This window comes from Cheilinus undulatus, linkage group 4, assembly GCF_018320785.1.
Source record: "Cheilinus undulatus linkage group 4, ASM1832078v1, whole genome shotgun sequence".
Taxonomy (NCBI): Eukaryota; Metazoa; Chordata; class Actinopteri; order Labriformes; family Labridae; genus Cheilinus; species Cheilinus undulatus.
The window spans coordinates 16,920,764-17,064,942 of NC_054868.1; the positions used below are offsets into that span (position 1 = coordinate 16,920,764).

Sequence of the window (144,179 nt, forward strand, 5' to 3'; positions counted from 1 at the left end):
TCAATCTTACATGTCCTGCAAGGTGCATCCTTGTCACATTTAAACACACTCTCTTTAACAGGCCATAACTTAAAAGGGAGTTGACACCAACTTCCTTTTACAAAACAGTTACAAGTTTCACAACCTTTTTTACAAGCTTTATTGACAACTCTCCCTGCAAAGCCGGGCTGCAGCAGCAGTTCAATAGTTGAATTGTCCCTCTATTCCCTTTTCCCCTCTGTTCGTACTGCTGATGTTGTTCTAGTGCTTCTTAGGGAATAGGAGACCTCACACTGTGGGGACTTGTAAAACCACTGTCATGTTGATGGGGAGACTCAGCAGTGTGTATGTTTGCGTGCATGTGTGTGTGTTGGGTCTGTGTGTGTGCGTCTTTGAATGTGGGTGTGAGCACACTGCAGAGACCAGTAAAATGCTGTCTGAATGAAGTCCCAGAGCAGCGGTGGTGAGTAGTGTTTGATGGCCATGTGATTTGTTTGTTCAGCCCCAATGGCCTTTTCTCCTGGCTGAGAGAGAGACAGGGAGAGAGAGAGGGAGGGAGGGCTGATCGCTTCACACCTTCTCCCCTCCTCGCCCCACCAATGAGCCATTTAATCCTCCTTCTTACAGCTAAATCAACACCTCTCACACACCCTGGGCTGGTTTGGACCACTACTGCCAACCGTCTGCCTTATCCCACTGCCTATCTTGGTGGGATTTGAAGAGTCAATAAGTTGCCAGCCATTTTTTCAAGTATTTGTGTTGCCGTTAGAGGCAGTAATGCCCTAACAGACATACGTCCTTTCAAGATACAGTGTGTGGTGCTTCATCTATATTGAGTCCTTCATGATGCATTGAGAGTTTAGTCGAAATTTCCCTCAGGCCAGGTAAGGTATGGGATTATATGCAACCTTGGTCCTGTACTGTTTTGGCCTCCTGAAGGCCATTGTGAAGACCTGCTCCAGGTCCATGCCCTATCTCTCCAGCTGACTGCTCCACAATGCACTGGGCCACGATGCACTGGGCAGCCCCTGGTATCTGGATAAGCCACCTGGGTCCTGGGCCCTCAGTTCTTCGGTGAGCTGGAGGTGTCCATTAAAGGATAGCTGCTATCCCCATGTAAAGCAGCTGACCCTTCAGAAACATGTTCTGTGAGGTCAGATGGACCAGTTTGGGTTTGGCAGTTGCTGGGAGAACGTTATCTGCCTGACTGCGTTGTGCCATCTGTGAAGCTTGGTGGAGGAGGGATAATGGGATGGGGCTTTTTTTTCCAGTGTTTGGGCAAGGCCCCTATCTCCAATGAAGGACAATCTTAATGCTTCAGCATACCAAGACATTTTGGACAATGCTGTGCTTCCAACTTGGTGGCAACAGTTTGGGGAAGCCCCTTTTTTATTCAACATGACTGCACAAAGCAAGGACTATAACGACAAGGTTTAATGAGTTTGGTGTGGAAGAACTTGAGCCCTGACATCAACCCCATCGAGCACCTTTGGGATGGGTTGGAATGGTGATTATGAGCCAGGCCTTCTCGTCCAACATCGGTGCCTGACCTTATAAATACTCTACAGAATGAATGGGCACAAATTCCCACAGAAACACTTTCTTAAAGTAGCTGTAATCAGACTAGTGCAATTAATTATTTTAAAATAATTAATTTGTTCTCTAACTGCAATATCAAAGCTTAACTTTGGTCTGGAGCTCCCCTGCTCCATCATGTCATGTTGAAGTGATGTTAGGCAAGACACAGAACCCAAACTGCTCTTACTGCTTATGAATGCATGTAAATGGATTACAACTGATAGGTGATTGGGCACTTTACTAAAGCCTCTGCCATCAGTGTATGAATGTGTGTGTTAAATGGGTGATAGAGGTGTGTAGTGTTAATGCTTGATTTTTATTTCAATAAGCTGGATAATGAGGGCTTTCAGACTGCCTGCGTGAGCATAGAAATGCTCTAATAAAACCCACAAGTCGTGCACGTCTCTCAGCCAAAATAGACAGGAAAATGATAAACATAGATCCATATTTACTTTGTTTTCAGATATGCATGTCCACATTGGTGGATTATGTCACAGGAAATTTAAGCACAGTACAGTCTCACTTCTGCACTGTTCTTTTCAAAGTCAAAGCCCAGTTTGGCATTTATTAGGAGAAACTCACCTTGTGTGTACAGAGTGCTGTTATTGTTATTTTTCTCAGTTAGGCTGCACAATGAATCAAGTCAATGGAGGGAGATTTACTTAAGTAAAACTTTTGAAAAGAGACAGGGCTGTGACAGCAAGAAGATGCATTCAAAACTCAGCAGACACACGCTTGGTATGAAAGCCATTAAAATGCCAGTCACTGACACGCACCACATCCGTCTTTCAGCCAACACACACCCAGCCTGGAACAACCGTGATACATTGCTCACTCATACAATGATTTTTGTCATTTTAAGTGGTTATTGATGTTTGTGACTTTGATAAATCTGGGTGAAATCTGGTCTAAATGTAGATGTCTAATAACCCAGTCTTTGACAAATATGCACTTCAAGCTGTTTTAAATGTTTTTTTCAATGAAAATCATTCTAACTGGGAATATACTGAGCACTATGGTGCAGAAAAATAGCCACAAGTAAGACATAGAAAAGACCAAACAAGCAGAATGTGTTCATCAAATATGTTCTTCTTATGATGGAGAGAAAAAGGCAGAAAGCATGCGAAGAGAATAAGGTTTCAGAGAGTACTGCAGGGCCTTTGATGGGCACTGTAGCTTGTAGGCGGCACATTTAGCCCGGTGTGGTAATTGTGTCTCTGGGGTGAGATCCTTGGACCTGATCCTTCCAGAGATCAGAGAGCCAAGCGGATCTCCGCAAAGAAGAAGAAGAAAGAGACAGAATTAGACAGATACAGAGTGCAAGAGAATGTTATATGAGCTTGGGCTCACAGGTTAGTGTAATTATCATTGTATCCATGCATTAACATCTGTATTAGCTTAATTCTTTCTTAGTGAGGTCAAACAAAGTATGTCTTCTAATGACACAGTAAAGTGAATAAAGTTAACAGATCACAACAGAGGACTTAAAACACAACAAACATATAGCTTAAATACTGAAGATAGAAACACTGAAGGTTTTTGGAAGATTTTGAAATGAAGCAGCTGGAAAACCTTTGGCATTTAATGAGAAACAACAGTGAGCAATGAGGATGTGACGAAAATTCATTGAAGATGCCAGAAACAGTGTAAATATGTCTTTCACAAAATCACATCATTGCAAAAACTGTGTGCTAAATTCATCAGAACATACAGATGGCATCCTAGGTTGCAAACAAACCGCTCGCCACTCTTCCCTACCAAACAAGACCAACAATATGTAAGACTGCTCCAATTTAAGTCCAGATGTACATCTTTATTTCTAGAATAACTCCACCATTTAATTAGGAATAATCTCTAAAGCAGTGCTGATATTGTAGATTTGCTAGTCTGTCTTCCTCTGCTGCTTCATGCAACCTGCAGCACCCATTGAGTGCGAAAGCTAGCTAACAATTTTGGTTAACTTTAGGCAAACATTTGATTCATGAGCCCTAAAGCAGGCAGAGCATGTCACAAGATAACAAAGCCCACCCAGTAGAAGAGGCACCGTGACCGTGATTTTTTACCGTCATTTGAAAATATTCTCTGACTGAATGATGTTACCCAGTCACTCAAAAATTTTGTCACACCAATCATACAGCTAGAAGAAAAGCCTTATCCTACCCAGCAACCGCAGAAATGGAGAATTCTGATAGGATGAATAGGTGTTTTCCTTTACATGCCAACACAAACCAAAAAGGGTTCATTTTCTCTGGATAAAAAATCAGTTTGGAGGCTTATTATGAAATTATAAAATCATTAAATACATTTTGAACTGATAAAATTTCAAATATTATTGATTATTTTTTTTAAATATCTGGGGCTTATTCAGGGGGCTAGGAGGGTCCTGACAGTTCCCCACTGAACTGTCAAACCAAACAAGTTGAAACTGCTCAAATTTATTGGTGAAACTGATTACGTCAAAGTTTCTAAGTTGTGGAAATAGATTTTTAGAGTAATCATTACTCGTCCATATATGTTGGGTTAATTCAACTTTTATAAGTTAAACTGTGCTGTGTAAACTCACATACTTTACTCTGCACTCAAGGTAGGCCAACTCAAGTAATATTAAGTGAAAAGTGCACATTGAAGCAGAAGTCCTCTTCCATCATTTCCAGTATACCACTCACTGAATATTGTAGTTGCCCCCCTGCAGGCGGGACTTCTCTATGTCAGTAACTTCACTCATGGTGCAAAAATGTCTAATGCCCAAAGGCATTCTAGGAAAACTCTGCAGATTAAGGGATGACAGTCAAATAATTAGAGCAGGATGACGAAATGGTTAAAATGACTGAGTACTGTTTACTTAAAAAAAAAAAAAAAGGATTCAATGAATTTAGGAAATAGAGCTGAAAAAGTTATTTTGGATTTTTAGGTAAATACAACTTATTTTTTTCTCAACTTTCAACTGTTCAGTTTGATGTGTGTTTAGTTATGGTAAACTCACATTCACACAATTAAATCCTTGGATCTGAAAAGTGGGAACATTAAAACATATTAGTTTGACATCAAAGATCCCTGTCAAACCCACAGAGTGTAGAAAGAATTGAACGAAGCCTGTGTGACGTCAGCTGTCTGCTTAGAGTAGGCGGACTCAAACAGCTCTTGAAGCCAATCCATGGCGCCTTCCATATTGAAATCGATGTCTCAACCGAACTTTGGATCAGCTATCTGTCAATCAAATGAGACACACCAATCAGTGCACATTGAGGTTTTTCCTAAATATAATTGAAACAAATGTGGTTCAAAAAAATCCATCCCCGTACAGTGAGAGCACATGAAGACATTAGCTAATGAGACATGTTTTGTTTTTGAACCAGGCTGTAAACCAGTTTATTTCTAGTGTGCCAGTGTTCCTGCAGCCAGCCTCAAGTGGACACTTGCTGTATTGGAATTTTTTTGCACCTCCACATTGGCTTCATTTTTCAGGACCGGAGGTTACCTTGGTCAAACCATGCATACATCAGTCTAGTCGGAATGTTTGAAAGAGAAAAAAGGGTGTCGTTTTATCAAGGTTGTCTTCAAAACTGAATAGTATTCATACTAAACATGATGTCACACAGAGAACCTGCTGAACTCATATTACACAGTTTTAGTTGTGGTGCAAACAGCAAATGATAGGTATGCACTTTATACATCTGAGAGATTTTGTAGCTGGCACCTTTGTGGGATTTCAGACCCAGCCCATGTTAATGTAAGCTGCAGTTAAGACGAGTTGATTGATCTGTGTTTTTCAGCACCTGGTTATGGAAAAATAACAAATCTGTGTTAACCCACTGCTAACATAATGGTCTGAAAAAAAGATAAGGAAGTATTCAATTTTATAAAGAAATACACTTTGTGTAATAATTTAAGGCTTTTCCTTAGTTCTGCAGACATGAATTCAGCCAAGGGCACTTTAACCATGAGGAAAGAGTAAGCAGTTGCCTGGGGCCTTGTGTTCCTAGGGACCTTAAGATATAGTCATTATAAGTGAAAATCAAACATGAGGCATATTTCTAAGGTCACTTTCACATCAGAGCACAGTAGCTGATCTAGCGCTAGATCAGCTATTGTGGTATCCACTGGAAACAAAAAATAACTTGGGTTTTGTCCAATCAGAGACAAGTACCAGGGTCCTACCCTTTCCGGTTTCCTGAAATATATTTTGTGCTCTGTGAAATATTTTTGTGTTTTGTGAAGTACTTTTGTGTTTTGTGAAATATTTTTGTGTTTTATGAAATATTTTTGTGTTTTGTGAAATGTTTTTTTTCACTTTTGAAATATAAATTCTGTTGGCCTTCAGGGCCACTGTAAAAATGGCTTGAAAACAATGCATGTAACTGCTTGATAGGCGTAACAGTCCAGATGAGCTTGTCCCCCGACAATACTTAAGCCCCAGATGTTTAACACTTGTGGCTTTACCTCTGGTTGATATGTTCTAACAATCACTGGCCACATATACATTTTTAAAGATTGGCAAAGATATTAAAAAACTATAAATGATCCTTTGAACAGATATGATAAAAACCTGCATTTAAAATATGTATGATAGAATCAGCAGATTACACAGATGTGATTTGAAGTGTGTAATAGAATAACAGATAATAGATTTTTCTTCACTTCCACACTCCCAGTGCACATGTCCCACTCAGCTTCCGTGTGAAAAGCTGTTCTGGGATATTTTGCCGGGAGTCGGTGAACAGAGGGGCCACTGCTCTGCTCCCCGCTGAAAGACCAACATATTCTGGTGTGAAACACCTCCTTATCTCCTTCTCCCAGAATGACCAGGTTTGTTTCCCTGCAGGCCCACCAACACGTACACATATACACACACCACCCAGGGAGCTCCAAAGACTTCACAGACACATGCTGATGCACACATAAAAACTGTGTATGCAGTCAGACAAATTCAGACACACAAAGTACATACACACTCTCTTCCATCCCTCTCTCTCTCTTTTCCTTGTGACAAAAAGAGAGCGAGGGGGAAACGTGAGCGTTGGCGGTCCAAGTGCCTTGGTGTCGACTGACAGATATAATTACAGGAGCAGTCTCTAAAACCTCACCCCTCCTTCCCCCTCTCTCCTCTCACCCTCCTTCCTCCTCCTTTTTTCCCCTTGCTACCCCTCTACCCTTCTACCCCCCACCCTCCAACACCACTCTTACCCCCTCGGCCCTAACCATTATTTATTTTAGCAGCTCCAGCCCGCTTCAGAGGGCTCAGCAGCACTCACAGGGCCCCTGCCAAAAAGTGGCTTTCTGACTGAAAGCTTTCCAAACAAGCTCCGCTGGTCCATTTGGCCCTGATCCAGCGCTGTGCGGTCTCCCTACTACCGCTCCCTCTCTCTCTCCAAGAAGAAAAGAAGGAGAGGGGGAGTCTGGTTTGCATTAGGATGAATATGTGTGTGTGAAGTCACATGTGCAAGTCCTGTACGTGTGTTTCTGGTGATCTGACCCAGACCCAGACCCAGAGTGATGGTCCCTGGAACCTGAAGCCACACCGCGCTGTATAAACAATGAGTGGTGTATTTACACAGAGGTAAGAGAGCAGGAGACCACGGCTCCTCCACAGCATCACAGCAGAGCCACGTCGGTGATACTATGCAGACAGCCTGTTTATGGCCTTGTGTGAGACCCTGCCGGGACCCTGCTCTGTTCTGTCAGGTATCTTATCACCGTTTGAGGAGATAGGGGTGTACAGGGAAGCTGCTTTAATGGCCACAAAGATAAGTGTGTGTGCAGGAGAGCGAGGTGGGCAGATAACACATGATTAGATTTCAAAGATGGTCAAACACTGGAACAAAATATGTTCCATACAGACACCAGTCAGCACAGATATATGAAACAGTGTCAAATTAGGTTAACTACTGTCTGAAAAGTTGTAACAGTGATCGTGTTTTAAGTAATGCCTTCCTTCTACAATGCAAAACCCCAAATCCCATCTGTATTTGTTTGCCAAATGGGGTGCACATACACATTCTCTGTATGAGTGTTTGAAATAAGATACACAATCTTGATTAGCTGGTACACCTTATTTGAAGATGCAAAATTTGCTTGCCCCAGTGGGAGATTTCACATCACTTCTTATATCTTGAAATAAGGTATTTATCTGGACTTCTAAGTTGAATCTGCTTTATCTGGTCTGTTGACATGAGAGTAATCGGATATTTTTGACTTAGTCTAAATCTGCAGCCCTCCAGTCAGATAGTCACAAATCCCACCAGGAATCTGGCCAATATTTAATATTACCAACCATTTTTGAATACCAGAGGTGGGCATGGTCAACAAAAGTATTACTCCATTAACTGCTAATCTGATAAGAGGAACTTCACATCAATAACAAGTTTGTCTGAAAATAAGTGTAGTTGACTGTATGCAGATGTCTTTTTAATTAAAAAAAAATAAGGGACTTTAGGTAGATCAGAGAGTATGTGATGAACTTAAACAATAGGAAAATGAACTTCTTATGAAACAAGGAAACAGCAAAAAAAAGTGAAATGATTGATAGCACACGACTAACGCTGATGACTTTTGTCTCATTGACTGGGAGTTTTTCAAACTGAAATGAGACATTAAAGACACAGTATGTTAGATTGAGCCACCGGGGCACTCTCAACCAAAACAATAACAGTATGACAAGTTAAACCAGCTCCGCCTTGCTCCACTGTTTATTCAAGTTTTGAACTGAAGACTACGTTCAGTAAAAATCTCCTTACATCACAAGGTGAATTCACTAAACAGAAAACCGATGATCTATTTTAATTCATAAATTTCTCATAATGATGGAGAAATGCACTGAAATAGGCACTTCCAATCGACCAGGGAGCGAGCGCCTGCAGTTTTCATTTGAGAATGAAAACAAAATGCAATATTTCAGTTAAATAAATAGCCTTATGATGTGCCTTCTTATAGAACATATTCAGTTAAACTAAAAGTCCATTAAAATTTAAAGGTGTAATATTTTCTCTGTCTAGAAAAATTTTAGGAAATATTTTGGATACTGTAAGACCTCAACGACAAAAATGTATGAATGGTCACTTTTTAATTCCATGATTTAATGTAGATATTTCAGTGCAGAATTTGATAGTGCGTCTTTAAGGTGCAGTGGTGTAAAACACACCACTGTGGCTGCAGGGGGGACATTGCACCGGGTGAACTGGAATGGAGGTTGTGAGCCAGGCCTTCTTGTCCAACGTTAGTGCCTGACCTCATAAATGCTCTACAGAATGAATGGGCACAAATTCCCACAGAAACATTCCAAAATCTAAGAAGTCTTCACCCTTAGAGGGTGAAGACTATTATAGTTGCAAAAGAAGGATCAACTCCATATTTAATGCATGCACTTGAATAAAATGTCATGACAGTCCCTGCTGACATGATGGTCCAGTGGCCAAAGTACTTATGTCCATATAGTGTATGTAACTCCATGGAGGAAGCAGCATTTCACAATAAAAGAACTCAAGGCATTTTGGTAAGTCAGTAGGCTCTAAAAAGTACAGGAGACTTCATACTCTTGCTGTGAAAAAATATATATCAAAGGAAACTGAATTTCTTACAAGTTAAAGATTTCAATATTTTTTTTCATATTAAAAAAAAATGTAACGCAGATACACTTAACAGATTAACGCACATGTGCCCACCTCTGGTGAATAAGCCATGCAGCAAAAACATTTCATTGCCTGAACAGCAACTGATTCAACCAAAAATCAATATACAGGCAGCCTGACAGAGGAGAAATAGAAACAGCCAGTTAAAAAATAACATGATGAATCTCTGAGCTCTGTTTGTGTGTGTGTGTCATGTCATTTGTGTGACATGTTGCAGCTGTCCACTCTTCCAGGAATCAGGAACCAGACCCAAACTCACCTGACCTCCTGTGCGTGTTCAAGTGTGACCTAAAAACACACACGCACACACACACAAATGCATGCACCAGCCTCAGAGGAACAGAGCAACAGGACACACACTGCAGCAGGCCAGCAGAGAGGAAGGATGTAAGGGCTGCTGGTCACACAGCACACTAACGGTAAAGCTGCCTGTTACAAACTTCATACTTGACGTCTCCTCTCACCACCGTAACCTTCTCTTTTGTCTGCGTCTTAATGAAACATGTTGAAGTATTCCTTCTTTATTCCTTTATTTAATCAAACATGAAGTAGTTCTTTTCAGCATCAGAGAAAAAGATTCCCCTCTATCAAGTGGTTGTTCCTGACTTTCAAACTGTGAAACTTCAAACACCTGTTCTGTACAATGCTGGTGTTATAAAGGTTTCACAATGACTCCTAAAGGTGCTATTCTGACATTAACTTTACAAATTACAGGGACGTTTTGAAAGTTAATTTCTGAAAGCAGATGCAACAAACTTTTTAACACTGAAGACTAGGGGTGTGAAAAGACGCTTATCTCACGAGACGAGGTGAGACAAGATGAGACGAGATTTTACACTTTTTTTAATTTTGAAAAATTACATGGGTTGATAATATGTCCGTTATGCAGCTGAAAGTCATAATTGCAAAGCATTCTGGTCTATTCAGAAATGTTTTAATTCACTCCTCTTATACTGAATAGGCTATTAATGCTTGTCTTCTACCTTGTTTAACTATGACTCAAACTGTATATTTTAATGCTCTTCAAATCAAACCCTTCATTTTAATAGTCTACCACATCTTTATTTTACTACACTACGCACTCATTGCTACAGCTACAATAACTAGAAAAGCACTCAGAGAGCACAGGCCTCCGCCATTAGCCCTATCTCCCAATAGTGAAGAATCCTTTAAAAAAATTCCTGAATTTTCCCTATGTGCCACCCACCACAGCATTCGCCGAATACTCCCTCCCCGGGTGGGGTGGAAACACAGTGAGGCAAAGCTTTCACTATGGGTGGACTGTCATGGTGGAAGCATTGCCTGCCGCTGCCAACAGATGCACTGACAGTCTCACCCATGGTCTCACTGGACGACTGGAAGTCAAGGCAGAGGGTAAATATTCCTCTATTCCTCCCAGCATTGTGAGTATTCTCGCTACAATTCACTGTCTTTCTGTCTGTTATGCTCCGACTCGTCTCCTTGACAGGGCGTGCGTCTTTCAAACTCTATAAACTCCAAAACTTTGAATAGAAAAACACCCAAAAACTGCTGCTGGGATTGAAGTTACTCATGTCTGTCATCTCCTGGTGTAAAGTGGTAACAGCGCAAACCTCCACCATTAGCCCTATCTCCCAATTGTACGGAATCTTTTAAAAAATTCCTGGATCCAGACGGTACTCCGGATCACTCCCAAAATCTAATCAGTTCTTCTTTATGCCTCTCCACAACTTTTTGAGTTATGTTGCTAACAAACTAACAAACAAACAAACCCACCCGATCACATAACCTCCTTGGCGGAGGTAATAATAAAAGCATTTGGATGATTTTGAAAGTACTTTAAACACTGGTTACAACAGACTGTTAAAAAAGAGCTGCATCAGTAAAATCAAACTATTTCTCATCCTCTTTAAGTACATCCATATTTAAATCACTCAAAAAAGTATTTCTGTCAATAAGACGTCAGCTGTAATTTACAGAAATAGATTATTTCATCGTTTAGTTGTCTTTTTTCTCATATGAGTTTTGACAGTGTTGGACACGACGCACAGATGAGCGTGTGTGATGATGTGTGTGCGTTGGTGAGCGAGTGTGTGTCTCTGCGCTGTCTGCTGTCAGACAACAAACAGGGCGCATTTAAATGGGGCTATAACTTCGGTTTTTGGAGCCAACAATGGACTCTAAAAACCTGATACGCCTGAAAAACCTTCAATACTAAACATTTGGGAAAGGGCAGAGGATTTGAAAAAAACTTAGTGTGATTGGATGAACATTCTGTCTGTCACATCTTACGGGGCTAATCAGAGCAACAAAACACGTGACGTAGTCGCTATCGAGGTGCGTGTGCGCAGCTACTGAGGAATAACACCAACCATGGCGACTGTAGACATGTCAGTACTCTTTTGTCATTTTTGAAAAGGAAACAACTCACTGCTGTTCTTTGTTCTTCTTTTAACGAAGAAATGTTGTCAAGTTCTGATAAAACTGGTGCTTTAGCAGCATCCACGCTAAGCTCTTCCGCCGTAATTGCACTGTCCTCTTGTTGCTGTTTGCATACGTCATGACTCCATCACCCCTGAGAGAACTGCCCCTCAACGCTGACTGGTCCTGTCACTTTCTAACCGGGCCCAAACAGTTGCAAGCAAACACTTTGCAAGATGGATTCGCCAGAAAGAAACACAGAAATGGGCAAATCCATCTGCTTTGCAAGGTTAGCAGTTTGGGAGACATTCTACCATTGGATCATGTGACTGGGATGGGACAGGATAAAAAAGTAAAGAGGACAGGGTGGGAGCAGTAATCACCATAACAATAGACCAATTTTTTCATAGAAATATGCACTTGTAGTTTTTTTTTCATTTGGTTAAGTTTTTTAAGCAATAAAATGGACAGAAGCACTGCATATTATTATTATTATTATTATTATGACATGTAGTGTAGGGGGGGCCTCTTACCAGAGTCTGCTTAGGGCCTCCCTTTGGTCAGGGGTGGCCCTGATCATGACATCGACATTACACACCATCTCTCTCTGTCTCTCTCTTGTCTCCTTGTCAGTAGGTTACATATACAAGTACATCTCAAAAAATTAGAATATCATGAAAAAGTTCTGTATTTTTGTCACTCATTTCAGAAAGTGAAACCTGTTTATTATATAGACTCATTACACATAGAGTGAAATATTTCAAGCCTTTATTTCTTGAAATTTTGATGATTATGGCTTACAGATAATGAGAACCCAAAATCCAGTTTCTCAGAAAATTAGAATACTACATAAGATCAATAAAAAGGATATTTTAAACAGAAATGTCAGGCTGCTGAAAAGTATGTTCATTTCTATGCACTCAATACTTGGTTGGACCACCTTTTGAATGAATTATTGCATCAATGCGGCGTGGCATAGAGGCGATCAGCCTGTGGAACTGCTCAGGTGTAATGGAAGCCCAGGTTGCTTTGATAGCAGCCTTCAGTGTGGGCAGGTGCCAAGTCCTGCTAGAAAATGAAATCAGCATCTCCATAAAGCTTGTCAGCAGAAGGAAGCATGACGGTCTCTAATATGTCCGGGTAGATGGCTGCGTTGACTGTTGACTTCAGAAAACACAGTGGACCAACACCAGCAGATGCCATCGCAGCCCAAATCATCATTGACGGTGGAAACTTCACACTGGACTTCAAGCAACCTGGGTTCTGTGCCTCTCCACTCTTCCCCAGACTCTGGGACCTTGATTTCCAAATGACATGCAAAATTTACTTTCATCTGAAAAGAGGATTTTGGACCACTGAGCATCAGTCCAGTTCTTTTTCTCCACAGCCCAGATAAGGCGCTTCTGACATTGGCTCTGGTTCAGGAGTGCTTTGACACGAGGAATGCCACATTTCTAGCCCATGTCTAGGATTCATCTGTGGGTAATGGCTCTTGAAGCACTGACTACAGCCATTCTTGAATGGATTTTGCTTGACAGTCCTCTCAAGGCTGCAGTTATCCCTTATGCTGGTGCACCTTTTCCTACCGCACTTTTTCCTTCCACTCAACTTTCTATGAATATACTTGGATACAGCACTCTGTGAACAACCAGCTTCTTTAGCAATGACCTTTTGTGGCTTACCCTCCTTGTGGAGGGTGTCAATGACTGTCTTCTGAACATCTGTCAAGTCTGCAGTCTTCCCCATGATTGTGTAGCCTACTGACCCAGACTGAGAGACCATTTAAAGGCTCAGGAAACCTTCGCAGGTGTTTGGAGTTAACTGGCTGATTAGGGTGTGACACCATGACTTTCCAATATTGAACTTTTTCACAATATTCTAATTTTCTCAAACAATGAATTTTGAGTTTTCATTATCTGTAAGCTATAATCATCAACATTTTAAGAAATAAAGGCTTGAAATATTTCACTCTGTGTGTAATGAGTGTATGTAATATACAGGTTTCACTTTCTGAAATGAGTGACAAAAAATACAGAACTTTTTCATGATATTCTAATTTTTTGAGGTGTACCTGTAAGCAATCAAACACATAAACCCTGTTTCAGCAAGTGACCAACTGAAAACCAGGCAAATATTACCTTAAAAATGACAAGAGGCAACCAACCACACCTACAGGAGTTCAGGTAACTTTACTTGAATCTGTTCATTCCTGCAAGCAAACGGCCACAATAATGAATAGCACATTCAGTAAGCTAATTTGCACACAAGTTAATCCAAACAAGTAACAGCATCACAACTGCATCTAAAAACATCCACACACAGCCAAATAGTCAGTTTAATAGATAGTAAAGCAACAGAGAGAAGGAGATTATTTTATCTCTCACCCAGTTGGAGAAGAATATTCCTCTGTCATCCATGGTCCTGTAGTGATGTTATTAACCACACAGAGCAGCTAGCTAGCAATTCTAAACTCTGATTGTAGGTCAGTATTCCCATAGTTAGCATCATTAAAAGTCCATCTCCCTCCGTTTTCCTCTTGTCATTGGTTTTAGAGGCCGTTAGTCTTCTTTTACTGTCAGTGGTAATTTTGTAAAGTTATTTACGAAAAACTCTGGATCTTCTGCCTCTAGGTTAGGGTTGTTATCGGCTCTCTGACGGTGGTCTCCTGTTAGTTTAGTTAGGTTGAAGCTATGCTACGATCTGATTGGTGAGAAGCCACAGGGCAGCAAGCTTCCCTTGGCAAAGTGCCAACCGGTCTCAACTAATCCCAGTGTGGCAGCGTCATGCGCATGGTCTCATCTGATTAGCTAATTTTTTGTATTTTTTTATAAAAGGGATGCCAGCTGGCTTCCCCTGACTATTTTGACGAGAGCAAAATAGTTCTCAGCCACTGTAGTTTCTGGGGATGTAACGGTATCAAAATCTTATGGTATGATAATACATCAGTTACAGGTCCTTTGTATGGTATTTATCACCCTATTAAAAAAAGACAAAGCAAAACAACCAATGAAAACTTGAGGAAAAAATTGCCGTCGGCATTTATTAAATAACAGTTGTACTTTAAATATTATAGTATGGCAAAAATGTGCCGTAGGTGTGCATTAGGCTTAAAAATTCACGTCAGATTTAGTCTCTAGAGCCTCCATAAATTCTAAAACTTCAGTTGCTTGGGTCTCCCCAAAAACTTATCCTCCCTCGCCACTCATAGTAGACTAAATCAAACATCTTCATGCTGTTAGATCAAGACGAGTGGAGCGCAAGGGATGATGGGTACACAAGGGCTGATGGGAACTGTTGTTCTCACTCCTGTCTGAAACTGTCACGTGTCCAGGACAATACCGTTCGCATCTCTAGTAGATTCAGTTCACAACAACCATGTAACATTTAGAGGCACTGTTTCACAAATAGATGGAAGATATGAGATATGAGCAACAACAAGGAAAAGTCTCTGGCACTGTTCAAAGAATGAAAAATGACTGTCACAGTCTGAAAAGATGGTGGAAGCCATGCTTACCTTGGCTTCCAGGAGGAAATGCCAATGTTTTTTTTTTGTATCTTTAAATTGACAACAATGAAAGTGGGAAAAAAGGTCTCAGAAAGGTCTCAGTTGCTATTGCAACACATCATGTCTCCCTCCTAACTTCTCATCTTGAATTGAATCATTATTTCAATGTAGGCCCAACCTGTACAACACATGGTTTATTTTCAAAACTAGTGTATCAATATGTCCTTTAAAAGCATGTCCATGACAGCATGAGGGAGAAAAGTTGTTGAAGAGGCACCACTAGCCTGCTCATTCTGTTTTTAAGCATCTTCACTATGAGCTCCAATATTGGGTCATCACTGAAGCCATATTGTTAAGAGTAGTCACATGGTAACCAAATGCTCCAAATGGGTCATTATTGCACTGTCTAAACTGCCTCTTGCAAATGTTCTTTTTGTTGACACTGCAAATATGTCTGATCACACTTTGCATTCGCATGAAGCCTGGATCTCACAGATATTTGTGCAGCTCAACCAGGATGAAGCCGTTTTAATCACTGGTTCAAAGGGTCAGAGAGAGAAATTAATCCCCAAACTACACAAAAAAGACTAAACTTGTGCCAAGAAGTTTGAAATCTTTGGTAATCTTTGATTGTAATTTTAATTTAAAGGCTAACACATTGGATGTCACAAGAAAAGCATTTTATTACTTAACAAATGTTGCTAAAGTAAGGCCATCTCTCCCTCTACAGCAAACAGAGAGACAAAGCCTGCTTTTCTAATTAAACTACTGTAACGCTCTCCTTTGTGGTCTACAGAATAAAACAATAAATCAGCTTCAGCTCATTCAAAAGTCTGCAACACGAGTAGCAACAAAGACCAGGAGAGCACATTTTTTAAAGCTATACACCAATGTTTAAGTCCACAGTAGCCTGTTAGTTTCATATTGATTTTATATTCTTTCATTCGTTTATAAAGAACTGCATGGCCTTGCGTCAGACTACCTTTCAGAGATGGTTTTAGTTTATGAATCAAGACGGACCCTCGGATCCTTGTTTTCTTCTCTGTTGGCTGTTCTACAGAGCAGAACAAAAATGTTTGGAGAGGCTGCATTCAGTTATTACGCTCCAAGAAAAAGGAACAGTCTTCAAGAGGAGCTGAGAGTATCGAGTCCTTTAAACACAAAGATTCAGTCACTGGAGTAGTTGTCACTTTATGCATATTACTATAATCACACTCATTAGTCTATTCTATCTTTTTATTGTTAATTCACAGTTTAATATTTAATTTATATTTTTTAATATTTCATTTATCTTTACTTATGATCATATATTCTTTTAATGTTCAATTTTATAGGGTTTAAATTATTTTTTAATTAATCTTTTATCATTATTTTATTGTATTTTATTCATCTTTAATGTTTCTTGTTTTATTTTTTCATAATTTTATTGCTTTGTCTTTTCAGATGTCCCTTATTATATCAGTCATTCATCTTTTTCATTGCCATTTTATCAAACCCACATTGGTGTGCAACAGTCAAAATATTAATATTAATGGTAAAATATACCATTTTACCATGTTGTCAATCACTTTTCCACTCTCTTATAAAGCAGTCTGAACTGCAACTGAATTTATCTGAAAGGTGCTATGTAAATAAAGTTTGATTGATGTATTGATTGGTTGATTGATCCAAGCATCAATGCTGTTGCTTCATTTGCCATTAGAGCATTGTCCTCTTTATTGTCATCTTCCTCCCAGGAGGGAGAATTTCCCGTTGTGAGGTGCATGTGTAAAAGAACAACTGGGAAAGATTTCAGGTGCAGGTTGTACTGCAACTGCTAAGGAATTTTCAGGATTGTATGTCCCACAGCGTTTCTATTTATTTGTTTTAAACCAGAGATTTAAGTAGTGCAGTTTTCAGTAAAATGGCATCAGCTCTGTTTGTTTTGTTCTTGATCAGTCAAAACTGAACACAAGATTTCTGTCTGCAAAGTAATGCAAATGTGCCAAAAACATGATTCTGTTTGTGGTGTCTCTTATGTCATATCTCAGTGTAGATTTACAGTGCTGATAAAAAAAAAATCTTCAACTCCTCGGATGTTTTACCCTTTTATTGATTTTATAAACCAATCACACACTATAAACTAACTCACCTGGTTCACCAGAGGTCCAGCCACTAGTAGTCTCAAAATTAGTGAAATGAGGATCTCCTGAGTGAAGTCAATGTGTCTCAAGTGATTGTAGTATAAAGACACCTGTGTCTGTAACATCCAGTCACTGATTTATCTATATTCCTGGCTACCATTACAACATGAAGACAAAAAAGCAATCCAAGCAACTGAGAGAAATGTTATTGTAAAGAAAAAGTCAGGGGATGGATACAAAAAAAATCCAAGGCAATGAACATCAGAGTTCAATTAAATCCATCATCATGACATGGAAGGAATATGGCACATGTGTAAATCTGCCTAGATCAGGCCATCCTCACAAACTGAGTGACTCTGCATATAACAAATGTTGTCCGGGTTCTTCACCAGTTGAAGCTATATGGGAGAGTGGCCAAGAGAAAGCCACTGTTGAAGAAAACTCATGTTAAATCTCGACAAGAGTTTGCCAAAATGGTCACGACAAGTGAAAGAAAGAAAGGTCTTTGGTCTGATGAGACCAAAACGGTGCTTTTTGGCCATCATACAAGTTGCTGTCTTTGGGGACACCTAACACTGCACATCACCACAAACACACCATCCCCACTGGGAAGCACAGTGGTGGCAGCATCATGCTGTGGAGATGCTTCTTGGCAGCCGGCCCTGGAAGGCTTGCAAAGGCAGAAAGAAGATAGAATGAATGCGGAAAAATATAATAAAATCCTGGAGGACAATCTTATCTGGTCTGCAAGAGAACTATGGCTTGGGAAAAGCCATATTTTCCATCAAGACAAGGCTGGAAGCATTAAGCAAAAGCTACTCAGAAATAATTTAAAGAAACAAGGTGACAAGGTGAATGTTCTGGAGGGGCTGAGTCAAAGCCTTAGTGTTTTCACTACACCTGTTGGCCTGGGAACAGGCTCACCCAATGAAGTCCTTGATTATATTTTTAGTGTAATTCATTAAATGTTTTGTGGTATAGTTTTTAGCACAGCAGCAAATATTGTATTGTCACTGTTTACTTTATCTAATCACAGCATCAGTAATAGCAGTTAAATTCCTCATTTAAGGACAGCAGCAAAAGTGTACCATAGTGGAACAGCTGGTTTTATGTGTGTGAACAGAACATCCATGTTAATAAGCAGAGCTTTACGGGAGCACAGAACAGAGAAGTGATTGTTCAGCTGGTTAGTTTGCAGTCGCTGTTTATCAGAGGGGTCAAGGCTGGCGGTTATTGTCTGAGAGCAGCCACTGGTCCTCTGCTGCGCATACATGACTGTAATGAGCAAAAGGTTACCCTCCCTGATAACTGTCAGCGAACCAGTGTCACCGCTCACATCAATCATTCCTCTGCATGCTCACTTCAACCCTTTGTGTCCTGTTCTTTCTTCCTCTCTTTTGCCGTTTTCTTTCGCTCTTTTTTTCAATCTTTTTATTACCCTGCAATTACAGCTTATCTGCAGTGGTAAACTTGGCCCCCTTCACTTCCTTATCTCTGTGGCTGGGCAGAGCAAGGGTCTCTTGAGTAAGAAGCGGGGAGGACAGAAGGAGGGAGAGAGAGAGTTATAAAAAAAAAAAAAATAAGGAAGATGAAGCAGGGAACGCGACCTTAAGCAAATGAATGGGCAGGCTGCAGAAAGGAAGCAGGCTTTACTTATGACTTCCTACCCTCCCGCCACTTCTATAACAGGCAGCACAATACATTTTCTTTTTATTTTTACCCTTTCACACTGTCAGGCTGATAAAGAAAATAACTGGATTATAAGGATTAATTCACATTTACTGAAAAACAGCAGGTTTGCACAGAGGAACTTTTCTACTAGCTCTGAAATTATTTTTCTAAGTTGCTTTTAATTAAACAATCTGCTAAGTTAATACATATTTGCATACACAAAAATTAACAGCCATTTCTTCATTAATGCTTGCAGTCAAATAATTCCTCCTGCCTTCAACCATCCCCCCTCATTCTTTTCTTCAATGCTCCTCAATGCCCCCTCCTCTTGTTGTCCTTGCTGGTCAGTGGGTTTGTGCGTGTGTGAATGTGTATAATAGTGCGTGTGTGTTTGAGGAGGGTCGCCAGGGTCAGGGAGTAGACCTTGGCCTTGTGGTCTGACCCCGGAGAAGAGACTGGTGTCTGGGTCTGAATGTCCTGTCTGACCTCGCTGTCACAGCCTCTGCATGTGTGTGAATGTGTGTAGTAGTCTGAAAAGATGCCTGCGTGAATGTCTGTGTGTGTTCTGCCTCATTGTCATATGTCTTCCTTCCTATTCAAATTTGCATGCATGCATCCTACCATGCCCATGTTTGTATGCATTTACCTTTTTTTAGTTTGTAATATGCACATGTGCACGCATGCATGATAAGCATGATCTTCAGTCTGTTTGTGTGGGCATCATGAAGCCCTCCCACTGTTGTTGGTGGGGGGTGCAGGGCTCAGGCCAGACGAGACAGAAGTGACAGGTATTGATCATCGTTGTTCCAGTCAAGCAAAGACCCTCTCATGCCTGTGTGCTTCTGGGAGAGTCCTGTCTACATCCAGGGGGAGAGGGGGAGAAAGACAACCACAATCAATGTCTAATGCTCCTTGTAGAACGGCGGGGTCAGTCTGGATTTACCTCTCTGTTTTGTTCCTGACTGAAAGCGATAAAATAAGGCATTCCAGTGAATGATCATCAAAATAACAACAAACATTTAGTATTTAGCTCTCTCTTAATGTACACTAAATGAAAACTTTAGAGATGTCAAACAATTAAATTTTTTTATTCACAATTAATCTTAGAATTTCTGTAGTGAATCACATTTAATCACAGCCGTAAATGCATTTTAAAATTCCACTAATTTGTTTTCAAAGCTGCTTTTGTGTCATTTTTGAAATTTTTGATGGTCTAAGGGCTGCCACAAGAATAAAGATTTCTGAAATCTTACATTTTCTCAATGTGAGGGACCCCCAAACATGGCCAAAAATGATTACAGATTTTACCTTTTTGTTCACATAGCAGGGTTGTCAAACTCAAGGCTCGGAGGCTAAACCCGGCCCATGAAGAGTTATACCCGGCCCGCAAGATCACATCATATCTTTATTATAACTGACCCACTGGTTTGAGGTCTGCAGATTTCCTCCAGTACAAAAATTTAAATTTTAACCTTGAAGATTTAAAATATCCCTGTTAAGTCATAAAAAAATGAAAAAGTAAAGACTAAAAATAATTTTAAAAAAAAATCAGGATGTGGAAAAGAAATTATCTTGTATCTCACAATTATTTAGTTTGATACTCCTGGCATAGTGTGTGGTGTGCAGTGAGAGGATCACCTCGGCACACCCTAACAGATTCTGTTCACCAACTAAGGCCGGCCACACACTACAGGATTTTAAGCCCGATTTGGGCCTCCCCGGACGATCGTGGGGGTATATCCCGAGAGAAGCCTCGTCGCAAACAACTGTTTGTCTGAGTAGTCTGCATGTGTGTGGTGTCAACACGATTGTTTTACTGCTCCAAATCATGTCGTAGCCTCCAATATCCTGAATCGTAAATATCAAACATGTCTGATATTTATGATTCTTGGTCGTAGATCCGCTGATGGAGTACCTACAACAACCAATGAGAGCGAGCACACAGGGTAGCGTCACCAGACGAATCATACGTACTTTCACCACTCACAACCATAAACACAACTGTACCTTAATTCCGGCCAGGATTTCATCCTGAGCCTTTCCCTTGTTTTATGATTGTTGCTGGACCTGTAACACATGCCAGGACAGCCTGCTGTGAAGAGACAGCAAGACGACAGACATCCATGTTTTGTTTTTTTTTTTCTGACGTCACTTGATCACGCGAGGTCATAGGCAGGTCGGCAGGTGTGTGGTCTTCAGTGATCTGACAATCTGGCTGAGTCGTCTAGTGTGTGCGTTCAGAGGATTAAAGATTAAAAAACTTTGGAAATTGTCCTGAAGTCTGTGGTCTCTCATGGTTTTAAAATCGTTTCAGATTTAAAAATTGTCCTGTGTGTGTGTTGGAGTGAAGAAGTGTTGTTAGCTGCAAGCTATCTGCTATCCATTGTAACACTGGTCCAGCTCCGTCCCTTGTCAGTTAGACTGTGTTGTGTTTAAACACTCATTTCAAATCAACAAGTTTACATGATCAAAATAAATATATCAATCAATCAATCATGATTCTTTTTTTAAATCAGTGCACAAATTGTGGACCATAATTTATTGCGATTAATGTGGTTAATCTTGACAGCCCCAGGAAACTGGATTAAAAAAACACTGATAACAAAATACCAACAGGTCAGGTCAGGTATGGGAGCACATGCCAGTCTGGCACCTTGCTGTGTCAACCTTGGTCCTGTGGTGCTCTGGCCTCCCGATGGTGCCATACCCCATCTCTCCAGGTATCTTCCCAGCTGCTCTCACTACAATGCACATGGCTAACCCAGCGTCTGGACCAGCCCTGCAGCGGGCTGGATCAGGCCTGGGAAAGCGCCTACGACAGAGAAACAAAATCAGTCAAACTTTAAAACTGTAACACAATTAAACTTCTGCTGCCGTGCTTAATCGATCTTTGTTTCAATTTTTAAATGAAGTTATTATCTAAAGACACTTTTCAAAGAGGGCAGGACTAGACCATACTCTTTGATATAAAGAGGCAACATTAATCCCCATGAGCTCAGCATTGAGCAACATTTAGCAACGTTGCAATGGCAAGGAAAACCTTCCCTTTGATAGGCAGGAACCTCAAGTAGAACCAGACTCATGTTGAACAGCCATCTGCAGAAGCTGTGCTCGGGTTGAGAGGGATAGCGGAATGGGAAAAGCAGGTAGAGAGAAGAGGGACATGCAGAAAGGAAAACAACAAATAAGAAAAATGTATGGCTGCCATGGCCATTAATCCATCTTACATTTTGTAGGATATGAAAAAAACCTCAGAAATGATGGCAGTTACATGGGAAGAATTAGCAATAATAACCATGTTTGATAGAAAACTGAACACTGTAATTTTAGCATTAGCAGCTATTGATGCTATGATATCACAGTCTCTCATTTCTAATTGGACTTGTTGCTGATTAGCCCTTTGAAAAGCTGTTGCATTTGCAACCAATAGCTGCAAAGGAGTGGAGACTATATGACATTGTTTTCATGAGGGAGTGCTGCATACCTCAGGCTTTTCACCGAATCGTCCTCCGAGCTCCACAGTCCCCCCACCTCCTTGCCCTCACCCCTTCCACAGACAAATTGATTTGTAAGGGTCCGGAGCTGGCGAGCCCTCAGAGCACCACCTTTTTGCATACAGAGCGCTGCGGGGATTGCACAATGACTTGGTCCGACAAAAGACGAGAGGAGAGAGGGATGAGGAGGGGAGAAAGAAAAAACGAAAAGAAAGAGAGAAGGAGAGAGAGTTGTTTGTCTGTATGAACAATGGACAAAAACTTCCACGTCTGCTGGATGAAGTGCAACAGTTTGCAAATGCTAAAGCACATAGCGTGAGGGCTAATGATATAAAAAAGGGCATCACACTAGAAATACTACTGTGCACACATATTTTTTATCATAAAATTTCTGCATATTTTTAAATGTCATTTTTTGAACTATAATTTTTCTCACTCGTTTGTAAATACTTTAAATCAAATTCAGTCTGTAATTTCTAAAGTCAAGCCTTGATTTTTAATATATGACCAACTAAGACAATGCAATTTGTGTGTGTCTGTTTTTGTTTAAAATCTATCATTTATTATTTATTTGTACACTAATTCAGCAATGCAAACACATTCTCTATGCCAGTAATGCTCACTGAATTGAATTAAGAATAAGAGAGAGAAGATTGAACGGTTTTTGTTGGGGGTTGGTTGCACCAGGACAAACTCAGCAGGACTTGGAGAACTGGCTGGCTCATGGGGTTTGCCTTATATCAACTAACACACTAGCACACTCTTGCATACACATAGACATGCACGGACACAAATGAATACAGCCATGAACCCTCTCAAACCCTCCAGTGCCCTCATGCCCTCAGCCCTCCCTCCTTGTCCCTTTATCCCTGTCTGGTTGGAAAGGTCAGTGCATGTCTGGGAAAGGGGGTCCCAGGATCCCCAAACCCCGCCATTCCACATACACACATCTACACAAACATATGTAGACACACCGTTTCAACGTCATTTCAACGGGAGCTTGCTTTAAGATCAATTCTGTACAGATATTAAGATAAAATACAAAGCAAGGCACAGTAGCGCAGATTGTTGTACGAGGGGATCAGAGACACATGTATGCATGCTGGTCAGCATCAGCTGAGCCTCCCCACCACCACCACCACCATCCAGACAGTGCACCTCCCGTCTACCCCCCCACCCTCGACCTCTGTGAAAGAAGAGAGTGAACACATTCAAATGGAAAACATAGTCCATTGTGACCACTGTTTTGTCTCCTCATGATGTAAATAGCTACACTGGCCAGCAAACAGAAATGTGCAGTTGTAGCAACAGAAGATTACAACGCTGGCTCTGTCAGTGATGTCATAACTCCCGTCATCGGACCACTGGCAGGACAGATTTTGCACTTTGGTAACATAATTTAAAAAAAAAAGAAGTGACTACTTACATTTACTCAAATTACCCAAGTAAGTTTCTTTATTTGGGTGCTTGTGCACTTTTGAGTATATTTTGAAATCATCCATTTAACTCTGTCTTAAATGTATTTGGGGGAAAGTATTTTACATTATTGCATTTTTAAAAAGACAAATTACTTAATTAGAAAACAATAGCTAAAACTCAAAGCAAGGTTGTAGCTTTCTGTCAACGACATAAAAATAGATGTTTTGCTTTGACTACACAGAAGCACATAGAATGATCCATATCACATCCCAGCAGCTGTTTTATTTTACTTCAGACTTACCTGAACTACCTGGTTGGAGATACCTATTCTTATGATGTTATTGTACATTAAGGAAAGATCATACCTGCAACTCCCCAGTGGCTACCCTGTACTCAGTGCTTAAGGTAAACTTTGAATTAAACACTTTCACATGAGTAGATTTATGGGCCTGTAGTTTTACTTCTACTTGTGTAAAAATTGCCACAATAACTCTGACTTGAGTACAATAGCCTTTCCCATTTTCCACCCTTGATGTTGACCACGTGGATGTGCTTGTAGTGTATCAACTTTGCTTGCTCAAGAAGTATCTCTGCTAACTAGTTTAATAGAGAAATAACATGTAGAGAGAGATAGTGTGTCTTTTTGCACTGAGATAATCTACTGTCTACCTCTATTCCTTTCCCCATGATGCCCCTGGGACACTGTCCTTCACATGGAAAATCACATATACACACACAAACAGCATCCCACACACACACACAGAGTCTAGGATAGAAAAGGAAACCCTCTATACCGTTCATGAACCTCCCGACCTGAAGCCCTACACAGCCTACCAGGGCAGGGGGGGAAGAAGAGAGGTTTTGTGGAGGGGTGAGACTGCAAGCCCAGCTGGGGTGGGGGAGGAGAATAGAAAGCTCCCTCACCCTCTGCTCTCTGACCTGCTGTGAGGAGGAGGACTCTCCATGTCTGGTCCACTACATGGCTGTGCATGTCCAGGACTCCACACCAGCAGTCCCATAATCCATTTTCAGAGCTGGGTACATGATTGTAGAATCTTTTAGAATTCATTTTAACAACAGCATTCATTTGAAAAATGGTTATCAAAATGGTTAATCAACTTCACATCCTCTAGCTCTAGTCAGCTGACCTCATTTGTTCCTGACTCTCCAAAGAGACAAGACTTTAAGAACTTCAATTATGAAAAATCGGCCTTATTTTAGCACTCAAGGGTACAGTGTTTAATATTTACCTTAGACTTGGTGAAAATGAAGCATAATATCTATTGGTAGCTCTGTCTAAGTAAGTGTTTAATTAGCAGAATTTGCACATTTCTTTCCGTTTGGACTAAGAATAATACTTTTATCCATACAAAGGCAGAATCTCCTCCACAGACTTGGCCATCTTGGATTTTTGTATCTTGCATTTTTCTACAGTTCTACAGAAGGGACCGAATAACAGAAACTTATCTTTTTAATCCCACTGATTGCCACAGTTACCCCATTAAGTAAGCATTTCAATCCAGAGTCTTACTGTTATGTCACTTATATTCCCATGTTTACTCACTGTATGCTTTTAAACAAAGCATTTCCAAACAACAGATATTTCCTTGTGACTGAACATAGAGAAAGAAAGTGAACATTTCAGGCCACTTTGTGATGCCAGTGTGCCACTGACCTTCTTTGTGTGGAGCTGTTGCAATAAACTTGTACTAGGTTTACCCACAGTCCACTTACCTTCTCTTACACTGGAAGTTGGATTGCAGACAACCTGAGAAGGAGCACACTACCTTCTGTACTTGAGAGCTGATTGAGTAATATGCCAAATTTCCCATCCTGGGTGCTTTTCAGGGTGGGAAATAAGCACCCGTCACCAGCCAAATGCAGGTATTTTTGAGCAGTGTCAGGTGAATTTGCTCAACCTACCTGCCACTGAGATAGGTAAATAAAAGAAGGGTAACAGAGTGATTTTGTTCCTGTAAACAGAATGAACTGAATCTCAACTTTCTTGTTATTTTATTTGACTTTATGAGCAGAGCCAAGCAGACCTACACTGACAAAATCATTCTACCTATAGTTAACATAACTGCAACTTATTACTTTATGCTGATTGTTAAAATTAATTGATGGTAAATACAAGTGGCTAGTAGATTTTTTTAATCTAGCCACCATGGCAGGTAGGTGAAACATTTAATTTCCAACCCTGGGTGCTTTTTCTGTGACATGTTTCCTGACCTATGAAGTACTCTTGGAGCACCACTCGAGTGAAGACAGTTGTAAAATATCAATAAAGATCAGCACTTAAAGCTTTTCATGACAGAAAAGATGTGTTCACTCTTCTGCTGACCTGCTTTGACGTGAGTTTGTTGCAGGTGGGGTTTAGTTGTGGTGTATACAATAGCTGCCACAAGTGCAGCAATAAATTCAGATGTGGCTGTAAAAAAGCGTCAGTTTAATCAAATCTGGACCACATTTCCTTATTAGAACAAGAGAAAAGAGTCCCTCTGAAAGCTTCTTGTGGTATATAAGATGTTTTGCTCCCCTGTTGATCGGCCTTGGCTGAGTTTTATCCACATCATAGCCTCAGCTTGAGTTTTAACCACTTAGTAGCACCACTACTGCAGTGTTTGCCTGTCCTGCTCAGGTTACAACCAGAGCTGCACATGTGTTCAACCTCATCTTGTCTTTTAGCTCTGATTGACCTGTAATGACTATGACATACAGAACATTCATCCAATCATCTTCTGGGAGGTTTCCCAGATGAATGTGAAATGTATTCATCCAATGGATAGGCTATATGAAACAGCCTATCCAACATTTTCGGTGAACTTTAGCTTTAACCTCAATTAATTAATGATTATTAACTGGTTGACCTGGTTCTAACTATGTCCTAAGTACCCAAACTTTATTGTGCTAGGGGCATTAATAGCAGATGCTGTTTTTCTTTATATGTAAACCTAGGGTAAATGGTGAGCAGTTGATTTTAATCTTAATGTGGAAAGATGCTCAGATTCAGAAAGATTTCTGAAAAATGAATCCTATTACACCCAGTACTTTGAAGCCCTTCTCAAAATTTCTACAAAAAAAGAGATTTGCGCATTTACCAGACTTTAACCTAAAATAATATGACTGATCTTTAATGTAAATGTACACCCTTACCATGTTGTATATAGTATTTGATGGCTACCTAAGCTTTTTCAACACCTTTTAACACACCTTTGTTCACCTTTGTGTCTGGCCTGGACTTTTCGTCTTAAAAAGATTGTAAAACATCAACCCTGTGGTGCAGTCAGACTTGCACAAACTTGTTCTCCTTTTTGGGGACCAAAACGTACAAAAAATAATTCTGAGACAAAAAGTCTTCAGAATATTCACATATTTACACAAAAATTCCTTTCACTCTTTCAAATTGGCTTCTTTTTAGTCATTGTTTAAGCAGTTCTGGTCTGCATTGACAGAGAGGGCCAAATCACAGCCTCTCTCTCTTTCTCTCCATTATAAGTCATTCAGGCTCTCTCCAGTTTCTATGTGTTTACACATGCACTGTTTGGAAAAGCATGACATGCATGGATCAGCCTGCCATTGGTCGTCACAGCCCATCACAATGCATTGTGGGAAATTGATATGATGGCTCAAAGCTAGCTATTATAACATGGATAAAAATATGTTCAATATCTGATTCCCCAGAAAGTCACCCACATCCAAGGCTCACCAAAAACACCTTCTGTAAGCGTTACGAACACATCAGAGGGTTTTCAGGGACAAAAACAAGTGGCTATGAGTTATGGTTCAAAAGTTCTTTAATTTTGAATAACGGGTGTGTCTTCTTGCTGTAGAAGACAACACTGGTCTCAGAGATGTGTATTTGATGTGTCTGCTTTAAATTTCTGTATTATTCCATATATGCAACTTAAAGCTGATCCTACCTCTTTGCAAAAACAATTTGGGATTGGAATTGATACGAAAATAATGAAAATAAAAGGAAAAAGAGAAATAAACCAAACATGACGTGATGTGATATATCATTACATCACCTGAAAGTCATTGTCAGTAATTGTAAAAATGTTTTGATTGAAGGCAAAATGATTAAAAATGAAACAGAGCAAATGTTCTGCTTCATTATACCGTCAAATACACTGAACATCACACAGGAAAAGATCTGATGGAAAAAATAGAAAGTTGAGTCGGTATGAACCTGCCCATGACATTGATCTAACAGTCAAACTGTGAAAGATTTTTGACAAGTTACCTTGGTAACCAAGTGATGTATGGTTCTGCTTTGATATCAAATAACACACCTGAAGAAACACTGCGTTGTGCTTACAACATCTCCCCTTCTGACAGTGTGTCCTTCATTGCAGAGCCAAAGCTGCAGGTTGTTGACTCCAATATCTCCGGCTTCCCTTTCTTCTTCCTCTTCCACTCTTTTTCTTTCTCCTTTTGTTCACTGTGATGTCGCTCTGGGAGCTGTTGATAGCATCGAGAGACGTAAAGACAAAAGAGCGACATGAACCCATGTCGAGGACAAACATACAGTCACTGAAGGAGTGGGACGGAACTTGAAGGCTTTATTGTGTCTGAATGAGTTGTTTGTCAGTGGCACTGATGGAGATCCATCCCTTTGTCCATGTGTGTGTATTTGTGTAATTATTTCTGATATTATTTGTGTGTCATTAGTATGTTTACGTTTACAGATTTGTGAGTTAGTAGTTTGAACACTAGGCCATATTTTAACCTGTCATTCATCCTCTACACAAACAAATGTAATACACACTCACAAGACATGAGTTTTTACAGATCCTGCCCCTGATCTGGGTCAGAGGAGACCCCATTCAGGTCCACTCCATCCCCCAGAACCCCCTGCTGTTTCTACGCTCCGTACCCATCCCAGCAGCCTTTCACTCCTCCATGCCAGGGATTGTTTCCAAAGATTAGACTTAATATGAATATCCATAAACAGAATGGGTCTCCCAGACTGTGAAAGCTATCAAAGACATATTTGCATCTAATCCTCAAAGAACCCCCCTCCCACCCCTAACAGAGAGCTTGCTTCCCCCTTTCGGCCCCCCAAAAAAATCCGACTAAACCTCCCCTGAAAAAACCCTCAAACCTGCCATCCCCCAGCCCCAGAAACCCTCCCCTCTTGCCCCCCGGACCATCCCATCCTTTCCCTAACCGTTGGGCCAGACAAGACCAGACCAATTCTGTTGGGGATTATTTGGCTTAGTGATGAATAATGGATGACCATCTCCCCTCTGGCTCTCCACCACAGCAGCACCTCTCAATTGGCCTTGGCATCGAGCCATTCACGGGCCCGTCTGGATGGCTGCTCGGCTGGCCGGCTGGCTGGATACCCAACCCAAGAGATCTGAAAGATGATTGCTATATTGGGAAAGTATGGACAGAATATTAGATCAAAATATTGGAAGGCAATGATGATATTCATTTGTGTCGTCGTGCTGAATCTGTAATAGGTGGGTTGATACAATCTGAAGGAAACTATTATCCATTTTCAGCATTTTACAGTGAAATTCTGCCGTTAGCTTTTCCCTTTAACTGTCACTTCACACACATTTGAAAGTGTGTCTCTGTCCTTGAAATAAAAAGTAGAAAGGAGTTCATTGAAAATGAAGTTACTAAATGTCTTTCGATGAATTCAAATATAAACTGATGGTCTCGGTCCTAGCAGACCATGGTAGCAGAACAAGTGTTGTACAGAGCGTGGGAGAAAGGCCTGAACATTGTCCTTGCCCTGAAAAGCAAGGAAGCCACTCTTCTTTTATTCCTCCTCTCATCCTTGTTTTGCACTTTATCTCTTTTCATTCGCTCCGCTCTCCGTCTTATTTTCAATGGAGCACTTGGGGCCAAAGAGATGTCAGTGCTGTGGATATACACACACACACGAACACACAAGGACACACCTGGGCATAAGAGCGCCAGCTGAAAGAAGACAAGTTCATCCAAAGGGCCTGGCTAACAGTAACACAAGGGGGGCCAATTCCCATTGTGCCCAGGGTCCGCTCAGAGGCTTGCTACCCCTCACTCCTCCTGAAGACGGTCTCCCAAGGTGCAATTGGACAAGATGTTTTTTGTACACTCATTATTTGTGACCCTTTCTTGTCTTTCATTTTCTTGTTTTACGGCTTTGTTTGTTTGTTTCTTTCATGCAAGGGTAGGGTAGCCTTGGGTCTTTTGACGACAGCTGTGCTGCCGAGCGCCGCATAGAAACAACACAAGTTCAGCACAATGACTGACAAGCGCTTTGTAGGACAGGAGGCCCACAATGAATGTGTCCCTGCTAAAGAGCACCGGTTGGCCCCTTAAAGACCAGAATATTAGAGGCTGCCTGGTCCAAAGAGTCGCCTGCACTCCTGTGACCCCCTGGAGTAGTTTAGACAACTACAACCCCCATCCTACAGGACAGAGAAATGTTTACATGAGAGGTAAACTGGACAGGCTCAGTGAAGACTAACAAAAGACAGAAAGCATGTGAGTGAGGGTGAAAAGGTGTTCTTTGAGGACAGATAAGTTAGTATGCCTTCAAGAAACAGTAAAGTGGTTTTCACACACACTGGGAAATTGCACAAAACTTTTCTAACTTACCTCGCAGAGTAGATGGATTTGCTGATCTGTCATCAGGATATCCATCTTGAAAAGCTTCAATCCACACTGTGAGGACAAATCAAAGTCACTGAGGAGAACGAGGCGGTAGCTACAGGTGGGTTTTGAATGTCATGGTAGGATTTGCTACTGTTAAGATTTGAGCCAACTATCTACAACAAGCTGCCTTATTGGTTCTCTAAGATACTGACTTGTGATCGGTCTCCATGAACACTGCTACAGCCTGAGCCCCGTACACAGTCCAGTCTGTTTATTGTACCTTTTGTGCAAAAAAGAACACAACAGAGATACTCTCAGTTTAACTTTTCTTTCAAGGTAATGGATATGAAAAATGTGCAGGATTTTGTTTTTTGAGTCAGAAATTAAAAAGAGAGAGAGAGAAACATAAGAAAATCTATTTTCCAAATTTTTTTTTGAAAAGTGAATCAAGGAAAATTAATTTATATTTACTTATATTTTTAGAAAAATCAGGATTCTAATCAAATCGTGGGGTAAGTGTATCCTTACATCCCCAGAAAAAATGATTTCACTCCTCTCTCGACCTTTTTCAGCATGGGCTTGCAATCGTTAGGGAAGAGGTTAAGTTCTACTTTAAGCCGTTGAAGATACTAGCATTTTCTCTTTTATCAGAAATGTGCCTCATTTCTTTATTAAATCAGGAGCAAAGAGACACTGTTAGCTGTCCTTGGCAGAGAAGTTTTCTTGAACTTCTTCCGACAGACCTCGACAGGCCCGGAGTGGCTGCTTTCTGGGCCGGTAGGGCTGCCGTACAGTGGGATTAAACAGGCTACATTAGCTAGGATGGACACAGGTGGGAGCAATTATTGTTCAAGTTAAGTTTACCCCACACAAAATACTGTCTCTCTCCCTCCCCATGCGGTTGGTTGAGGGGAGTAGACTGTCCATGTCCGTCTGACTGGAAACAAAACCGGTACATTTGTTCCCACGTTTACCATGTTAGTGGCTGATTCCTCCGACCCAAGAAAGTCAAAGTGATAATCAAGAGAGAAAGATGGATGATAACAAGAGTGGACTTGACGAAAAAGTTAGACTAAAAAACGGAGAACATTAGAAGCTCACGAGGCCTAATAGGCACATTAATTTTTGTTATCACGATGGAGAATACACAGGTAAGTTAGGAGAACCAGGTGTTCAACACATCACAGCATAAACTGTGCAAAGCACCGTCCAAGTTTATAAATCAGATCAGTGAAATTTATGATTTTATAGCCTATACAACAACGTATAAGTACACAACATAAATACTCAAGGCAAACAGTAGCTGTGTTACAAGAACTGTTTAACATCACCTCTTCACCTGCAGCCCCTCCACCAGTCTGCTGCTGAAAAGAAGAGCCTTCACCAATAATAAAAACAAACTATAAGAATGAAACAGTCTATCTGGCGATTCAGGTTATGTTTGAGCACAAATGGTTGAATTTTTCCCCTCAACTTTTCCCAGAAATATTTTGCCAGCCAAGATATTCTGCAGTGAGCCAGTGTGAGAATGCAGCAGGAAACAGTCTGGGTTTTTGACCTTCATATGCTACAACTGTCATACCACTGTCAAGATACTGAAATGAAGCTGCTCTGTACTCTCAAATCTCACTAGTTCTTCTTCTCACTTTCATTCAGGCCTTGAATACATCCAACTACACATAGCTTTACAATAAAAGCGAAAGCTGTCTTCAGGAGCATCGGGCTATGCTGCTTTGTCCACCTTTTCTACATCAGCCTTTTAACACTAAGCGCAGCCTGCTTAACATTTTGAGGGACTTTCAGAAGTTTGTATCTACAGGTCATAAAACCCAAAATATGAAACAGACCCAACCTTTCTAACTTCTGAAACTGTTCTAAAAAGACACTGTAATGGTTCAGCAGAGGGAAGTATGTCTAGGGTGTAACCAGGTCATTGTGGCAGGTCAAGCATGTGACTGTAGCCCTGCAGTCCCCCTTCTCTCCCCTCCTTATCCTGCTCTCTTTGACCCCTGGGCCACAGGAATGAACCAGGAGTAAACCAGGAGTGGCGGGGTAATTCTCAGAAACTTCCAGAAACTTCCAAAGCCCTTTCACCCCTCAGATTCAGCCAGTCTTATCCTCTGTCACCTCTACAACAGCTGGAGCAGCTCAGAAGGCTTTGCTGGCCCCCACAGGGAGGGTCAATGCGTCCAGATACACCTTTAACACACACAAACACAGAGAGGGAAACACACATGAGAATACTGGGTAAAGAAAGATAAGACAGAAGGAGGAATGTTAACATGTTTCAACTAAAAACATCTTAATGCACAAGGATACAACTGAGGCTCCAGGTAGGGTTTAAAAATTCTAGGGCCAACTAGATCACAAAACTAGACATCCAAAGAGTTCAACTGTACCAAAACTCGTCGACTAAAACTATGACTAAAAATCTTCGTCGACAGTCTTTTGTTACACGACAAAAACTACACCAAGACTGACCAAACAGAGATCTGTGATGACTAAAACTGACAAAAACTAAGTTTAGTTTTTGTCAAGACGACTAAAACTGGGCCTAAATGTGATTTTGATTTGTCAGACATTGAAAATCCATGATAGTTCTCCACTGTGGGTAAATCTGTCAAAAAATAATGCATCTGTAGCTCTTTTGCCTCTGAGCTGTAAAAAAGCAGGGACCCCAGGTTTAGCAGAGTGCATAGAGCACACTACCATGATTTGGCACTAGATTTAGGCAAGAGAATAAACGCTTGGACTAAAAGTAAAGACTAAAATGTGAGGAGTTTTTGTCGACTAAAACTAGACTACAATTAAAAAGGGTGGAAATGACTAAAATGTGACTAAAGCTAAAAGATGTGATCAAAAGACTAAGACTAAGACTAAAATTAAAAATAGCTGTTAAAATGAACACTGGTGAATACTTCTTTAGGCCCTGTATTTAATGAAAAGGTCAACAGGAATAAAGCCAATCAAACCAGTTAAAAGTGGACGTCATCATCTACAAAAAGTCAGACATACTGTACATCTGACAAAAAGTGTGGTCCCTGTGGTACATGTGTACTGGGACAAAGCAATAGCCCAATTAGATAGCTGAATCCAGGTTTAACTATATATCAACTTCACTGTGTATGTAAGTCAACAAACAGAATCTGCACAGCACATCCTCATGTCATCCTCCAAGACAGGTAGAGATGTGATGAAGGTCATAGCTGACATCTTAAAAGTAATAAATACACCCATGCAGAAGCCTGCAGCCATTGAACACACGAAGCAAAAACAAATGCTGACACAAGTGGTTGCAATGGTTGTCTCATTTTTTCTTCCTCTTAGCGGATTTGCAATCAACTTTACAGCATAGTGCCACTAACTATATTGAACTGTGTGCATATGCAAGAGAGCTCAGGCACAGAACAGTGTTACTGATGTTAAAGCAGATCAGTGTGGGTCACGGAAGCAATCATGCCCAGGTATGCCATGAAACAATCCGTCTTAATGTGCAAACACTCTGAAATCAATATCCAAACTGTGTTAATTGAATATCATGTATTTTCTGAATGATTGTCCAGTCTTATCTGACTCTAAAGTGGTGACATAAAGAGGCCAGAGTATGAACTTTGCCTCTTTGTTCACAGGACTGTTAACAGGCGCCCTGCTGTCTCTGCCTCTGCATACAACTCATACACACATGCAGGTGCACTGAGAAGCACACACAAGTCAGAGGGTACTGATAATATGACCCTGTTTTACTGGTCATATAAATTCTGCCTGTGGCGTTGCACCTGGAGAACACACACGTACATATGACACACAAATATGATACATTAACCTCGCTGTTTGCAGACACATGCACACATAGACCTACATGTATTTTTCCATGCAGCACTTTGTCTTCCGTACATGTAATGAAGCAGAACACACATGTGAGCATTCCGTTTTAGGCAGCTATGGCAGACCCCGAGGTTTTAACAGTGCCACCCTGAGCCCCACACCCTGAGGTTCAAGGTCAGATCAGTTGGTCTCTGGAATCCACTGAACCCTGCCCCATCCCACCTTCCTCACCTCCTGACCCTTCCCTTTTGGCCACCAGTGTTCTGGAATGAGCCGCCCCTGTGGTGTGCCAAAAGAAACCCCTTCTGCAACACACCAGTGACATACTGATAGCGTACAGTGCAGCTTTCAGTGCTGACCTTTAAAAGCCTGGTCCTCGTGGATTAGTGCATACATTGTACATGCATACACACAGCCATCTTTAAGGGTGTTAACAGTTAAGTTTAATTAATAAAGGCAGCACTTTAAGGTTCATGTCTGATGTGCACTATGAGAATTAAAGTCCCCTCTGTTTTGGTTAGCACGGCTTCCAAGACATTCCTTCCCTCTCACCCTTCGCCCCTGTCCTTCTTTTTCACTCCAGGGTCAAAGTTTTCACCTTATCTGGAAGCCATCAGCAGTACCAGTCCCACCTCTGTGACTCATTTAGTTGAAACTGTTACACGTTGTTAAAAGCTCTCTCTCTCTCTCTCTCTCTCTCTCTCTCTATGTTTCTTACCAGGTCTGAGATTTAGGAGGAAGGAAAAAATTAAACACACGAAGACATTTAAAGCAATACTTCACAAGCGAGGTAATCCGTGTCTCTGCCAAGTTTTTCATTGCCAGTTACAGCACATATTGTCTAGCGGGCAGACTACGACTCAGATGTTGAGAAGGCAGAGGAGGAGGAGGAGGAAGGGGGACTCTGCTGTGATCCAGTTTACTATTTTGGCTAGGGCTTTCTTCTCGCTGTGTGGTCATGGGGGAGATCAGTGCAGCCAGCAGGCACTGAGGACACTGCTGGCCACAGCCTGACACAGAAGCCACATGGCCGGAGAAAGAAAGAGAAAGAGATGCAAGGTTAAGAGAGAGGAGAAGAAAGTAAAGAGAGGTGTAAGGACAAGGCCAGGCAAAGCTGTACGGTGAGGAATGTGGGTAAGGGTGGGCTGGTTTTCACCTTTATGCTCTCATATTTTCTCTGTTGTTTCTCAAGCTCTTCCTTGCTCTTGCACTTCAACTTCAGCCCGCGCAAACTTCAACTTAAACCTCTGTCCATCTCTCTGTCCCTGCACTCTCCCTTCCCCCTCTCTATCTCTCTCCCTCTCCTCAGACAGACACAGCTACCCTCCTGGACGTTTCCTTTCTGCCGGCCTGCCCCAACAAAGGTGCTCAGTCATGTGAAACCTAATCTCCAGCCCCCCAAAACCTCACCCTTGACCCCTTCAGTCTTCACACAGCCAGAGGGGGAGGGGAGCCAGGGCAGGAAAGGGAGGCTTTTGGGAAAAGGTCACATTCCCAAAGACACTTTTGTGTATGCACGTGTGTGTGTGCGTCTATGTGTGTGAGTGTGCATGCACCCGATCCATTATGTGGTTAGTGTTCCAGCATCGGCATGTGTGTTTGATTCTCTTTCTGCTGTATACTCCTGTAACTGCCTTTTAAGTTTGCTTTTGTGTGCATGTATGTCCTTTTACAGTTAGTATGAGTGTGTGCATGTAAAGGCACATTGTTAGTTTGTGAGAAAGCGCTGTGAGCCCCCGAGCATTACTGCCCCTTAGACAAAACACAGACTTTGTTTTCCAACCAAGCCAGACCTGTAAGTCTTGTCTGGGCAGAGCTCCTCTTCTTCCACCCTATACTGGCAATCCTCAGATCTTTGTGTGGGTGTGTGTGTCTGTGTGTGTGTGAGGCACAGTGTGTATGTGTGAGGCGCTGGGTGTCAGCTGTCCTGGGTGATTAGTGCTTTTATATTGTTCCAAGGAGCCCGGACGAGGCCCCCTCTTCACTGCAGCACAGCACAGCTGCAGTCTGCCTCTCCATCTCCGTTCTTCAGCCTTCCTCTGCTCGCTGACACTCGTAAGATGGGCTCAAGCCCAAAAAAACTGAGCCTGAAACAGAGGCAAGAAGTAGCAGAAGAGGAATGGCCGAAGACGCAGAGCAAGACAGAGTGCATGTAAAGTAAAACGAAGAAAAAGAAGGGAGATAGAGATGATGCGCTGACAGCTGATGCCAGGAGACAGGGAGACGGAGAGGAAGGCAGAGGAATAGGGGGAGCAAACAAGGAGAAGTGGTATATTAGGAGGATTAGAGAGTCGATTCAACGCTCAGACTCTCTCCTGGACAGGATTTCCCCAGCTATGCCTGGGAGGCCTCCCTGCTTTAAACACACAGACAAGTCAAGACAGAGCGAGGTGAAGGAAGGGAGGAAGAGCAAAAGAGGGAGGGGGCAATCTTTGTCTTTTTCAGAGTATGTGTGAGCTAGTTTCGATTAGCATAATGAACTTAAAAATATTTGCCCTTTAACAGAAAACCTTGAAAAGCTCTGTAGAAATGACAAGGACGAAAAATTACTTTAACAACGAAAAACAAGTTTTGTTAGGAAGACTGTAAAAAGAGGTTCAATGTATTATTTACTGAAAGACAACCTTTTCAAAATCTGTCCTTTTAGTCATAGAGCTGTGACTGTTGCCTTTACGAGTTAAGGACATATGTCTACACAAGGAAGAAGAGGAGGGGGGTCGGGGATGGTAGGCAAGGGCCCAGAGTCTGCTATGGGAAAAGTATGTCTGCTATGCACGGCTTGTTTGGTGGCGGGATTTGTGGGCCTGAGCATTGTTGCTCTCTTGACATTGAACTTGAGAGATCGGAGACAAGAGAGGGAGGGGGGGAGGGGGGAGGTGACCACCCTCCTGAACATTATAAGTGTGTATATGAGCAGGAACACACACAGTCTTGCAATCCCTGGCTCCAAACACCCACCAAACCACCCCCCACTTCCTTGCAACTCTGCTTTATCTTAACTGTCAACACCTGGCCTAAGCAGGAACCTCTCTCTATCTGTGAACTTTAATCTGGCCCTGCTAGGCAAACAGCGCCGGGCTCGGACAAGGAGAGCGATTAGTCTGTCACGTTGCCCTCCAGTGCTTCAGAGGGGAGAGGAGGAAGCAGTGAAGGAAGGGCTGTAAGAAAAAAAGAGATACAGTAGAGGGATATGCAAAAGCATGAAGAAAACATGGGGAAAAAAGCAAACGCAAAGGCAGCGAGGGTGGTAGGTTAAAATGAAAGAGAGAAGGGGGATGGGGGTGAGGGGGCAAGACAGGAGGAGATGGGATGGTTGCTGGAGATATAACACAGACACTGTTCTGACAAGGCCACAGGCCAGAGATATGCTGCTGAACCTCCAACCCCCCCGTGATGACTCAAGCCAAGCCAAGGAATCAGAAAAATGGTAGAGCTCAACTACAACGAAAAAGAAAAGTTTATATTTGATTACCAACTTGTTTATTTTAAATTGTTCTTTCAGTTAATAATTCAGACTTGTTTAAACAGCATCACATCATAATTCAAGTTCAGTCAGGAATTCTTTCGTCATACATTTTACCATTTAATTTCAAAATGGGTATAGTTTTACTTGGCGTAGAAGGCTCTGCCTCCTGGGTAAGTCAAGCAGCATGCTTTGACTTGTGTATAGCATATTGATTGATAGATACATTTATGACCATGCATACTGAAAACAATAAAATTAGTTCAAAAGCAATTAATCCATAGTAGCATCAATCTCAATATGAGGATGCAACAAGCTTTATGCTATGAAGTAGGAGGCTGGGGTGGAGGCGGTTAAGCTTTGCCAGCAGCATGGTGCATCAGCATTAATGCAAACAGGGATTCATGAAAAGGATGTCATATTTAAATACACCGCTGTGTTGACAGAAAGAGCTGGGAGGCGATAATTGGGATCATCTGGCCATCAGCTGATCACGGCTGGGCATATGACTATCCTGTCTTGCATGAACTAATGCGAGGGTTCATTGTCTCAGGACACTACAAAATAAAGAGCAGGGTGGGTCTAGACTGTACTTGTTAGATTATTTAAAGTGACCAAATATGAATCCAAAAACACTTCTCTAAACAGGCAGAAAGCTCAAGCAGACAAACAGGTAAGAAGTGAAAAAGATAGAGGTAGCAACCAATAAAAACAACAAATTCAGACATGTATGTAATACTTTTTATTTCTTCAAGACAAAATGGCTGAGTGAAGAGAATAATGCAGACAACAGCTGAAAATAGAGTGGCATCTCCATAACTGAAACATAACAACAGTAAAATCTGAAAGTCGAGCAAGACCTTATGAATGTTGGTCAATGACCTTTGGTCATCAAACAGAGAAATCAAGCCATCACGATTCATCAGGAGGGAGAAAAATGGACTGATTTGTTTTGCTGTGACTCTGTTCTGAACAGAGCCTGTGTGTGTTAAGTCATAATAAATAATGTTGACCAATGCCGTAGGTCAACTTCAAGTTCAATTCAGAACAAATAGCTTGCGAGTAAATACAGAACACAAAAAGAAATCAGGCTGAAAATTCAACTGACCTCAAAACCATCAGCATTGACGTGTACCAAACTTTTTCTTTCTATGATTTCCATTATATTTAGAATATGCCTTGCATATGAGATGTACCATTTTAAATTATAAAGCACCATGGTTCTTTTGGCAATGAAAAAAATTGAAGTAACAAAAAAAATCAGAAACAACTGTAGCAAAAATGTTTTCAGATTGATGTCGGATTGATTGCATATGACAAAAGGTCTCTTTCAAAAACAGCTGGAATGTTATCAGGTGGTACATGTTCAAGGACAGTAAAAAGTTGGCTACCAAGAAAAACCCAACAATAGCTTTTATTACTGCATATAAAATGGCAGGAGAGAAAAATATATAAAACAAACTAAAAAGATATGTACAACCACCTGTTTTACCTCATTGTGGCCACTCCAGCGGGACTGCCTGAAAAGGCCATTACATGACCTCTCACCCTTAGGACACCACAACATTTTCTTTTAAAAACATACTCATTTTCAAGCATACAAATTATTCACACTATATTATCCTGCCAAATTAAGAAAATATACGGTGGCAGCTTGTTGGGATTTTTTTTTTCACTACAGAAAAAAAGGGTACATTGAAACCTTTAAAGAGTACAGGCAAAACAGTTAAAAATACAGGCTCCAACATAAATACTATAAGTGCCTACACTAAGTGAACATTAATTTCAAATACCATTCTAAATACAGGAAAAAAGTAGACCATAAATGTGTTTTGAACATAGGAACTTACATGAGTGTGCATTTTCCTATGTGTTTTAAGTTCTCTCTATATATTTATTTATCATAAATCTCTCCCCAATGCAAACTTTTTGTTCAACCTGAAGTCTTGTGTATAGTAAAGGCAAAAAAGATGAGAGACATGTTCATTACAATTCATACATAGTGATCAAGTCCTGGATGTCACCAAGAAGGAAAAAGAAAAAAATAATAAACCATAAAAAAATTAAAACAAAATTTAAATAACGATCTCCCCAAAAGATATTGAAGTGTTACTTTAAAAACTCAACACAGTTTACTTAAATTTTTAAATCAGATTTGTAGATTTTTATATTTCTGTAGTGAGTAGTATATTTATGAGGCAGGAGATTTCTATGGCGGTTCCTGCACTGATACCCCAAAGAGCCAAACGGATGCTGAGCTCTTAGAAGGAGACATGGCTGGCAACAGTTTCTAGTTTAACTTTTTTTTTCTCTTTTCCTTTTTTATTTTAATGCAAAGCATTGACACCACTCTAATCTGTCAGCATAAAAGCAAGTTTTCCCTTGAGTGTCCAACTGTAAACTGGGAAAATTGAACAGTGCACGTAGGTAGTCCCAGATCTGGATCTGGTCCTCATTTTATACTCAACCAACTGTACCTCCGATTAGAGAGACAGATACAGAATCCAAGGCAGAGTGACAAGTGCTATATCAACAATGACAGGGGATGAAGGTAAGAAATAAACTACCAGGATGACTTCTAGAGCATTTGAACTGAAAAGAAAAGAAAATATGGCAAGCTTTACTCCTAAAAATCATGTATGGAAGGGATATTTGCCGCAAAATTGACTAAATTAAGAATCTCAAGTGAAGATTTTGACCTCTGTTAAAGATCGATTTCAATGTAAGCTCATGAAAAGGGATTCAGATTACTTAATGGTTACTAAGATCTAATGTGTTACAGAGAAAAAGCGCTATAAGGACATAAACATTTGAATTGTAGAGACACCTGTTTAACCCACTCCCTACCCACTACCCTGGACCCACCCTTACCCTCCGACACCCACCCAATCCCCTCCCACCACCACCACCACCCAAAATCTGTCTGGCTTAGAACAACTTAAAACCCACTCTGTGGTCTTCAAATGGCTGCTGGCTACACTGCCTGCTTGCTGACACTGAAAAAACATAATTCTGTGCTACTTACAAAGAAACCTGCAAACTTTTAATTTTCAAAGAAAATAAACACTCTGGAAAATTAAGAGCTTTACGTTGGTTAAAACAACTCGTCAGACTACCCTCTCAGTAAGGTACACACGTACCGGGAAAATAAACACCTAAACCAAAAGTCTACACACCAAACTTCTACTCCTTTTTAGCATGTAACATGCCAGTAAACAGAATCATAATCTGGAGAATAACAATTTACATGAGTCAGGCAGATAAATGATTTACCAGAGATACACATACTCTTTTTTTCTGTTTTTGTTTCAGCTGGTTCCTTATGCTCTGCTAAGTCACTAAACGACATGGTTGTACAGGTGCTTGATGCAAGGACCTGCTTGTTCCACATGTGCACAAAAATGTCCTGTATTCTTGTATAGCTGAGGCTCCATGCTTATAGCAAAAAGGAGGATTAACTAATGCAGGTAAAATATCCAAGGCACTCTTGTTGTCATTTCACACCATATTGTTAATTTCATTGCTGTTTGTCAAAGGAATATTTCATGGCGCTAGTGCCTAGCATTTAATAGGCAGCCAAATTCTCATAAACATATATATAATATCTCTTATCTCAATCTTGCATGGAAACTCTTTCACAAAGATCAGTTTTTAAGTGTGACCCTGCTTGTCTTGATGTTTTGATCATATGACACTGTCCACTGTGTTGGAACACAAAACTGTACATGATATGTAAAACAGTATGTACTGTATGCAGCATGGGATCTCATAACTCACTTTTTTTTATGTCAAAGAAATCAGAGTATCAACAGCAACACATGTACAACCAAACCCACCAGCCAAGGACAACTTTCTCTCTAAGTAGCCAAAACACACTGAGCATGCTGTCCAGTTACAAAAAATACAAAACGTGTAAATTATTGCACAATAGAAAGGCTCAAAAAGTTTTGCGTTTGATGCAATAGTATTGCCCCAATGATGGATCATGCATTTAGCTTTTTCCAGTGGGGATGATAACAGGGCTGTACCGTGTATTGGTGTATAACCCTGTTGTCCTTTCCCCTCACTTAGTGGCCAGTTAGCCAGGGTCACTTTTTAGCCGGGGGAGCTGAGACAGAGCTGCTGTACGCTGCTCTTTGACTACTCAGTCTTAATGTCATTTGCCAGTGGCCGGTCACTGTGCCACTTCTTCATGTGTTTCTCCAGAGTGCTGTATACACTGAAAGGCATGTGGCAGATTTCACATTTGTACACATCCTTGCCCATCTGTCCGTGGGTCTTCATGTGGCGGGTGAGCTTTGAGCTCTGGGCACACGCGTAGCTGCACAGCTCACACTTGTAGGGCCGCTCCCCAGTGTGACTGCGTCTGTGCACTGTCAAGTTGCTGCAGTTCTTGAACACCTTGCCACAAAACTCACAGGTGTCACTGCGCCGACCGTCCTTGGAGTTCGGCCTACCGTTCCCGCTGCCACCATGAGGAGTGCTGGCCCCACTTCCAGTGCCACTGCGTCCTGATGCAGCCCGTTCCCCATCCAGCTCGCCAGGCGGGGTGGAGAAGCGCAAGCTGCCGTTTTCTGAAGAGTGCTCAGATGAGGAAGCAAAGGGCGATTGTCGGGAGTCCCCACCTGTGAAGCTGATGAAAGGGTCCTTGAGTTGTCTTGAGGCAGCGTAGCCAGCGAGCCACTGGGAGTAAACGTTTTCCGTGTTTGGGATGGTGGGCGTGGGGGGGTCAATGTCCTTCTCCACCTTGATGCGTTTGGACAGGGGACTTAGAGATCCGGGGCTGACTCCTCCACCCAGCAGCTTCCTGGACAGGCTGTCAGAAGATAGCGGGCCTAGGCCATTGACAGTGGTTGCAGTTCCATCATCTGCTCGGTCAGACTCCATGGCTGAATCCTCATCACCGCGGTCCCGAGACAAGCTACGGCGGTGTGGGTGCAGGGCATCACTGTTCTGGTGGTGACGGGCGCCTTCCAATCGCAGGCTAAAACGATAGTCGTTCCTTTCATCTGCTTCTTCCACTCTAGGCTTGCTCTCCATTTCCTCCTCCTCCCCCTCCTCCTCTTCTTCCTCTTCTTCTTCCTCTTCCTCCTCCTCCTCTTCCTCCTCCTCATCCTCATCTTCCTCCTCTTCTCCATTTTCAGACATCAGGCCATTGTTTTCACTCTTGAACTTGGCAACAACTGACTTAAGGGCATCTGTGGCACTGCCCATCAGTTCGCTTGTACTGGGTTCTGGGGAGCTTGCCGTTGAGAGGCCATCATCTGACTTGGTGTTCAGTGCCGACGTCTTGCTCTGACAGTGTGTTTTCATGTGTCGTTTCAGTTTGCTGGCCTGAGTGCAGGCATGGTTACAGAGGTGACACTTAAAGGGCTTTTCACCCGTGTGGCTACGCCTATGAACTATTAGGTTACTCTGGAACTTGAAGGTCTTCCCACAGAATTCACAAGACTTTGCCTTGAGTGGAGTGCCTGGTTGGGCCACGTTTGACACAGGATTTGGGGTGGATCGTGCGCCAGAGGGTGACTGAGAGGTGGAAAGGGGAGGAGTAGCTGAGAATGGAGGCTTAGAACCTGGTTGAAATGGCTGCAGCAGCCGTTGCATAGGGCTGGGCCTGTTAGGGGAAAGAGGCGGTGAAGCCCCACTTGCATTTCCAGCCAGCTCACGTAGACGCCTAGAGAAGTCCATGCTTGGAGGGGCTTCTAGTGGCACTGAGTTTAGCCTCATCACCCTGTCAAAAGCGCTGGGATGGTGGGTTGCCAGGGCCAGGTCGTCAGGGCTGAGGTGGTGACGTGGTGGTGGGCTGAACAGTGGTGGAGTTCGGGGGTAGCGACCTTCACGAGGCGTGGATGCTGAGTCCCGACCAGAACCGGAGCCAGGCATCCTCAGGAGGCTGTATGGACTGCCGTCAGCCAAGTGGACGGCATGGAGGGGAGGCTGGGAGGAGGCACATTCACCCCCCATCCCAGGGGCTGCAGCCACGCGGGGGGTGAGGGGGCTGCCAGGTTCGCTCTCCAGGTAGATGCGGAAACCGTGGGTGTTCTGGGCATGCTGGAGCAGGAACCAGGCACTGGTGAAAGGCTGCTTACAGGTGGTACAGGTGTAGCTGCTGGGCTCATCTTTATCTACAAAAGGACACACAGAGAGGAAAATATTTCAATTAACCTGTTCAAATGCTTTAGCAGCTTTCTAGAACAACTAGCTGGCACCTCAGAATTACACAATTATTTTTTAAAAAATTATGACACTTTGGTTAATTGAGGCTTTAGAGAAAAAATTAAATGTGAAGATCAAAAACAGAGAGAATGTGTCAGCAACAAGCATTTTGTAATTTTGACACTATGGGTTCACTTTTATTCCTTTTTTAACAATGAAAGAGATATGTGCATTTCATCAGCGAATATTTTCCTTTTTTTTTTTTTAAACATTTCACTGGTACAAGAAAAGAAAATCATGAAACCCAACAAAAAATATTCTTGCCAATATTTTTTGTTGGGTTTCATGATTTTTGAATATGTCTACATTTAGAAAGCTGCAGTTTTTTTTTTAAAGTATTATGCCCTGATGTTTAAAAATTTAAGAATGCACTTTTTTCAAACTGAATTAATTTAAATCAACTCCTTTGGGATGACACTTGACAGAGGAATACATAAAACAATAATCAGAGATTTCTCAGGCTGCAAATTCACAATTTACACAGCTGAGAAGGCAAAGAAATATTTGAAACAATAATTGACTTTCAATAGCACTTGCACACTGACCGGAGATTTGCCTGACAATGCACGCCTAATCTCGTTAAACACATTCATCTCCTCTCCAGTGCTCTGTTTACAGAATTAGATAGGCTAAAGTGGGACATGTATCTGATGCTGCATATTAATGCTGAATACAAATAAGAGGTCACATGTTAATAAATTGTAGCAGTGTTTATCACAAAAAACCCACATTGACAGTTAAAAGAAGCAAAGGGGAAAATTGTGTTGTGCCATGTTTGTGTGTGGGTGGGGAGGCTCCTGTGAAAATGCATTTCAAGCATTACTTTTCTATTTCTGATATTTCATGCTTTGTGGATTTATTTAAATCCTCTCAGGTGAAAAGAAAAGGAGAAGGGGAAAGCAGAAGTGAGAGATATGCAAAATAAGAAGCATCCGCCACTTGCAAATGTGCTCCCCCTTTCATCTTTTAGCTTTCTTATCCTTTCTTCTCCTTTTTCTTTTTTCACCGCAGGGTATTTTTCTAAAGTCATTTGCAGACACTGAACCCACAACCATGGCCATACTGTGTTAAAGAGGGAGAACAAGGCAGAGGGAGGAGGGGAGACTGGCCATATGTGTTTGTGTATATTTTGCATCTATAAGTGATCCCTAAGATGGTGGATGGACAGTGTTGCATGTTTAAAGCCCGCTGTGGTTGAAAGACAAAAGGGGTGAAGAGGGGGCAGGAAGAGAAGATGGCTGCTGTTAGAAAAAAGGGATGTTGGATGGAACGGACTGGTGGTTTGTGCTTCTACTTTCGATCTCATGTGTCCACGGCCACAGTGGCCCCCCACCGAACAATCTCACTTAAAGACCAGAACGCGGCATAAAATGTGCACCCAATCAAACCTCTACGCAAACCTTTTTCTCTTGACTGAAAAGAGTTGGAAGGAGGGTATACTGGTAAATTATGGATCATTACAATCTGCAAGAATTACAGTTAATTGCTGCCACCTGCGAGGGGCTTTGACCCACTATGGAATTTTTCCATCATAAAAAAGCCATTTGCCCATACACGCTTTTTGCTCCCTCTCTCATAAGCACAAATAAAATGTGCCCATTACATTGGCTTAGGCTGTATGTATGTTTCCTGATTATGTGTGTGTTTTTACAGCTTTAAATAGAAAGCCCCAAATCACTCGTAAAATGGTTGCAATAACCTGGCCTCTCCTGTTCACTTTGCTTTGATTTGCATCCCATACACACTTCCTCCTCCCTGTTTTAATGTGTGAGCAAAGACTGTATGCGTAAAAGAAGGATAGTGGATTATTTTTTTTCTATTATTATAAAGGGGGAGTTGAATCAAATGCCATCTTTCAATGCAGCTACTGTACGTCCGTCAGAGAAAAGAAAGCAGTAAGGGATCATGGAATTAAAGGAAGGAAGCAGAAGAAAAGATGGGTAAAAAAGTAGGGAGAAAACTGTGGCATGAACAGGGCATATCTAATTACAAGTCGTTACATATCTGAAGGCCACAAGATCGATGTCAGTCAGTTAAAAACCAGTAATCGATAAGCTTCCTTGTGTATCAGAAAAAGCAAGTCTTTTGTGTTTGGAGAAACCATTGATGGGCATCAACAAGGCAGACAAACACAGACTCACAACAATGACAAAGAAGATATCTAAAGCCCACCGTTGTCCTTCATAGCTTTCCTCAGAGGAATGGTAGGACAGTTATTCAGAATGAGAAAAGACTTTCTGACAAGGCGGTTGATGGCCTTGAAGTATTTTTTTTTTCTTGCCAGTTAGAGGAGAACTGTGTAAGGGACGAGGGATGATCTTATAAATGAGTATGTCCTCTAATGGAATAAAGGAGAGCTCCCTCTCACTCTCCGCGTCTGTTTCTCTCCTTCCATTAACTCCAAGTCTGTGGAGAGTTAGGGCTGCAGAGCAAGAGAGCTGCACAGCTAATGCTGGATCTCCAGGTCCCTTTGAAATCGGATCAGCAGAGAGGAGAAACCACACTGACAACCCCTTAGCTGCCATTTCATGGCAGAGGCTGAAGTAGGGGACTTTGGGAGAGAGAAGGCAGAAAGCACATAGGAGAAGTTAGAGAGGGCAGGGGGATCATGGACAGAAAGAGAAGAGGAACGCTAATCATGGAAAATGGAGAAATAGAAAGAACTGAAGAAGAGAAAGAGGCCAACATCTCCTTCAAAGCAGTTTCAGCACATTGCAACACAAAGCAGAAGGAGGCTATTATGGAGTCTTATGGACACTGCTATCAGGCAGAGAATATGATCCAGGGATCATGCAAAAAGCACAAGGCCAACTGGTGCAAGGGCAGCAGGGTAACGATGGCGCCTTGAACAGTAGATGTGGCAGCCTGCGGCTGCTGGCGTTACATTCACAGAGCTGTCCCAGACAACAGAGCTGACCAGACAAAGCAAAACACACATGCACACATACGAGGCCAAGGCTTCATGTACTCTTTGCTCATGCAGATTGCTCCATTGTTTAGTGACCCAACCCCCTAAAGCCAGTCTCTCACACACACTCTGTGACTCTCAATCACTGCACACACGCACATGGGCAGCACACAGCCCCCTTTCCCCTTCATTGCTTCATCCCAAACACAGCCACAAACACAAACAAACGAAACAACAGATGCCAAGATAGCCATGACCTTGACCTATTGTTGCTAGGTTAAGCCACCGTATTCACACATCACTTATTTTCTTCTGGCATCTTCTTCAGGGTAAATACTATTATAATGTAGTTCTAGCACTGCTCAAAACTGAATTTTCATCATCTCACCCCTAATTAATTACTAAACAACTGATAGATAGGTGACATTTTTAGGAACATTGGGCCATATCACTACATATTTGATTACCTACTGCTAACCATTTAATAACAGCTAAAGAAAACATTCAATGACTTAGATCATGTTTCCCATGGTGTTGCATGATTTTATCAAATGGTAATATTTGGCCACTTCCTTCACAATATTAGCAATAATATTGTGGCTGCTGAGTGAATACTTAAAACACTGTCTTAAACCCCTACTCGTATTTGAAGCAGAGTTTGAAGCCCACCAATGGTGCTCACATTGAAAATGCAGGTCTCAAAGTAACTTTAAGTGTGACAGGGAGAGAGGCGGATGTGAGGCAGGTTTTTAAGGTAAAGGTAAACAGGCCCAACCTGTCAGTAAGATCAACCACGGAACATCAAGTCAAACTTGTAGCCTAAATAGAATTACAACAGGACTCTTAAAAATCATGATATGAGCCATTCAGACAATAAACATGTTCATTTAAACAGTAGTGTGGCAGTTAGGAGTGAAAAAATTGCATTAACCTTTCATCTCTCAGTCAAAGTCACAATCCAACTGCTCTGCCTACTCTCTAAAACTTTCTTGCCATCCATCCATGAGTTAGCAGACTTGGCTTGGCCTCTGTGTTTTTTGTTTTGTCCTTGACCGAGCCTCGTCGTGGGCTCAGGCCCCTGTGCTGTGACCACGCAGCTCTCTCTGATATTGGTCATTTAGCTAATGGAGGAACAAGCTAACAGGATTAGCACACAGGGCTTCCAAAAGGAGAAGAGGGAAGAGGAAGGAACAGTGAGGGGAGACACAGAGGGACACAGCATGTCACTCCCATTTTCCAAAGTTATCAGTCGCCCGGGCTCAGGAGCACTCACACACACCTGAAAAGTGATTATGCTAATAGCAGGGCTTTGCCAATATTCATAAGTGTTTATAGGTGTTGGAGTGAGTGCTTTGGGAAGACACAGGGTTGTCAATACAGTGCCTCTTAAGAGTGCCTGAGCCGTAACTGGCGTTAATGTGATTACTACTCTGTTTATGTCATTAGGGTATTCACAGTCAGGGATTGGACAGGGGTGAAGGGTGAATCAGGAGAGGACGGGTGGAGGAAGAAGGTGGGGAGGCGGTAGAGGCTCTACGGTACCCATTAGAGCTCTTCTTGCAGCATTTTCTAAATGCACTCTGTTGTGCATGACTTTCACTTGACTTTAAGGGCTCAGTTGGAAAGAAATGCAAGGAAATTAGTGAATATTATAAGGGGCTTTAGAGGTTTGATTCACTTACATTACTATTGTGTTTAATAGTGTTTCCAAGCTTGCACAAAAATCCTGATAATTTCCCAAAACTTTTGGTCCGAGCTGCTTGTGTGAGCACAAACAGATTTTTCTGTCTGACTTTACTTGGAATTTTTCCTCCTTGCCGCCCAGTACATTTTGGTTTACTAGTATCAGAAGATGAAGAGTGTGATTATGTTTATATACTTCAGCAACATGGAACTGACACACAACCTGTGTACAATCATTGTCCTGCCCCTTGAGATACCCTTCATGACCCACCTGACAGAGATACTCTCCCGCTGTGGGATGCATGTGTGCACAGCTAACTCAGGAAGAAGTTTTTAGGACTGGCTTTACATGTAACCAAACCTGTCACAAGTGTTTGAATCTACCAGGAAAGAAATACCTGCAGAGCAGCCAGCTGGTCTTGACCTCCCTTCTCTATCCCTCTGTTTGTCTGGTCTCTCTGCCACAGCAGCAACACAACCATGCTCATACACTCACTTCTTTGTCCCAGGCCAGACTGGTTGTGGTGCGCTGAGCCACTGGCCACAGACAAAAGGCTTGTTTGACCAACACTTGTTCCTGAGACAAAGCCGGATGCAGGAAATACGGTTTACTAAACAGAAAGCCAGCCGGGGAAAAGGACAGGCTTAAATCCCATGCAGCCCCTTTTTACAAGTCTGATGTGGGCCTGCAACGCTGGCTGGTGTTAGAGTCACACATTGCACAAGTGGGAGAAAGCTGACCACAAACCAAAACACATATTACACACAGCAAGAAGCTAAAAGATATAGAAAGAGGCAGAAATTTAAAAAAAAAAAAAAAGAGAGACAGAGTTGAGAGCTAATGATGAGGACAGAGAGACTTTCTCAACCGGGACAAAAAAAAACTGAGCTGGCATGAACAAGCAAAAGGGGGAGGCAGATCTTCAGATAGAGATGCATGGTGGTCCTTCAGGGGTCTGTGCCCAGTATAAAGTAATCTGCTGGCTGTGGCTTTGTCTCCAATCAGACTTTCACACTTCTAAGCTTTCCTCTCGGCGTCTCCTTCTCCTGAAAGTTGATAAGAGCAACAGTGGAACTGAGGCGTCTGAGCCACTAAGAAACCATTATGGACAGATGGCACACACACAGAGCTCAATGAATGCTGCACCATACACAAAAGACAATGTGTGTGTGACAGACAGCTTTTTCTATGCATGTACTTCTGCATGCATAAGTGGTTCTTACACGGGCATGCAACAATTTTGGTGAATAAGAGTGTGTCTGTGTATAAATGCATTCATGTGGATGTGTGTGGACATTAGTATGTGATGCACTCGCTACAATCATTTCAAAATTAGCATCGCTCTACACTGTCTGTTTCCCGGTGTAACCTTAGTCTCTTTGATCTTTTCTCGGTTGAACTGTGTTTGAACTGACCATTCACCCACCCGTCCATCAGTCCATCCGACTCTCTATCCCTCCATCTATCCATCTATTCATCCACTCCAACTAAGCCCAGCTGGACAGCTTCGTGCTTGGGTGCGGCTTGGTCCGACAGACCTTATAATAGACCAGGACAGCAGTGTGTCTGATGCAGATCATTATTTGCTCTCTGCTTACCAGCGGCGGTGGGAGGCCGTATGCTGTTGTTTCTCATCCCAGCTCTAATGGTACAGTGAAAAGACCTCTGGGCTTCTAAGCTTAACCAGTCTAATTAAATGGACCATAGCTTATGTAAGCATCCACAGAGATTATTTATTGAGTTGGGATCCGCTTCACAGGATCAAACTGCCGTCAACAAAAGCCATGCTCAATGGAGAAGGTATTAAAAAAGGAGTGGAATCAAAGATACTGCAAACTGCCTAGTGTCAGTTTAAGCACACATATCCAGGTACATAAGACGACTTAATCAAGCAGGAGTATTTTTGGACTTGGGCAATATCCCAGATGGGTGAGGAGTCTCTGAGCACTTCAGAGGGGAAATGTGAAAGTGTTCTGTCAAAAGATACGTCTCAATAATCTGCAGCTTAAGGGGAGGAGAAGAGAGGAAAATCGGCTAATGAAGAAAATAACAGTAAAACAGAATGCAGAGGCACACAAAAGCACAAATATTTTTGCTTTCTTTACTTTCATGAGACAGGCTGCAACATTAAGATTAGATCGCCTGCTGTCTCTCCTTACAAGCATCATCCCTGTTTGAAGTGCACAGACAAGAAAGCCTCCGCAAGACATGAGGCCAGCAGCCTGAGCTTCACTATCTCTGCATAGCTCAGCCTGTGACAGGCTGGCGTCCCTGCAGAAAGGATGGAGGGGGACCAGGGAGGTCGACTAGCTGCACATTTCTGCATAAATCTCCAGATAGATAGCATCAGGAGAAGAGAAACAGGGGAGGGAGGCAGGCAAGCAGCAGAGGATGATAAGGCCCCCGGGGCAGGGCATTCGACACTGTCAAAACTGTTTCGTCTCTGGCTATTGGACGAGTGGAGCGCGTTATGAGCCTGCATACCATTTGCCAGGACGCGATACGGCTTCACCGGAGCATACAGGGCCCTGTATCTGACCTCCCAGCTTTCTCCCTCTTCAGCCTTCACAGACATGCAAGGAGCTGGACAGGACAGCACAAACACAGTATGGAGGAAGACGAGGGAGCTTTCATGTCGAAACATTACAATCGTATCTCCATGCAGTTGAAAACTAACAAGAAAAATGTCAGCTGACATAACATAGTCACAAAAAAGCAACACTGTGCCATAACAAACAAACTAAAAAAAAAAAACTAAAAACCTAATAAAAGAGCAAGAGTCCCAAATCAAAGCCCATTAAAAATGACAGGACAGCAAACCTGACTGTTTTTATACAATGAAGTGATGACTTTTGGTTTTTAAAAAACAGACATGTTGGGGGGTTTTATTCCAAAAACACATTTGTGGTGCAAAAAAAAAAAAAAACTCTAAACTTATCATGTATTCCAACCTGAATTTAGATTGCACAAAAGGGCAGGAACTTCTGTTTTCATGCCCCGATGCAAGTGACAGCCAAGACGGGAGACGTCATGTTTTCAGACTGTCCATCCATATGTGCATCCGTCTGGGCCATTTTTGTTGAACACGAAATCTCAAGAATCAGATTTTCTTTCAACTTTGGACAAAAGTTCACCCGTACTTGAGGATGAATTACTTAGATTTGGAGGTCAGAGGTCAAGGTCAAAGCACTTGTGTACATCCCTTGCTTATGAATGTGATATCTGCAAAAAACATTGAGGAATTTCCTTCAAATTTAGCACAAATGTCCACTTTGACTCAAGAGTGAACTGATAGCTTTGTGGAGTTGCGAGATTAAGGTCATTGGACCTTGTCTGTAACATTCCTACAAATCACACTACCACAGAAAACACCACAAACCCTTGTCATGGCCCTGATGAAAATTAACTGTCATCAAGGAGTGCAAAACAAGACCAAAATATTAGTGCTGGAATGGACAGTCAAAATCCATGAAAATCCACTGAGCATATGTATATCAGTATATCCATCAGTACATTAAAATGTACAATATGTAAAATTTGTGCAATGAAATGTCTATATTCATTTAATAAGTGACCATTCCTATGTTACATTTATGTTTCTTTTGAATCGAGGTCTTACAATATCACAAATATTTCAAAAGTTTTCAAAAGCAGAGAAAACTGTGATTTTTATTATTGTAACAGGACGTGTCTTGCTAAGGAGGCTGCCACCGGTAGCAAGTTCAATCACTTACACTCATCCTCTATAACAGTGGTTCTCAAATGGAGGAGCAGGACCTTAAAGTGGGTCGCAAAGCTGTTGTCAGTGGGTGGGAACATGTTGGCCAAAAGTCTCTGAAGTACTGAAGTCCTTAGTGGATAATTTACTCTTTAACTGTGATCATGGGTAGATGTAAATATTTTCTTAATATTTTAACTAATTTATCTCCTTTTCTTGAAATAACAAAGCTGTTTTACTCATGATAATGGAGTAATTCCTCAAGATCAAAAATCAGAATGTAAAACTTGTTAGTTTTTTCCTGTTGCTTTTTTCAATTGTGTGTTTTGTTCCATCCAAGATTCTAACTGCAAAACTTTTCGTTGTAAAAATAAGATTTATGGAGAATTTTTTAAATTTGGGTCACAATTTGTCATTTAAGCCCCAGTGTGTCCTTAGGCTAGACCAATTGAGAACCACCGCCCTATAACATGGTACCCTGCCTCTACTCAGCATCTCCAGGGAGTAGAGATCACCACTGCTCAATGCTGATGTTTTGTTTTCATTCATAAATTTCTCATAATGAGCGAGAAAAAGAATTTGAAAGTGCACTTCTGGTATCCCAGAGCACATGCCCTGGGACTCGGTTAGACTCTGGATTAGATTCCAGCACAAACATGGAAGTGCACTTTTAAGTGCATTTTTAATTTATTACAAGAAATTTATGAATGAAAGGAAAACCCCAGTTTCTGTTGAGAGAATACACTGAAGTACTATTTTTATTGAACTGATTCCTTAATTCAAAAAAAGAAGTAAACCGTAGAGATGGGTGGAGCTGTTCACCACCGGGATGTACTCGTCAGATTCTATTGTTGTTTTGACTGAGAGCCCAGGGGCATGGAATTTTACATATCCTGTGTTGGAATCAATTCAGTATTGTATTGTGAGTGCATAAAAATGAGTATTTTACATTTAGATTAATTTCACAATTTTTCTGATTAAATAAGTTTAAAGAAAATATTTGTTTAGACTAAAAATAAAGACTTAAGTAAAAGAAATTTTTATTGACAAAACTGGAATAAATTGCCCTGAGTTTTCTGTCAGCTTTAACCAGACAAGTTAGAAAAGATAAAAATGACTAAAATAAGACTAAAACTAAAAGGCATTCTAATCTAAAGCCCTATTTCCACAAGATTAACATTGCCTGGGGACCTCTGGTCATTTTTAATGTTAATGTAGGACATCTATGTTTTTAATCCCATGCGAACCAATCATGTCTGTTATTTGCGGGGTAAAAAAAAAAACATTCAGTGATTAGGCTTCAACAGCAGATCTGTGCAAGGAGGGCTGTTGTTGGTGCATAACAATCCAAAATTAATAGTGCATAGTAAAATCTACAACTGCATAAAAACTGTTCAAATTACAGGAGAGGTTCATAGTTAACACAAGATGTCTCACTCCCCCATTGATAAACAGGAGGGATGTTTAACTTTCTCAGTCTCCTGCTTATCCCATGTAAATACACTACACCCAACACTGACGTCAGGGGGTAATTTACAATTTATCAGATGTCCACAGGTAATAGTAATCCCATGCGAATAGCACTTAAGACTACATTTAAAACAGCTGCCAAAATTAACACTGTACTCCCCAACACACACACACACATACATGCACACTCAAATAACAAAAAGGTTGGCAAAGATAAAGTAGAGGAAGGAAAAGCAGAGGACGGTTTTCTTCCCACTCAAAAGGAGTTGGGTGGCACGTCTGAGCCAACTATGTTGAATAAATAAGTGATTGAAAGAGAGAGGAGGAGCAAGATAAATATATATGAGAGGGAAGGGTGAGTGAGAGAGAAAGAGAGGGAGGGACTAGAGTTAAAGGGGGTAGCCGGGGTTGGGGAAGTTTCCTGATCTACAGGCACAAACCTGCAGGCAGGCTAACTCTGAGCCCATGGCAGTCAGGACATACACACACAATTCTCTCTCTCACATACACAAGCAGTCACTTACACATACACTGAGTGAGTCTGTCTGTGCAAACACTCCAGCCTGTCTTGAGGATAGGGTCATTCCCTCTTCCTCATGCTCTCGGTCCCTCATGCAGCCTGCATGCTCCTTTGTTTCTGCTCCTTCTATCACGCTATTTCCTGAACACGCTCTGATGACAGCGCTGAGAGAGGTTAAAGTGGGTCTGTCTTTGACAGTCGTACACACCTCTTAAATTCTCTGCCCTTGGCCTGTAGCACACACAAACACAAATACTTTCTCTAAATCTACTATTTAAACACCCATGCTGGATACACCTCCAGTCTTTAAGATCTGGACCCAGGCAGATCTCAAAATTTGCACTAAAGGCGAGTTTGGAAGCCAGATAAACTTTGTTCATCTACAATACCACATTTTCATGATTTGGTCTTTAAGTGGATCGATTAGGAAACAAAAGTTTCCACTAAGGTTGACCATTGGTTGCTTGAAGTTGAAGATGCTACAGAAGCCCCAGGATCTCTTAAGCATAGGCCATTATTTAGACACCAGTGAACAAGGGCTGTTTGAAACATGCAGTTATTTTCACCCTGTCCTACCACCTCAGGGTGAAAGGACCAGGGCATGTGAGCTTGGGCCAACCATAGCAGCTCGTTATGCATAGGAGCCTGGAGGCATTGTGGAAGGACATGGCACTTTAAAACAAGAGGGCCAGTGTGTTGGAGTGTCCCGTGGCCCGGAGCTGTGGAGGCTGAGGGTTTAACACGCGTCCCATCTGCTGTGTGTGACTATGCACACGGTGGTCGAGTGGTTAAGAAAGCATCAATAGCCAGACTCTTTAGATCGAGGGGTATCTCAGGGTCAGATGGAGTCTGCAAATTCATTTTTCTTGGAAGCAGAGACACTGGAAGTTAGGAAAGATACGCTTAAACAAGTTCTGACCACAGAACTGAAGTCTGGACATTAAAACAAAATCTTTAATGAGTTCAGTGCGTTGTTTTAAGATGGAAATATCTCATACATCATAATTTACCCCATTAAATTATCTGCAATGCCCTTACCAGTAGGTTCTGAGAAATACAGCTCCCCGATCTTGGAATAAGGACACAGCCACTCACACTGAGACCTCAGTGCCCCCAACCCACCACCATCCATGCATCCAACCCTCCACTCTGCGCTCTATTATTAATTCATTGAGGAGAAAACAGTGCTGGGCCACTTCTCCACCCCAGCACTTTCCAAATCCTGATTAAAATTGCAAAATGGCCTCCTGTTCAGCCCTAATTCAACCCCTTCAGGACATTGTGACAGAAGCAGGAAGAGACATAGTGCAGTAAGGAAGTGGTCAGATATCAAGTGACCTACAAATGTTATCTTAAGTGCTCCTCTGCTTAATGCAAGAACTTGACAATAAATCTGCTCAGAGTGCCCTAGGGGCCTGACCCAAATCATGGACACACCCTAATGCCATGCTGTTTTGGACAAATGCCCCCAAATGACTGCTGAGTCAAGGTTGCACTGACACTACAGGGCATGCTATTCTTTCAGATGACAGAAGACAGTACTCCACATGCCAAAGAAAAAGCAGGTGGGTTAGCACAAGGTGAAGGTAGTCAGTTAATAACTATGTAACGTTTATCATCGATAACAGTCCATAAGATGGATGGGACATATGCTTGGCAACAGCAGACCACGCTCCACACAATTCCTCATCTCCGAGGCTCTCCGTACCAGATTCCTGCCTGCTAATTGAAGACATATGGCCTGATCAGCCACTATAGCAATGAGAGAGGGAGATGGGAAAATGGTCGACAATAGGGCCAAGTAAAAGTTAACAGAGAGCTTTGCTTCTCTGTCTTCCACCAGCAGCAAAAAGTGCATCTATGTCACTGATAACTTAAATCCTGTAAGCCCTTATAAGAGCAATGTGAACTCATGTTTAACACAGCTGTCTTTCGGTTACATCCTGTGCATATACACACACCGTCACTGGCCTGTTAAAAATACAGCATGTGGACCCTTCCGCTTATTCTCCCTAGAGGTGTGTCTGCAACATGCATAGGTCCAGGCAGTAGCGAGCGTGATATTAATTAAGTTAGCCAACCTGTAGGTTCCTTTGTGCCCAGCTGTAGAGCATAAATCAGGCTTTTAACGAGGCTAGGGCCCTAAGATCTCAAACCGTGCTGGAATGCTACCTGCACAGCCATGCCAAAAATCTGTCTGGGTCTAGGCCTCCTATAGATCACTATGTTTATAAGGGGGGCTAGCGAACCTACCCTGGGGAGGGAAGGAGGGGAGGGTGGAGCAGAGGAGGAGAAAAGGAGGGTGCCAAAGGCGGGGGCAAGAGCTATTTCTATTGGGTCATCAGGTTTAAGTAAACATGAGGGATGTTGGTGTGTGAGTGTGTATGCATGTGAGTTGCACTACAAAAGTTGTAATTTGTTATGAGGACTCTATAGGAAGCAAAGGAATGATAAGTCTGATGGGACTAATAACAAAAGATAAAGACTTCAGATAAAGGAGGAGGATGTCAGTAACAGGTACAAACTCCTCCAGAAAACAGTAATAATAAATTCCTCCCTTCAGTAAAAAAGGGCAGAATGAGCCTTTAGTCTTTGAGTGGAGTTGATTAGCAGGATATTTGTGAAGAAAGCCTGTGTGTCTTGGTGACAGAGGGATTTATACTCAGACAGCTGCAGAACAGGACACATGCATGTACAGACTGAATTACTTGTTGAACAGCACTGAGTCCACCTTCAAGTCATCGTTTCTGCACACAGTCCATGAACTCAGACATTCCATAACAGGCAGTGGCAAGACACTTAAGCACTTATACAACACATGCAAAAGCATAATGCAGATGCACATTTAAACCCATGAGGACAGATAATACATCAAAATAAAAACAGAAAAGCGTCAGAGCAATATGCAAAATTCTTCTATGTGCATAAGTAATGCCTACTCTCCTGGAAGGCTCACCACCTAACCAAGCGTATATAAATAAGCTGGTTTGAAAGTGTGGAAATTTGGATTAATGACTGATCAGGGATGGTGGAGCTGGTTTCTCGAGCAACACTCCGCAGCACCACCTGAGATTTATTGGCCAGATGTTTGTGCCATTGCTTCTCTAACAGACTATAAAACTTCATTTACAGAGGCCAACAGTGGAGACTCAAAGCGGTGCCAACATGCAAGAATTTGCTGTGCTGATGCAAATGTCAACTACAAATAATTAAGAAAAGTAATTAACAAACAGCTTTTGTTATGGGAAATACAGTGCACCCTTGCAGCTTTTCTCATTCCTTTACTCATTGCCCTTTCTTCTCTCTCATGTCACTTCTACAACGACAGGCCTGACAGGAATGTAACTCCACTCCCTGGCAACATGAAGTCAGGTTCTCAAGATCCACCCTGTCATTTTGAGAGGGGCTGACAACCTCTGAGTGACACTGAGGTCGCAGGGGCATCGACCCCAGTGGACTGCTTGTGTTGCATTCCGAGAATTGAACTTTGTAGGTTTGCACAAGGTCAAACTGTAAAGACCTGATATGCTCATTCCATACATGTCGAGCTTTTATGGCTCAGACATACAGACAGTCCAAAGAGCTTTAGAGACAGCCAGACAGCAATCTTTTGAACCTTTGACACAGCCCTATGGATATAGAAAGACATAAAAAGATGTGTTTGCTTAAAATACATTGCCTTTATTGCTCTCGTCTGGTTTCATCACCTTTGCAGTACACACAGGGGAAGTTGATGAAAAGAGGAATTAAGGGCAGTGAAAGAACAAGGATATTATCCGAAGGGGAAGGGGTGTAGTTGAAGGGTTTGAAGAATGGCATAAAAAGCAGTAGAGAGCAGAGAAGGAAAAAACAAAAGAGTGGTGGACAGCTTTACACTGCAGCACCCCATTCTAGATTACATTAGTGGCAGCTGCTTCCTTTGTGCGGTTTTATGGCCTGGCCCCAAGAAAAAGCTGCTAAAATTTCATTTAATCTGCTGCAGAAACTCAAGAGTCCGTCAGCCACTCAAACAAGGGCGCCTAAAAGCACAGTGCTCTCAGATATCTGAAGCAAAATAACACTAATAATATCTCTCTCTGTGGCCGTACAGGCAGACATTTTGTGTAACCAAAGAGGGCTCGCCTGTGCCACCGGTGCATGGGAAACTGGCCTGCTCTTCGAGTCCAGGGGCAGGCCCTTAATGGTGGGTGAGAGAGCCAGACAACATTCCCTCTTTTCCCTCCTTCTCTTCCTCTTTATCTCCACCTCCTGTTCATCCTTCCAAGTCATTAGCTTATGCTAATCACTAAAACTACCAAGAGTGACCCCCAATTTCATTTAGTATGCCACTATGCTTAACAGCAGATGACAACGCAGCTGCTATGGCTGATTTATGAAGGTAAAGTAATTGTAAGACTGAGCCTATATTGGTTGCTAATTTGCATTGGGTGCCCACACACTCAGACAAATTGAAGAAATAAAATCCAGTTCTGCTTTCACATGAAGTCAGCACAGACACTATTTCTTTCTATTTCTATTTTCTCTCATTTCTTTAATCTTTGTAAAAATAAGGTTGTTGCATTTTCAAAACTTTGATACTTTTCAGTATCTCTGTTATCTCTGTTAATCAGGAGGCAAAGGTAGGCAATCACCTGGGGCCCCAACTGGTAGGGGCCCCGGAACACAATCTCCAGTTTTCTTCCAGATTCAGTTTGGTTAAACATGACCAAAAAAAAATCCAAAATGGAATTGTTTTTCTTTGAGTAAATTGTTATTTTCGTACATTTTTAAATAAATTATTTTAAATTTGTACAATACAATTTTTACCTTATATTCTAAAAAATATTTACTTTATATTATCTTATGTATAACTTTATATTTTTTCATCTAAATTTGTATGAATTTGTGAATATAAAGATGCAAAATTAGCATCATATACACTAGGTCTGATATAATTGGTTACTTGATGCCCTTTTAGAGTCTCCAAATAAACATTCTGAAATCCCATGGGCATTTATGTTCAATTAACCTTGCTAAACAGTCATTTAGGTTGCTTTTGCATCAAGTTATGAGAAGTACTTTCTTTGATAAATAAGAATAAAAAAGGGGTAAGTACAATGGATGTCGAGGGCCTCACGTATGTGTTTGCATATGGCCCCAAAGTTGCTAAATCCATCACTGGATTTATATCGTACTGAAATTTAAAAAAAAAAAAAAATTAGATTTTAAGTTATATTTTTAAGTAAAAAATGCTGGAACCCATAGAGAGAAAAGAAGCCGTCAGATTGGGAATATCTGTCAAATATTTATGCAATTTGTTTATTTAAGAAGAAAGGATCAAATATTTGCCACCTGGAACTTCAAATTTATTTGATCTGTGTTGAAACAGGTATCAGTATTCTTTGATTTAGATCCGTATTATATCTAAGTTTAAAATCCTGGTATCATTCATGGGAGGACTAGTGGGGAAAAAAAAAATAAAAATAGAAATACACACTCTATACAAAAGATCAGTCTGTAACTTCTCAAATATCTAAACAACAAAATACTGTGAGGACCACAATTTAAAAAGCTAATTTAAAATGAAGAAAATGTTGGAATTCAAGTGTTATTCCTATAAACAACTGTTTTATCTCAACTGCCTACTCAATATCCTGCTCCAAAGACCCTGATATGCAAAGGTAAACACTAAAGTAGCCCCACAACATCTTGCTGGACGAGGTAGCCTGACAGACAGGGAGTTTTGACAGCAGCAGTAAATGACAGAAAGCAGCTGTACAGGCGGCGGTTAGGGGGCAACTTTCTTCCTATGCTTTTACTCCAGAATAACATGTCCACGTTTGTCCACATTTTATTCTGATAAAGTGAGGAGGAGGAGAAGAAGAAGGGCTGAGGGTCAGGAGGGAGAAGGGCTAGTTTGCTGTTTGATTCCTCGGCTATAGCTCAAGGCAAGAACAAGAGGAACAGATGAGGAAGAGATGCGAGGGGCCCCTTTCCTTTCGACCTCTCAGATAATAAGATGGCAGGAGTGAGGAGGACTTAGGGGATAGGGGAAGGAAGAGGGAACTGGGGGGAGCCAGAAAAAGTCGAACGCTCTACGCAGATAGAGATACATGAAGGTTTCTGTCCAAACAAGTTCTCTGCATCCTCAGATTAACTGCTAACAACATGAAAAAAGTGAGTAAGGCTCTTTTACCCACAGGAGCAGGTCTAACTCGCACGTGGCTCATCCCTTCAGGTTCAGCTTTAGCTAAATACTCGCTGCCATGTGTCTGAGGAAAATGACTGTGAAGTATGGCCACCATTTACATGCATAGAAGTGGCAGTTGTGTTAGTTCTGCACAACAGGCAGGTTTTTCTCTACAGTTTCAAATAAACAGGATTCTCAAAATTACTGCAATGCCAGATGAATTTTTGTTACTTGCTGAGCATGCTTAGTTGTGTGAAAAGCAAAACAATTTTGAAAAGTGGTAATTTACTTCACATTATTGGTGCTGGACCCTTTGTTTATACTAGAAGCACAAGCAACTGCCGGACAGGAGTGACTGAATGATATCAACTCTGAGTTCATTATAGTTTACAATAGGAAATGTCTCACAAAAAGTAGAGGAATGTTTGACACCTCAGGTGTTTGTATGGTAAATTCAGCATCTCTGAAGCCTAAGGTGGTTTATACCAACATGTTAAATGTGGTTCAATGTGCTTCAAGTGTACCATATTGAATGTCTTACTGACTGATATTCTAAACTAAGCTAGCAAGCTGCTTGTTGTAGCTACATCATTTGTAGTGTGATGCAGCTGGACTAGATAACAAGAACCTTGGCTTGTAATCTTGATGCTAACACATAATGAAATAGCCAAAACCATGCTAACCAGATAAGCATGCCAAGCATTGTGATTTGAATGAAATGATCAACAAATATGGAGCACACAGTGTTGACAGATTGTGTGGCTTTCTATCCAACTGCAGTTTTGTGTCAGATTGTGCTAGTAATAATGGGCTTGAGTCGGGTCAACATAATTAGGCCTGGTTTTTCATTGTATCGTAATGGATTGGAAAATTTAACAATTATACTCATCATCCCATTCATCACTGTAAAGGTATGCATGTAGCTGAGCACACTCCGAGCATGTCTGTGGTTGTGTAAAGACGGGCACATATGTGAATACTTCCTACCCCAGATCACTAATAAGTGGATCGCGTTCTAGATCTGGACCCAAGTGCCAGGCTATCTAGACCCATGCGTATGTGTTATCTCATTCTGAGGAGCACTTCTATCACAACCTGTGATTTTTTACATTTACGGTGATCTATCTTGTCTTGCAGCTTCTCCTGTCTTAATGATAACGATGTGATGGTACTCAGCAAATCAGATGCTTCACTGAGACAAGGAACAGAGTGAGCCTCTCTCACATAACTGAAGAGAAAGGACTATTCGTCCCATGGGCAGATGAAACCAACCTCATATGTTTCAAAATGCTCATGATCTTTAAATGGGCTCTTATCAAACATTACTACAAGTAAAAAGCAAACCGCTTTCACTTTAACCACACTGAAATCTAATCTGAGGACAGAAAATAAATGAAACTAGAAAAGCACTCGGAGAGCGCAGACCTCCGCCATTAGCCCTATATCTCCCAATAGTAAAGAATCCTACAAAATTCCTGGATTCAGACGGTGATCCAGATCACTCCCAAAATCTAATCAGTTCTTCCTTATGCCATTTCTGACATTTCCTGAAAATTTAATCAAAATCCGTCCATAAGCTTTTGAGTTATATTGCTAACAAACTAACAAACAAACCCTCCTGATCACATAACCTCCTCGGCGGAGGTAATTAAAGAATAATATAATCAGTGGCAATCATTTTCTGAACAGAAGTGTTTCCTTAAAGTTGTTTTGGTTTTAAGTCTTCATATAATTCTCTACCTGACTCCAAGGTTTACTGATATACGCCTAATTTCAACTCAGTTTCAATTCAGGTTGCTGCTAGATCCAACAAAATTTTAAACAATTTGTTGTAAGTTATTTGAAGATTTTCTTTTTTTTTTTTCAACTTTGTTGTGAAAGACAGGTGCCTCTACTAGCCCATCTATACCAGCTATCCCTGGTTATATTGATTTTCTCATTTAAATCTCTGCCAGAGAGCAAAGTAGATTTTCCTACTGTAACAGTCTTTCTCTGCTGAGGCTGGTCAGCTTAAAGAAACTCGAGTATCTTAGAAGATGCTTTAAAAGTGAGCACTGCAAATGAAAGCAAACTTAAATACAGATATAAAAGCTGCTAGCAAACAATCAGTCATACCTTTTACATGTAAAATCCGCTCTACAGAACAGATGAGAGAGAGAAAAAGACAGAAACAGTAATAGTCAAAGAAAAAGCGACACACAATCACAAATGACTGCTAATGAAGACATAGAGAGTTGTAGAGGGGGGGAGGCGGAAGGGATGGGCGAGGGCAAATTAACCTTTTTAATTGGAGAGTGGTAGTCCTCTTTGGACCCTGCAGTTGGATCCAGAGTGCTGACAGATGATGAGAGGGAAATGGCAGGCCTATTACAGGCAATCTGGCCCTGCGACTTGGCAGACTACCTCAGTACCAGAGCCTGGGGAGAACAGGGCATGTCCAGCATGGAAAGCACTTGCTGCCAGACCGCTCGCTGGCAGAAAAGGGTTTGCCTCAATAAAGGTATAAATAGAGAGCAGTTATCTTGGCACTTTGAACCACGGGGTAAAGGGTTGTCATAAGGGAGTCTGGTTTCTTGTCTGATAACAAAACACTACCTGGTCAAGAAAAAGGAGAAGGGCTTTGCTGTAATGAAAGAGAGAGAGAAGGAGAGAGACAACCAGTCTGACAGGTAGAAGGGGAGAATGGCCTGGGGGGATGTAGGAGCGAGGGTGAAGAAATGCCCACCAAAACCTCTCTCACCATTTGTGTTTGAATAACTTTATACAAATACAACACACACTTTTGCCGGCCTAATACATCTGCCTGGTGTTCACCGAGGAGCCAGATGCAAGAGAAAGACATCAGAGAGAATAACTTCCTGTCTGTCTGTGTCTGGATGTGAGTCTTGTTTATGTCTGGGGATACAAGGAAAACAAACATCAAGGTCAGCAAGGCTGGAGTCTGTCCAAGCGATAGATAGCCCCTTCTCAACAGGACTGCAGGCCTGTTTTAACACATGGCTCTAGGGAGATACCAGGATTTAGACAGAGCCTTTAGGCAGGATTTTAGATTGAATATCTGTGCTCTTTTACACTAATCTATTTCCTATAAGCTGAACTGTTTACACCTCACAGTGAGAGACACTTTAAAGTAACCTGTACATATTAGGCAACTGAAAAAGACAAAAAACTAGTACTCATCTTTTAACCTTTCCATATCAAGTCGTCAGAGCATCTTTTTCACAGAAATGCAACTTTTCGAGAGTCAGTGACACTCATTTCTCTCTTGACAACAACAACAAACAGTCTATTTTATTGTTTCAGTGTCCAGCAGACAGTTGATCTAAACATAATCCTAACGCCTGGTCCTTAATGCTGACCCCATTAACCAGACGTCCATGGGCATCTCTAGGTCATCGCCAGCCAGACAAAGAAGCACCAATCCTTACCTCTGTTCTTCCCCTTCCCCCTTGTCTGTCTCTGAGTCCATCTCAATCATCACCTCTCTCTTTCTGTCTGTCTCTCCCTTTATTCATGAGTCTTGTATTATCTTTCCTGCTGCATTTGCCAGCAAAGGTGACAGTGCAAACCACACTTTTAGTCATGTCATGCAGCCATTCAAAGGACCCTGCAAGGAGATCTTTACCCACATAAAGTCTCCATACTCATGTGGATGCATACGAATGTATTCACTTCATGTCCAGCCATGGGCATCCTTACACTTGCCTGCATCACACACACACTTTCAAAGGCCTTGTTCACTCTCTCTGTCTTTGTATCTGCCTCTGTCTACAAACACACACACACCAGACACATGGCCGAAGAGAGCAGACTACCATCTGGGAGTAGTGGCCGGCTTTGTCTGGGGGGGGTGAAAGCGACAGCACGACCCCCCTTTAACACTCTCACACACACACACACAACCCTTGCATTGGCCCCCATCGCCCTCCCCGTCCAACTGCTCTAAGTGTGAGAGCTCTTCTCATACAATCTGCACATATACATATGCAAATTTGCAGGGGGGCATTATAAAAACAGCCATCATCACACGCACACACAAACGGGGGTAAGATTTTAGTTGGCTTGGGATCCAGAGTAGCCACGCAAGTTTTGCAAAAAGAAAAGCGCAATGCTGAGAAATGGAGCAGGAGCTGGAAGGGTTGAAGAAAAGATCACATAAAAAGCAAAGATGAAAAGAAGAACCTTCTTTATAAATAACAAATTAATGTGAGCATGTGTGAAATACATGCAAATGGGATTGCATGCATTTACATGGAGACACACATAAACACATGCACCCACAGACACGCAAACATACATTATCCATGTTTGCCCTGCAGCGTGCATGTGATGAATTTATACATAAAAACTCACTCTGTCAGTTGGCACAAGATGTATCACGACTGTCTTTAGATTTCACATTACATGTGGGTGTAAGGCCCTCAAAGACAATGACCATGATGCAGGAACAGGCAGATTAGGGTGCGTTTGGACATCTAGTTAATCCATAGGTTGTGGGTAGAGTTTGGTTTATCTGAAAATGCAGCACATAGGCCAACACATAGTTTATCCTAATTCATACATTTAAAAAATGCACATATTTAACTTAAAATCAACATTTTTCCATATTTTCTCCTAGCTGATCAGAAAAAGGGTTTAAATAAAAAACTAGCCAACCCAGGACATCTGAGGTATTTGAGGGCAACATTTGTAATCTGACACCTGAATAGTCAACTCTGGTTCCAGTTTTGAATTTATCAAATATTGTCATCCATAAATGTATCCAACATCCAATAGTCACAGGATATGAATGATACAAAAACATTTGATAATAGAAAAATCACCATGTATGGCTGAATTTATATCTTTTGTAGAATATCTGTATGAAATAAAAAAAATCAAAAGACCTTGAATGAAGGCAAACAAAGACAGAGCGAGAGAAAGAGAAGCAGTAAAAGAGGGGAAAAAACCTACAACTAGTTCAAACCCTGGCTCCTTATCCTAAAAACTTTATCAGAGCTGCAAACACAAGCTTCACATAAGTTTTACACTTTCAAAGCTTTTTCTTTAGATCACATATCGAGTGTGTAGCATTAGTTCAGGCAGGCCATGGAGTCGAGCGCTGCCATATATTTGAGATCAGCTGATGCCACGCAAGCCCTCATCAGCTGACAGCCATCTGATTTGTTCTAAGCATGCTGGCTAATTGCACTCGTGCTGCCATATTTAAACTGCTCCAGCCTGGCTATCCACTGCTGCTCCATCTGCAAGCTGCTTTTGCAATCCTCCTCCACCCCAACTCCTCTTCTATGCTATATCTGACTTAATCAATGTCATTCTGTTGTCACTGATGCCTGCTCTGCCCTGGGTTTATTGCTGCTTCCGGCCTCAGGCTTTCCTTGTAGGCCCAGGAAGAGCAGGAACGTGTATTGTATCGAATTGATGCTATAAGCTTATGAAAGGTCAGGGGGATCCCAGAACAGCCACACCTCCAAATATAAATAACAGCAAAGAGAGCAAATTAATAACAGATAATAAAGAGATATTTATAACTGCAATTCATATGTGTTTCTTGACAAAGTTGTCCTGGCTGAACTATATTGAATATTTTTACCTTCCCAAGAAATTGTTGATGGCTGTAAACATTATAATCCATCATACATTGGAAAAATTACAATCCGAACAAGTCACTGGCATCAAGCCAACATCTTGTATCTCCACAATTCCCACTTTTCAAGAAGGAAAAAAACACAGTATTTTTTTCCAATCAATTTATCAAAAAATGGTCATGTTCAGCATCTTTTTGACACTCTTTACTTCTTTAAAATTGGTTAAAACACACTGACAGACAAAGGATGACCAATAGCACTGATTTATGGAAGGAAATAAAATTCAAGAAAAACTGAGACACAGGGTTGTGGCCTGATGCCAGCTGATTGTAAAGTCCAGACTCTCTCATTTCTTTAAGCTATGAAAATCAAAAAGTAAGATCTAAATTGTGGGTAATAGATATAGGCCAGTGCAGAAAGTAAATGTTTCCCTCCATGTTGAGTGATATATGGACTAATTTAGATTGAACTGCCCCACTGATTGATTTTTTACCTGTTACAAACATCTTCTGTCTTGCAGATATTAGGGGCGTTTGGGGTAAATGTGGCTTATAGTAAGTATAGTAGTGAGATATTTTTGGGTAGAAACTGATTTGAGTTTTTCCATTAATCAATGGAGACAGAAAACGATGGCTGTAGCCTGAATATGAACTCACATGAAGATTTTTTACAATCCTGCAGTGAGAAACGCTCAGTTCCTCAAATTCCTTAGATGTTCGTGATGTGACAGAGCTTTCTGATCTGCTGTCTGAAGGCAGGTTTGTGTGTTAGTTGAAAGCATTTGAAGTGGCACATTAAACAGCCTGCTCCCAAAACTCAAGGGAAACATCTGAGTTGTAATTAGAAGAGGGACTGTGTCCATATTTTATGACAAACAGAGACACATATACTCACTAACAAGATTTCCATCCTGGGCACATGTGTACATATATGATGGATAGACCCACAAAATATTCATGTACGTAAAGCTGACACAAACAGGAGGATTCTCGCACACACAGTACAACAGTCTATTATGTACATCTTCCATATCAAATTCTGCCTCCCTGTTTTCAGCACTCTCATGTTTGCTGTAATGTTTTCAGTACACAATAGCCGCGCTGGTGTTAAGCTCATGTTGCCTCATCAAGAGGAGAGCATCAACAACAACCAAACACTTTTCCGTCCTCTTCCCACCCTGTTTACGAGCGGATCCATTCGTCTCTCACTTTGTTCCCACGCTCCCTCGCTTCTTTTTTCTCTCCTCTGCATTGTCCTGTGCCCTCAGGTTAGAGGTTCTCTGTGTTTCCTCCTCAAAAGCCGGGAAAACAGAGAAGGAGGACGAGAGGAGAGAGACAGAGAGGAGGGCCTGTCCAACGCCTCCTTTGGCCTGGCTGGCTAACCGGTCTGAACTGGTTCTGACATAGGTGAACCAGAGACGTGTCCTCTTTCGCCTCTGGACAGAAAAGAACCACGATGGCATTCCATCCAGAGGTGGCAGGTACCAGGGAAGTGTGCATCCATGTGTGCGTGTCTGTTTATGTGCATGCCTGTCTCCCAAGACCTTTGAGGCCTGGACCACTGCCAAGTTCATCTGTTAATGGACAGCTACGAGAAGAGCCACCCCATCCCCCCACTTTCCCTCCACTCCGTCTCTCTCTTCAGCAGCCATGCCTGCTCACGACCCCCCTCTTAACCTCCCCAACCCCCAGCCAGGCCTGCCCAGATACAGGCCCTCGCTCTCCCTCCTCCTACACTCCCTTTCTCTCCCGTCCCCTGAAAGCTATATCATTCCTTTTCTCCTCCTCTTTCTCCAACCCACCCCCCACCCCCCGCTGCCCCCCGACACTCTGTGCTGCTCCTATTCAAGATAAACAGAGTGCTTCAAGTTCAGGGGACACCCTGGGACCCTTTAACAAAGCCATCTATCATGCTGTCTGCCCGAGACTCCTCTGGCCATAGCGGGCTATGCTGTTGCTGCTCCATCTCTCTTTCAATCTGAATGCATGTGTGTGAGTGTGAGTATACACAAGCTGGACATAGACCAACCAGTAAGGCTGCTCACACACAAACAAGCTAGTTGCTATAGCTGATCTAAAGCTGGACAATTTCCCTATTGTGTTAGTGGCCCCTCCAAGACCAGAGCAAAGACAGACAGCCCCCTCTTCCTCCTCCTCTTCCTCCTCCTCTCTCCTTTGCCAACGCACCCCCTACTCTGTCCTGTTAAAACGAGACAAACTCATGACATGAAGGCACGCCACAGAGCGAAGAACAGCGCGCACACCCAGGCCACTTACTCTCCACACCTCGGAGACGGACTCCACTGACCCCTCTCCGGTTCCCCTGAAGTCAAACTGCGGGACGATTAACCAAACTGTCAACAGCTTAATAGTCTGGGAATAAGAGACAGACAGTGGGCCTAGGAGCTGTGTGTAAACACTGCAGAGATTATGAATGGTACACAAGAGAGAGGGAAAGCAGTATGTCTTACACACTGGTCTTACAATATTTATGGCTTCATAATTACGTAGGTAGCCTTTTAAAAACAAATTTGATGTATGGAAATATTCAGAGGCAGGTGTTTTCCTCAGTGATGTGGCATAATGTGCATAATTTTCTGCCAATTAACAAAGTGTAAACAGCATAGGTGGTTTTAGACCCTTTTTAGGAGTGCTGGAGCACCCTGAAATTTCATCTGAACCCCCCCTCCAGTAATTATAACAGCTAGCTGAGAAAGTATTTAATTTTAGGCTCTTGTCCTTAATGGAAATGTCTTTTAGTGTTGGGAAAATGACTTACATAAGTTTAAATAGAAAAAGAAGCAGTTATAGATACAATATTAGCTACAGTTTGGCGAGTCCTTATATAACATTTGTATGCTAATATGATCATGCTGTTATATATAGCTTATACAACAGTATGTTCATATTGCCATCAAGATGTAGTTGGAACTAAGAAATAATTCTTGTTTTTCACAAAAGGAGTGGTTTCGTAAGAGGGTGAAACACTACCAAGGAACTTGTGTTACACTTTACTAAGGAGCTGAGCACCCACTCAACTGGACGGGCCTCGGAACCCACCAACACCTCCTTATGAAATAATAAAATAAAATACTCAACCGCTCATAGACATTTGATAAAGGAATGGTTATTTTGGGCCCTAAATGGAACAAATCATCATTGACAGGACAGAAGAAAGATGTTTATAAAGCACATCATTACAGAAGGACATGCATACATTTTGTTTTACTCAACTTTCCCAAGCCAGCATCAAATTTGGGAAATTCAATTAAAGCAACAAAACACAGCGTCGTAGCCGCTACCAAGGAGTAAACTCCTTAGAGAACTGCATAAACCATGGTGACTGTAGACATGTCAGTACAAGACTTTGGTCATTTTTGAAAAAAAAAAAAGAACCCAATGCTGTTCTTTGTTCTTCTTCCAAAATCATGTAGGCCTCTTAGGAACCAAAGTTACCCATCCCTTAATCTGGGTTTTTATACATCATGGACTTATTGCCACTTTTTTTCTCCTGGCAACACATTCACAACCCACTGGTTACAGCTTCACCACCCACTTTTGGGTCCTGACCCACCAGTTGAGAGTCAAAGAGAGGTTAATCCTTACATTGCCACTGGTATACAGAAGATGTAAAGGCTGCCCAAAGTGGTTAAAAACATTCTTACTTTTTTTATTGTACAATAAGTAAAAAATAAAAAGATAAGCCTTGTATATGATTTGGACCTTTATGATTTTTTGCTGATTCAAATTCATTGTAACTTTGAAAACTGTCTTTTGTTGTGTCAATCTGTTTCTCATTACAAAGCCCTTACTAATCATGGCACACTGAATGTTTGATGGGTTTACATTTTGCATGCATATGAAGGACCACAGCACTACTGTCCATATAGTATGAAGAAATGCAACCTGCTTTGCTGAAAGTGTGAAAACCTTTAGCATCATTGTGCATGATTTTGTTGTTTCCTCCCCCTTTCTCCAAAAATATTTCCAAAAATCATTACAAGTCTTGGACAGCAAAACTGCACAAGTGTATTTCCCTCTTTTCCCACAAGGCTAACAATAATTTATGCCAGATTATTTACAAGTTAAGGTGCAGGTAGTGAAATAGTCAGGGAGATTTCTGGCTAACAAATGTGATGTCACAAGCTCACTTCAGGCATGGGCAAGGGACTAGCACTCACATCATGGTCGCACAAATGCTCACACGCAATTTCTATCTTTCCTCCTCCTTCTTTCACTCCCTTTCTTCCTCTTCTCTCAGCTTGTCCTCATGTCTCTCCTGCACAAAGCAGCCCCGAAAGCTCAGCAGATGCTATCCTCCCCTGCCTTCTCAAGAGGAGGGGACCAGCCTGCCGGTTTTAGAGCGCTAAATTATCCATTAGATGTTATCAAGTTGTAGCAGGGTGATGCCATTCTGCAAGGAGACATCAATCTTTCATAAGTCCCAGGCACGGCCAGCGTTGGGATGCACTACAGGAACCTCCCCACCACTCCCGGCACACCACCCAGCCCCATCCCACTCGCCCAACTGCACGCAAACTTGGACATGTACACACAGTCAGGAGGACATCCACGCACACAGTCAACAAATACACATGCTGACATAAATGCAGCCAGGTACACGCTCTTGCACTCAAGCTCTGCAGAATAAAAACTTGTTTAGGGAACATCCATTTCTACATTTTCTGCATTGTGTCTTTCATTTCCTTCTAGCTCACCTCCCTAAACAAAACTAACATTTTGGGCAAAGCATCAAAATTTACGCTGCCTAAACCATGTTCCCCTACCCCTCACCCCACTACCTTCACTTGCACACTCTCCCCTTTTTTCCTCTCGCTTCCTACTCCTCCTCCTCCCTCTGCTTCTTGCCGTGGCCTGGCAGGCAGGCAGGGCAGACATGTTCAGAATGCGCTCCGGTAATGGGCTAATCAAAAATGCAAAACAATTGGCAATTACCGCGCGGGGCCCTAATGGTCATTAGAATTTACAACAAGGTAATGAACTGAGAGTCAGCTCGGTCCATGCATATTCATAAAGCAATCAGGCCTTTGAAGATTAAAGAAGCGCTTCAAATTTAAATGAGGGCGCCAGCATGTTATCAGTGAGATTCAGCCTGCAAAAGTAAAGGGTGCCTGGGACAGGAGTGTGCATTTGCAAGTGTGTGTCTGTGTTTGTGTGTGCGATGAGGGTTGGGGGTCAGTTTGGCATGGGGGATGGAGAGGAAGTGCAAGTATGTGTGTGTGCATGCATCCTTGCATAATTGATGAAGGTGTGTGTTGTTTGACAGGAGTGCTAAGCCTACTCAGCCTGCACTTCTGTGCAAAGAACACCAATACAACTTTATAGCCTTAAGTGATTCTAATAACCAAATTAACACTCTCTTAAAAATGAATGAGGCCCATATCTTCTGATCATCGTTTAAAAGACGTGGGATTTGAATCTATGATCAAATGTACAGCTAACTTCAGCTATTAGAGGCTTTTGAACACAATCCCCCCTCAGGAATACAGCAACCTATTAGTATATATTTATAATAAAGTGCAGCAGCAGACAAGCTGCAAATGCGTGATCATTCTGGAGACATACACAAACAGACTTTTCACAAGTGTCAGACACAGGGCCCCGCTCTCTGTCCTGTATCTCTGTGCTTGAGATAAGGCTGGCGAGACACATCTGTGGAGGACCACCCACCCCACACACAAAAGGTACACATAGACGTGCACACGCCCATAGACGCTCACACGCAGTGTGAAAGGCCGAGCCCAGAGCTGGGAGCTGCAGGGGGACAGATAGTAGAGGAAGAAACACTAAAGAGATAGATAGTGACCAGGTCCAGATGGCCTCAGAATTATCACCACGAGTGCAAGGAAGACAAAGCAATAGTTCTTTAGCGCCACATCTCTGCTTAACACCACAGTCAAAACAAGAGCAGCTGGGGTTGACCTGACGCACCTGACAATGACGCTGAAATCGCAATACAGACGTCATCAAATGCAATGGCAGATTAAGAATTCGACTGATTGTAAGAAGAAAAAAATAAGTATGTCAAGATGAATTGCTTTAGTCATGATTAACAAAGATTCACAATTAGTGCATTATTTTCTTTTAATCATGATCAATATGATTTATATTGTCCCTTTCAGGACACTTTGGTTAATCCAACAGTGATGTAAAGTAAGTCCTACACTCCCCTTATTGTTTCATTTCACTTTAAAAAACAACTCACAGACAGCTCAGTGGACAAGTTGTCCTACTCAATCAATAAGTTCCCTTTTCTGTGGTTAAAGTCCCTGTAAAGTGAAATCCAAACGCTGTGCCTAAACACTTGATATGTTAGAATAAGGTTTCTGTAAACATTGAGATCTAAACACAATGAGATCTATGTATGACTGAATTTTTGTATTAGATAGATGTTCACCTCTTTCCTGGCTTGGTTTTATTTGAGCAGGGCAAAAATTTGAGCCCATGACATCACTAGTCTTGATGGGGAATTACCTTGTCTCATAACGCTTCAATGATATAAAATCACAGAGCAGTTTATCTCAGTTCAGTCTGTTGTATGCTAATGTTGCTGCCCTTTTTGAAATTCCCCAAATCTATCAGCCACAGTGGACTATGGGTCATTTAAAGTATCATAATGGAGATATTTATGTCAGAAAACAGTCCGTTTGATCCCCATCTTCTGTCTCTCTGTTTTGGCACAGCAGAAAATCTGACAGGATTGTATTACTTGTGAGTGGGCGTGGCTTCAGCTCACTCAACTGACACTCCCACACCATCCTAGAGTTTCACTGCCTCATTTTTTGTTTTTAAAGCTTGATTTTATAAACTTATAGATGTTTTTCAGGACTGAATTTTGTCCTGGTGCTTCAAAACACAGTGGCCTGTGATAAAACAAACCTAAAATACAGATTCTTTTAGCACTTAACAGGGACTTTAAGTTCACGTAATAATCTCTGAACTAGCTGTAAAGGAAGGTCTGTATCCAAACAGTCAGCTTCCCTTAATTTAAAATGGAATAAAAACTGTTGTAAATGCAAAATAGTAGAATTCTAAACCATGATAAAAAAAAGGATCTGATTAATTGTGATTAACTACAGAAATATCTGAGATTAATTGTGATTAAAATTTGTAATCTTTTCACAGCCCAAAGACAAATCTTTTAATTAAATGGTAAAATCTGTTTCTCAATCAAAACTCCCCACATCTCTTTTCACTCATCATCCACTGCCTGCTGAGCTCCAGCTGTATCAAAGACACTTTTTCTTCTCTGTTTCGGTTTCTGTCTAAAAATAAAGTCATTAACCTGCAGGTGGTGAAGCCGACGGCTGGTGTGACAGGCCCTGACGCTGTCAGACGAACCCTGACCCTGTGATGTGACTGCCTGCCACGCTATTGACAGGACAGCGGCAGGACACGCTTATTTCTGAGGCTACTTTTTCATCCCGCGTGACGCGGCTGTGGACAAACAAGGTTGTTTCTGTCGTATGGCTTCATTTGACAGCAGATAGAGGGAGTAGAAATAGGCAGCAAATGCGTCCCTGTGTTTCTCTGGGTGTGTGTGTGTCTTCTGGCTTGCTGTGCAGCCAAATCTGTGAGAGTGAGAATGAGCTCAAAAGTGGATGTTGGAAGCCTTTAAGAGGTGCAGACATGCTAATGTAGCCAAAACTTGAAGTTTCCAGTCCCTTGAGACAAACTACTGGAGCAATATGAGGAGAGAGCGGGAGAGGGAGGTAGAAAACAAAAAGGAGAGAGAGAGAGAAGGGTGCAGAGAGAGGGAAACAGAAGGGGAGGGGGCTGAAATAAGTATCATATGTTTCTGACAGATCTCATCAACTCACAACACTTCATGGGGTCTCTGCCACAACACATTTATTAGGAACAAAACACAGGTTCACAGGAGGGATTTTACACTGTGCATATGTGTATTTATGTGTCTATATCAGTGGAGAAGGGGGGGTCAGAACAGGTGTGTGTCTGTGTGCATAGGTGCATGTGTGTGCATGTGCATGTTTGTGTGTAAGCATACTTGAACTAGCCTCCACCTGAATGGCCTGAGGCTGTGGTACCGGAGTGGTTAGAAGACAAACAGAGACACAGGAAGCCCAAGCCTGCAGCCCTGAGGATAACACTCACAGTACACACCAACACTCACAGTCCTGCTGTCAGTCACACACATAGCAGACACCTTACCATAAATCCTGCTTCCTAAACCCACAAACACTGCTCTGGCACGCAGTTACACCTCTTCTACCTTCCACTTACACACACAACTAAACACTCACACATTAAGGCCCAACCCGTCCCTCAGGCACAGCGCTGTGTGCCAAGTCTGGCCTGGCATGGTCCACAGAGGGGTGTCCTCCGGCGAGGCTTGCCAAGTCAAAGACCCTTTCATGTTCAGCCTGCACGCCCAGAGTAGTAAAGCTTTAACAAACAGCCCAACACACACACACACGCACACGCACACAGAAAGCTATAAACAGTTTAAGTGGTCAGAACCACACTCATCCACATATGCACATACATTAGTTTAACACCACATCCACACAGGAGATGTAAACATCCACTAGACTTCAGCACTTGAATGCAGCCACAGCCAGTAACACTCAATCCAACAACAAAGGCTGACGGATTTCCACTGACAACATTTGTGGGTGTTTAGAGCTCAGCTTCAGAATACAAAAATGTCCTCTATGAAAAATTCATTCTAAAACCATTCCTGTTCACCTTCATTAAAACTTAGTGAAACCCACTTCCAAAAATAGGGCTGCTTTTTATCAGAGCCCAGTGCAACTGTACGATCAAATTAGAGTCACTTTTTACAGACAATAGGGCGCTTCTGGTGAAATATTAGCTGGTGTATAATAATTACAATAGCATGCATCTGTGCCTTTTCACTATCAATTAAAGTGATCACCCGAACAAAAGCACACATTGCATGTGAACTTGCAAAAGCAGCCCATATGCACTCACTGTCCACAGGAAAAAGATATCAAGAACCCCCCCACCTCACCACCACCACTCTCTCCACGCACAGCCCAGCCCCCCAGCTCTGCCTTACAGATACCCAGTGTGTATACATGTGTGCTTATGAGGGGGGTGTGGGGGGGCTGGTGGTTTGGAGAAAGGTGGCACAGTGCCAATACAGAGCCTGCTAAATACCTTTGTCTCCACAACACACAGGGACAAACAGGACAGACAAGCTGCTGCTGGAAGACACACTGCAGCCACAGAGAGGTGTTACAAGAAAAAAAACGCTCCACTGTAAGAATGTTTTCCTCCTCATAGAGAAAAAGGGGGGAAAGGTGGCCACCATAATTAACTCAGTATCGATTCACAGTCCAGGTTACAATAGAGGCAGTGCGCTGGAAAGAGGCAGAAGTGTGAGATGGTGGTCGATCGGAGCGACTACAATGGCCTCATTAACACACATGGCTACACTGGTGAGAATGCAAGAGGTGCTAATGCTGGAATGGATAAATACATGCAGCAGTAAAGTAGCAGTGCAAGAATGTGCTTCCATGGTCATAAAGTGCTGTGAAGAGAGACGATTTGTTTAAACACCAGTTATGGTTATAGAACATGGGAAAACTTGTAGTTTCATTACAATGAAGGGAACCTCCAGCTGTTCAATGTAGAGTCAAAACCACCATATCAAACAAGCAATTGATGCTAATGAAAATAAAACTGAGCATTGTATATTATATTTTGTGTGAGAAACCGTCATCTGTTCTTTTTCTGGGCCATCCATAATCTGGAGACAAGCTCCGGTGTCCCTATGCATATCTTAAATTGTTTATCATGCAAATGATGGCACGCAGGCTGCTCTGCCCTCGTCTAACGGCCCACAGCCCCAGACTGCAGACCCCAGCCCCAGCTGCAGCCATGAGTCTCCCAGACGGCCTCAGCTGTCCCAAAGACAGAGGCCGAGAGGCACACAGCCTCATCTCCAGCCCTGGGTGTTTTACAAACTGCCTCCAGTGCCCCTGCCTGCAAGTTCATCCATGTCTAGTGTCTCAGGCCTGAACTCAGTATATCTGTGGTCCAAACTGAAATCAATCAGCGTCAAATGATATTTCAAGAGGAGAGTGGAGAGCAGAGGACACATTTGGAGAATCTTTAAGGGTGTAACGTATAGCACGCTCCCCTGGAATAAACTGGACATGACCCAGTGCGGCAGAGATACAGCGTGTTGGAACAGTATGTTTCAAGATGCCTCATCTCAGTGTCAGCTTAACTGAGCGGGGTGAGAGAACATGGCAGCGAGCATATGGGCTATGGGGTGGCGCGCTGGCACTGCCAGTCTGAATCCATCAATCTTGCACCCAGAAAAATGAGGCGGGGGTGGCTGGCTTTAATGCACATGTGACTGATGTTAAAGCTTTCCTGCACGGTGGCTGCACTGAATGTTTGACCCAGCATCTGCTGCAAGTTTATGCTTTTTCTTATCTGTAATCTTGACCTCACAGGCTGGTGTTTACTCTGTCTCAGGTTTAGATAGGGCACAACCCAGCTCCACATACACCTAAATCTGTCTCTTTATCACAGTACAAAGCAAACCCAACTGTTACACAATGCCAAGAGATGTTAGCCATCTAAATAAAGCTCAGTTCACAGTATGACCTTAATGTTGTCATGTGAACTCCAGTGCATGATGATCTAAATGAGCAAAGAAAAGCATGTTCGAACAGCTGACAGGGCCAAGAGGCATGCTGGACTAAATGTGTGTGTGTTTGAGGATGCGTTTCTGTGAGTGTATTTGCGTGCGCTCATACACATGGCAGATGTTTAATAAACTGCACACTAATGAACAGTGGTCATTCTGTGTGATAGAGGGGCTGACGAGCTAACAACAGATAACAGTAGTCCCTTTACAACGCCATCTGCAAAGCAGTGGCGTTGACTAATGCAGTACAGTAGTGCACATTATTTGGTACTATTATTCCCGCATTTATCCTCAATTGGCTGCAAATTAAATCAAAACTGCCCAGACAATCAATCCAATCTAGCTCACTGTAAATCTGCTAAAGGAAAAGTCCAATCAAAATCAAACCCTGCTCTGTAAAAGCAGTCATGAGGAGTGCATGCCTGTTTGTACGACGACTCATGTTTTCACAACATCCTCATTTAGCCCCAATGACAAACAACAAACCAGCCGCCTTAAGAAGTCCTTAATTACTCGAATCAAGAAAAGCACTGACAATTAGTGGCTGTAGGCTTCCTCAAATAAACGCTTCTTCCTTGACAGTTCGGCATAATTACATTCTTTTCTATCTCTTTTAATTTTAGCATCAGAGTGATGCTTCACAGGCGCATATTTGAGGGAAGGATAGATATGGCAGTGTAATAAGTCAGGGAGGGATAGAGATACATCTCTCAGCACCACATGAGAGAGAATGTGGAGGCCACACGGTCTGAGCACATCTGTGATGCAGCAACAAACCAAAAGAAGTCCATCTTTTTTCTCCCTTTCATGATCTGTGTCTTTGTCTGTCTCTGTGAGTTTTTTTTACTCTCTGCAAATGTTTCCGCTTCTCAGAATTATTTTCAGGGTGGCTGGTCTTCATGTGGCTGAGGAAGATTCACAGCTTCTAAATGCAGCTGAGGATATTTCACACTGTTTCTGCAGACAGGACACATCCTACCACCCAAAACAGAAGATCTGGGAAAGTCTTTTCTACTACCTAAACTCCTCATGAACCTCAGAAAGTTTGACCCACTATACACCTTTAGACCTCCTTCCCACATTTTTTCCTCACTCATTTGTGTACTTTTGTGTGGCAGCTATTTTAAGCTCCCTCTGTGTTTACCTGTGATATTCTCCTGCTTGGGGATTATTCCTTGCAAGGGTGCAGATAAACAATCCTCATCCTGTGGTGACACCTGAACTGCCACCTCCACTGGGTGGTACACCCTCCGTGGGTGCTGATGGTGGGTCCGCGAGTGTGAAGAGGATGTGGAAAGAGGGGAGGCTAGAGGGGAAGAGGGTGGCCTGTCCAGAGGTTTGTCCGTACAGAGGCTCCCATGGCATTGCCTCCGTTTATGTTCAATGAACAGAAGGATGTCAGCCAGTGGGAAGCGAGAGTGGCACTGGCCGCAGGTCAGCAGGTCCTGGTCCCCTTTGAGGGGCTCACCCTCTTCCACACCCAGCCTGGGGGAGTCCTGAGAGTCTTCTTCTGGTAAAATGCCTGACAGCGGCTCAGCTGGATGGGGAGACAAGAGAGAGGGTTGTGAGATATGGTTCAGTGAGAAGTAGAGATTCTGTAGAGCTGGTAAACAGATGTGACAGGGGAGGAAACATAAAGCCCTTTTCTGAGTCTCACACTGGTTCAATGTATGCAGACATATACAGGAATAAGAAAGAAAGAAAGAAAGAAAGAAAGAAAGAAAGAAAGAAAGAAAGAACATAGACTTCGATAAGCACTGACATGTTCAGCTCGCAGGCAGCAGCCAAACGATTAAGTTGCTTGACCCTCTTTATTGTGCTGCCAATCTCACTTTTTTAATGAACCTAACACCTCTGAGAATCAAAAAATAGATTCTAATTTGAGTTCAAGATGATTGGACCCCATTTCGTAAAAAGTGCTGGGATCTCGTGAACCAAGGTTAGACATTGAGGGGTTGGATGTGGAGTAGGTCCCTGAAGTACTGACAGAGATGGAGAGAGAAAAGAAAAAGAGAGAGAGCATTTTAAAAAGAGGTAATCTAGCCACACGGTAAACGACATCGGCTGCCCCGACTGGGATGTTGAGATAAGATGTGATGAATTCTTGCTGCCGGTTCAACCTTTAATTCCATGTCGGGTCGGATGAGAAGGTGGTGAGGGACTATGTGAGATAGGCCCTGTTACCTGGATGTTCAGCTGCATTAAAGATGAGGGACTCGTCCCCTATTTTACCCGAGCTTATCTTAACCAGCTTATGCCTGGGACACAGGCGAGGTGTGTGAGGCTGGGTTAGGTGGAAAGACTTTCTTCAAACCAAATAATCTCATTTTGATGCCAAGCAAGAGTGATGTGAATATCTTTGAAAACTAAAATATAATCCGTTTTTCAGACATCTGACCAGGACGGAATTTAAAGTAGTTTAGGCCAGTGTTTCCCCGTGGGCGACAGGAGATGGTCTGATTCACTATCAGGGAAATCACAACTCCTCTTCTTTGCTGCAGTGTGTTAAACATAAAACTCCCTGTTACAGTTGAGGATCAATACTGTATTTAAGCTTTATCATCCATTAAAACAGCTGAGAAAAAATGCTTTTATCTTAAAAACAGTATTTTTAAAAGATATAGCTGTAGAAATGTGATTAAATGTCTTTTTGTTTCAAGACTGCTCAGCTAAATCATGCTTTTTTATGCAGCTCAAATTAGTAATGGGAATATATCAAACAATCGCAACACCAAAGTGAAAGCTTGATAGATTTAGGTCAGAGACAAAAATAGAAAGTGGACTAAGTAAAACCTCTAAAGGTGTAGAGTTCTTCTTTAAATTCTTACATCAAAAATAGAATTAAAATGGGAATTTGTTAAATTTAAAAAAACATGTAATTTTTGATGAAGGCATTCTCTAGCAATATTTTCAAAATTAATACCTGCCATTTCTTATTTAGAGCCAATACATGATGAGACATGGGACATAAAATAAACAACCTCTCATTCCTACAGAAACGCTTCTCTGCACGCGCTTGGTCAAGCAGCACAGGGAATAACTGGATCAAGTTCAAGTTCATAAGTGGTCTCCAGGACTACAATCGTATTGCGCCCCCCACTGACAAACCTTTTGACAATTTCTCCACAAATGGAGGCATACATGTTGTGAGAGCATAATTGGTTTCATCCTAAACGAGAAGAGCATGAGAATAAGAAATAATGAAGGCCAAAAGAAAGAGCCAGCCTTAAATGCCCATTTGAGGCACAAATTATAGCAATCTATGTATTCAGATGTCTGCATTTACTGTCTATGAAAGAGTGTATCAATAAAGCACTTCCTCCAGTTATCAGACGGATTGAGAAGAATCATTCTCCTGCAAACATAAAGGACAGGCCAAACTCCTATCATGCAATCTCTTCTTAATGATGGGCAATATTATCACACACGCGCGTAAAACCACTTCCCTGGTTTCCTGTCCCACACTGTAAAACAGTATTGCACACGGCGATTCCTCTATATTCAAATAAAATGCATCAGCTCTTAACACGAGACAACATACTGTGTATTTAAACACCGTGTTTGAACAACAGCTGTGAGGGATTTGTGAACAGAAACTATATTCCTCCTCCTCGATGCGCACGAGGTCCCTGCGCTGGCGGACAGTGGGTATGTAAACACCACTTCCCTGTGCTCAAACCAGCTCAAACGTACGTAAACACATCCTAACGACAAAAAGAACTGTGTGGTCTGTTGTAGTGGAACAGGTTTAGTGCTGCACCTGAAAACTACAGAGTGAGTGGAGCAGCCGTGTGTGCTTCAGCTGCCTTCATGCAGCCAAAGGTCTCTGGCCATAAAGCTCATGCATGCCCTTTAATGGCGAAAGAAACCTTGAAGGCAGCCTTATACAACGGAAAAACGAACAGAAGTTAAAGCTCTCTAACATGTTGTTTCAAAACTTTTATAAGAGGATCGAGAATTTTGTTTTAAAGGACCTCCGGTCTGGTAAATGTTTGCGTTTTGTATTTGACTCCGGACAGCGGTGGGTCCGTACGTGGCTGTACCCTACCTATTCAAATTCCAGAAGGAAGTTACCCTATGCGTAAAAAACACACGAGGCAGCTCTGTGCGATGGATAAGCAGCTAAATTAAGTCAATATATGATTCAGCTCCACTTACGCGAAAACTCCCGTTTGCTCAAGTGCTGGGGTTTGCCTTGCTTGCGGCGAGACATGTTGGTTTGGAGTCGGCTCTTCAGCTGAGTTCACATTGGGAAATCCTTTCCTATAAGGTAGACTCCAAGTGAAATATCTTCATTGATGCCTCTGACATCCAAATAGAAAAAAAGCAGAGAAGAAATGCAGCAGGGATCATACAGAGGCTGAGGCGGAGCGCGCGGCGGGTCGTGCGGACCTCTTCATGACTTTTTCGCAAAGAGAGAGTGATGGGGGTACAGAGAAGCCCCCCTGAGCTGCAAGTTCAAGTGCGGACGTGACGTTCTGCGAACTTGAACGTCAGGAGATGGACGGACTGAGACATAGAAAACATGGGCAGGGCGAAGCCGGTCAGGGGGAGGGGGACAAGTCGTAATAAAAACCAATGGACACTCATTATGGACTACCTATGGAAGGGTGGGGGGGAGGGAGAGAGGAGAGAGACCCCAAAGACACCAATGGACAGGAGGGATCAAGGGGGTTGGGCTAAGAGAGAAAGGGAGAGAGAAAGAGAGACAGAGAGAGAGAGAGAGAGACTGTAGTCATCAAAGGAAGTGCAAAAGAAGCAGAAAGCGCGTAAAGCGAAGATCCTGATGCAGAGGGAAGGTGTGGAGGATAAAGCTGCTTCTCTGTTTCATTCATAGGATGTTACAAGTGGTCGATATTGCATTATTGGTTAGAATGTGCACATTTGAAGACCAGGTTATAAAAACCTCTCTCTGTAATATTTATTACTGCATTGTTTTGCATTAGTCTGAAATTCTGAAATTTCTTTAAATTATTTTTTTTTAATTTCCGCATATGCAGGTCAAAGAGTGAGCTTCATTTTTTTCTAAAGTAGGTTTTGCAAGCAAGTCTATTTCATGTGGCATACATTTGTGGGGACTGGGTTATATGAAAGTCATAAAGTAAGAAACAATAAAACATCATCGAGGTTTAACTGTAAGGTAGTAGCTTTCAGTGATAGCACGAGGTAAAACCATGACCTGCCCCAGGTGGTCACAACACAGAAGGGAGACAAGACCATGGCAAAGTTTCAAATAAGTTTTTATTTTTCAAATCAAACCAGATTAAATATTTGCATTTAAATGTTTACACCATTAAGTATGTTAGTCAGTAGTGTGTGATGTGCATGAGTGAAGACAATGTGTGTGTAAATGTTGTGAAATGCAAACATGACCAAAGCTCAGCCTAATCTAACATAACTAAACCAAAGAGTAGTATACCTGTGTGGAGGCCAAGTCAGAGAGAGAGAGAGAGAGAGAGAGAGACTGCAGGAGCTTACTCTAATAAGGGAGGTACACTCACAGCCACAGGCTGGATGGAAACACTCCGCCTGATAATACCAAACACCACATGATGTCATGGACATCACAGATGAGGGACAGTACAGTTAAAAATGTGTTGAAATCAATTGTCTCTTAGTCATCTACAGTAAACAATATACCCGAGTCCTTTCATGATCAGAAGCTACGACCTGAATTATATATTTATTTTCCCTGATTTCCTTATCTTTCCATCTGACAGGTTGCAGATAAGCAAGAACACATTAAAATAAGTCAAACAGTTGTAATAACAAAATAAAAGCATAAAATGACATCTCACTTATTACAATGACTCTGGTAGGTCCTGTAGACGAATCGAAGTGCTGTAATATAATGTTATATTGTGGTGATAATACTATACAATATATTTAATCATTTAGCGTATCTCCTGAGTGTTTTTATCTTTTTTATTGTGATTTTACAGTCTTCGCTGTGACAGAGCAGACAGTAAAGTCGTAATCTAGAGTCACGTGCAACCAGGTAAATTATTTGACATTTAAAATTGGAGCTGAGAAAGTAACCTTTTCACAGAAAAAAAGAATAATAATATTTTTGATACACTGCAATTTTCTTCTTCTTTCCCATCTGTCATTACAGGAAAATCTGCGAGGTCTGGCTGATTAAATGAGACAGTCAGGAGCAGCACAGAGGAATAATGTTGACTAGAATGAAGTGTGTGGTTTTAACTAATAATTTCGAGGTAATACAGCTTCAAAAGGGTGTAGATGAAACAATGATTATGAATAGATAATCTAAATATTATCTCTTTGATGGTCTAACGTATACGTCAACTGTCAAGTTCACAAAAGCAGGCAATATATTGTTTTCAACAAATGGGATTTTCTGAAACAGCCAATCATGTTCAAATTATGTATAATAGGCCTATAAACACTGGGATGGAAATAAATGTTCTTTTGACTTAACTTGCCAATCAACATACAAGGGTGATTCTTTTAACTCGCATTTATGGCCTTTTGTGAGGAATTACCGCCTTGTTTCCCATCATGCTTTGGGTTTGATTTTATGTGTGGTTAAGCCAGCAAATGTTACAGATTATTTGTGTTTTCTTTTCTTCATTACCTGGCTTTTGTAGTCTATTTATGTATTTTTAGTACGTTGGAGGTCAAATCGGACAAGACCGTGCTACTTTATGGGTACGTCGTGTTTTGTTGTCATTAGGCTAATTTATTAATTTTTTTTTGTCTTTAACTCCTTTTATGCCTTGAATCAGTTGGCTGAAGATTTGTACCGATTTGGATTTGTCTCTGTATTACTGAAAAAAACACATTCAAAAAATAAACTCCGAGAATTGCTATCACACTGTCAGAATATAAATTCAATCTTGTTATAAGCTCTGGCAAACGCACTTCTACTGTACAGTACAGTTGAAGTCAGAGCAGATAACATTTGAAGTATAATACTTTGGCGCCATCTAGTGTTTCATTTACGACTGCAAGTGTGAACATTTATTGTGTCGTCTATATACCGTGGGTTAAAATAACAGATTGCTTTGTTTTTGGCTCGTTAGATAGCCTACTACTACTGTTCCTGAAATTAGCCTACCAGATCTTTCCACTCAAATGGGCCAATGTTAAATCATCCTACTATATAAAACAGTGATTTATATAAATAACCACAACCTCCATTCTTACTTCACAATATGTTTTAATGCAGACCGTCTGTATTCCTGCATTTTTAAGTTACTTTCACTTTAAGAGCCAACAAAATAATAAGTGCTATATCCAAATTGGCGCCCACATTGCTTAGCTAAAATATTTGTCCACAAGCACATAAGCACACAATTTAGGCCACTCATGGTTCGCTGTCAGTGTAGTATTACATAACGTTCTCTAGCTGTGAGCACGTAGCGCCACCGTGAGGCCAAGACACGGTAGTAATAGAGTAGCTGGGCTGGGCAGCAGGTTTACTGGAGCAGCAGCAGCAGCGCTCATAATCCTCCTCATATCTGATGCTGATTGTCCAGAGAGCAGCTGGTGAGTAGCATTTACCTTTTCCTGTTTGTGTGTTTATAACGGGCCTGTTCTGTTGTCGCGTGCTGCCTTCACAGCACCGAGGATGGAGACGGCTGTGCGACAAACCTATATATCGTCCATAACGGGAGAATCATGGCTGCACACCAGTAGACTGTCTCTAAACGCGATTTAGAATAACACGTGAAAACTGTTTGCATAAATCTGTCTAAATTAGCCTCTACGTGACTCAAAGAGCGCGCGACAATGAAGAGGGGTTTGCTTAACGGTAAGGATCACTAGGCTTCAGATGTCAAGTCGGTAATAAACACACCTACCATAGCTGAACGTTTTAATACCGTCATGAGCATGTCTTTATTTAACACACAGCAATATTAAAAGTGAATTTAATGAATATTTGGTTTCAGACAGTTGTCATAATCAATTGGCTCCATGATAAACGTTGGACTGAGACATGGCCTAACCAGGCTAATTTTCAGGCTCTGTCATTGGCCGACTATTCGCCCATCGGCTGCCTCCGCCTGTGAGCACACTTGTGTTTTCATTTTCAGAGATTTATATCAGAGAGTGGACGGAGCCGTGTGTGGTCAAGCGTCTTAAAGGCAAATCTGGGCCACTAGCAGCCAGGCCAATATAAAGGTTAACCCATCCAGTCCCACAAAGAGAGAGGGGCGGCTGTCTCGTCCCATCGGTGTCTTGTTGGTGCACATACAGGAGTCCCAGATTAGACAAAGTGTGCGTAATTAAATCCCACATATTCACCTATGGCTCGTTGTAAGCGTGAGTCAGCAGGGCCTGTGTGCTGATGATGCTCCTGCGACTGTGAGGACTGTTGTGCTGTTTCATGTGTATGGGAATTCTGCACGCTGCACGGAAATCATATGAGACCATTATTTGAGGGTAGATGTTGGTTTCTGAGGATAAGCATCAGTGCATCCTTTATCTACTCTATTTCTCTGGCTTCCTGCCTCTCCCTGGCCTGTGTATGCTGTCTGTCTCTGACTTCAGCAGAGCATCCAATTAAATTAGCTGTCCTAATGTGCATCATTACCTCTGATTGTATTCTCATTCACTCTTCTTTGTACAATATCTAACCCCTTCTCTAGGTGTGGTGCTGCATTTGGTGACCAGACGACTCTGCAGATCAATTCAATTTGGGAGTTAAAGTAGGATGCCTGGATTTCTGTGAACTGTTAGTATATTTTGTCCACTTGTAACCTTAATTTAATGTTGTTGGCTGCACAACAAGGCATGTCAGTGTCCTCGGGTGATTCCTGAAATAGCTACTGAGCATATGACACACACATGCAAACACAAACGCAGATGTTAAAGGGATGCTTCTGTAATTATATGTAGCAGCATGCCCCATTCACACCTCTTAACTCTTGATTTATCTTTTTATTGATCCAACTATGACTTATAAAAAGATCCAAAGGTGGATAACTGACATTTAACAGTGGTTCTGTTTTCCAGCAGGATGCATTAAGGGTCAGCTCATAAGGGAGAGATGAGTCTGACTTCCTGGTTCCTGGTGAGTGGCGGGGGGACACGACATCGTCTCCCCAGGGAGATGATCTTTGTGGGGAGGGACGACTGTGAGCTCATGCTGCAGGTACAGTGCTGTAACTCTTCCCTGACCTGTCAGGCTTCATCCAGATGGATTATTATCTGATGCACTGAGATTAGCGTGGATTACGATGATTGACTGGATTTTGTATGGTTTAGTCCCGCAGTGTGGACAAACAACATGCTGTCATCAACTATGAGCCAAATACTGATGAACATAAGGTAAAGGACCTGGGCAGCTTAAATGGGGTGAGTGCTGAAATTATCTACTACTCTTTGGCTTTGATTGAAAACAATTAGTTACTGATATACAAAGGAACAAAATTTATCATAAATACTGTGTAGGCATTTGACAAAATATCCATATGACAACGTGCTGTCATTTTGACTTGTGTTACAGTGTTCAAAACACTTGTGCCAAGTATAGATTGTGTAATTGTAAAAATACAGCACCATTAATAGATTGCACAGCTGATTTGACTCACTGAGTCACTGCTAAATGACTCCTCACAGTTGCACCTATGACATGAGGTGGGTTAAGGGGAACAGGGGTTAATTGGCTTGCGAAAAAAGTTGAAAGTGGAATTGAAGGAGAAGAAGAAGTGAGAAAGATAATGTCAAAAATGTAAGAGATGGCACACGGTAAAGGGAGATCCTGACACCAAGTTGTAGTAAATCTTCCTGCACTTTACCTTCTACAGTGAATCATGTATTTCCCATTCATCAGATATCACGTTTAAGCATTTTACAGCAGTCTCCCAATACTTCTGTGTTGCAGAGTAATTGTATTGTGAACTTGTTGTTCTGGGTCATGTATTGTGAATCACACATGGTATGATATGGTATGGTATGGTGTGGTGTGGTTTGGTATTCTGAGCTATCCTGTGGTTCCCATTCCTTCTACAGTGTAATAATACAGTCTGTTATTAAGGAGTTTTGGGAGTCAGAGAAAAAGCTTCATTGATCATTTTAATGTCTTATTTTTCCAAGCCTGTGTTTGTATTCTTCAGCTGAAGCAGTAAACTCTTTCTATATTCACTTCAACTTATACACATGTATAACACGACCTAAATATATGACACCAGAACTATCAGGGTGAGTAAGACAGAAGATGTAAGTAAGAGTTACTAATAGTTAGGTAACTGAACTGCTCTGGTGAAACATTTTGTAAAATAAGTGTTCTTGTATATTTTATGGGATTACTGCTAACATGAATATTGATTATATTAATTTGAATTTGGTTAGTTAACACACTTGATATACACTTGTATGAAAAAAATTGGTCGGTCTGCTTTATAAAACTGAAGGATGGAACATGGGTATATCTTTCTTTTCAATGCCATTTTACAGGTATTGCCTTCTTATATAAACTTAGTACAAAAAGTAAGGGAATTTGTGTTTGGTAGATTATTTCTTTGTTGTAACAATGCTTCTTGGCAATAAATCTTATACCGTTTAAAGGCTGTTTATGTCCCTTTTAAATGGTGCCACATTTGTAAGGGATATGCCTTTGTGGAATGAGCAGCAGAGCTGAGTATGTGGGTTGTGCCCAGGAAAAATTTGCCAGATCTTCTCTGCAAATGCCAAACAGCTTATTCTGCTATTTGATGTTATTTGGTGGATTGGATGGTTGAAGTCTAAATAAACAAGATAGCCTGGCTCCTCCTCATGCTGGTCACCAGCCTGGTCACACATTGCTGTGGGATGACATCCCATGCTTCAACCAGTATTTGTCGAAAGTCCACCATTGTCATTGTGTTGGTCACTCAAAAGGCACGCTTAGCCTGATCCCACAAGTGTTCAGTGGAGTTGAGGTAATGACTGCTGGCAGGCCATTCCATCATCTCCACTCCCAAACTCTGGAGGTAGTCTCTGATAAACCCTGCTCTGTGGGGGTGAGCATTGTCATCTTCGAGGATGAGGTTCAGCCCCAGACTGTGGAGAAATGGGATTGCCACAGGTTGCAGAATCTCATCTCGATAACTCATCGTTGCACATAACAAGAGTCAATCAGGTACCTGACTGTCAGTGCTTGGGGTATCAGAAGCTCAAAACAAGAGTCAGTAGCAACAGCAGAATAAGCTGTTTGGCATCAGCAGAGAAGATCTGGCAAATTTTTCCTGGGCACAACCCACATATTCAGCTCTGCTGCTCATCCCACAAATGCATGTTCCTTATAAATTTGGCATAATTTAGAAGGGAAATAAGAAGACTTTCCAATGGTTTAAGATTTATTGTCAAGAATCGTTGTTACAACAAAGAAATAATCCCTACTTTCTGGGCTAAGTTTATATACTTTACTGACTCCAAAAACCGGTGGTAGCCGTAACCTTTGTTGTCACGGTTACATCATGTATAAAATTCTAAAACGCAGTCTGTCTTTGGTAAAAGAGCTTTATTGTATTCGCTCCATCATTTTGATCTGAGCTACAGGATCAGCTTAAACTTAAGAGCTACATTAGTTTGAGAGATGTTTAAACAAGAATTAAGGGTCATTTGACCAGTGTTTTCACAATTTCCACTGAAAGCTACTGATGTGTTGTTTTGTTTAACCTTTCTGTAGCGTGGTCTGCTGTTTGGCAAATGTTTGAAACTTCTTATGCTGCTGTCTTGGCCATGACTCCTTTGTTGAAGAGGTTTTTTTTTGTGTCGCAGTGGAAATGCACATGGTTAAAAAAAAGGTTGAATAAATTGTTTAAATTTAAACAAGCTATAAAAAATCTTGACTTTATTATGGATAATATTCTCGCTGGAAAAGCTAGTGATTAGCCCTTACTCTACTTATGTTCCTGATTACTCTTATTTTGCTTGCAGACATTTGTCAACGATGTCAGAATTCAGGAGCAAATCTATGTCACACTGAAAATTGATGACAAGCTAAGGTTTGGATATGATATCCTTTGTATAAGATCTTTTTCATATGTGACACAAAGCACGAGGTCAGCATACATGGTCAAAACTGTAACTTTATCTGTTCCTCAATGATTGTGAATGCTCACTTCCCTCTGCCTGCTGCATAATAGATGAGGCTATCAGTGCACATTTCTCACCCCTTCAAAGTCTTTTACCTTAACCTGCCTCACATACCAACCTCTTCACTGTGGTTCGAGGAGAGCTGCATATTCCAGAGGAGGCTCTAAAGGTAAGACTATCTGACATGCATGTGCTGAGAAAATATGACAGAGTTCATGTGCTAATGTGCAGATAAAAAATGGCTGCTAGAAACTGCACAGTCAAGAGAGCTGCTGTATTTTCTTCACCAGTTTGTAAAAAAGCAGAGGTTGGATAGAAGATTTCTGCTGAGCTGGGCAAATACTACTTTTTGATATTGATGAATCTGCTGTTTCATCACAGCAAACTGCCCAGGTAGCTGTAAAAAAGAGAGGATTTCACCCTAATGAGGGAGCTGAAAGTTCAGCCGTGATATTCACAAAGTCTCTTCAATTATATGCTCTGACTGAGATCAAAAAAGAAAGAAAATGTGCAATAAATGAATGTTTTAATTAAAATTTGGCTGCCCTTTTATAGATGTAAAAGCTTTTGACCATGATAGTTTTTTATTCTCTAGCTCTCTAAAGTCTCCTTACACATCTCATCCATCAGCATGAGAAGTTCAGCAGCCAGCTCCAGCTGAGCCACAAGAAACCTCTGGAGGCGCAACCGTCTAAATCTGAGGTGAAACCCTCCGAGGCAGCAACAGCAGTGTGTGAGGGAACTGCCCCCAAGCCCCCAGAAGCTGGCAGGGTGGAGGATAAGGCTACAGGTGAGACTGTCAGAGAGGAGAAAATGTGCATGTCAATCACTTTGACCTCAATATACAGATATCTCAATATAATTCAAATAAGCAGACGTCTGAGGATTACATGCTGATGGTTTGTGTGCTTGGACGTGATGTATTCATGAAACAGCTACCCAGTTAATCAGTCATTTAAAAATGACTTTTTGCTATATGTTAAATCTTGTTAGTCAACGCATCAATTAAAATGAACGCATTTCACCATCTCAGTTGACAAATAACTGAGGTGGTGCAGGAACAAATTCTAACATAGTCTATAAAGAATTTTCTTATGTCACAATCTTTCAAGTGTTTAAATACACCAGCAGTCATAGTTGTCAGAAACAATCACTGTCATAGGAGCAAATATTCCCTTACTTTTAGAAGTATTTCTCTATCAAAAATCATCTAATGTAAAGAAAACTGAAATATGTTACAACTTAAAGCTTTGGTCAGTAATGGGGTTTATAGTGTTTCAGTTCATTTCAGTCAACAGTAAAATGTATCACTTGAGTTTTGTCATGCTAAATGTAAAAAAAAAAAAAAAAGAACATATCTTTCTGCAGCATGCAGTTTGTCACTTTGCCCCCGGTAGCATCTTCAGGATTTGTTCAGACATTGAATTATCAGAGATAAATGATCGGTTTGATCGGATACCAGGTGACTGCAGTTTAGAACGTACAGTTGCAATCAAAATGATTCAACCCCCACTGCAAATCAGATTTATGGTGAAAACTTACAGACTTTCTGCTTGTTGCAATAAACAAATAAAACAAAACAGCTAATGCTTCAACTGGTGTCCCCAAGTTCAACTGAAAATGCAACCTTTAATGACTTATACAGTCTCAAAACTATTCAACCCCTTCATGGCAAGGATCTTAAGTACTTAGTTGAGCACCCTTTTGCTTCTGTGTTCTGCTGCAAATGAGATGCATTGTGGCACCAGCTTCCGGAAGTGTTCCTGAGGAATTGCAACCCTTTCCTTATGTGCAATGGCCTCCAGTTCAGAAATTTTCTTGGGTTTGCATGCTGCAACTGCCTTCTTTAAATTCCCCCAGAGATTTTCTATGGGGTTTCAAGTCAGGCCACTTTGATGGCCATTGTAACATCTTACAGGACTTTTGAAACCAAGCCCTGGTAGAATTTGAGGTATGCTTGGATCATAGTCCTGTTGGAAGGTCCAGTGATGCCCAAGCTTCAGTTTCCTCACAGACAGCATGACATCTCCTCCTAAGATTTCAATAAATCCATCTTGCCTTCCACATGCTGCAGGTTTCCAGTGCTGGAGAATGCCACTCAACAAACTCCCAGCACTTCAAGTATTTCATTTGTTCTGACACAAGCAAACCTGGTGCAACTAATGAAGCCATTTATTAGTTAGTTATTAGGTGTGCTTGAAACAACACTGGTTTTGCATATTTGAGCTGGTGTGAGGGATTCTGTGCAGGGGTAGGATAATTTTGAGACTGGGGGAGTCATTGTAAGTTTCATTTTCAGTTAGATTTGGGAAAACCACCTAAAAATTTGGTCGTGTTGAGCTATTTTAATTCCTTTTGTTTGATTTGTTCATTGCAAAGAGCTAAAAGTCTGTACATTTTCAAAATAAACCCAATTTACAATGGGGGTTGAATAATTTTTATTGCAACTGTAGGTCCCCACTACCCATTAACAATCCATCTTCAGTGATGACCCAAATGGGTGCCAATATCGACTTTCACTGTTTAGCCTTGCCAGTGCAGAGCCTTACAAGACTGGTGAGGTAAAGCCCTACAGTATTTGACTGTAGTTGATTTGATGATGCTTTTCATTTCTTCAGCAGCTTGAAATGTCATAGTTATAGTAAATGCCCTTGTGCAGTTGCCATGTAAGTACTAGCTGACAGCTGTTTCTGACAGGGGATTTAGCGGTGCTGCACAGAGGTACACCTCTCTATGGTCAGCCCGCCTGGTGGGGAGATGGAGACACCGAAGAGCAGCAGCATGGGAGACCTGAGGAGAAAAGTACAGAAAGGAAGCGAGAAAAAGCTGAAACAGGTATTTAAAATGCTTAAAAGTATCTGTTTTTTGTGCCCTTTTGACTGCCAAGGAAGCATAAAGGTTGAGTTTTAATAGTTTCTACCCTTTATTTTCAAGAGTTTATAACAGTACATGCATTTTTTTTGCTTTTTCTGATAGACATCAAGAAAAGCACAGAAGTTTCAAAGTCTGCCCCACAAGCAGCCTCCAACCAGGAGCCCAGCTACTTTGAGATCCCAACCAAGGACACGCCCTCAGCAGGTAAAGCGAGTGGCGAGAACCCCGGACGAGAACAGGAGGTTGCTGCATCTTCTTCTGCAGAGCCCGCCCTTGGCCACGCCTCTTTCACCATTGAGTTTGACCCAGGTGCATCAGGAAAAGTGACGGTCAAAGATCGAGTGGCAAAGGTGGGACCAGAGACAAGGCCACGTCCTAAAAGGCCTGTTGGTGAGGAGTTGAGTCCACTTCAAACAGCCATGGTTGCTGCAGAAGTTAAAGTTGCAGATTGGCTGGCTCAGAATGAGCTGCCATTGGCTCTGAAAGACACGGTTGCAGAAGAAGATGGGGAGAGTGTGAAGAGTGACGTACCTGTACATCTGAGGAGTCTTAAAGGTGTGTTTTGTTTTGTTGTATGTGCCTCTTTTGCTTGAGTTTATTTTAGCGTAAACAAATTTTGGGGGTATTTCCTTCCATTTTGAGTTTCTAATTTTTCTTCACTTTCCCCATTTCAGGCAGTAAACATGAAGACGGTACTCAGAGTGACTCAGAGAATGCACTTGGAGAGCAACGAAGGGCTGCAGCCCTGGAGGAGCGCTCATGGGGTCTTTGGGGAGGTGCAGGGATGAAGATCAGAGAGGGTCGAGCTAACGTACCAGAGGGGCTTTTTGCAGAAGAAGACAGTCCTGCACGCCGTCGCAAGTCTTCTACTTCCAAAGCAACAGGTGGATTTGCAGAGAGGCGACGTGGCTCTGCAACACATCAGCAGGGTGGCCGGGATGAGTGCTATCACCATGGTGATGATTATAGTGACAGAGGGACTTATACCATTGAGCTGGAGAATGGAGATAATGAGGAGGAAGAGGCCAGGAAAATGATCGACAAGGTTAGGAAGAAGAAACTTGTAAGAAAAGCTCTTTTCTATTTTGCTTCTGATTTCCTTTATAAAATGAATTTCATACATGCATGCGCATGTTTGTTCACTTTTACTTTTGTTTGTCGCAGGTGTTTGGTGTAGAGGAGCAGGATGCTGTGTGTGTGTCCAGAGTGGGGGGTGCAGACCAAAGAGAGAGACTGAACTCTCAGAAGTCTGGTGCGGGAGAGAGAGGAAAGCCTGGACTCATGGAGGCAGAGGTGCAAAAACAGGAAAAATATTGTCAGAAAATAAGTAATCCAAAATGTTTCATTTTGCATATTTTAAGGTAAACTGCTAACCAGATACTGCTATTTAAACACAATAATTTTTAATGTTGTCTTTGCCTAGGTACTGCCTGAAGAACTGGTGGTGGGTGGTCCTCGCTGGGTCTCACAGTGGGCCACTCTGGCTGCCAGTCACATCAGAACAGACCCTGAAGGATCAGGAGGGGAGAGTCAAGTCATGGTTGCAGAGGACAGGGGTACAAAAACATTTAGTTGTATGCAATTCTATTTACTGTACCATAAAATAATGTCATGATGAAAAGCTTGGACCTAATTACTTTTAAAGCTTGAGATTTTAAATGTCACGGTGGCACCCTGTCACAGTGTTAATTTTCCATTGGTCAGGTATGCATTAACCCTCGTCGTCGACAACGCGCTGTTGAAGCACACTTTACATGACTATAATTGCATGACCATTTGTGCTATCGGAAAAATTCAAACAGTTTCTGAAAGCTAAGAAACTGTGCTTTACAGCCAGCATGCAGTTATTTCATTAATTTCTCCTTTTCCCACTAAGATTCTAGTATCAATTTCCCCTGTTTTTTGTGTTTCTTGATTGTAAACTGTTAAAACACTTAACATGCAGTAATATGTAAATAACTGCCATATATTAAAAGTTCCAAGTATTGTAGAAAAATGGGCAAAAGCACGTACTCACAGGTCATTTTCTGGGCCTTTTATGGTTAAAATAAGAAAAGAGCCCAGAAACTCAGTTTTAATTTAAACAGTTAACAAAAACACTTTTTAAACATGCAATACATTGTACACAACTGCCAGATATTAAAGTACACTAGAATAATGGGCAAAAGCACTTACAAGACACTTTCTGTGCCATTTATAGTTAAAATAAGAACGTGTCCAGAGGCTTAGGAGTTAAAGGGTTAACCAAGAAATCAAGCTTTTTCATACATAAAAATTTTAGGATTGAGCTATTGCCTTTTGTATTCAGCCATAGTGATGGCTGTGAATGTTTGCTGTAAAATGTGGCAGCAAAGGTTGTTTCTTCCGCATACTGCAATTGACTTTATCTGACACCTTTCCCACTACTGTGGATAAAGACATTAGAAGTAACAATATTGGAATCCTAGATCTTGTCCCTGACTGTCTTGTCAGCTTCTATAGGTTGCGTAGAGACAATCGTTTTAATTTTAGTGTTTCATAACAAGCGAACATAGGCTAAAACTAGAATATTGAAGGATTTTGTTATTTTTCTGTCTTTGGCATGTTGGCATTTAACTTGTCTTTTAGCAACTTAATGAATAAGTTAAAACATGTAATGACAGATGATGGGCTTTCTGTACTTTGGTAGAGCATTTTACACACTTTTAATACATTTTAAAAAAGATTTATGTAAATTTGTCCATAAATATGCTTTCTCTGGAATGAAGTGTATTACTACTTAAGCATTAGTTACACTAGCATACCAACTATTATTAATATGTTGTATACATTTGACTGACATCTTTTTCTTTCTTTTCAGCTGAAATAACTGAGTCCAGTCACTCAGCCTCCTTTTCCTCATCAGGCTATGCAGAGCGTAAGAGGAGAACGCTGCCACCACTGCCTGGTGAGGAGATGGTGTTAGGGAGGAGGACACCAGGCTCTGGTCTGCGAGCAGATATGGGGGAGAAACAGGACACAGAGCTACAAGAGAAGGAGAACCAGGAGAAGAAGTTGAGCAGAGGGAAGAACAAGCCTGCTCACGGAGGCAGTCATGGTGGAAGTCCCAGTCGTTCCTCACCAGCCAAGTCACAGGACAGTGGAGGTGGAAAATCAAGCCAGTCAGGTGTGATGGCCAAACTCCCCCCTCGTCCCCTGACCAGTGGAGAGAAGAGAATGGAGGAGGCACGGAGGAGGAAGAAGGAGGAGGAGAAGGCCAGGGAAAGTACTGGGAAGCCATTGCTGAGGCAGGAGAGTTTTACTGTGGAGAAACCGAGCTCCAATGTGCCGATTGAACTCATTCCTCGCATCGATGGGCTAAAACAGAGCAAAACTCAGAGTAAAGACACGGGCATTGACAGCGCTACACTGCAGAAAGACTCAGAGGCCGTGGCAGCCTTTTTAGAAACAACTGTGTCGGATCAAGGTGATCCACCCAGTCAGTCCATCGAAGGCTCCATGTCACCTGAGTCAGACGTAGACACAACAAGCACAGTCAGCCAGGCTGATGGAGCAAGAAAAGTAGTACAGAAACGGAGAACTCTTGCAGCACAGCAGAAGGAGAGAACAGTTGTGTGCTCATCTGGAAAAGGCCCTGCTGGGGCACGAGAGAACCAGGACAGGAGGACAAAGACTAAAACATCAGGTCCTCCACAGCCCAGCCGACCCTGGACTTCCCTTGACCTCACTGATGATGACGTCAACTCCAACTCACTCCTCTCTGACTCTCAGCCCACCTCTACACAGGAGTCTCAAAGTTCCCATACCAGAGGCCAGCCTGGGAGCACTACAGTGGGTGCTAGTACCAAATCTAGCCGGGCTAAAATCACCCAAGCTGCTGCCTCTGTAACAAGTAAATCCGCCAGTGTCCCCAAACCCAGGCCAACCAGGGCTTCTCTATTGAGGCGAGCTCGGCTTGGGGACTCCTCTGATACTGAACCTGCTGATCTTGACCGGATGTCAGTAGCCTCTGAGGCCTCCACCACCAGCTCTGCATCCAGGACAGGGATGGTTAAAAGAGGAATGTCCAGGATAGAGGCTCTGGCACAGCCAAGGAGACCAAGGGTTGGCTCCCCATCAGCTCAAAGTGACTCAGAAGCCACTGTGACACGACATAGAGGTCTGGGGGCTCGGAGCGTTGCAGGTGACTTCGCCATCAGACAGGGACTGAGAGGGTCCAATGTCAGCTCAGGTTCTGGACCCAGAGCCAGAGCCAACAGTGCCTCCAAGCTGCCTGACAAGAGTAAAGGCACCTCATCTTATGCACATGTCACACCTGCATGTAAGTAGTTTAAATCCTAAAAAATTCTTTCAAGTGTTTTAAAAATGACACAAAAATCTAGACACTCTGCTCTTTCCATGTTCAAACTGATGGTCATGTTGCCTAAATTTTAATCTAAAATAAATAATCACCAGCTTGTAAAACTATAAATGCTTTAACTAAATCTCTTGCCATCTTTCTGCCAACTGTATAATACATTTTATGTTAGGAGTTGTTTGTGGTGGCTAAAAATGAGAAGATGATTCAACTCACTTGGAAACTCTGCAGACCTTTTAGCATCTTTAAGCTCATCTTGGTTTTGGTTTTAAAGTCAGCTGCTGTTTTATTTTAGTTATCGCCCACATCCTACAAGGGTTGGTTTTAGGCACAGTATGCAGCTGTTTTTGTAAAACCTCCTGTTGCACAACACCAAACAGGAGCAAGATTAAGCCAAAGCTAGATGATAAAAATTGTGTTGTTATACACATCTGAAGTGTTAAAATAAGTTCTAGGGTGTGATTGGTGACTAAACTAGAACCTTAAGAATGTAGATACAGGAGTCGCATTGATCACGTGGCTAGAAAAATGACTACATACAATTAATCTTATCAACTGTAATTATTTATGTGGCATTGATCCACCTCGAATCACCCCAAATAAATTACATTTCAAGCACAATCAAAAACATTGTTTCTTTTCCTTTTTTACATCAGCTGGAACTCGGTGGCGTCGCGTGCCTGTCGAATATGCCTCCACCTCAGAGGACGAGTATGGCTCAAACCGTCACTTATCCAAGACGGGACAAACACGGCCGTTTCCTTCCACTCGGGTTGCTCAGTTAGGGGGATCAGCCCCAGTGTCTCCTAATCCTGCAGGCCTGTCAGCCCTGAAGCAGCACTCGAGAGAACAAGATGAGTACATGAGAGACTGGACAGCGCACAGTGAGGAAATAGCAAGGTACGTGGATAAGAGCTATTTGTGTCCCGTTTTAGAGTGATGATGAGTCATGATAACAGTGATTAAACAGCCATCTCTTGCTTGGAGGTACTTGGTTGTGATGTTTTGCATGGACATTGTGAGAATAATGTAAGTAAATGAGAGAAGATGTGTTCTGCATAGATCAAATGGCAATTTCATATTTTTATTCAAAAGGATAAGTCAAGACCTAGCCAAAGACCTAGCCATGCTTGCCAGAGAGATTCATGATGTGGCAGGAGAGATCGATTCAGTCAGCCCTGCAGCCACTGATCCTGGAGCTCTGGTAATAATGATAATAAAATGAAGTATAATAATATTCACAATAATAATATAATAATAATAATAATAATAATAATAATAATAATAATAATAATAATAATATATGAAACACAAAAACTGTATGCACTAGAAGGCAGAAACGAATCCAACTTATTTTAATGATTATTAATGGGGGCAAAATATGTATTATTGACCAAAAATAGGATCTGATCAAACATCATTTACTGTATATGCATTAAAATTCTCTTCCAGCTGGAGGAGCGTGTATTTGGTGACAGCTTGGACCTTGGCGGTCCCACAGAGAACAACAGCATGGGAACCAACGGGAGGTCTGTGGAGCTCCGACCTCGGGGCTCTAGTGGACAAAGCTCCCGCTCCATCCGCAGACAGACATGGAACAGAGATGATGTGAGTTCCTTTTTCAATGTTTTACATAATTCTGACCCTAAAATGTAGAGGTATCCCACTGAAATAACAAAAATACAGAGAGATTTTAGATATTTAATGTTGTAACTTTTTTTCTGAAAAGTAGTAAAACCCTCTTTGAGGAAACTTTTTTATCAGTGTTGGATTATGGTAACATTTTGTACATGCATGCTTTAGCTGCAACTTTAAAACCCCTCGATGCAATTTTCCACTCTGCACAAAGGTTCATCACAGGAGATGTGTTCAACACTCATCACTGCATCCTTTACAGTAAGGTTGGATCGTCATCACTCTCTGGGAGGAGTGACCTGCATAAGCAAATGTTTATTTAGCTCTTACTGGGGTCCTTCCTTCTTATATTTCATGTTACTCTGCTCCTCTGGAGCTTATAAAACCCATTCTAGTGACTGGCTTACTCTCATGGTTCCAAGAGTTCATTCTGAGCTCGGTAAATCTGCCTATGGCTTCTTTGCACAGTTAAAGAATATAGTTTCTTTAGGTCATTTCAGATAACTACATCTTAGCTTCTTATTCTCTTGTTGTACCTGTTTTAAATAAATTGACATTGATGTTCAATTTCTGATTTATTTTATGCCTTTTTTAACTTGTTACTGTACTTTTATACTTTTAGAATATGTTTGATATATTTTATGTTTTTCATTGTTTATCATGCATTATTCTTTATCTGCTTGATTTGTAAATGAGGGCTCAACCTCACTGATTTTGTTGTCTAAGGATTATTAATATAATTAATTAAGATGTTTTTAACTATTTAATTATCACTGAGTATTTCTGTGAATCTTGGATGTTGCCTTGCCCAGTATGTTAATTGCAATCAGTTTTTCTGCTTCCCTTGATTGTTTCATGATGCAGCAAGGCAGTCTGTTTGCAAACTGTGTGTTTGAAAGATAAAAAAAAATGTCAATTTTACAAGTCTTCCACTAGAGGGAGCTCCTAACATTCCCACCAGTCATTCTTCAGGAGAGAAACAATGAGCAGACTCATAGCTTCATGCCAAGCAAAGAATAATGTTTTGAATATTAACAAAAGCTCATATTTATAAATGGATATGACTACAATCAGGTTAATTTTGTGTACTAAAACACTTATTAAAATGTTGTCTGTTCTTCTATATTTATGCTCTTCAATTTCACTATCTTAATTCTTTGACACCATCCTAAAGTGACACTGATGTATTTCTTTAAATCATCTGTCAGGGGGTGCTGGACAGTTTACTGCTGGCATCTGTGACTCAGCTGTCTACAAGGATACGTCAGTCAGTCGACAAAACAACCTGCAAAATAAGGTAAACTACAATTAGGAAATGGGATCATGAAAAAATGTGCTGTTATTGTAATTTAAAATAATTTAATCACAAAGAAAATGCAAATTCATTATGTAATTTTCAAAACAGAAAAATGCTGCCAACATGTTAACATCACTGCATGTATTTTGTGGAATAACTAGGCCAATCTGAGTGGCACAACAAGGGATTAAACTGATAACACACTACATATCTATTCATTATCATGTGTTAGATGACAGCTCAAATCCTTTCGTTCATTACTACAATCCATAGCAGTGCATGAATGAACTCTATATCTCTCAAGAGAAATTTTCAACATATCTTCATGTTTTTTTACTTAAATCTATTTTTGGATGTTCTAACTTGGTTTCCAGGATCCTCTTCAAGGATAAAGAAAGAAAATGGGAAGAGATTGAGAGCACACTACAGGCGGAGCATGACTCCTTACTCCTCAAGAGCACCAATAAGGTGAATAACCTGAACACTTCCCACTCTGCTGCTTAGATGAGTTATAAAAAAGACCAAATAGGAACATTTGAGCCATGCTAGCTGCAGAGAAAGGAAGATGTAAAATGTACTTTAAGGTAAATCCCATAATAACTGTCTTGTCTAGCACCACCCTTACTTTAAAGCTTCTCTTGTTAAATGAAGTGTCTCAGTACATATATATATGTATACAATGCTTGACAAATATATTAGACCACCACCCTAAGTAAGGTTTATGCCACCGCTGCCCTAAATTAACAGCATTGGTAATTACCAAAATCATTTTATTATGTTTCTGCAATGGTTAATACACCAATATGTGGAAGCTCTTTAACCGAAATTATATTTTTAATGTTAAAATATAATTATTATTGTTACCTGTGAATTTTCAAATTTACTGATCTACAAAAAAACTGAAAAAATAGTAAAGGACATTATTATATACTTGCATTCCTGAACAGAAAAATTAGTTTTAGTGTTCAATGTTATGCTTGATTAATTTCTGACTTCTCAGAGAAGCCCAGTGAGCCAGTTCAAATTTGGGTGAATTCAGTTTGAAATCCCTCATTCCTGTTCAAAACGGTAAACCGTGGAGAGCTCAGTGAAAATGAAAGAGTCCGCATTAAAGCACTTCATGATGCTGGATGGTCTTTAAGACAAATATGACAGGTGGTTTAATAAATTTGTTAAGCACTGTATATATATATATATATATATATATATATATGTATAAAAGAAATGCACAACAGCTCTGTCTGCAAACGTTAGTTAGCTGACAGTTTAACTGCTATGATAATAATAGCGATAATAGTAATATAACAGACATTATTTATTTGGGCTAACTAAGCATCATTTACTAAGACACATCTCTGATCACTGAAAAGTTTGCTGTTGTTTCATGAATACAACTGAGCAATAACCATTGAGTCACTCTTTTTGGAATAAGGTATGTTGAATATAGAGTGAACGTTACTTCCCAGAATGTTTAGCAACAGCAGCAGTATCTCTCTGTGAAGCACTCTGACACCTCCAGCAGCTTCTCCACAATCAGTAAGGAGACCGACGTGCTTTCACTAATCTACGGTGTCAAAATCAGTGAGAGAGCCAAAAGGAAACAAGAGGAATAGATTTAATAGGCTCTGTGCATGGCAGGGTGTGAGGTATTTCTGGTGGAAAATTTATAACTTCCGCCCAACGATACATGCTAAGCAAAAACGGAATCTAAATCGTCTTATACTGCATTTATTTGTCAGTTTTTGTTTGTTTTTTTGTTTTGATTGTTGTTGTGTTTACTCTTTATTATAATGGGATCCAAATGTGCTGAAATGACATTTCAAAAACAGGTTAATAGCACCTCTCAACATCATTGCTGTGTGCCGCAATGTACATCTTCAGCTAAATTTAAGTCGTCATTGACAGTCAGCTTGGGTAACTCATGCAAACAGCGAGTAAAGTGCAACAAATCTTCCATCATACGCTGTTCTCTTCTGCGTTCAATCTTCTGACCAGAAGTTTGTGAGCGGCCTAATGTCAAATACAGAACTGATGCGTGCATAGAGCCTATAACATCTTTGGTGAGCTATGTGTGCAAAATGGAAATGGTCTCTGCATCTGTTTGTGTGAGTTTGCTGATATGCACGGTCACCTCAGTCGGTCAAAATGATGGACAACCTTCAAAATTTTCCTTTAAAAGAAATTTGTCAATGATGGAGAATTTTTGGTTAATGAAACTGGGTCTGAGCTACTATGATGCCATGATGACAAAAAGGTTAACTTTTCAATCCGTGTGGTATTTTCAGTCAAAAACCACTGAATTTTACATTTAACCATACAAACATAAACCTTTTAACTTTATAATATACTCACCCATAGCTAAAGCAATACAATCATGGACTTGTAGAAATGAATGTTGAATCAGGAAGTATTTCTCCTGTGATCTTGAGCCTAGAGCTGCTGAGCGCTCCAGCCATGCTTCCAGTGTGAAAGGTTGTCTGCTGCAGTTGGAGTAAAGTGCTGTGCATCTGGATCAAAGGGCAGGCAGAAGATGTGGAAATTGGAATTTTAGGTTTTTGTTCGTCTATTTGATAATATTTTTTCAGACACATTTGTGGCCCACCAAACGGCTTGTCAACCCACTTTTTGGTCCAAAGCGACCAGATGACCTTGTCTAATTCAGAGCTGGCATTAATTTTTTGAGTTGTCGGTAACAGAAAATAAAATAGAGGGGCTGTATATTCGTATGTGAGTGTTTGTTACCATGAAGATATTTTCTCTTTTAATAAAGTTATCATTACTTACTGTTGCTCTTTCAAAACAATATGCAAAGGCATTATTCTTACAACTGCTGAAACTTTTAAAGGTCTTTTAAAAGACTTTTTTTAGACAGATACATTCCAGTAATGTCTCATTAACTTCATTTTTTGGCAAAATTGTATAAAAAACAGAGTGATAAGGGGCTTTGATGTGGCTACAGTATTGTAAAATGTAATATAGTAATGAAGAGGTTAATGTCTGTGATAAGTTATAAACTATACCATTTCTTAGTCGTAACTGAAACAATTTTATGGTATGTGCTGACAAGATAAGAGCTTTCAAAGGGATCAAATGCAAGGAGAATACACTAAACATGGTTATTTTGATTGAGAGAAAAGTTTTAAAAGAGCTGTTGTTATGAGTGCAAAAAGTTTGAGTCCACAAAACTTCACTGTAGTCATAAATTTTGCCTCCAAAGTAGTCTGACCTCATGTGAACCCCGCAGGAGAAATGATAAATATCCACCAACCAGTCAGAGGGCTCATAAAGCAGCACAGTGTACAAGGCTCGCCTCCAAATGTATTCCAGCAGTTTCGAAGAGATGCAAAAAGGTGATTTACACATTGTTTGAAAATAAAGTCACTTCACCTTAACTTATTTTATTTTTTAATATTAACAGGAGATTTCAACCATCCTTCAGGACCTGAAGAGAGTGGAGAGACAGCTAATAGGTATGGCTGTGATGCTTTAGTGTGAAGTTAGCTGTGATACAGAAAAACTGTTCAAACCTTTTTAAAAATGTTATGTACCAATCTGACAGTAATCGACATGATGGTGGACCCAGACGGCACCTTGGATGCCCTGTCCACTATGGGCCTGACCAGCCCTCTGGCAGAGCAGAAGATCGGCCCTGCTCCTCAGCAGGGGGCGTCATCGTCACACCCTGAAGCTGGAGCCGCATCCCGGTCTGAAGCACTGACCAGTGAACCCTGTGGACCTTCAGGCCATGTAGGGGCAGCGCAAGACCCAGGACCCAAACAAAACTCTGGTTCCTAAACTTGTACACCATGGACAAAATTCTGAATGCATCCTCCATGTTAGACATACTGAAGACAGTTTTCAGTGTTTTGGTTTCAGACTAAGGGGAGCAGAGAATGAAGTCTGTCCAGCGGGAATACCTGACTGCCTTGAGTGTCAATCAAACTCTCGTGATTGGACTTTGTAATACTCCATCACTACCAAAAAGCAGCTCATCAAATGATACAAAAGCATTACTCTATCAGTTTGTTGGCTGATGATTATCTATGTTTTTTTGTTGCAGCTTCTTATCCATTATCCTTGAAAACATTTAAGAAGAGAACAGGCGTTAAAGAGAAGAGGCCATACTGTCAGAAATGTACTTTCATAACTTCTACTAACTAGGGTCTGATTTTTCCCTGTTAAATCGGACATCCCTCTCTCGACTAAAGTAAGGTCCTTCTATTTAATTACAAGCTTTATTCACTTTTGTTTGGCACTTGTCAAATTAAAGGCTGATCCATAAAAACTTGAAAGGTGCAACAGTGTCAAAAAGTGTTAAGCAGGGGCATCTGTGAGAAGTGTTCATCTACCCTGCCATAGAATTATTTATAGAAAGAAATATATGGGTAATCCTGTTGCCATTGCAATCCCCAAACCTGTCTCAGTAATGAATTTCCATAGAAGAAGGCACAATTGCTTATTTTCTTGGAAAAGAACTGAGTGTGTACAGTTTCAGTGTTAATTATAATCCCATCCATGCCTTTTTCATGTTGCCATGGCTTTTAAAATTATCTTTATGGAAACTTTAAAATTAAATGTAGCTCCCACAAAGGTTTTCCTCTTCCAAATGTATTTTGTCACAAGTGCCCTATTTCAAACAATCATAACAGTCGGAGATAAGGGATGTTACAGTGTAAGGAGCTGGTGAAGGTGGTCTTTGTGTTTTTTGCACATTACAAGCTACAAACTTGGTATGTTAATATTCATATCTAAGGGACCAGAACATTACTCGCCCCTGTGACGCTCCTTTATCATCTCAATGCCCTTGACCAAAAACAAAGCAGGGTAACAGCCAGCTGCCTGTGGACAAACAGTTTGTCGAATTTCACCTAATCACAAACATAATGTTGAATCTGAACCAGCATAGAGCATAGGGGCTACCTCTGAGTCCTGCAGCTGCATCTTATTGTGAATAATGCAGTGAAACAGTGAGCGGAGTAATGACTGTAGGCTTTCCAATGTCTTGCCTCATACCAATGTTTACACATGAATGTAACCTGATCAGAACTGTTGATTAATTCTAGCCAAAACAACTTTAAGAACCGTTAAAAATTGCATTTTTTGTTTGTTCTACGCCTGCTGTACTTTGTTTTTTATTCAGTTGAAGCATTTGGAGAATTTTCTTTTGGATGAATTTGTATACATTTTTTTTCTTTGTAATGACCTTAGGTTAAATGTTGACCTTGCAATACCTGTGTACTGTTTGTCTCATTTCCAATAAAATGCATGATTACCATGAGATATAACAATTGTTCTCTCATTTATTCTAATGTAGTCTAGGGCTGGGCAACATATTGACATTTTTTGGACAAATGGATGTGTAGTCAAACAAGATATAGGGTAAGACAGTATCATTCATGTCATGATATATAGTTTATGTTGGTTTTGAAAAAATATCAATGTCATGCTTTATGCTCAGTAAAATGAGTTTTTACAGCAAGACCCAATAAAGGATAATCGGTCTAAAACTGTTGGGCATGAATAGGAAATTATAGTGTTACGTATTTGAATTATTGTGGGAGAGTTTATATCATTTATAGAAAAATCTAACAATACTGATGCCTCTTTGATGCACAGTAACAAGAATTGAAGTCTTGGACACCCAATAATAAATTACACCATTATTTATTGTTGTTTATCGATGACACTGGCCTTTGAGTTTTTACCAAGCAGAAAAATGAAGCCAGTGCGGAAGTGCAAATAATTGCAATACAGCAAGTGTCCACTTGAAGCTGGCTGCAGGAACACCAGAAGTCCCGTCTGAACACCTGTTAAACTGCCATTTTTTACACTAGAAATACAAGTTTACAGCCTGGTTAAAAAAAAAAAAAAAAAAAAAAAAACGTGTCTCATTAGCTAATGTTTTCATTTCCTCTCACTGTACAGGGAGTGAATTTTTTTGTACCACAATCATTTAGCTTATATTTAGGAAAAACCTCACTGTGCACTGATTGGTGCATCTCGTTTGATTTTTTATATTTAACCTTTATTTAACCAGGCTAGTTCCTCTGAGATCAAATATCTCTTTTTCAAGGGTCCCTGGTTAAGAATGGCAGCAATACAGTTTCAAAATCAAACACACTCAAGCACATACAGTTCATAATAAACAACAGGTACAGTAATAATAAAACATCAGCTAAAACAGTGGCATACAGACAATTTGGTTTCAACAGTTTTCATTAAAGATTTAAAAACATTCAGAGACATGAGGTTCTGCAGTTTAAATTCATTCTGCAGATTGTTCCACGCAAGGGAAGCAGAAAACCTAAAAGTCCTTTTTCCCAGCTCAGATCGGACTTTGGAAACAACAAACTGCACGAAGTCAAACGAACACAAGTTGTGCAATCCTTCCTTCAAGATCAACAGAGAGGAAACGTTCTCCGAAAGAAGTCCAGTTGACTTCAGAATATAAGGTACAATGGTGGGTATGAAATCCACAGTTAGGGATAAATCTCAGAGCTCCATGATAAACACTGTCAAGCAACTGAAGACTTTCAGCTGAAGCAGTCATATACAAAACACTACCATAGTCAAAACAGGTAAAAAGGTAGACTCAACAAGCCTTTCAACAATAAAAGAGGAACAGGACTTGTTTCTGTAGTAAAAACCAAGTAAAACCTTCAGCTTTTTAGCAACATACTGAATGTGCTCCTTGAAAGACAAGTTTTCATCAAGCAGAAACCCTAGGTATTCAAAGGAAGATACCAACTCAATTTCTTGGCTGGCCTTTGTAACGATTTTCCCAGACAATGTTCTTTAATCTGCTCTTGAAGATGTAAAGAACATGAGTTTAGTTTTATATGCATTTAGAACAAGCTGCAGCTGGCTACGCTGATCTTGGGCTAAATCAAAAGCATGTCGAAGATTTATGAATGCTTGTGCAGGTGTAGGTGCACAGCAGTAGATTACCGTATTGTCAGAATAAAAATGAAACAAGAAATTGGGAACATTTTGTTCAAGCCGATTTATATATATAGTAAGCAACAGGGGGCAGAGTACAGACCCTTAAGGAACCCCTTCTCAATTCTTAGTTCCTTAGAGGTAACACCTTCTAAGTGAACAGCCTGGGTTCTATCAGTCAGATATTTAGCAAACCAACCAACAGCATGTTCCGAAAACCCAGTAGCTCTAAGACAGTCTGATAAAACACTGTGATCTACAGCGTCAAAGGCCCTGGAGAAGTCAATAACAAAGAGACAAACAACAGTTGGACAAGAATGTCATTCACAACAATATTCTCAAAGTAGTCGTACTGTGTTTTTTTCTGAAACCACACTGGATTCGATAAAAGAGAGTTGGAAGTCACGTATTTTTACTTGATCTCTGATCAGAGATTCAAGCACTTTAGACAACACTGGCAGTTTTGAAATAGGCCTGTAGTTTTTTAAGATATTTGGATTACCTCCTTTAAATAGGGGTGTTACAAAGGCTGATTTTTCAGTTCTTTGGGACTTTATTTAGACTAAAAGATCAAAAAAATGACAAAATGGCTTTGCTATAAAATCTGCAGCAAGCCTTAAAAAGAAAGGCTCTTATCTGTCTGGACCAGCTGGTTTGCAAGGGTTGAGATTTTTTAGAACTGTCGACACATCTGAAATAGTAAAACACTAAAAGTTTAAAACTTGTGGGATTTGGCTGGTCGATTCACTAATTGGATTCAGCAGTATAGATTTGTCTGGCTTTAAAAAAAAGACCAGAGGATATAAAATGGTAATTTAAAGAGTTCTGTATCTTTGTTTTATCAGTTACACTATGACCGTCAATAACAAAGCTAGATGGAAGGTTAATAGATTTGCAATTTTACGGTTTGATAATGACTTAATAGTCTACTAAAATTTCTTTAGGTTTTTTAAGGTTTTCGTTTGTTATAGAGGGATAAAATTCAGCCTTTGATTTATGAATTAGAGAAGTACATTTGTTCCTGAGCCATCTGAAATGCAGCCAGTCAGTCTCTTTTCCCATCTTGCGTGCTCTGGCCCAGGCCAAGTTACACTCGTGCATCAGATTAGACATCTCACTGGTAAACCAAGGGCTATTACATCATTTGACTCTACATATATGAAAAGGGGCATGTCTATTTTCGATTTCAGTGAATGATTCACGGAAGTAATCATTCATTGAAAATTCAATTCAGGCAAATTCAATATCCTCAGTAAGAGTGATTCTGAGAGACCTCAGTTAAAGAGAAACGTTTCGTTCAAGAAAGCCTGGTCAGTAAACTTTATCATGTTTCGTTTTTCAATAACACGAGGCATACTGTTAGGTATGTGTCACGCACAACAGCTGAACACAATGATCAGTGATATCATCAGGAAAGAGACTATAGGAAACATATTTAGGCATGTTTATTATAACTAAATCAATGAGTGTTGATTTGTCTAAACATTTTAAATTTGGCCTTGTTGGTGAATTAATCAACTGTGTGAGGTTAAAAGGGTCACACTGTGCCTTTAATGCATCAGAAGATGCGAAAGCCAGTCCCAGTTAAGGTCACCAACCAACACAAGTTCATTACATTGCAGTTAATTCAAGAGAGACACAAGAGTAGCCAATGAGTTACTAGGTGCAGAAGGGGGCATATAACATCCTACAAGTGTAATATGATGGTTTTTCGATATCTCCACATCAAGAGCCAACATCTCCAATAATTTGCTCACAGATTTGGCAAGCACTGGTTTATCCCCAAAGCAGCTCTTGATATAAATTGCCACCCCACCTCCTTTTCTTTGACAATCAGAGCGAAAGACATTAGAAGCATCAATGCAAATATCCTTATCAGGCACAGATTTAGTTAGCCAAGTTTCTGAAAGAACAACATCTGCATTAGTGGAGTTAATCCAGATGTGTATCATATCCAGTTTGGATAGCATGCTCCTTACATTGATGTGTATTATCCCAAGACCAGATCTGGATTTAAGATCAGCTGGGGTAAGACAAGGTTTAGGAGTGTTAGGACCAGGGTTAGATTCAACATTTCCTGAGACCAATAACAGCAATAAAATTAACATTTTGTGCTTTAAAATATCTCCTTTTGAGTTCATTTCCAAACTGGGAGAGAAAATTTTAATGACAGAAGAGGTCGCTGGAAATAAAAAATGTTCTCCTAGAAAAAAAAAAGATAATATGAGCAGGGTGACTCCTTGATTTTGAGCAACCATTTGTAAACATCCAAAGCCAATATATTGTTACTCTGGGGAGCACTTGAATGGAGATCCAGTGAGAATGTTGATTTTCCTAGTACAAGCGTACACCCACAGCAGTCTGGATCGACAGATAGCTTGACAGGCAGAAGCTATGTTCCTGTCAACCAGGATGCTAGTTAGCTAGCTAACAGGAAGTCGAGCTTGGTGGGCGGGCCGTTAGGTTGATCCCAAGTTCGGCTGACACTGCGATATCCATATGGAAACTGCCTCAGATTGGCTTGAAAAGCAGTTTGAGGAAAATGGTTGGGAAACACTGCTCTAATACAAGTGAAGTACCAGGGAGCATTCCTTCAATCTTAAAGAGATGGAACCTCAATGCCATGTGATGTAGGGGGCCTCGGAGTCTGCTTAGGGCAGTGATACTCAACCCACAGCTCGCGAGCCGCATGTGGCTCTTTTGTATGGTGGCCCTGAAGGCCAATAGGAACAAATATTTCAAAAGCGCAAAATATATTTCACAAAACACAAATAAATTTCACAAAACACAAAAACATTTCACAAAACAAAAATACATTTTACAAAACAAAAATACATTTCACAGAACAAAAATATTTTTCACAAAACACAAATAAATTTCACAAAACACAAAAAACATTTCACAGAACACAAAAACATTTCACAAAACATGAATAAATTTCACACAACAAAAATAAATTTCACAAAACAAAAATAAATTTCACAGAACAAAAATATTTTTCACAAAACACAAATAAATTTCACAAAACACAAAAACATTTCACAAAACACAAAAACATTTCACAAAACACAAAAACACTTCACAAAACAAAAATAAATTTCACAGAACACAAAAACATTTCACCGATCACAAAATACATTTCACAAAACCGGAAAGGGTAGGACCATGGTGCTTGTTTGTGATTGGCTAAACCCAAGTCTGTGGCATCAGTCATTTATCATTTCCTGTTTACACTTCTGCGTCTTCAGTAAGCTCATTCATTGAGGCAGAGGTCGTGTTAACTGAATATTCTCCGTCACTGACGGATGTTTTTGAAGGATGACAGAGAATTTTGAAGGCTGTCCGTCATTTTGACGGACTAGAATGATGAGGATGAGCCTGCATCTCAGCGCACACACGCAGACAGATGCATATACCTTTTCCATTTTGCACACATGGACTATCAAGGAGGTTATTTAATCTGTTAAAAATCTTGTAGCCAGTGGGCTCTCTCACTGACCTCGACATCGTAGATTAATGAAAGTGCGTCAGTCTCCCTGCTGACAGCACAGAGAGGCTGCTGCAGCCTGCAGGTGTTTCAGTACACAGGTCGGCATGCAGTGTGTTACGACCTTTGCACAATGAGCCTTCATGTTGTCCTAATCATGTCTACACACTGATGCCGAAATTGTTGTTTTATTTCACGTTTTTTTTCGTAACAGGTTCAATTTTATGCGAAATTTCGTATGTGTCCAAGGTGACCGATGATTCAAAACAGTTCCTGCTGTTTCCACCTCATTAAACCACACTTTAAACACCAAAGTTTGCTCTTTTATCATGTGGATTTTAACCATGGAAGTATAACAGATAGATGGGTGAATGATGATTCAGATCAGCGCCTGTTGCTTTATTTTCTCTTGCTCACTCACCCCCACCCTCTCTCTCTCTCTCTCTCTCTCTCTCTCTCTGAAACCTCACTTTAACTTAGTTTCCATGATATCAGTCATGGAAATTGACAGATAAAGGCTACTCACAGATCATAACAGAGACAGAATTAAAAACTTGTTCTCCATCTCTCCAGCTTGTCTCCACGCTGTGACGCATGAGTGTGTGCTGTATGAAGCTCTGTCAGGATGGATCCAGCGGGATTTTAAAGGAGTGAAGGACAACAAAAAAGTCCAGCGCAACCTCTGCATTGAGGTCTGCTGTCTGATGTTCAAATTGAAGCTTCCCATTTCCTCGTTTTAACTTTTTCTCCAGCAACACCTGCCGATGCTCTCTCACACCCATATTTTATGACAATTATGCCGATGCGCGTCATCAATGAGCATAATACACACGGATCACAGGTGGAGATAACGTCATATCTAATATCTAGTGAAAGTTGTTCAAAACATGGGTGTTTTATTTGATCTTTAATGCACTAATGATCATAAATATTGTCAAAAGAGCAGAAATATAAAAACAAAGCTCCAAAATAAAGCAGGGTGAAACGATGTGTCTGGAGAGCTGCAGGTGTGAGACAGGGCTGGTTTTAGTCATTTGGAGGCCCAGGGTAAAGACAAATATGAGGCCCCTCCCCCTTTTACTAAAGAATAAATAATGAGAGGAAAAAATTAGAAAGGATCTCTGTTATGTTAATAAAGTCACAGAACTCCAGTAAATGCCCCAGTGTGGGATATAAATACCCAAATAGCCAATCATCATTCATCATTTTCTTTGAAAAGCATCTCAGAGCTCAAATTCAGCACATTCTAATATCTTAAAAAATCTTTAGGCCAGGTGAACTTTCATTATGCTGGTGTTGGGCCAAAGACTGGTACCTCCAAAATGACCACTTTTCAGGGAATGAAAAATTTATAATTTATAAAATTATATAAATATGATTTATAAAAACAAATTCATATCATGAAAAATTGAGATACAAGGTTTTAGCCTGATGTCAATGATAGATAAAATAAATTTATGGTTATTATCAGGGATATATTGGTTCTTCTGACTCTACACACACATTTGTATCCCATTAACCTCATAATTATCCACGAATCCACTGTTTTATTTCATTTCAACTACAGAGTGGCTGATCTATTATTTACCTTACATTCCCATTTTGTATTGTGGCTCTTGCTAAAATTTTTTCTAGACAATGTGGCTCTTTGGTAGAATAAGGTTGAGTACCACTGGCTTAGGGCCTCACTTTGGCCATAGGCGGCTCTGCTTCTACTATAACTGAGTACTTGTATTGTATACCATGTAGTGTTAATTTTGGCAGCTATCTTTAACTTTAGTCTTAGTTTTAGTCTTTAAATGATATGTATTTTAGTTTTAGTCACATTTTAGTCATATCTCTCCTTTTTAATTTTAGTGTAGTTTTAGTCGATGAAAACTCAAAACATTTTAGTCTAGTTTTAGTCCAAGCATTTATCTCTTTGCCTAAATCTGGTACTAATTCATAATAGTGTGTCCTCTGCACCCTGCTAAACCTGGGGTCCCTGTGTTCTTCAGCTGAGGGACAAAAGAGATACAGATGAACTGCTTTTTGACAGATTTACCCACAGTGGAGAAATGTCACAGATTTTTAATGTCTGAAGAAAACTCTATTACATTTTAGTCTAGTTTTAGTCATCCTGACAAAAACTAAACTTAGTTTTTTTCAGTTTTAGTCATCACAGATCTATTTTTGTTAAGACTTAGTCTAGTTTTTGTTGTTGGAAATATAAATGTTACATGCAAACACAGTCCGTACCCTCTATATTAAAATGCTTCCAACATTTTAAGGCTACTGTGTGGAATTTTGGTTTGTAAAAATGTTAATGCTCCTATGAATTAAGTTGATAACTGCATAACTAACTTTCTTCACATGTAAAGTCATATTTTCTGACATTAAATCTCACTCTGCTTTGTTTAACAGTCAAATGTATCCATAATTGTAAATATCTGCTTTCCCAAAATAGCCTTTGACTTTGTCTATCCCCTCCCCCGCAGCAGGGGTATTAAGGCATTTAACATAATGACACATTCATACTTAGTTTTTATGCTGATGCTCTTGTCTGCCTTTGTAGGTCATATGAGGCATCAGTATTAATTTAGGCCTATTTTGTAAAAACTTACCAGGAGAGCATTAGTGCATCAAGATGAATAAAACAAAATAGAGTAATTCTGTAGCATTGTAGCATTTACTTTTAATGCTTTAAGTTAGCTTAGCTGAATTTATCTCTTTTCTTTACTGTACAAGATTAGGCAGTTTTCCTTTCATCATAATGAAGGTTCAAATGAAAATCTGCTCTGTGATGTCATCATCTAAAGCTACAGGATGTCCCATCCCCCGACTCGTCTGCCCTTAGTCTCTTTCTGTTCAGAGGCCGGTACACACCACAAATGAGGTTTCTGAGGCACCTCTGCCAGAGCTACTGCACTGCTAATTGTATGTCTCCAGATATTCTGCTCCACTTCCTTAATCCTTAAAGCTGTGTCAGGGTTTTTCTCCCTTGTGAACAACACTCACTGCGGCTGCTGGTGCACATCAGCGCTTCTGCAGGTGTTCACCTAAGTGGGAAGAGTTAGGTTGAATTGTTCCAGCTTAGTTTTAATAAGTTCATGTTCTCTCTAGACTTCATTGCTGCACTTACAGTGTCATCATTTATTGCACATAAATCAAATATTCATATCACAGTCCCCCTGTAGACTCTGAGGTATCAGTCTGGACCTCAGTAAAATAAAAAAAATGTGTTTATGTGCCCATATCGATACATCAAATTTTAATATGAATATGAGATATTTGCAAGGTGATGCAAAGACTGCATTCTATACTCAGTGTAATTTGAGTTTCCTTTGATGACTTAGCACCTACAGCATCAGGGTATGATGCTATGCAGTGCATGTGCAGGGTACTACAGTTTCTCACTGACAGACCTTCAGTGTTTATGTGACGACTGGGAAAAATTAGTTCATGCTTTGTCAGCTCAAAGAGCATTGACAACTTAAAAACACCAAAGTTGGGACAGTTCACTATGTTCACCTAAATGACTGTTATTCAGGGCCGGAAACTATCTAATTACATTTAGCAAATCAGATTTCTGTAATTTAGTAGTTTTTCAGGGTACTTTTACCTGAGTTCAGTACTCTAGTACTTTTCCACCTCTGTTAACTACACAGTAGTACATAGATAGAGAAAGATTCCACATCACATCCCAAAAACAGCAAAACAAGAGTGTTGATATCTCAGGGATAACATTTCAAAATGATTTCAACTCCCAAAGTGTAATTTTAGTTCCATTCTGAGTGAAATAGTCTTCAGTTTTGGAGATACTTGACAGTGTTGAGCCAACAGTGTGAGCTCAACTCTCTGAAGAGTCATTTCATCTAAGCTCCGCCCGCAGCAATGTGTTTCCTCCTGTGACTTTAGGTGTTTCTTAAGGATGCATTAGTCTGTATTCTTCATATGTATGCATTGCCTTGCTATGAGGTCAACTCTGCTTTGTTCTTGCCAGAGGAGATCCACTTTACCACAGATTTTTAAAGCTTACTGCAGCTCTTTCATATTGTAAAATATTTCAGACTTTCAAAAGTGTACTAACTATATGTGTGGGCTAACACAGACGCTTTCAAAGTGTTAAATTTAACTCTACATGAGTGTAAATAACACTTTCGATTTTGCTGTGTATTTCACTTTATTATAGAGGTGTGACTTTACCTGAACAACTTGGTCAAAATTCTATTCTCTTGTTGATATTACATTAAGTTAAGATCATATTTTACTTTACAACTCCCCATTTTATTTGAGTGGATTTATAGAACATAACATTTATGTTTACTTACCCCTCAGGCATCAGTAGGGACATTTTTGGGACATTTAGGGACATTTTTGTCCACACCATTTTGTCCTTAATGACTCGAAAGGGTAGTAAATTTTAAATCGGATGCCACACAAAAACTAATAATCCATCAAAGTCGATGTTTTGGCTTATCATGGACATGTCCGAGCTGGATTTAGAAATAATGCTCCAGTCATCCAACATAATTTTCATAAAAAACATTGGCTTTAAGTAATTAAACTTTAATTCACTAATTTATAATTCACTTCATTTAAAGGGTTAAAATCTTCAAAATGATTGAATGTTTGGTTGTTTTGAGCACAGCTGAAGTTGTTTAAGAGAGTTATGAAAAAAAAGAAGAAAAAAATATTAACCCGAAAGTTTTAATAGCAGTTTTTTTGGAAGTGGACATATTTGTCCTTAATGAATTTAAAGGGTAGTAAATTAAGGTTAAGTACAGTTAACGTTTTACCTGTATTTTGACTTGAGTACGACAGTCTTGTACTTTTTCCACCACTGCTTTTATTGTTGAAAATTGAAAGCTTTTTATATATATATTGGCAGAGATCAAGAAAAATAAAAGAACTGAAGTAAAAGTCTGAATAAAGTCAGAAGCAGCTAAACGTATCCTAAGACTTAAACAGACAGCCTGACTGTGTAAAAGTGTGTTGCAGTCTGTAATTTTTAAGGTCTTGTTTTCAGTGCTTTAAACCTGCCAACAGAACAAACAGACTCTTGAGCCTTTTTTAAGCAAAACTTCACTGTTTTTTGAAAGTTTTATGACTATTGTTGATCCTCCTCTACTCCGCCATTCCAGCTGAAACACTGCCAAGGAGTGTTTGTCAACAGAGCAAATAGTAATAGGAATTCCAGCCCTTTTTAGAGATCTGGACCATTTTTTCACCTTAACAAAAAGATCAATCTCTTGCACGCACCCAAACAGCTTATCAGTTGGTACCATTTTGGCTTCATTATATCTATCAAATTAAGTAATATTATGTATTATGAATGATATTTATCGTGGTATTTTACTCCAATCATGCTTAATATTTTAAATGAATAAAAATCTTATGTAAATGCTGTATTTTATGAAACTATTATCCTTTCTTGCAGGGCAGATGGACCCTGCTCACTGACTGGGCAGTATGACATCCCCAGTATAAAACACTGAAGTTAAACCAACAAGCACAAGTTCCCAGAGCTTGAGCATTAAGAGCATGGTGCACCTGTGGTAAAGCGGTATAGAGAAAAGATTATCCTAATAAAGAAAATGAAAAATGTTTGCTCACAGTGCTGTGTGACCAGGCTGGTGATCAGTGTGAGGAGGAGGTGTCAAACTTTTGTGGCTGTGTATGGTTCTTCTACACACTCCTGAGGTTCCTGTTTGTTAAATGAATAAACTGTTAAATTGCCAATATGACTTATTTCTTCAGACTTCAGAAATTAAATTTACCAAACAACACAAAACAAGAGTCAATGGTGGAATAGGCTGTTTGGCACTGGCAGAGAAGATCTGGCACATTTTCATGGGCACAACCCACATACTCAGCTCAGCTGCTCATCCCACAAATGCATGCTCCTCACAAATGTGGCACCATTTAAAATGGAAATTAAACAGGCTTTCCAACGGTATAAGATCTATTCCCAAGAAACATTATTATGACAAATAAATAACATACCGAAAACAAATTTCCTAACTTTTAAATTTGTTTGTGAGATCAAGGCTGTGGATCATTAGGAGTTGATAGTAAAAATGACAAGCTTGAGGCCTGCAGTTCACTTAAAAATGCACCAAACTTTCTTAGTTAGCAGCATGTGAGTGGGTATCAGTGGGATTAATTAATACTGATGAACACCTTACATTATATCCTCTGCCATCAGTGGGTGCCATGGGTGATCAGGCATGCTGTATGAACTAATTTGACTGGAGGAGGTGAAAAGGTTGTAAAGGTACAGCCAAGTTTTTAAGATTTTACCTTGCTCCCAGTCACCCACTGGCTGTCGTCTGACAACGATGAGGCCTCTGGAAGCAACAGCCAATTTTTCAGGTCATCCAAAAACCACCATTATGGCTGTAAATGACTTTCAGCTGAGTATCCCTTGTCTATGCCCAGCATTGTTTCCAGTCCCACAACCAATTAGAGGAGCAAGATTGGAGTAGGAGTTGAGAGGCAGGTTGCACTTACAAGCAGACATCTGTGTATGAAAAATACATGAAGCTAAATGGTTTTTCAATAACCACCCATGGGTTCATTTTTTGTACTAAAACAAATGTGTCCAACCTATTGTGCTCTACACATTAACTGTTTTCCTGATAACAACCAGTACCCTCTGAGACACCACACAACACCAAGAACAATGTTGATTCTGGTAATAGACTGTGCATTCAGGAACAGAATCTGTGAGTAGAGGTTCATCCTCTAGCTAAACTAAGCTAACTTGCTGGCTGAAGCAATATATTTAGTCATAGATTTGAAACAGACTTAGAGGGTTCAACTAAGGACATTCCTTCGGTATCAAGACATTGCAATGAGGGAAGTCATCTCAGTATTAGTTGAAAATGCCAAGCAGGAACTGAATTAATGACTCTCAGTGACATCGTACAGTAGCGCTGCTAGTATTGACATAGTGGCCACAAGGGGGTCTGTGTTTTGAATTAGATCAGTGTAAAGTCAATTCTTCCTGCACCAGCACCTTTTTGTATGCTGGGGGTAAATTGTGCAAGCTATAAAAAGCCTGAAGTCATCTTGATCCTGTGTGTGAGTGTACCTTTTACAAGAGGCATATGGCATATGGCGCCTTTCTCGACTTTTGGAAAAGGTTTCTTAAGGTGAGGCTACAGCACACCAGGATGTTCTGTCTCTGCCAGGATCACTATTCAGTATGTGAGGTACAAATGGGAAAATTAGATTTCATACAGTTTATGTGTGCATCTCTGTATGAGAGAGAGGGTATGTCTGTGTGTCTTCATGTCTAATAGTCTCCTCACACTTTTCTCAATCAGATTACTCTCCTTCAGTGTCTGCTGCTTTCTGTCTGTCGGTGCAGCAGCTCCTGTTGCACCGCCGCTCCATCCACAGCCTGCCCCTCCCATCGTGCCTGGGGGACTGTGCTACATGCATACACTCACAAACACAGACACACACACACCCTCCCCAACAAGTGTGATGAAGCATTGGTGCTCTGGCCACAAACAGGCAGGGAGCATGCTGTAGCTCAGATGGCACAGGGACCAAAAGTGGCTGATTCAGCTCCTGAAAGATAGATTGAAAAGAAAAGAGGGAAGAAGAAAGTGACAGCATCGCTTTGTGTTCTCTTGACAGTGAGTTTGTGTGTCTGTGTGTACTACAGACTGTCTTTGCCCCAGCAGACAGCAGCACACAGGTCATCAATGGAACTGTCAGATGATCCAAGGTCGAGGGGGCAAGAAGAGGCCGCCCAAGCACCGCCGTCTTGTGGGTCCCAAATGAGAAGTAGCAGCTTCAGCGCCTTCCAGCAGCAAGGCTACACTGCATCTATCTTCCTCCAACGCAAAGACAGACTAGAAAAGGTGAGTTTAATTACATTTCAAAATAATTCTATTCATGTTTTAACTGTAAATCTGCCTTTTTGAGGCAAATTCAGGTTAAAACTTGAAAATATTGCTAAAAAAATAGCTTGAAATTTTACATTAAATATCTTGAAGTAAGTGTTAATTTTGGCAGCTATTTAAAATGTTGTGTTTCAATTCAAGTTCTTTTTAGCTTTAGTCAATAAAAAGCTCTTACATTTTAGTCATAACTTTTAGTTCTAAGAATCATTTTATTTGAGCTAATTTAATCAGTGAAAGTCACAGTGTGTCATATTTAGCCATAAAGTGGAACAAACTTGGTAAAAAATGAAACAATATTCATATGTAGAACTAAATTAGTGTTTAATCAACTAAATATATGAATCTTAGTGTTTATTCATGTAGGACATGGTAGTCATATGCCCAGCTGTGATTGGCTGACAGCCAGCTGATCCCAATTATCACCCCCTAGTTCCCACAGCCAATAAGTTCTTTCTCTCAACACAGTGGTGTATTTAAATATGACATACATCTCACTAATCCCTGCTTGTGTTAATGCTGATACACCATGGTGCTGCCGCTTCTGGGAAAGATTTACCTCCTCCATCCCAGCCTCATCCTTTTTAGCAGAAAGCTTGTTGCAGCCTCATCAAATTCATGCTACTGTAGATGAATTGCTTTTGAACTAATTTTATTGTATGAAATATGCATTGTCATAATTTCATCTTTCCATATTAGGGTTTCTAGCCATGCGAGAGTCAAAGCATGCTGCTAACCAACAGAGTATCTTTTGAGCAGAGCCTTCTCTGCCAATTAAACCTACATATCTATTTTGCAATAACATGGTTACATATGTAATGAGAGTGTTCCTAAATTAAATATAACTGTTTTTTTTCTCATCTTAGAATAAGCTTTTTATTCTGACATCAAGAGGGTCCCTTCACAGACTCAGCCATATTTGCCTTTTGCATTTTGTACATTTCTACAGTACCACAAAGGGCAGCAAATAACATTTTAGCGATTTTTTTGACAGAAATGTAACCACTAGAATGGGCACCCCTATCTAGTATCTGACTGTTAGATGTCACCCCAATTTTACACATTGCACCTTTAGATTTTAAAATTAATATAATGTAAAACTTGAATATCAATAAAGAATCAATACTTTAATTAGTTTAGAATAAACTGATAAACATGCTGACTTACCTCATACACACAGTGAAGAAATATCGTGAATTTTGAATGTCTGACAGTCCAGCACTAACATTTTAGTCTCATTTTAGTCTCACTCACAAAAACTAAACTTACTTTTTGTCAGAGTTGCTACAACTAAAGATCTATTTTCAGCTTACCTTAGTCTAGTCTTCCTCGTGTTAAAAAAGGAAGTCAACAAGCATTTTTAGTGATAGCTTTAATTGACGACATTAATGGTGCTTGAGGAATATCCAGATGTCACTCCATTATGAAAAGATAAATTTAGATAAAAAGATTATTTACAAGCAACAATGTCAGGTATGCAATATGTCTTCGGTTAGCCCAGGAGACACATAAGCTGATTATAAACTAGACACCCATTCATTCTGCATGCCAGTGGTGCCTCAGTCTCAGGGCAGGAGGTTTGCTTAAGAGGAGTGCAATTGAGCTCTGTTGCCTCCAATGAGAATTGATTACCACTTACTGGGATGCAGCCACACACTTGGTACACACATGTGGGAAAGAGTACACTAGACTTGCAGTCCTGGGCCCTTGCATGCAAATTAGTGTAGTTTTTACACATGCATTTCCAGCATATTTTATCGTCCTGAGCTGCCTGTTCCAAACAATGGGAGATTTACCCTGATGATCAGAATGGTAAGGGGCCAGACACAGCACAAGAAATGAAAAGGACACATAATGACAACTTTCACCTTTATCTTGCTTCCATGTGTATTGGACATTTTCAGGGTATCAAAGAAATTGCAAAGAGGGACATACTGGTTAACAGAAAACATACTAAAGCAATTTCATTACATGCACAGAGATTACACCTGTCATCTGCTAGTCATAGGACATAAAAGTCATGACGGCATCCCACTCACTCAAGGTGGGTTTCCTGAATTTTTTTTTTTTTTTTTCTTTTTTTTCTTGCTGTTCTGGTGCAAGCTCACCCTGGAGTGACCAATCGCACTACTCTGTTTGGCTGTCAGATAGGTAAGCCTGGTTTTGGTGGATGTTGGGAGGACTGCATTGTGCCAACTGTGAAATTTAGTGGAGGATGAATAATGTGCGGGGGTTTGGGTTTTATCTCTAGTGAAGGGCAATCTTAATTATTCAGCACACTTTGGACACTGCTATGCTTCCAACTTGTGGCAAAAGTTTGGGGAAGGCCTGTTTCTATTCCAACATGACTGCACCTTTGGGATAAACTGGAACTGAGATTGTGAGCAAAGCCTTCTCGTCTGACATCAGTGCCTGACTTCATAAATCTTCACTGAAAGAATGGGTTCAAATTTCCACAGAAACACTCCATAATCTTGTGGAAAGCCTTTCAAGAAGAATCGAGGGAGAGATAGCTGTAGAATGGGGGCCAACTCCATATAGAAGTACATGTATTTGAATACAGTGTCATTACATTTACTGTTGTTGTAATGTCAGGCCACTGAATACTTTTGTCCATATTGTGTATTTCACATTCACTGGGCTACAGCCCATAGTCGTTGTCTTGGAAGGGCAAAACCTTTTGACAGGTTGTTCACCGTCAGAGGAGCCAGATGGTAAATTTAACTCTTGCCGAAGCTGGTCAGTGGAGAGCAAAAACATATTTCCAACAAAGAAAAGTTTCCTTTGCTTTCTGAAATGGTTGTCCAAGCTAATCTTTTCATGACTCACCATAAATGCCCATAGCTACTTGGAATCTGGCCAATGCGGCGGCTTTGCAAGGTTAGCTCATGCTGCAGTTTTGGGGATTGTAGACACACCGCAGAGTTAATTTCTAAATGTTCTGGGTATCTGAGTCTATTCTTATGTGTTTCAGCGTTTTTATGGTTACATACTTTATACCCAGTAGTGGTGCTATAGTGCCACTGTGGATCTTCTAGTTAACAGGTTCTGCGCATGCGTTGCTCACACACGACAATCTTTCCTCCTCAATCACTCCACAGGTAATAAAAGAATGTCTTTTCATTTTTAATCTGGTTATTCTCATTTAGGCTACATGTAATTAAACTTTGTTCTTATGTTTTAACATGGGCTAAAGTTGTATGTTTTGCAAGCTTTATTTTGTAGCTCTTGGTCAAGACATGCTTCATAGTGTTGAGTTTTGTTTTATGAACTTAACTGAGAAAAGCTCAAAAAGCAGAACAAACAGAGTTAAAAACAGCTTCTTTCCCTGGGCTATCAGAACTGTCAGTGCTTGCACACGACTCTTCCTTATAACTTCAGTGCAATATCCCTTTTAGTATTTAATGTTTTAATCTGTTATTTATTACTATATGGTGCTGAGTGAATGTTCTGTATATGTCTGTCTCTTTTTAAAGCAGCACTGCTGTATCAGACATGGCATTTTAATTTGGTTGTACTGGCAATACAATGACAATAAAGGTATTCTATTCTGTTCTATTCAAGTCTGCTAACGTCAAACAAACATGTCAGTAGTGGCCTAGCTTGTTGATAGAGAGTGAGTAAAGTTGAATGTGAATTTATTTAATCAGTTTCATATTCAGTGTAAACTACTAACTTGTTGCAGTAAGCGCCATGTTGTGACTGCAGGTGTACGGTGTACTGCAGTGTTTCCCAAACTTTATTTTTTCTGGCGACCTACTTTTCAAAAGGTACAACTTTGTTCTTTGTACATCATTGCTTATCAAGTTTCTCTTCTGTGCCATCTTCAGTTCGTTGGTTAAGATGATGGCCAGTGATACCTTGGATAATGTTTATTCTGGACCTTATCTGGTCCTGACCTGGTGCTTTCCATTTATTGAGCCCTAGAAGAGGCCACTTTACCCTTTCTTTGCATGCCTTTAAGCCTTCAGTGACTGGTCTGGAACGATGCATGTCTTTATTATTGGCCAAGCATCCACAGCTTTTGATTATTGCTCTTTTGTTATGAAGTTGCTTAAGGGGCCTTGTTTTGAGTTTTATTATAGTGGAGAGGATGTGTGTGATAGGGTGGAGCTCCCTGTTGTGGCTATGATATGTAATGCAGATGTAAACGCTCCATTAAATATCATAGTAAAGAATTAATGTGAACTCGTTTGGTGATCCAAAAAAAGTCTACCATGACCCATCTGGGGGTCCCAACCATATGTTTTTTATATGTGTTTGATTATGTAAGGATGTTGCCTGTTGTACAGTGATCCCTGCTAGGGTTCTTTTGCTCGTGTTCCTGATGGGTTGTTGTTATCTTGTTATGAGGCATACTGTATACTGTATTTTTTTTTTTAAGATTTATTTTTGGGCCTTTTCGGGCCCTTTTTAATTAGAGAGAGGAGGACAGTGGATAGACTCGGAAACAGGGAAGAGAGTGGGGAGAGACATGCGGGAAATGGTGCCACAGGCCGGATTCGAACCCAGGCCGCCCACATACACGGTGCTCGCCTTAGCCACTCAACTACCAGCGCGCCCCGTTATGACACATATTAGCACCACGAGTGAAGTTATCCACTGAGTTAGAGTTTAGGCCTGTGAATTTAGGTGCTCTTTAAAGACTCATAGTTCAAAGTGTTTATCAGTATTTTCTACTTTATCAGGATGCACTGTCTTGCTATGAGGTTGACTATCTGCTTTGTTACTGCAGCTCTGTCATGTTGTAAAATATTGAACACTTTAGAGTTTGATTATATGTGTTGTGGACCAATATAGACATCTTTGAAGCATTAACACTGTCAGTTATATTGTGTATTTTACTTTTTTATAGAGCTGTGACTTTAACCTAAACAACCTGGTTGACAATTAAACTTGTGTAGAGATGACTTGATATCTTGAACCAAGGACTCCTTCAAACTGCACTCCACAACATGTTACTAAAAGTGAAACACTCTTTTTATATTATGGATCAATTTATGAGGTAGAAATGCTGTTAAAGTTACCTTACTGGTTAGTGCCACAATCTCCCCACAAATCATTCTGGGAGCATTTGGCCCATGCTTTTATGATCTGTTTGTCCATGTGTACATTATAGGCCAATCTATGTGAGAAGCATCCCTCTTAACAACAGGGTGAACACTTAAATCTTACCTTAGTTTGGTAATATCTGCCACGTAAATCTGTGTTTATGTGCAGACAGTGCAGTCGTATCATCTCTCTGCTCAAATTTGATTTTTTTGGGACTTATTGTGCCTCCAGCACACAGAAACAGAAGTCCAAGCCCTAATATGTTTTAAAGCTTATCTTGTAACTACACCAGAAGCCTTTGCTTTTCCCCTAAAGGCTGCATCATAGTAAGACAATAACTGATTTATTCCAAGATTGGTTGGTTTCACACAGCTTTTCCTATTCCTCTCTCCTTTAAGGAATAAGTGTAATTTATTTTGGGTTTGGCGCCATAGCACCACAAACTAATCACTGTGGAAATCCCACCTTAGGCTACAAAAATTGTGACAAACACTGTATTATATTTTCTGACAGCCCTAAAGCAGAGATTTATACAGTCTGTGTTTACAGCCAGCCCATGGTCTGTGATCTGGCGACATTATCAGCTGCACAACTGCACAAGGACTCAGCGTGTTCAGGATGCGCTGACACACTCTGTCCTTTCACACCAAACAACACTGCCCACTCATCCCTGAGATACACTGAATTAATTCATCCTTTGATGCAACAGATGAGGTTCAGGTTTGATTGCTGGCCAATGCCACAGTCATTCAGTGTGTGAGCAAGTGAGGGTTAAATCAAAATACTTACAAGAGATGATGATGATGATCCATCCATGCAGTGTTTCTGGTGTGAGCACATGAGGTTTTCGCTTGATCAAAAAAAAGGATTGAATTTTTTTTCTCAGTAAAGGTCTTAAACAGTTGTTAAAAGTCTAAAATTTGATTTTAAAGATGTGTAGGAACCTTGGAATTTAATTTCAGGTCTGGACATCATTTATATATCAGTACCAATATCTGTATTAGCTAAAAGGAATATGTAAGTAGCGACATATTGGGTTGCAGCAAAAATCCAGCATCGCACATCCCTAAATTGATTCCTAAGAGCCTGTCTAAATTTAATCCTCATTCTCCTGGTTATTACATCCCAGATAGGATTCAAGATTTCTATATTCTTTAAAAAAAGGTTTGTAGATTATCAACCAGCATGTTTAACCTCCTCTGCTTACCCTTATATCACAGAGATGAAATCTAATCAAAGAACAAAAGTAAACAGGGTAGGTCATAAATATATCACCAAGGGCTGCCGTGTTTTTGTTTTTGTTTTTGTTTTTTTTTTCTTAAAAAAAGTCCTGAGTCAAGAAACTGTTCTTTCCTCCTCTCTCTGTTAACCATTTGTGTCCTGTTGGTTATAGAAGCGATTAACAGCCTTACATACCTTACAGAATCATTCCTTTCCCTCCTGTATACATCCCACAGCCTTTTTGGAATGCAGCCCATGGTAATATGCCCAGTCAGCTTTCACTCAGCACATATAACCCTGAGTATGATACCATGGCAATGTTAGACAAAAAAAAAACACCATACCCTGTACACTCATGGACACCTGCTGTTGAGCTTAAGGTGTGAAGGTGAAACACCTATACTCAGGTGTCCTCTGTTGACACTCATGGGCAGAATTTATGCCTGACTAAGCAGAACAAGGTCTTTATTTGAAGTGTTTGAATTTAGGTCAGAATGCTTGTGAGCAGGTCAAAGCCCACTGCTAGAATCACAGGTTAAGTTATATTGAAAACACAGACAGCTAATCAATACATCTTTATTTTTAGGGACACTTATCATAAGAAGCAGGCCAAAACTACACAAAAACCAGGCAGCAATTAATTGGCAGCAGTTGGCAGAATTGGCAGACACCAAACTTGAAGCTGACAGTGGCCATATTGGACATGACATTTCCACCTAATTTAAATCAGCAACAGGAAGAAATGGAGTTGGTATTGATTCTTTACTCATCAGTCAATTCAACCAAACCCTTAATTGTATGAAGTTATGCTTAAATAACCATCTTCTTATTGTTATTTCTGCTTTCAAAACATAAATATTTCAACATGGATGCTAATGAAGCTTCTAGGGCCTTTTCTTCCAGCCTCAAGTGGACACTTGAGGAACTGCAGTTTTTTGCGCCAAGGAAAATCAAGGGTTCAAGCCAAGCAGCAACCCCCAGGCCTAAAAAATGAAGCCAATGCGGAAGAGCGAAAAAATGCAATATAGCGAGTTTCTACTTGAGGCTGGCTGCAGGAACTCTGGAAGTCATGCACACAACACATGTTTAAAAGTCATCTTTTACACTAGAAATAAACTGGTTTACAGCCTGGTTTAAAAAAAAAAAAGAAATGTGTCTCATTAGCTAATGTCTTCATGTCCTCACATTGTGCTGACCTTGCAAAGCAGATGGATATGCCTGTTTCCTTGTTTTTCACCAGCGAATCCATCTTGCAAAGCTCCCATCTGAACCCTTTGGGCCCGGTTAGAAAGTGACAGGACCAATCAGTGATGGGGGGCAGTATTTTCAGGCATGGCAGAGTCATGACGTAAACAAGCAGCAACAAAAGGCCGGTGCAATTATGGCAGAAGAGCTTAGTGTGGATGCTGCTAAAGCACCAGTTTTATCAGAACTTGATGACATTTCTTTGTTAAAAGAAGAAGACAGAACAGCAATGAGTTGTTTTCTTTTCAAAAACGACAAAAGTCGAGTACTAACATGTCTAGAGTCGCCATGTCTCGCATTATTCCTCGGTAGCTGCGCACGTGCAGCTCAGTAGGCTACGTCACATGTTTTGTTGCGTCTGATTGGCCCATAGAGATGTGACAGACAGAACATTCATCCAATCACACTCCAAGATCCATCCGGCGTGTCAGGTTAACATCGTGCATTTTTTTATTTATCTTTTTTCTTTTGTACCACAATCGTTTCTATAATACCTGTTTAGGAAAAACCTCGCTGCCATTCTGTCAACCAGAATACTAGCTAGCTAGCTGACAGGAAGTCAAGCTCAGTGGGCGGGCTTTTGCCTGCCATGTGGTTGATCCAAAGTTTGGTTGTGACAACGATTTCAACATGGAAGCAGTCGCGGATTGTCTTCAAAAGCTGTTTGAGTCCGCCTATTGTAATCAAATGGCTGACATCGCACAGGCTTTGTCAATTCTTTGTACAGTCTATGGTTCCAGTCCATGCTGTAAGAAATGAACAACATTAGCAGAAAATATTTGTCAAAGAAAACCTCTTCCATTTTTGTCATCATTGTTTTACAGTCTTTGCTGGTGTGACCAAGCAGTATCATGATGTCCTTGAGGTCAGACTGGTTCTTTAAGATGAGGACTGTTTATAATTGGTCCCTTGTGTTGCAGGAAGTGTGCTTTACGTTATCAGATCATTATGTTCTGCTCAAAGAGTCATGGAGGTGCAGCAAGAAACCCGTAAAGTCTCTTTGACCTCTGACCTACTCTCTCAGGTGCACTGATCAAAAAAGACAGAGTCCCAGCTGATGATCCATGCTCACATATGTCGGGAAACCGTGAAAATCCCATCAAGTTTATAACCTTGTTTTCCCCTGTTTAAAATGTTCTGTGTCAACCTCACATATAAAGCTTTACAAACATTCACCTTTCCTGGGAAATGGTCCAAACATTCCGTCCCCTCTGTCCCTTTCGTTCTCCTTTTTTTTTTGGCTCACATACCGGGTGACGTGCAGAGGGCAGGGACACAGACACTCAGCAGGTTCACAAGTTACGACTCTTCCCTTCTGCTGCTATTGTGTCCCTGGATGTCACACAAGTATCCACAAGTATTTTCAGTGCTCCACATGCTATCGGGGGGGGGGGGGGGCACTTACATTGACTCTAATTGTAATAAAAACCATTGAGTACAGAGTACAAAAATTACCACCAAAAGCCACAAGAAGGTCCAAGCTTTCTGCCAAAAACAAAAAAAAACAGTTGTTTGACTTTGACAACACACGACAGTCAGTACATGCACATAAGAGAATGATTTCATATTTCTTTCCAAAACAGCTGTTGCACTGTACTTACGGTTAGGTCAAACCTTCTATAAATAACCTGGTTGCAGGTCCATATTTTGTTACTGTTGTTGCACATTAAGGACATGTCATGTTTCACTGTGAAAGCCCTTTTGTATCAAAGGATCTACTCATTACTCAGTACTTTGAGTAAATTTTAAATGACTTACTTTTAACTTTTACTTGAGTAGATTTATCCACCACTACTTCTACTTCTACTCAAAAAATTTGAAGCAGAGTATCTGTACTTTTACTTGAATACAATATTCTGGTACTTTTTCCGCCTCTGCATGCTATCTATGCCTTTAAATACAATCAGATGCTGTGTGGAGTCTGAATCATTTTTGTGTTATTTAAGTATTCAAAAGCCTTTGACTCACTGTGGCTTTATTAGAAACAGCAGAGCTTTAAGCAAAACATCAACGTGGCATAAAGACCACATATAGCAGGTATAGCTAGCCAAGTAGGTTAGCCTTTGATCCTGTTGATGGTGTTTATAAATGTACTCTCCCATTTACTTTTATTTTCTCATATCTGGAAAAAATCTAGGCTTTACTCACTTGAGGTGTTCTTACAGTGCATGCCTTTGAATTTGACAGCACTGTAATGATGCTCTGCCATCCTTCAGCCTTGAGACATTTGTACTTATACCACAACAGCATGATATTAAGTGTATTTGTCTGTTAGCGTGTTTGGACACTGAGGGACAGTGAAATAGACATGCACAAACGCACTAACATAAACACAGTGCTGTACTCCTCTGATGGCTGCACTGATCCTATTTTTTGCTTCTGAAAGTCATTTGAAGCCTTGATATTTACACGCCTGTGACATGTCTGATTTTTTTCGTGTATGTTGAGCATCTGTGCCATGCTCCCTCATGGCACAGTGGGAGAGGGCAAGATGGCAGCCATTGCTCTCTGCATCCAGTACAACTTACCCCTGCTCATAGTTATATTTGACTAGTACAATTAACATTTTCACATCTAAATAGCCTTTATTCATACAGTCTTATTGAGAATGTCATATTGCAGATGTTTGTTTATAAAGCAGCCTACTTGAGAAATAAAAAAATATATATATGATAAATGTCAGAGATTCATATTTCATCTTAAAGTAGTTAATATTGTGTATACCAAATTTGCATCTATAAGTCTTCAAGACCTTGCATTATTGAGTAAACTTTCCCTAATACAATGAATCTCAGTCCTGTGTTTGTTTGGGTTTTGAGCACTACTTAGTAAAAACAAAAGTTATAAAGTGAGCTTAGAATCAAAACTCTTTCACCTTCCTTCTTTCCTTCCCTTATTTCTCCCTTGTCTCCCATTAGGTCCTTCCTCTCCCTCCTTTGCAGCGCTGGCCAAAACAGCAGCAGCTTGCCTGCAGTCAGCAGCATATGTTGTTTTCTGCTTTAAGGCATCACTACTGTATATTCATCTGTGAGAGAAGGAAATGGGTTGAAGCAAATAAGGGAGTGGGAGAGAGTCTTAGCATATTTCATTTTTCCACACCAAAGCCCTTTAATGTTTTTCAGTACAAATGGAAGAGGCAGGGCTGTTGAAAGTGAAACATGAATGATTGCTCTGCAATCCAGCACATTACAGAAAAGCACATTTATTACAATGATTCAAACACAGTAGGGATTAAAGTGGACAGAAATGCTGACTTACAGTAGGGCTGTTATTAATGAGAGCTATGGGGCTGTTTGAAATTCTTTTGTCTTCTCTGGACAGCTCTAGGTGCACATATGTGTGTGACTGTGCTTGAGTGTGTGTGCATGTCTTGTATAATGAGTTCAGAACAATGTTGTAGTTTTGCTGCAGCTGTCACACACCGTGGATCACCAAAAGCAGCATTTATCCTCTCTCCAGCCGATCCTAACAGCTTTCTGCTAGACGAGGTTTGTTCACAGGACAGATAGAAGAGAAAGATAGAGAGGGGAGAAGAGAGGGGAGGGATCGAGGAGGAGGAGGTTGCTGGGGCTTCAACTACAGTTTTGTATTGGTCATTTGAATGAGAGGGGCTGGTCTTTCTCCATCTCTCTCTCTCACCGCCTCTACTGAGAAGCGGAGAGAGAGGAACACACATACACACATAGTAGGAGGCTGGAGGAACAATGCCAGGACAGAAGACAGACCAGGAGCTGAAGTCCATCCACATACCTTCCAGTAGGGTGAAGGAGCAGCAGGATGAAGATGGTATCTGAGTGTGTGAAGACATCAGAGGGGGCCAAACTGAGGAGAAAGTAATGAGGACAAAGAGAAACAGTGACTAAGCCTCACTCCTGTTTCACTCCTGTCACAGAAGTTTGAAGGAGTGCTGCTCTCATGGCGGGACCAGCACCACAGGAGCCCATAAAGGTGATGTTTGCATCCCTCATACACCTGCCTCTCTCTGTGTTTTATTATCTGTTTCATTAAATTAATTTGCTCAGCAGGTGGGGTTTTGGTGCATGCTTGCCTGAGGCTTTTCCTGCTGGCTTCTACGTTGCTCATTCATTGATTAAATTGGATGAAGCCTTAAATTCATCAGATGTGCTCTTCAATTACCCAGTGGAAAACACAAAAGTGTGTATAGTACACAAAGAAAGAGCTGTGTCAAAAAGATTTTGAGTTGGAATTGTATATCTTTACAGACTGGACAGTAGAGAGTAAGTGGAGATTTGGAAAATATGCACCGTTAAGGGGTAAGCTCGAACCCCAGGCAGCCATGCTGACTGTAGCTACTGCAAATGGCATGATCCAACCAATGAGCATAATTGGCACCACGAATGACCGAATTTTCTATTGGTTGATAAATTAAGTCTTTAGATAATGAACTAAGTGGTTGGACTTTAAAACGTCAGAAATAAAAATGTTTTTAGCCTCAAAATGTCTTACAGATTTTAAGAATGTATTTAAATTAAAAAAAAAATTCTAAATGTTGTGGAAATGTCAAAAAAGAAAAAAAGGTAAATTAATCATAATATGAAACACTGACAATAGTTAAATCCAACCATTTTAGATGCTTCATCAATTTAATTTAAGTAAATCAGTTCATTCCTATTTTCTAACTCAGAACTGAAAATTCTCACAGGTGAGAGGTTCGAGCTGGCTCATTTCTGCACTCAGTTTTGTAAATGACATTACTGTCTCAGCTTTTTAAATTATAGCCATTATTTATTATGAAAAGCACTGAAATAAATTTTTATACTCCAATTTCTCTGACTCCAATATGATAGCTTCAAATAAGTAGTTTTGATCAAATGATGGTCTAAGAATGCATACCTGGCCACTTTATTAGGTACACCTGTTCATATGCTTGTTAACACAAATCGGACAGTCACTTAGGCAGATGTGGTCAAGACGACTTGCTAAAGTTCAAACTGAGCATCAGAATGAGGAAGAAAGGGGATTAAAGTGGCGTTGGACGTGGTATGGTTGATACTGCCAGACAGGCTGGTCTGAGCAGTTCAGAAACTGCTGATCTACTGGGATTTTCACGCACCAGCATCTCCAGGAATTACAGAGAATGGTCCAAATAAGATAAAATATCCAGTGAGTGGCAGTTGTGTGGATGAAATGCCTTGTTGATGTCGGAGGAGAATGGGCAGACTGTTTCGAGATGATAGGCAACAGTAACTCAAACAACCACTCGTTACAATATCGTCTCTGAATGTACAACACGGGAAACCTTGAAGCAGATGGGCTACAGAAGACCACACCTGGTGCCACTCCTGTCAGCTAAGAACAGGAAACTGAGGCTACAATTCACACAGGCTCACCAAAATTGGACATTAGAAGATTGGAACAATGGTTCCTGGTCTGATGATTTCAGCTGTGACACTTAGATGGTAGGGTGAGCATTATAAACATAAACAACATGAAAGCATGGGTCGATCCTGTCTTGTATCAACGGTTGGCACACTTTGGGACCCTTAGTACCAATTGAGCATCGTTTAAACGTCACACCCTACCTGAGTTTTGTTCCTGGTCATGTCCATCCCTTTATGACCGCAGTGTACACATATTCTGATGGCTACTTCCAGCAGGATAATGCACCATGTCACAAAGCTCAAATCATGACAAACTGGTTTCCTGAACTTGACATTAAGGTCCCTGTACTCCAATGGCCTCCACAGACACTAGATCCCAATCCAATAGAGCACCTTTCGTGGATGGGCAGCTGACAAATCCGCAGCAACTGCGTGATGCTATCATGTCAATACGGATCAAAATATATGAGGAATGTTTCCAACACTTTGTTAAACTATGGCATGAAAAATTAAGACAGTTCTTAAGGCAAAAGGGGGTCCAACCTGGTACTAGCTAACCTTGCAAAGCAGATGGATACGCCCGTTTCCTTGTTTCTCACTGGCAAATCCATCTTGCAAAGCCCCCATCTGAACCATTTTGGCCCAGTTAGAAAGTGACAGGGCCAACCAGCATCAAGAGGCAGTACTTTCAGGCATGGTGAAGTCATGACGCAAGCAAGCAGCAACAAGAGGCCAGTGCAATTATGGCGGAAAACATTAGCATGGATGCTGCTAAAGCGCCAGTTTTATCAGAACTTGATGACATTTCTTCATTAAAGAGGAACAGAGAACAGCATTGAGTTGTTTTCTTTTCAAAAATGACAGAAGTCGTGTAATGACATGTCTTACAGTCACCATGGTTTGCGTTATGCAGTTCTTTATAAAGTATAGTCCTTCAGTAGGGGCGCAGACACAGCTTGTTAGCGGCTATGTCACGTGTTTTGTTGCATCTGATTGGGCTGTAAAGATGTGACAGGCAGAACGTTCATCCAATCACCCTCCAAGATTTTTTCAAAGGCTCTGCCCTTTCCCAAACGCTGTGTATGAGTGGTTTTCCAGATGGATGTGTGATAAAAATCCATCCGGCATGCCTGGTTAGGCACTAGCAAGGTGTACCTAATAAAGTGGCATGAGTGTATATTACCATTTCAAATAGGGCTGAATGATTTTTGAAACTAATTGTGATTTTTTTCCCACAGTATTGTGATTGCTATTTAATATGCAGTTATTATTTAAAGCTCCCAATCTGATGTGTTTCTCAAGAAACAACCTATAAATCATTCTGTATTATTAGGAACGCAATACTTGGTAGATTAAACTAAGACAGACAATTCTGAAAACAAATCCAATTGCAATTATTTTGACTCATTGCAAATTTAATATGAATTGTTTTATTTAAGGGAATTGTTATATTATGTTATTCTCATTTTAATAAGACAACCATACAAAAAGAAGAAAAGCTGCATTTTTTTGCAAAATGTTTAAGAAAATATAGACACTTCAGTGTTTGCATGATGTGTAGAGTATAACATCTCTGCCTCAGAAAATGTATTATACTGGTATTGTGACACATTTTGGATAAAAAAAATTGCACCTTATGCAATTTAATCTAGATGATGATCAATTGCCTGGCCCTATTTTCAACACATGGAAAATGATTATTTTACACATGGGAGAATATTGAATAAAACAATGTTGGGTTTTACTATATAAATGATCCTAATCCATTTTTGTTGGCTGAATCTAAAACTGTCTTGAATTAAAGGGTGTTGCTGTCTAATTTAAACTCTGCTAGATATTTAAAGATATTTAAATAAATTAACAACAGCTATTCAAACCTATTTTGTGATACTGTTTTTTTTTTTCGGAGAGGGAAATCTTGCATCATGTTTCTTCTATAGCTGTCACTCTGCTGACATATCTTCAGCCATGTTCTGTATCATGAGGATTTTTTCTAGCAACCATGTTCACATCCATAAGTGAAGAATGCACCTCATCACTGGCACATATGATGAAGAGCTCAGCGCTTCAGTGGAACAGAGGAGTGTCAGTGTTTCAGCCTCATCACATGAGACACACCCAGCAGAGAGGAGTGGGAGATCAAGTTAACAAAGATCCTAAGGCCTCCCTCCCCTCTCCGGCTCAGTGCTGAATGTTGTTTTTCTTATGTTTAATACTTTATTAAAGTGTAGCTGCTACTCATCTTTCTGAGCAAAGTTACTGCTTACTCCACTCAACTTATCAGCTGGATGTAATTCATGTGATTGACTGAACACAACAAAAGAGAATACATAATGAGATGCGATGACAGATTGAAAACCGACAAAGCCAAACAGGGCAGGGAATGAGATGTTGAAAATGTGTAGTCGTAAGCAAAACAGAAGTGCCAAACTGCACTTTCAAAACAGAGAAAAATCAAGACTCCCTGGGCTGGATCAGGGCAATAAGGCTGCTGCATCAACATCCCTGACCACTCACACTGTCACTCAAGTCTTATTACAATCTGTATATTCCATATACTGCACCACATACATACACACCAATATAAAATGTAATATTGCTCATCATAAATGCGACACTGGGTGTTTCCATCCCGGCACAGAGGTCATAAAACCTTGTTCAGCTTGGAAACGACAACGCAGAAAACAAACAGAAAAGTATTAAACAGCCCTATCGAGCTCTTTATGGTTGGGTTTTAGCCTGTGTACATTTTCCTTCATACTGACAGTGTTAGACTTCACTTGCACTGGTACGTTTGTAAAGTGGAGGATTTCAACTCCACTGTTTGGATTCCTTATCAGCCTGATTGTCAAATCAAAGGTTTCAACAGTCAGCGAGGACATTTAGCTGTTGCATTGATCATGAATGCCAACCAGTGCTCAATAACATTGACTGAGGGCATTAGCATTCTAAAGCTGATAATTTCCCTTTTGTACAGAACCCATCAGTATGTCAGCATGTCAATATGCTCTCTGCAGGTAGGTAACTTGCTATGGGAGGAGTAAAGTGCTGTAAAGTGCAGTGCTGCAGATCATACATCCTTCACAAGAACTCCCTTTCATAATTATGTAAACTTTGCTAAAACTCTGTGTGTTTATGTGTGTGTGTGTGTGTGTGTTACTAATTTTCCAGACCCAGCAGAAGTGCATTGCCATCTTTGCCCTCCTCTGTTGCTTTTCTGTGCTGCTGTCTCTGGTCTTCTCATCAGTGGACATTTGGGGGGACGATGAGGATGGTATCACAGAGGAGAACTGCAGCAGAGATTGTCGGTAAGATGTGTCTTTAAAGGAGAAGAAACACATCAGGCTTGCTTCCTAAATGGTGCAAATTACCTATTAAGATTCCTGATTTAAGAATGTCAAAGTCTGATACCCAGAGAGTTACCACCAATTAAATAATTCTCAGTTCATAGTTAGAGACTTTGATTCAAAATCTTTGCTTCTTTTTCGGGGTAACTCCAGGGTTTTTTATGTGCCATTCTGTTTGTTTCCTAAAATGTTTAGAACCATATATTTTACACACAATGGAAGACGAAAACTCCACCTTTAGTGTTGCACTACTCCAACTGTCAAACTAATGTTGACAGTTTGAGAGGTATCAAAACTGATTCAGCAAATTAGAGAGTCAGGGTTTGAGGGCATGACTTGAAGGCAGTTAATTCTTATGCAATCACTTATATTACCAAGCATCTTTCTATTTAATTAACATTACTGTGCAGAGAACTGTTTTCACTTGGACATGAAAGTTTTTTTTTTTTTTTTGTAAATTTTTGTTGGCCAAAAAAAGCCAAATTGTATTGACATTGATTGATTTAAAAAAATTAATGAAAGGGTTAAACATACAAGGGGGTGAATACTTTTTATAGGCACTGTATATAAACTTAAAACATAAAGTAAGGCAGTTTGTGTTTGGTAGATTATTTCTTTGCTGTAACAATGCTTCTTGGTAATAAATCTTATACCGTTATACCACAAATGCATGATCCTTACAAATGTGGCATCATTTAAAAGGGTAATAAACAGGATTTCTAACGGTATAAGATTTATTACCAAGAAGCATTGTTACAACAAAGACATAATCTACCAAACAAAAATTGCCTTACTTTTTGTTTTTAGTTTACTTACCTGTGAGTCAACTCAGCCCGTCCCTAATTACGTATAATTTAACGTTCCTATAAGCTTTAAACTTAAACTACTTTAAACAGGTGAGTTTTTAAAAGGAACTTCACTGTACACTGTACACCAAAAATAAATGCGCTATTGGCATAAAAATTCAACTTTGCACCAGGCTGTAACAAATATGCTTTTGCTGAAAAACAAGTTTTTTTTTTAAATGGATGTTTATGAGGCTTTTTTCTGAAGCCTGCCCCCAAGCTTTTCTGCTTTCTGCATTTACAGGATTTTTCTCTTTTCAGACCTGGCACCTACATTTCTGACCATGCTACTCAACTAGTTTGGTTCAAAATTTGGATCTGAGGCTATTGCATGCTACTGTAGCGAACATCAGCGGAGAGGAGACCCCAAGTTTTCTTTTCTTTTCTTTTTTTTTTTTTTTTTTTTTGGTCTGTTTTTCACTATTTCTTAACTTTTCTGCAAACACTCAGCTGATGCTGACTCAATTCATGTAAATGATGCTTTTTTTTAACTAGAGGCCCTGGATACTAAATAATGTTTTACTTTCAGCATCGAGCTTGTGGAGAATATTCCAGATGACCTCTTCCTCCAGGTGGACGGCAGACCTCACCTCCCTCTCTCGGCTGGCTTTCACATATTGTTGGACCATGCAAAGCACTCGGTGGAGGTGGTGTCACCTGTATGGACCTTAAACCCCTGGGATCTGGAAACAACCCCAAGCATAGCCAAACAGGTACAAAGTCAGGGCACATATTCAGATTTAATCTCTCTATATTTCTGCAGAGCTTGAGCCAACTATATTCCCCAGGGGTCTTTGTAAGAGGAAATGCAATTATTTTCAAGTAAATCTGTGTGTAGTCTTTTAATGAGGTTATTCCTGCAGAGATACTTGTGTTGTCCTTTAAAGAGACATCCACACATCCGTGCTCCACTAATACAGAACATCCCTCTCCTCCTCAGGGTCAGCTTTTGTTCCAGAGACTGCTCAACCTGAAATCTCATGGGGTTAAACTCAAGATTGCCAGCAGTCTGACTAACTCGGCTGAACTGAAGACCTTGGCAGCACACAGTGAGCGGCTGTCATATTTTCATTTTACAAAAGCAATTTGTTATGCCGCTGTAGCCAACCAGAAAAAAAAAAAGATTTATGGTATGGAGGAATGAAGATGCCAAAATAGAAAATGAATGAATGTGTTTTTCCTTGTGTCACTTGAAAACTATTTGACTCCCTTCCTTTAAACACACAGCCTTGTTTCCCCATAAGCAAGGGCTTGGGTCAGTATGTTTATTGAACTGATATGGCATCATAGATTTTATCAAATATCAATCAGATCAAATACTTGAAAAATAAATTTAAGGAGATAAAGGGGAAAAACTATAGAGAAACTTGCATATGCTTCCCAAAATGCATAAACACACCTTTGATTGAGTATAAGTTCAATTCTAATTTACTAAATAATAAATGCTTCTTTTCATTTGATTTAGGATAGATTTAATTGTATTTTAACACTCCATTTGTTTTTGTTTTGTTTTATATTAGCAGCTTTGTCTTCCATGTTTAGGCACCTCACCTTAAAATGTACAGGTATACTGTAAAAACTCCATTGTTCAAAGAAACTAATGATTTATTATATGTATTATATTGAAATTAAGCACATTCAATAGATCCTTGTTTTAGGTTAGCAGCACATTATTCAATATTTGAAAGAACAGTTGAAGGCTAATTTACAGCATGAAGCCCTATCCAGCAGCTCTGTTGGATGGGTTGCTCATTGTTCATACCTGCCATCTTCAAAATGAAGGTCAAAAAACATGAATGTGAAAATGAGCCTGACCAGTCTCTTTTCAAAGCCCTCTCCTCTCAGGCTGCCTCCTGCTCGCCCACATGTACGACGTCAGACAGCTCACGGCCAACGGGCACATTTCCAAGATTCCTTCTAATTCTTTCAAACTCTACCTGTGTGTGTCATATTGTCTAGGTGCAAAGGTTCATTACCTAAATATGACAGCTTTTACCAGAGGGGAACTCCATTCCTCATTCTGGATCGTGGATCGGACGCACATTTACATCGGGAGCGCCTACATGGACTGGAGGTCACTGTCGAAGGTAACAACAAACATCAAAAAGAGGATTTTAATATGGAGCACAGGATAAATGAGCCTCTGCAATCAGATGTGGTCAGGTCTACACTTCATTTCTACTCTGAAAATGGTAACAGGAGCTTTTGGTCTCTCAGTGGACAAACCTAATGTAATTAAATGATAACCTTGGCACCCTGCAGAGACTTCAGACATAGCACAGAGTCCAGATTAGTTCCTCTCCACACCTGAACCTTTTTATGCAGTGACTCTAGCAGCTCCTAACGGGCATCAGGATGATGATTTAAGATTGCTGTCTGAAGCAGCACAGAGAGACAAGTAGCATTTCACTTTGCATTTAATATGTAATCCACAATAGTGGAGGAACCACGCAGCATTAGCATACTACTACTTGAAGTGATTACTTGGCACTTTTCATGCTTCAGTGCTGGCCAGAGGTAAAACTACTGCTCAGAGCACAATTATCCAAGGAGCCAGAGGGAGGGAACAGTACATATATGAATGTGTGCATACACACATTCAAACACACACACATACAAATCCAAGTATTATACAGATCCCATGATGGAAGAGCTGGAAGAGAGGAGAGGGAAGCAGAATCTGTCTTAAATTCATGATACATGCAAAAGACAACCTCTTTGCGCTTCCTTCTGGGTCACTTAGAATAAACATGAAACAAAGTTCTGTGCAGTTAATGAGCAGGCTAGAATACATTAAGACTGCTTTCTTTTGTTCACTTTTCATTTGCCATTTTTAGTCATGCCAAAAGCTCTGTAGAGGGCAACATTAGCCGGTTAATTTCAGACATTTCACCATAATAAAAGATCAGTTAGTCAGGTTAGTCAGACATGCCCTTTATTTTCAGAAGTTTCCTGTATTTTACCTGAGTGCGGATGTGAGCTTCATATATGAACAACTAGTGAACCCATCAGTCACAAACTCACAATGCACAATCATACCTCTCTCAGGAATAATATTGCTCTTCAAGTTCCTGTAACTTTTAACAATGCACAGTCATCATGTTTATATTCAAAATCACCTTTTTGGGTTTTTTTTTTGATGAGCCAAATATTTGCATCGCTTGAGGCATTCCCATCCACCTCAGTGGTTAGTGCAAGATAGCAAATGATAGATGCACGCATGTCATCATAGTACTCATAGGTAGTGGTCAAAGTTGGAGCCTTGGTCTGTAGGCATGTCTTCCTCAATGCTAGCATGTTGCCAGTGCCACTGTGAATATCTTTGCATGCTAACTTTGACCTTAATCAGAAACCTGCTGAAAGCATTGATAAGTCTCTTACAGTTGCTTGCACACACCTACAGACTTCAAATCAGAATCAGCTTTATTGGCCATGTTCGTTAACACAACAAGGAATTTGACTCTGGTTAGCTTTGCTCTCAATGTACAGAAATTAAACATGAAATAAAAATAAATAAATAAAACTGAAAAGTATTTAAAAATTAAGATTTATCTGTGAAAAAGCTCTTGTTAGGTATCTTAAAAGAAAGGTATGGCTATCAACAAACAAGACTGATACTGTAATACAATTTTCCTGAACATAGACATTTTTCAGTGTCCGTCTCCTTCAATAAACACCTCTTCTGCATCAACACAGCAGTGTTGAATCAGTACAGTAAGTCTTCTTTGGACAGTCGTCTCTGCTGATCTTTTCTTAACTTGTGGCACAGACTCAAAACGTGCTCCTTTGAGCGCAGATTTGATCTTAGGAAAAAGTAGAAATCATAATGCTAGATCAGGGGAATAGAGAGAGAGTGATCGAGCACTGTGAAACAGAAATGGCTTTACCGAGAGTGCAGTGTGTGTTGTTAAAGAATGAAACCTTTTTCTTAACAACTGTGGTCTCTTCCTCAGCCTTTTTTCTCGCAGTTTTTTTACTACTGAGTCATCAATTATTTCAAACGAGTTGTTCAATTTGTTGAATGCTTTCCTTAAGTTTTTGACATTCATGGGCTCCCAGAACATTCATCTTCTTGGACATCCTCTCGGCCTTCACAAAATCTTTTGTGCCATTCAAACACATGTGCATGTGACATGCAGTGTTACACCTCAGCTGATGTACGAAAAGATCTGGCTGCTGTTTTGTTCAATTTCATCAAATTTCAAGTTAATATGTGGCTCAACTTTTAAGCTAATCATTTTCCGACACCTTAGAAAAACACATGCATCTCAATCAGTAGCTGGCAGTGAACTAAAGATGTCTGTTATTGGAAACTTACAGCAGTTGTACATGAATACTCAACCTTTAATGTATAACACTCTGACTGTGAACCATGTGGTTTTATCCTCATAAGCATAGTCTCATTATTTAATAGCCATACCTTGTATACAAGTCCATGTACATTGATAGTATGGTTGCAAGAATGCTGACTAGACATGATCAGAAGTATATAACATGCAAGGATGTGGGCAGAGTTACATGAGGTAGATAAAATGATTTAATATAGTTGCCAATATGCACCTGAAGTAAGGCATTTTCATCACAGAAGGCATTCTTAAAGTATTTGAGTGACAGTAAATAGATTAGTTATTTGCAGCATTTGAGTATGGTATGTAATACGAGGTGTGGCATTTTACCACAGTGAGCTTTCCTACTGTGTTTGAAATACAGTAAAGCAGGAGGAGATGGTGCGGATTATTTTATAAGCAGGCTACGGTATGAAAGTTATATTTTTTTGTACTCTGTGACTGTTGAGTGATAATCAGAGTAGCTCTGTGATTCAATTGCTACCTTTGGAAAATGGAGAAATATAAATACTATTATGACCAAATCCTCTCACTGACTCGGTTCTCCATCTAAAATAAACATTGTTTTACTTATATCACACTGCTAGGCCATGTCTAAACATTGCAAACTACACCAAGTATGTAACTTTTCTGTTGACATACCTCTTTCTGTGTTTTTCTTTCTGACACCACACAGAGGAAAGAATTGGGGCTGGTGTTGTATAACTGCAGCTGCCTGGCTCTGGACCTCCATCGAGTCTTTTTGTTTTACTGGCAGCTCCATGACAGGGACTATATCCCCTCCATCTGGTCAAAGAGAGTTACAGCCCTCTACGGGAGGCACGATGCCTTGGAGCTGCAATTCAACTCTTCTGAGGCTTCTGCTTATGTATCTGTGAGGAAACCTTCAATGTTACCATATTTATCCCGTTAAACACATACAGTGAATTTACTTTTTAGAATATGTATGATAAACCTCGGAACATGTCAGTACTGAATCACAAGACTCCTAGAAACCAATTTCTTGATTCAGGACTGGATGGTGAATGTCTTTTCTAAAAGTTTCATTAGAGACTAATAACATTCACACACAGGGTGTGATTAATCATGTTAATATCATGCTGAGGAGTATCGTGGGTCTGAAAATCTTAATACCTCAGCCTAATTTGACAATAATGAATCTGGTTACCCTCCGAGCGACAGGATGCTTAACAGTAGCATTTAGCACATTCATCATCCTATAGGAACTAATGGAGCCATGCTGTCACAAGCTGCTGGCAACTCCAGCTTGTACCTCGCTTCTTCAGTGTGTGCCTGGTTGTTTTTGCCCTATACTCTGTCAAGCTATGTCAGACATTTGGAAAAATTGCAAACCCAAATGAGAGAATCCTTGTTAGTGCAAAGCATGTAGTAGCTAACTCTTCTATATTGAAAGTCTTGAAATGGATTTGAATAGGTCTGAAAAGGTCAAAAGTTGACTGCAATTATATTAATTAATATCAATTATATTATTTTTTGCCCCCTTCAGCTAAGTTTTTGCACAATTTTGGTCACAAACTTCTCTAAATGAAGTTTTTATTCTGCAGACCTCTCCTGAAATCTTCTGTGCTAAAGATCGCACCAGAGATGTAGATGCCATCTACCAAGTCATCCAGAGTGCAAAGACATTTATTTTCATATCTGTGACAGACTACCTCCCTCTGTTGAGCAGGAGTTTCAGAGGAACTACAGTCACAAGGTACACCAAAACCTTTAAGCTACAGAGCTTTGGCATTCAAATGTTGTTTCTCTTATCAAGAAAAGAAACTTGAATTTGAGACACATGCAGTATGCTTGCTTTAAGATTGTGGAGTCTAATTATAGTTGCTGCTTTTACAGGTACTGGTCCCCTATTGATGAGATGATCAGAGAGGCTGTGGTACTCAGAGGAGTCAAAGTTCGCCTGCTGATAAGCTTCTGGAAGAAGACTCACCCTCTCACCTTTAACTTCGTCACCTCCCTTCAGTCACTCTGCATGACCCTACACAACTGTTCATTAGAGGTGGTGCGTGACTTCAAATAAGTAGTGTTTGAGAGTTTTGGAGTGAAAATACAGGCATTCTTTCTAATTTGTTGTACAGATATGTTAAGAACTGATGTGATTCCTCAACAAAATGTTCTTTATTCATCTTTTCACAGAGGTTTTTTAGCCACAAGGAGCAAAAAGAAGATGCTCAACATGGACTAAACCACAACAAGTACATGGTGACTGACAACGCCCTGTACATTGGTATGCAATTTACAACAATTGTATAATCAGTTCAGTGGAAATTTTGATTAACACTTATTGTATATATTTTTGGGTGTTACCAGCACTATGTCAGGTCCAGACATAGTCAAAATTATAACTTGTAAAATTTTTATACTTGTATTTATACTAGCATTCTTTCAAAGTTTAGATGGGGGAAAAAATGGCCTTATCAGCTAGCTAGAGTTGCTTGTGACTGGCTAGCGATATTAAAGTCCCTGTAAAGTGGATTCCAAAATTTGTGTCTTAACTCACTGGATAAGTTAGAATAAGGCTGCTGTTAGTATGAAAAAGCAGAGGTCTATGTGTGGCTGGATTTTAGATTTAGACTAGCTTTTCACCTTTTTCTTGGCTTGGTTTAATTTAGGCAGGGCAAATATAGCAGCCAACAACATCATTGGTGCCTATGGGGTATTCTCCTGCTCCCTAACCCTACAACAATATAAAATCACCCAGCAGTTCATCTCAGTACAGTCTGTTGTTAGCTGATGTCACTGCCTTCATTGAAAGTTAACAGCAAGCTACATGTTGTGTTTTCATTCATTGTGAGGTAAATTTCCCAAATCTATCAGCCACAGATGCCTACGGGTCATTAAAAGTATAATAACAGAGGGATTTGTGCTTCACTTCTGTCTCTGCTCTGGCACAGAGCCAGGTAGCTGCGCTTTGGCCAGAGTTCACCATAAGGTCAGGGGAAGGCTAATTGCTGGAGTGCTTGCCTAGTTTTCACTTTAACCAGATGCAGCAGACCTGAATTTGGGGTTTCCTGTTGTCCACAGGAAACCATGACTGGGTTGGAAGTGACTTTGCCATAAATGCAGGAATTGGCCTGGTGATTAAGATGAACAACGGTCCCACGGACAGAGGAGCGACAATCCTGGAGCGCGTCAAGGCTGCGTTTGAACGAGACTGGAGATCAAAATTCGCAAAGAGTTTGCAAGGGAACAAAGACCAGCAGAGCAAATACAGACACATGTTCCAAAAGAAAATGCACATGGGGAGTAAAGAGGAAAAGAAGTGGAATGACCCTTTATCTTGATAAGCACAGAATGTCTTGTTTGCTGCCTAACCTTGGTTTGACAACACATATGCACAATATGAGAATGTGACTTAGACTGTTAGATTAGAATTTATTTTTGTGATATTTTAAGAGACTTTGAAGTAATAACTATACTCATTTATGTTTCCAGCTGCAGTAACTATCTATAAATCATTTATTTATTGTCAGCTGTCATATTAGCATGCAACCTCTGCATGCATATTGAAAGCAATATTTAGATTGGAGCTATATACTGAAACGCACAATATGCTGATTATAAAATCAATATGCACTATGTGAACCATATAGATCCATAAAAGTATCACATCACACTCAGATAACCACAATATAATAGCCTTTAATGATGATGTACTTTTCCTAACAGTTTTTTTTAATTTTGTAAACTTTTGCTTGATTTTGACATGCACAGCATGTAGATCCCTTATAGCAACTATTAATGTCCCCATGATCCAAAGTTTCCATCTGCCTTCATAAAAGATACTCTTTTCCCAATGGTTGTTGCGTTTATTTGACCATTATTTCAGTGGGTTGCTTGGAGGGAATCACATTTTTGAAAGAGAAAAAACAAACAAAAAAAAAACAAACCTACAAAACAAGGTCAGAGGCTTCCTGTCAGACAATAGTCTCCTCATTATGTTCTGCCTTGTTTCCTGCTTTGTAGAATCTAATTAGCATTGGCTAAAGTAGTGCTTTCTAACCATTGTTTGTTTCTACTGGCATGCTTGGAAGCAATCTATTATATACAAGTTGCCTTGATGATGCAAAGAAAATTGAAAGAATTGTGGTTTCAACCATAAGGAGAATTGTAGGATTACAGAATCAATTCATGTTGAAGGGTTTTAACAAAAGGCCCCAAGGGTTTGTGATACAAGAGAAACATTTGTACAACTACATCTGCTGGGTGTCATGTCTAGCAAGGTCTGTATGTAATGTAAGATGATCTAATTCTCTCAAACTGCACCTTCACATTATCCAAGTACAATATTTAAGGCTAGAGACATAAGACAGAGCAACTCCATACTCCACAGAGTCCCAGAAATCCCTCTTTGGTCATGGAAACATAAGTGGTTTTTCCATAGGCAAAGGAAATGAATAAGTCCTGGTGGGTATAATGGTGTATTTCAGATGTGGATATGCTGTCCAGTAGTTTTCTGGCTTTGATTCCTGACAAGACTACTTTTAAATGTTTTGTTCGCTTGCAGTGATTGCTTTTAGCACATGCGCATCATCGGTCGTTGTCTGGTCCTTGCCTTTAAAACCAGCCCTTATTAGAGAAAGTCCTGAACATCAGTCCAGATGGGATTGTCCCTTCTCTGATAATCCACCCAGCGTCATCTAGATACAGGAACCATATTTAGCACCTTGAGGACAGGAAGATACCCTTACACAGCTTTGCTTAATACCGGTAGCCTTAACATGACCCAAAGATTTCTCAAAAAAATAAAAAATAAAAAAAAATAAAAAAATAAAATATATATATATATATATATATACAGTGCTTAACAAATTTATTAGACCACCACCCAAAGTAAGGTTTATGCCACAGCTGCCCTAAATTAACAGCATTGGTAATTACCAAAATCATTTTTTGTTTCTGCAATGGTTAGTACACAATATGGGAAAAAAAAAATTACAGTGCATTTTTTACCAAGAAACATTGTTACAACAAAGAAATAATCTACCAAACACAAATTGCCTTACTTTTTGTTTTAAGTTTATATATATACAGTGCTTAACAAATTTATTAGATCACCTGTCATAAAATCAAGAAAACATAAATATTTTAGAAATCTTTCAAAAACTTGTTTTAAACTAAAAATGTTATTGTTATTTACAGTTGCAAGAAAAAGTATGTGAACCCTTTGGGATTTCTTGGATTTCTACATAAATTGGTCATAAAATGTGTTCTGATCTTCATCTAAGTCACACCAATAGACAAACACAGTCTGCTTAAACTAATACCACACAAAAAATACGTTTTCATGTTTTTATTGAACAAAAAATGTAAACGTTCACAGTGCAAGGTGGAAAAAGTATGTGAACCTTTGGATTTCATAACTGGTTGACCCTCCTTTGGCAGCAATAACCTTAACCAAACGTTTCCTGTAGTTGCAGATCAGACCTGCACAACGGTCAGGAGGAATTTTGGACCATTCCTCTTTACAAAACTGTTTCAGTTCAGGAATATTCTTGGGATGTCTGGTGTGAATCGCTCTCTTGAGGTCATGCCACAGCATCTCAATTGGGTTGAGGTCAGGACTCTGACAGGGCCACTCCAGAAGGTGTATTTTCTTCTATTGAAGCCATTCTGTTGTTTACTTCTA

The 144,179-nt window shown here is 40.7% G+C and overlaps 3 protein-coding genes across 3 annotated transcripts; 2 read left to right on the forward strand and 1 right to left on the reverse strand.

Annotated features, from left to right (window-relative positions):
* Positions 1 to 41,819: 41,819 nt before the first annotated feature.
* On the reverse strand, positions 41,820 to 80,973 carry LOC121508663 (B-cell lymphoma/leukemia 11A-like). Its single transcript, XM_041785654.1, has 3 exons — positions 80,779 to 80,973; positions 77,765 to 78,157; positions 41,820 to 43,804 (listed from the first exon to the last, which is right to left on the reverse strand). The coding sequence occupies exons 1-3, from the start codon at positions 80,831 to 80,833 to the stop codon at positions 41,820 to 41,822; spliced, it is 2,433 nt and encodes an 810-aa protein (XP_041641588.1). The 5' UTR covers positions 80,834 to 80,973.
* Positions 80,974 to 84,044: 3,071 nt separating this feature from the next.
* Positions 84,045 to 103,972, forward strand: cep170ab (centrosomal protein 170Ab). Its single transcript, XM_041785523.1, has 20 exons — positions 84,045 to 84,132; positions 85,236 to 85,321; positions 85,603 to 85,741; positions 85,855 to 85,944; positions 88,510 to 88,588; positions 88,779 to 88,837; positions 89,299 to 89,458; positions 91,366 to 91,503; positions 91,645 to 92,097; positions 92,217 to 92,587; positions 92,707 to 92,835; positions 92,966 to 93,098; positions 94,382 to 95,842; positions 96,535 to 96,778; positions 96,974 to 97,082; positions 97,331 to 97,486; positions 98,722 to 98,810; positions 99,185 to 99,278; positions 102,229 to 102,280; positions 102,370 to 103,972. Exons 3-20 carry the CDS (start codon positions 85,637 to 85,639, stop codon positions 102,603 to 102,605), a joined length of 4,158 nt encoding a protein of 1,385 aa, XP_041641457.1. The 5' UTR covers positions 84,045 to 84,132; positions 85,236 to 85,321; positions 85,603 to 85,636; the 3' UTR covers positions 102,606 to 103,972.
* A 24,413-nt stretch (positions 103,973 to 128,385) lies between these two features.
* Positions 128,386 to 141,873, forward strand: pld5 (phospholipase D family, member 5). Its single transcript, XM_041786021.1, has 10 exons — positions 128,386 to 128,597; positions 133,163 to 133,299; positions 134,713 to 134,896; positions 135,124 to 135,232; positions 136,143 to 136,270; positions 139,206 to 139,403; positions 140,095 to 140,246; positions 140,387 to 140,552; positions 140,687 to 140,777; positions 141,575 to 141,873. Exons 1-10 carry the CDS (start codon positions 128,565 to 128,567, stop codon positions 141,832 to 141,834), a joined length of 1,458 nt encoding a protein of 485 aa, XP_041641955.1. The 5' UTR covers positions 128,386 to 128,564; the 3' UTR covers positions 141,835 to 141,873.
* The last annotated feature ends 2,306 nt before the right edge of the window (positions 141,874 to 144,179 follow it).

What these genes read in the sequence shown, in the direction of transcription:
- LOC121508663 (XM_041785654.1), bottom strand. Translation starts at nt 80,833, where the DNA reads ATGTCTCGCCGCAAGCAAGGCAAACCCCAGCACTTGAGCAAACGGGAG. An exon ending in GAGCAAACGGGAGTTTTCGC is followed by an intron (nt 78,158 to 80,778) that starts GTAAGTGGAGCT and finishes CTCCCCATCCAG; the next exon opens with CTGAGCCGCTGTCAGGCATT. An exon ending in CAAGCAGGAGAATATCACAG is followed by an intron (nt 43,805 to 77,764) that starts GTAAACACAGAG and finishes GTCCTTTTGTAG; the next exon opens with ATAAAGATGAGCCCAGCAGC.
- cep170ab (XM_041785523.1), top strand. Translation starts at nt 85,637, where the DNA reads ATGAGTCTGACTTCCTGGTTCCTGGTGAGTGGCGGGGGGACACGACAT. An exon ending in CTGGACTCATGGAGGCAGAG is followed by an intron (nt 92,836 to 92,965) that starts GTGCAAAAACAG and finishes GTCTTTGCCTAG; the next exon opens with GTACTGCCTGAAGAACTGGT. An exon ending in AGACATGGAACAGAGATGAT is followed by an intron (nt 97,487 to 98,721) that starts GTGAGTTCCTTT and finishes ATCATCTGTCAG; the next exon opens with GGGGTGCTGGACAGTTTACT.
- pld5 (XM_041786021.1), top strand. Translation starts at nt 128,565, where the DNA reads ATGGCGGGACCAGCACCACAGGAGCCCATAAAG. An exon ending in AGAGGAACTACAGTCACAAG is followed by an intron (nt 140,247 to 140,386) that starts GTACACCAAAAC and finishes CTGCTTTTACAG; the next exon opens with GTACTGGTCCCCTATTGATG. An exon ending in TGACAACGCCCTGTACATTG is followed by an intron (nt 140,778 to 141,574) that starts GTATGCAATTTA and finishes TGTTGTCCACAG; the next exon opens with GAAACCATGACTGGGTTGGA.